The sequence below is a fragment of the Mesoplodon densirostris genome, chromosome 15 (assembly GCF_025265405.1).
Source record: "Mesoplodon densirostris isolate mMesDen1 chromosome 15, mMesDen1 primary haplotype, whole genome shotgun sequence".
Classification (NCBI taxonomy): Eukaryota; Metazoa; Chordata; class Mammalia; order Artiodactyla; family Ziphiidae; genus Mesoplodon; species Mesoplodon densirostris.
This window is the reverse complement of record NC_082675.1, coordinates 2,158,162-2,301,341: the sequence shown is the minus strand read 5'-3', so window position 1 is coordinate 2,301,341 and position 143,180 is coordinate 2,158,162. Positions and strand designations below refer to the sequence as shown.

Here is a 143,180-nt window from a genome sequence, read left to right as displayed (position 1 = left end):
GTAGCTTTAACTGTGTTGATTTTTGCCCAGTGAGGAAATGAACTCCTGTTAAGGGCATCTAGCTAGCTCAGTGCCTCTGCTATTAGTGCAGACGCTGGACCACCTGCATCAGCATCTTCTGCAGTTTGTCAGACATGCAAATTAGTGGGTCCCACCTACGGAACCTGCTGACTCAAGAGTCTCTAGCGGAGGCAGCGGCGCGATCTGTGGTTTAACCAGCCCTCCAGGTGACCCTGATGCAGGGCTAGTTTGAGAACCACTGTCATCCACAGGAACACGCATGCACTCAGCACCCAATTTGTTGATGTGGAAAGTTAAATGTGTAGGTACACACCCGCTGGCATTCTGGCTCTAGAATGCAGTTTTACTTCTTTGGGGGCAAAATTCAAATCTCATTTTCTTATTTGATAAATGAAATACCTTATCATTTCAAGGGGTCAGCCCAAAATTGAGTCACTTTCTTTTTCTTTTTTTTTTTTTTTAACAGCACTCTTCAAAACACACACTTGGTCACAATTTCACGGTTTACCGAGGGCGTGCTGAGTGCACAGACCTGCTCCACGAGCAGGAACGAACCCAGCAAACTGCAATCCTCGTCCACAGCTAGTCACAGATGCTCCAAGTACAAAGGGAGGCTCGTGCAAGGCGTGGGCGGGGCCTGGCGGGGCAGGGGCGGAGCCTGGGCGGGGCTCATCTGGCCTTGCCTCTGCCTGTGCCCCACTAAAACCTCCATCCGCGCAGCAGCCAATCAGCGCGCAGCGCGGGCCGCCGCCCGCCTCGCCATTAGCTGGGTGTCACGTGCAGGGCAGTTTACCCCTTGAAGTCAGTGTCCATCCGCCCAGAAAAAGAGGACCCCGCCCACTTCCGCCGGCTCCCGCGCTCCGCAATCGCCCACAGCGGACAGCGAGGTGAGAGCGGGCGGCGCGGCTCCGTGGTGCCGAGAGGCGCCGGGGTCCGTTTGGTCCCGCGTCGGCGCGCCAAGTCTCAAGTCCCGGCGCGGAGGGATCCGGCGTGAGATAACCGTTGGCAGCGCGGAGACAACTGTGAGTGCGGCGGCCGTCGGTGAGGCGTCGGTGAGGCGTGGGATCCGTGAGGCGTGGGGTCTTCGGTGAGGCGCGGGGTCCTCGGTGAGGCGCGGGGTCCTGTGAGGGCGTCGCTGCGGACCGGCACCGGCACGGCGGTTCCTCTCCCGCTCCAGCCTGCGGGCCTGGTGAGGCCGCGGCCCTGCGGAGGGGCGTCCTCCACCGTGCAGTCGCTCAGCCCATCGGCGGCCCGGACTGCGGTGGCCTCTGCCCTCCTTGGGCGTGGGTTGGGGCGGGGTGGCCGGGCGGGCTGGGGGGCAGCGGCGAGCGGCTGCGCTTTTGGGGTGGACGCTAGTGTCCTTGCCCTCGGGGTGGACGTCCACTTGACCCGGACGTCCTTTGTAGCTGGTGCGGTACCTTTGAGCACCAGCTGGGTTTCTCACTTCCGGGTGGTGGGGTAGCTTGTGGTCCAGCCTTGGGGATGCTGAAGTGGGGAGGACGCAGCTGAGCCCCTCACCTGTGCAGCGGGCGGCATGGGGTGGTCCTGCCCGTCCCGGCTTTGATGCCGTGGGTAGCGTCCTCCGGCGTCCTCCGGCTCAGCTATCATCAGAAACCCCTGCAGCCTGCTGAGCACGAGCTTCTGGCTCAGGGCGGGGCGTGGGACACCCGTCCCGTTCGCGTTTGCATCACGTTCCAGGTGTTGCCCATCAGGGATCACGCTTTGAGAACTGCTGCACTGGTTAAAAAAGACTCGCTCTTGGGGCAGCAGTTGAGCTCATTACTCGGTTTTTCACGCACACCCACAGTCACTGCTGGGTTGCCAGCTCTGGGCTTAGGTGCGAGGGACTGCACTGATGAGCCGCCAGGTGTGGAGGAGCTCTTGAAGTGTGTGTGTGAGAGAGGGAGGGAGGGGGACACTGATCACCCGTGCCGTGCGGTTGGTGTAACCCGCGTGCACACAGCTTGGCAGAAGAGGGTGCAAGAGCTGGTCCTTAAAGGATACGCTGGATTCTTCCATTTTAGAGAAGAGGGTAAGGCGCTTCAGCAAAGGATGTGCCGGGGGACAAAGTGAACCATGGAATTTATCATGGCTGCTGAGTGGAGGAAAGCCACGTTTGCTAGAGTCTAAGGCAGAGGCCTCCGACTTTGATTCTGTCCCCCAGTAAGAGGCCGGCATGTATGCCAGTGTGCTCGGCGTGTAAGTTATATGTATAGACGTGGTCCTGGTCTACATAGTACAGGTACAGAATACTTTATAATGGTGTGAAAAATTGGTTCGAATACGCTGGCGCCTCCTCAGGCCATATCGTGGAAGCTTCTTGGGGAGTTGCTTGACTTGGGTTGCTTTTTAACAGTGCGGTGAGCTAATGTATTTTTAGTCCTTTAGAACGTACTAGGAAGTGAAAGAGGTCTTTGAAGGGACAAAGTGGAGAGTGTCGTTAGATTTGTCTTTCTAGGAAGCTTGCCATGGAACAAAAACTTTTAGAAGCCGAGAAAACTGAGACAAAAAAGATATTCTGACTTAAAGCAGAGTGATCTCAACTGTAAATAATGTCATAATCTGCCCCTCTTTGGAACCTGCAGTAGTCGAACCTTGAATTGAGCATCAAATCCAAGCTCATGACACTTCAGTCACACTAGGCATCTTTCCTTTCTGCAGACAAACCGAGCTCTCAGCACTGAGTCACGGGTTGTTCCCTCTTGTCCGAAGAGTGGAACCACCTACCTCCCAGTTCCTAGCCCTCCTACACCTCAGTTTAAATGTTAGCTTCATCGCAGACAGACCTCTTCAGTGTGTAAATTAGCTTCTGTTTTCCTCTTTGTAAGAACATGCTTCTTAGTTCCTTTGTTAGACTTAAGAATTTGTAGTTTATCTGCCTTTTCCACCAGGGCTCACATGGGTTGAATTCTCATGGTGTGCCAGGTATTTTGTAAGCCTTTATGTGTGTTTGCATTGAGCCGCACCATTGACCTGGGTGGTATAGGTTATTACAACTGTTTTACAAATAAAGACATGAGTCTTGGGTTATGTGATTTGCTCAGGGTCACTTACACGAAGGAGTGGAGTTTAGACAGTCTAGCTCTGAGGTCTCTCCCGGTGATAACCTGACGACACTGCTTTCTGCCCTGTGGCTGGGGGTGACTGGGCGGGGAACCTTTATACATAGTACTAACGACATATTTGACGCCTGACACAGATCCTGGCTCACATTAGGTCCTCACTCAGTACACATGGTGGTGTTGAAGACATGGAGAGAACTGTTGATCAGAGGTGGTAGGCGTGGTAAAGGAGTAGTCTAGAGACGAGTGACTCAGTGGATTTTGTTTAGAGACGAAGTGGATGCCCCTCACCAAGAATGAAATGATGGGACGTAAATGATGTGGTAGAAAAGATTAAGCTACACATGGAATTGTGGGAAGATCCTGGAAGATACAGTGACATGTATAAGAATTATGTAAAGAGCCTCGCATAAAACTTGCCATTGGTGCTCTCTTTCCTAGTAGGTTACACATCCAGATGTGAAAAAGAACTAGTCACCAGCACCTTCAGTCTCTTAACAGTTTTATCCTCCTAAATCTCTTTATAATAAATAATCCAATTGAAAAATGAAATAGTGTAGTAGGTCCTCCACTTCAGTGCCACCACCTAGCACAGGAGCACTTAAGTTTATCGAAGGTGGGGATATTGCCTTCGACTGTATGTTAAGAGGTTAGAAAAGTGTGGGATTACCCAGGAGCTTATTTTAGAATCTCAACCAAATCTGTTTAAAGGTAACGTTGTAGAAACACTCAAATATAACTGAACATTGAGTATTGTCTTCATGATTATTTCCTCTCAAGAAAAAGAAGAATGACTGGGAGAGCCAGAGCGCGAGCAAGAGGAAGGGCTCCTGGTCAGGAGGTGGTGCAGCGCGTGGGCGCCGCTGCCGTGAGTGCTTTCCCCTGTCCCAACTGCGGAGGGCGTCTTAGAACACAGTGCTGTTAAGCCTTGGTCAGCTTGCACTGTCAAAACGAAGTTTAAGAACCGTGTACCAAACGTAAGGTAGATAGCTAGTGGGAAGCAGCCGCATAGCACAGGGAGAGAGGGTGGGAGGGAGGGAGACGCAAGAGGGAAGAGATATGGGAACATATATATATGCATAGCTGATTCACTTTGTTATAAAGCAGAAACTAACACACCGTTGTAAAGCAGTTATACTCCAATAAAGATGTAAAAAACAAACAAACAAAAAGAACCGTGTCCTGTGAAGGGATAGGGGCTGAACCAGGACGCTGACGTTCTGTGTCCTGTGGATATTGGAAGCTGGTGCTTGCCTTCAGTTGGCGACCCTTGAAGAAATTTCTTTCTGAGGATAAAATATTTGATTGCTAATTTAGATCGGTTTCGGTTAAATGCCCTGGACTTGTTTGAGTAGTTATTGCCTCTGATATCTGTGACCTTTTGACATGAAAAGAATGCTGTTCTTCATTTGCATATAACTGCAGAGTCAGCAGCCTGGTTATATTCAGCCTAGACCACAGCAGCCACCAGCCGAGGGGGAGTTAGTTGGCCTCGGACGACAGAGAGGAACAGTAGAGGCGACCGCCAAGCCACAAGGTGAAGAGAGAGTGAAGAGGCTTCGTGCGTGCGGGGGTGTGTGTGTGTGTGCGCGCGCGCACTTGCAGCGTTAGATGTGCATGGCGACCAAAGCTCTGTATAAGGAGAAAGGACCCCCAGCAGTCCTTGAAAGTGTAGCCGCATCTCCCGCAAACCGTGCAGCCTGCCACTGAGTGCAGGGCCACAGGATTGCTTTCTTCCTTGGAAATGAACTCCAGCCTACCAGAGCCCTACACTTGCTGTTCCAAAGCAAATTCTAAACTGATTATAAATTTGCTTATTAGGCATGAATCATTTTAGAACATTCTCTTGGCATCTTTAGTGACTTCATCAAAGCTGTACCAACTTTTACATTTGTAACTTTGACTTAGAAAACATTTTCACATGTGTTGTTTCGGTTCATCCTGTTTCTCAGTTGCAAAAACTGAGGTCAAAGTTGTGACAGCCAGGAGAGTCAGAACACCAGTTCTGATTCCAGAACTTGTGCTTTTTCACTGCATTGTTGCGAAAACTAATTAATTGGATGCTTGGTGTAAGACTCTTCTACAGTTATTAAGTTTGGTTTTGGTATAGGAAAAGCAGACCCATGTATACATAGGGAGAATTAATATAGTCACATTGGCTTTTAAACCCTGGGATGGGCATGCGAAATGGGCAATAAAATAGTGTGGACGCAAAGGGAAAACTAGAAAACAAACCTGATTCCTTGCTTTATGCGTTGCACTACATTTCCATGTACTCTGAATATTTAGTCGTAACCAATGAAATCTATAAAATTAGAAGAAAACATGAATGAATCTAAAATGAACTTGAAGTGGTGTGAATCCAGCTATGACAAATAATGTCAGTGTCAGAAGACAACCTAGGAGCTTAACTGAAGTGATGGAAGAGCTCATTTCTCTGATACACAGAGCAGTCTTATGAATCTGTGATATTAACAAGCTGCTGGCAAAGTGGACAAAGGAAAGGGCAAAGCATTGAAAGATACAAAGGCCAGTAAAATGTTAAGCCTTATCATTAAGTTTAAATGAAACTGAAACATTTTTTTAAACAATAAACATCTGTTTATTCTCCATTTTACTTTTTGCCAACGTTGGCAATTGTAAAACTGGAATTTGTGCTCCCCGTGGGATTGTACTAACTTTTAGATGGCATTTTGTAATGTGTAGCAGCAGTACACTTTTATTAGCAGTTACATTCATGGTAGTGTACCCAGACACTGGAAACCCCTACCCAGAAAGAGGTAAAACCCACTGTGCTTTAACAATAGAGTACCATTTAGCCATTTTCAAGAATGTAAAAACTTGACTGAAAGCAGCTTGTAAAACAGCTTTGTATTTTTAGTAAATACGTGTTATGTGTATGTATATATTTTCTGTATAGAAAATTTTGGGGAAAAATACATCAGTGGTTAATAGTGCTTCATTTGAAGAATCTATTAGAAGACAAGGGGCCTTTTATTTGTTGCTTTATGTATCTAATTACGTCTGTTGCTTTTGTGGTACTACCAGATGTTTCAAGCTTCAAAGTGCCTGATGACAATTCTTTTATGGGAATTAATCTCCTTAAATTTATAGGATTTTATCCAGTCACTTTGTCTAGATGCCTCAGTTCTTTCTTTTTTAAATTACCCATTGAATCCAAAAAGTGAACAGGGGGGTACAATCTGTTCTATTAGAATAAATATATCACAGTAAATTACAAATGTTTCTAATAATAGAAACTTGCATGAGTTTTAAATATACAAGCCAAGTGAGAATTCTGTATCCAGCATTATAGCAGGCTAGATATTCTCCAACTAAATACTTTTAATGTGCTAAATTTTAAAATATCTTTTTAAAATTCATCTGATCTGGCTAGAGAGTTGGAAAATCTTCAGAGGCCAGAAATGACAAGAATAAATCCAGAGTGGGAGTCAAGTGCTGAAACCAGTGACTCCAAAAATCACCTCTAGGTCACTTGCTTTTATTATTTTTCCCCAGTTTTACTGAGGAAATAATTGACATATATCACTAAGTTTAAGGCATACAGCATGATGGTTTGATTTACATGTATTGTGAAATGATTACCGCATGAGGTTCACCTAACACCCATCTTCTGATAAAGATATCATCAAAAGAAAAAAGGAAAAACATTTTCTCCTTGTATGAGAACTCTTTGGATTCACTCCCATAGTAAGTTTCCTGTATATCATTACAGCAGTGTTAGCTATAGTCATCGTGTTGTGTATTATATCTCTAGTACTTATGTATCTTATGACTGCAAGTTTGTACTTTCAGACACTTTCCTCCAATTCTCCCTTCCCTGCCCTCTGCCTCTGGTAACAAGTCTGATCTCTGTTTCTATGAGTTTGGTTTTGGGGTTGGTTTTTGTTTGTTTGTTTTTAGATTCCACATGTAAGTGAGATCATACAGTAATTTGTCTTTCTCTGTCTGACTGATTTCACTTAGGATAATGCCCTCAGGGCCCATCCATGTTGTCACAAGTGGTCGGGTTTCCTGTTTTTTTTATTTCCTGAATAATAAGCCATTATATATATACACCACAAACTCTTTTATCCATTCATCCATCACTGGACAACTGAAGTTGTTTCCATGTCCTGGCTATTGTCAGTAATGCTGCTACCAACGTGGGGGTGCAGATATCTTTTTGAGTGAGTATTTTCATTTCCTTTGGATATATTTCCAGAAGTAGGATTGCTGGATCATATGGTGGTCCTATTTTTAATTTTTTTAGGAGCCTCCATACTGTTTTCCATAGTGGCTATACCAATTTAAGATTCCATCAGCAATGCACAGGGATTCTCTTTTCTCCTCATCCATGCCATCATTTGTTATCGTTGTCCTTTTGATGATGGCCATTCTAACAGGTGCGAGGTGATAGCTCATTGTGGATTTAATTTGTATTTCCCTAATGACTAGTGATGCTGAGCATCTTTTCATGTACCTATTAGCCTTTCATATATCTTCTTTGGAGAAATGTCTGTTCAGGTCTTTCGCCTGTTTTTTAAATTGGCTTATTTGGTTTTTTGCTATTGAGTTGTATGAGTTCTTCATATATTTTGGATATTAACCCCTTATCATATGTAAAGTTTGCAAATATTTTTCCCATTCTGTAGGTTGTATTTTCACCTTGTTGATGGTTTCTTTTGCTGTCCAGAAGTTTTTTATAGTCCCACCTGTTTATCTACTGTTTTGTTGCTTGTGCTTTAGGTGTCATATCTTAAAAAAAAAAAAAATCATTACCAAGATCCCGTGTCAAGGAGCTTTTCATTTTGTTTGTTTTGTTCTAGGAGTTTAATGGTTTCAGGTCTTACATTTAAGTCTTTAATGTATTTCAAGTTAAGTTTTGTAAGTGGTGTAAGATAGGGGTCCAGTTTCATTCTTTTACATGTGAATATCCAATTATCCCAGCATCGTTTATTGAAGAGACTGTCTTTTTTTTTTTTAACATCTTTGTTGGAGTATAATTGCTTTACAGTGTTGTGTTAGTTTCTGCTCTGCAACAAAGTGAATCAGCTATACATATACATATATCCCCATATCCCCTCCCTCTTGCGTCTCCCTCCCTCACACCAGTCAGAATGGTCATCATCAAAAAATCTACAAACAGTAAATGCTGGAGAGGGTGTGGAGAAGAGGGAACCCTCTTGCACTGTTGATGGGAATGTGAATTGATACAGCCACTATGGAGAACAGTATGGAGGTTCCTTAAAAAAACTAAAAATAGGGCCTCCCTGGTGGCGCAAGTGGTTGAGAGTCCGCCTGCCGATGCAGGGGATACGGGTTCGTGCCCCGGTCTGGGAGGATCCCATATGCCGCGGAGCGGCTGGGCCCGTGAGCCATGGCCGCTGAGCCTGCGCGTCCGGAGCCTGCGCGTCCGGAGCCTGTGCTCCGCAACGGGGGAGGCCACAACAGTGAGAGGCCCGCATACCGCAAAAAAAAAAAAAAAAAAAAAAAAAAAACTAAAAATAGAACTACCATATAACCCAGCAATCCCACTACTGGGCATATACCCTGAGAAAACCGTAATTCAAAGAGACTGTCTTTTTTTCCATTGAATATTATTGGTTCCTTTGTCAGATATGAGTTGACCATGTATTCCTGGGTTTATTTCTGGGCTCTTGATTCTGTTCCATTGGTCTATGTGTCTGTTTTTGTGCTGGTATCATACTGTTTTGATTACTGCACCTTTATAATATAGCTTGAAATCAGGAAGTGTGATGCCTCTTGCTTTGTTCTTCACAGTTCTTTTGAAACTTAGAATATTTGACATGTTCAGCTGTGTACAACAGAGCAAAATTTCATTGAATTAAAACTCTGGGCAAAAAAGATGCACTGAAGCTGTTTTTTAAAAAGCATATCCTTATTATTGCAGCATTAAAATGCAAATAAAATTTCTGGAAATACTTATATCTAAACATTCTTTGTATTGATCTTCACTAATACTTTTTTTTTTTTTTTTTTTTTTTTTTTTTTTTTTTTGCGGTACGCGGGCCTCTCACTGTTGTGGCCTCTCCTGTTGTGGAGCACAGGCTCCGGACGCACAGGCTCAGCGGCCATGGCTCACGGGCCCAGCCGCTCCGCGGCATGTGGGATCTTCCCGGACCGGGGCACGAACCCGTGTCCCCTGCATCAGCAGGCGGACTCTCAACCACTGCACCACCAGGGAAGCCCCCACTAATACTTTTTTAACAGTTCTTATGAATTTAAATTTAATTCTGTGAAACTTATTTCCCTACCTATGACAAGGTATATATTGCACCTTTATAGATGAGGGCCACTGTGAAGATCAAGTGATAGTCAGGGTCACTTTACTGCCTTTCACTGGTCTTGTAAGTATCATATCTGAGAAGTGCTTCTCACAGTAAATGTTCAAGTATCTACTATGTTTTAGAAATTAAAATGACGACCTTAACATTTAGCGTTAATGAGCCCTTGTTTAAGACCTCAAGTTTTCACTCTGTGAAGGGGGTTAGGGTTCCATTGCAGGACTCCTAAATGGAACAGCAGCGTGATCGATCGGATTCGTGTTTTCAGTAAAGCACTCTGGCAGCCACGCGGAAGGGGAATCAGCAAGGTTTCCAGCTGTATCCATTTTGAAACGTGTCATCTTTCTAGATTGACAGTTAATCAAGTTTTGGCTAAAATATTAATAATAGCGGTGCTATATGTAGAGAGGGGAGCAAACTTCATCACTGTTTATATTTAGAAACTTGCAATCAGGTTTTCACATCCAGAACTGATATTTTTTTAAGAGAAACTCAAATTTTTCAGGGAAAAATTCTGATCAAACCTTTATGACCTGTTGTTGCTATCAGGTTAGATTCAGTATACCTGACCTTTGTTAATGTAATTAATCCATGGATACCTTAAGCTGAAAGACTTTGGGATAAAAAGTTCACCAAGGGAGACAAATATAAACAGTTACATGTTAAAAGACTTTTAAAATAGAGCCCCTGAAAATCATGAGGCACAAGAACCAACATATGTAGCAGTACCTTTAAAGCGCCTTATTAACGAAGTTCTCATTTAAAACTTACTACATCCTGTAAAATTTATTATAATCAATTTTTCAGGTGAAGAAATTGAAGCTCACATTAAAATAACATATGTTTTGTTTAAGCTGTGTTACTTCTCCTCCAGAAGCTGGCAGTTCTGGGCTAGTTCTGGCATTTGTGGTCAGATAGCCCAGAAGAGAACTGGGCTCTCATCTTTTTGTACTGTCCTCCCAAGTCCACGACCTCCATCATTCAGACGTACGTTTTGTTCAGAATGTCTGCTTGAGCTCCCTCCTGCCATCACATCCAGATTCCGGGCAAGATGGGCAGCTAGGGGCATGGACAACAGAAAAGCCAGCTATTGACTCCCCTGTGGTGCTTTCCCAGACATTTCATCCAGCAATTTCTGCATAAGTCTCTCAGGCCCTCCTTACCTGCAAAGAAGGTGGAAATTCTAGTCTTTTAGCTGTATTACTCCCAAAATAAACTTTTAAAATAAGAATGAAAGGTTGGTTCTTGGGTAGTCAGTAGTTTCTGCTACACAAGGTAACATGCCTATTAACTGAAAGCTAGATCTTAACACTTGACTACAAAGCCCATGTTCATTCTTCGGCCCACATCATACTATTGATATGAGATACTTCATAATAAATTTCATGCAAATTAAAGGACTTAATAATTTAGGATATTTTAGCCCCAGCTTTTACAAGTAAGCATGAACTGATGGTTAACCTATCCCAGTAGATGTGTATCATGGCCACGGGATATACACAGGCCCATCCCATCTGTTCTGCTGGTCCGTAAGGGAAATGAGTGAGGAAATTACATTTTAGACTTAACGTTTTCTAATTCAGGTTGCACATTTAAATCATATGAACTACCAATTCCTACAGCTGTAATTACATCATAAGAATTGTGAAAAATACTGATATTAAGGCCCACAGGTGGTTATGAGACCTAGAGACAGAAAAATAATTACCCAGTCAATAAACATGGGCTCCTAAGTTCTCCTAAGTTCACTCCAGTCATCTTGATCTTGTAAAGGTATATATGTCTTGTGAAGGAGCGGAGTTTGCCTAGGGCAGTGACAAGAAGGGCTTCACAGAAGAGGTTATGGCTGAGAAGTCGTTCTCTCCTTTGGCTGGCAGTTACCTGAAACGTTCTGATGGGATTGTTACACACTGTCTTTAGCACCTCAGGAGCCTTTGGGTCTCATGTAGTAGAGTACTTTGGGAATCGTCATTCTTTATTTCATGCTGCATATTACTTAGGTGTATATATTTTTTCTTTTTTTCCTTTTTTTTTTTTTTTTTTTAAGAAACCCAGATATCTGCTGGATTTCAGGAGTTATCATTAGCAGACAGAGGAGGTCATCGTAGAGACTTTCATGATCTTGGTGTGAATACAAGACAGAACCTAGATCATGTTAAAGAATCAAAAACAGGTAGGTTAATTATTAAGAGTACAGTTTTCAAGTACACAGGACAGTGAATTGAAGCACTTTAATTTCGGTATTTATTTGTACGATACATTACTAGGGTGGAGGAGCACATTTGGTCAAGGATTTTGCATGGATGGCTTTTCCATTTTCCTGTCTCCCTTTTGGTTTTGAAATAGGTTCTAGATGTCGTTAGCTGCACTGAACTGTTGTTTGATTACATAGATCACTTTTTTCTTTTAAAGCTTTTTGCTGTAAAGAGATTTCATTGGTTCAGTTGTAAATTCCTCAGTCTAGGGAGGATTTATTTCTAAATGGAGGGTTTTAGTAATTTACCTACGTGGAATAGTCTCCAGAGTCAGATGTCTGAGAACTTTTGTGTGGTCTGCTGCTTTTAACCCCTTGTTTACAGAACTGTGTCTGCCTTGTCATGGCAGTGAAGATTTCAAGGAAGAATAAACTTGATATTTCATTAATTGAATGTGACTCACTTTTACAGGCTCTTCAGGTACTATAGTCAGTCTAAGCACTAACCACTTTCGATTGACATCCCGTCCCCAATGGGCCTTATATCAGTACCACATTGACTATAACCCATGGATGGAAGCCAGAAGACTCCGCTCAGCTCTTCTTTTTCTACATGAAGATTTAATTGGAAGGTGTCATGCTTTTGATGGGACAGTATTATTTTTACCTAAAAGACTACAGCACAAGGTTATTTCAGTTGTCGGGTTGGGGAGAGGGAGATGGGGAGTTCTACCTCAAAGCTAAACTGCCACAGTCTGGGGTAGCTTTAGAGAAACCCCAGTGGTCTCCTGTCTGTCAGGACTTGTAATACACCCATGGGTGTATTTGGCATTATTATGCCATTCTCACATCCACCTGAGTGACGTAATGATTACAATCAAATAATAATAAGGCACTTAATCACTCTTTTCTCTTACCCATCCTGTTACTCTTTTCTCATAGTCATTCTTTTTTTTTTTTAATTTAAAACTTTTCCATACTTTTCATTGTTGCCTTATTCAACAGGCTTATGTGATTGGCCCTATTTTAACAAAATTAAAACTTTGGTTTTCCACCACTCTGGCTTCAGGTTACTGAAGTTTTTAGTCAGACCCGAAATGGAGAGCATGTGAGGATAACAATCACCTTGACAAATGAACTCTCACCTACATCACCAACTTGTTTGCAGTTCTATAATATTGTTTTCAGGAGGTATGTTGGTATTCTTTAACATTTTATTAAGAAATTTTAAACATAATCAGAAGTTGAAAGACATGTACAATAAGTACCTGTATACTTAGTACCTAGATTTTACAATGGTTGGTTAGGATCATTGGGTTACCCTGAGTTTTAATCGTTTTTAGGTGTGGTGTACTGGTATAAATCTCATTTATTTGCTTTAAGCACGCGTCATGTCTTTCACTTCCCTATTTGTGTTGAGATTAGATCGTTCAAATCCCATTGGCGCTTATGTTAAGAGCACACATTCTCTCAGCACTTTAACTTTATATTCCTTCTGTCCCACAGGGGGCGCCAATTCAGAAAGCAGGACAGGGTTTAGGTCTGCTCTGATTTCCTTCTTCCATAGTAGGACACGTATAGTGCGTGCTCCGTGATTGGCTTTCAGTGTGGGTGCTGTGTTTTCCAAACCCAAAGTTGTTGGACACAAGTTCTGTGAAGGTCCCCCGCCCCTGCCATCCCCCTGCTGAGTGGGAAGCAATCTGGGTGAGCCTGAGCTTGGCATGAGCATAGTGAGACATAATTCTTGGATTTGTAATTTACCTAAGTTGGTCATGAGATAACCTGTCACTGACTCATTTTGGTGGATACTTGTTTGAATTAATGTAATGGAAGATTTATTTTTCTGTAAGTGATGGGTTGGCAAACTTTTTTTGCAAAGGACCAGATAGCAAACATGTTAGGTTTTGCAGGCCATGTGGTCTGTGTCTCAACAATTCAACTCTGCTGTTGAAGCACAGAAACAGTCATAGGACATACATGATCATGGCTGTGTTCCAATAAAGCTTTACTGATGGACAGTGAAATTTGAATTTCACATAATTCATGCATCATTAATCTTTTGATTTTTTTTCCAGACCTTTAAAAAATGTAAAAAAAAAAAAAAAAGTTCCTAGGCCATACAGCAGGTAGGCTGGATGTGGCCCCCCTATGAGCCATAGTTTGCCAACTCCTGCTCCAAACAATGTGCCATTGTGATTGTAGTATTAGAGATACTTATCAATATTCATTTCTCTGTTCTGACCTTTCAAATTATAGGCTTTTAAAGATCATGAATTTGCAGCAGATTGGACGGAATTTTTATAACCCAAGTAACCCAATTGATGTTCCAAATCATAGGTTTGTATGAAGTGGAAAGTTTCTGTTCCTTAGGTTTAATCACAAACTTTGATAGTGATGCTCTGTTTTGAAATGATCAGATTTACTGTGGCTGCTAGTGGTACCCATCACATTAAGTGAACATTTAACCTGGCTTAAATAATAAAGGAGACATCCCAGAATATTTGGATTTTAAAAAATCATGTGATATTTATTTGTCATGGGGGAAAAGCATAAAGAGTTAATCAACACAAAGGTTGTATTTGCTCTTAGGTAGCAAAACTCATCAGCTAGTGACGATCGCTTCAGAAGTTACTGCAGTGTATCAGGATTGCAGCTCAAGTGGTTTAGGGTTATTATAATAAATGTAGATGCTTTCAATTAGATTTTTCAAGTCTTAGATCAATAAAAGTAATAAAATTTAATAAAGTTAGTATATTAAATTTAAAATGGAACTTATAAAGTTATTATATTATTATAAACATTCATTGTTGAAGATCTTAAAAAGATCAGACTTTATCTGGAACCCTGTAAAACCTGAAGCTAAGTAAATGTACTCAAAGACTTGTACTATTGACCCAGTTAATAAATGTGAAAACCATAACTTGTTACATACAAAACATGTTTGGATATTCATAGAGGTTACTTCATGGCATTCATTGTCTTTGACAGGTTGGTGATTTGGCCTGGCTTCACTACTTCTATTCTTCAGTATGAAAATAACATCATGCTTTGCACTGATGTCAGTCATAAAGTCCTTCGAAGTGAAACTGTTTTAGATTTCATGTTCAACTTGTTTCATCAAACTGAAGAACATAACTTTCAAGAACAAGTTTGTAAAGAGCTGATAGGTTTAATTGTTCTCACCAAGTAAGGCTTTTAATAATGCAAAATAATTTTACAAGTCTGAAGATATTGAGGCTTTCTAGTCCTATAATGTTAGATGGAGAGAAAGTAGGGTTTAAAGTTGAGAGGTGGGAATAGCACAAAAACGGGAGAGGGATATTTATAACCTTTCTTAAGAACAAAAGTTTTGGGGGAATATACACATCTTAAAAGGAGAAATAGCCAATGATTTCTATTCTTTTTAGTTTTAATTTTATTTTCTAATAGTTGAGTTAACTTCCCCATCCATCTAGTGTATAGCATAGTCTTTAAGAAATTGTTTTCCCTTTATCTTTCCATAATATTGTATATTACCAACTGATTTGAAATTTTATTTTTTACAGAGTACATAGTGTCTAGCCCCTCTTTTTAATAACATTTCTACAGATTTTCATCAAATACCAATAAAATCTCAACTCCGTAGGTATAACAATAAAACATACAGAGTAGATGATATTGACTGGGACCAGACTCCAAAGAGTACCTTTAAGAAAGCCGACGGCTCTGAAGTCAGTTTCTTAGAGTACTACAGGAAGGTAAGGTGTTCACGTGGACTTTTACCTTTGTACCGTGAAGGACTTAGACCTTAGGAGAAATCTGAAATCTCTTCAGTAGAATTTTCTAACGGGGGTACATATGGAACAAGTTGCTTTTGAAGCTGTCTATAAATGTGTTTATTAAGGCGGTCACAGCATATTTAGCTCATTCGCCAATGAGCTGTGCCCTGTCCTGGTTCCTTTTCTGCAGTAGCATACAAGGTTCCATTTGAACTTCAGCATGCGGAGGACAAGTAGGAAAACAGTGCAGGTTAATATTTCAGCATATACTGTCTCTTACTCTGTAGCCAGCACTTTTTTTAAACTTCAGCTGGCAGCGTGGGCTAGAGATCTTTGAACCCTTAGCATCCGTTGTGATAAATCTGCAGATGGGTTAACTCTTACTTTTGTTTTACATGCTGACAGAGTGAGACAGACTTGTCTCGTGTGGGCTAGGTCAGGTTATTGGGTGGCCCCCAGCCCCAGTTTTATAAAGGTGATTCTAGCCATCAGCACAGTGGTCACTAAATGGACAAAGACACGAGAGACAAATAGCAAGAAAGAGCAACCACTGACTAGAAGAGAATAAAATGTGTTTCCAGGAAGGCATCAGAACACTGCTGTAGTGTTCAGAGATAAGCAGATCTGCCCCTATATCCTTAGAAGGTCACATTCCATTTGATGTGCTCTGTTAAAAGTGCAGGAAAAGTATTTAAAGAAAACACATTAATTAAAATCTTAAAACCTGTCTTTGAAGTGCTAAAATTTATTTCATTTTTTCCTACTTTCTCTAGATTATTTCCTTTTTCTAAAAAATGGAGTAAATGAACTATTATGTGTTTATATTTTGTGTCAAAAGTATACATCCGACTAGTGACCTTTGAAATGTCTTTTTCCTGAATATCTACTGTTGCCTGATCTTCAGCTGCTCTCCTGTGACTGAGCAGATCAGATACCACTCTGGAGGGAAACGATTCTCTGAGAAGTCCCATTAAGAACTGGTCTTATTCTGGGCAAAATGAAAACAGGCCAAGGGTCATTTCAGCTTGATTTCCCTACTGCTGTTTTCAGCCTCTGAAAACTCCTTGAGGACTCCAACCATGTTTAACCTAGATTCTGGGTGTCAGAGGTTACTGTGAGAAATGAGTTTTGGCATTTTTCTGTAGTTCCTTTTAATAATCATGATCAGAGATGGGAATAATTGGTATATACCAACAGCAGATATAAAGAGGACACAGTTGAAAGTTTGATTTAAACCTGAAGCGAAGTCAGGGAAGATTCTCCCCTCCTCTGACCAGTATTGAATCTTACATGCCTGCTTATTCTCCCTTAAGGGACCTTCTAAATGCTGGCATACTTAAAGGTTCTGCCTCAGGTCCCTAGTTACTGTATATTTATACTCTCCAGGTGATCTCCAGTCTATGTGAAGACTTCACATATGATGTGTTAACAATTCAGGTTTCTAGCTCTAGCCCTAGGCATGTCTAAACCTACTTGTTCTGAATGTTTGGATGTCTCAGAGATGCCTTACCTGTGACCAACATTGAACATGTGATATCCCCCTAGCCTGGCCCTGTGCAGTGCTCTTCATCAGAGCAGGGAACACCACTTCGACCAAGTCAGGGATTTTATAGTTTATGTATGCCCCAGTGCCTAAGTAGGCACTCAGGTATTCGCGTGAACAGGTGAATGATGGATAATTCAAACCTCAGATCACCATGCTTTGTATAGCTTACCTTGTATAACTAATTGTCAAATCCTGTCACCCTACCTAGCTTATCTGAAATACCTTCGCTTTTCTCCTTTTCTAAGTGGCTGCCACCTCCTGTCGAGGCCCCAGTTCTCTCTCTCACTCAACTGGTCTCTTAGTTTTCATTTCTTATGCTTCTGATCCATGTCAAAACTCATACAAATCTGATGTTGCTAAGTGGCTTCCCGTTGCTCCTGTGTCTTGTTAATAAGCACATTTTTCCTTATCCGGTGAAACCCTGAATGATGTAGCCGCTGTGTGTCCTCATCGTGTCACTTGCCCAGCCGCCTTATCCAACCACGGGGCTCCCTCTGCCTGCCAGCGCTCGCTCTGCATGCTTGACGCTTGCTCTTAGGCTGACATGTCAGCTTAGGTTACTTCCTCAGGGAAGATTTCTGTCACGACCAGGGATAAAGGTGTCTAGTAGATCTAATTAATCAAAAGGGGTGGGCTTGAAATATTTGAAAGAATCAAGGTATTCTTAGAACTTCCTAGCAGAAATGGAGTTTTAGTAATAAGTGATGGCTTAGTTCTTGTATATTGAAGATAATATCTAGGAAACACTCAGTGGGAGAGAGGGGCCTTTGGAAGGGAAGATCATGGTCAATCACTTTTAAAAAGAAAAGGTTTAACAGTAGCATTGGACAAATGAAAGTGCTAGTTTTTCATATGTAGGGGAAAATGTTAAAAGAACTGGCGGGAAATCCCACAGCTCTGTAATTAAGAACTGCATTGAAAGCCCTTTGGTGAAACAGAGAATAGGAACACTTCTGAAGTTACTACCACGTTTCTACCTGTGTGTGTACCCAAGTGAATGACGTGTAAGCAGGGTGACTGTCAATAGACCCGTAATAAAGTAGTGTGATAAATAAGTAGTATAGGTAAATGGAGCAGAGGTCAGATAGGCATGTTCTACTTGGAAGTTTCTTGTCTGCGATGAAGGCTTTTCTGTGGGTGGTTGGTAAAGAGTTGAATGTAGGACAAAGTCAGTGACAAGCTAGAATTCATGGTCTCTTAATTCATGATGGTAGGTGGCCAAGACCTTAACTGTACGATAGGAAGAAAGAACGGGCAGGTACCGTAGTCTCTTGAGAGACCAGGACTCTTGAAATGGCCATGATGGTATCACCTCCCTGTATGCTTAGTGGAGATGCGATTGTTTTAAAGATAAAAAGTTAGATCTAAATTAACCAGGTTAGTAAAAGATGGCAGGAGAGGATACAAGAGATGATGGAAACAGGGTCTTTAAGACACAGGGCCAGGAGCTCTAGGGAAGATAACTTGAGAGAAGTCTGCGTGGTCTTGAATTGCAGAGCTGAACTGGAGGCTGGAGAGCCGTCTCGCACGTTCTTTAGATACTAAGCATCAACATTTTTGGTCTCTTTACGGGTTGTAAAAACTTACCCTAGATAGTGATTACATGTGGGGAATCTTAATACCACTAAATGGAAGTTCAGCTTCAAAGGAGAAACTCTCCCTAATTAAAAATGTCCCGTAGTGTGCAAACCCCCTCCTTCCACCATTTATTCTTACAGTGAGGCGACTTTCACAAGCTAGTCCTCACTATAATAAGAGTAGTTTTAGAGGAATTACACTGTGGTGAAGACTTGGAGTTACACAGACTACTGTTTCTAAACCAAGAAGTCAGAAAATGAAGTAAACAGAACTGTGACTGAAAGTCAAAACTTAGAGCCTTACTGTCCTTGACCATCTAAGTTTTTAGGAGAAAAGATGAGGTACTCAGCAGAGCATATAAGTCACAACCTGGTCTAGTAGGATTAAAAAGACAATTTTTATACTTGGAAACTGATACTAGCGTTGCTGTTGGCATCAATTCTTAATTTAAAAAAAACTTTCATTGTCCATTACAAAATGACATGTGACTAAAGGCATTTACTGTGAACAGTGATACTTTCTTCCCTTGAATAGCAATATAACCAAGAAATCACCGACTTGAAACAGCCAGTTTTGGTCAGTCAGCCGAAGAGAACAAGAGGCCCCAGAGGCGCAGTACCCAGCCCGACGCTGCTCATCCCTGAGCTCTGCTACCTCACAGGTACCGCTGACTCTTCTCTACAGCTTCCGTTCCCCGTCTGTTCTAGAAGTCACTACACATGCCTCCACACCCTCTGTCCCCCAAAAGCCCTTAAAGCTGCTTTGTCTCCTCAGAATTCTTTCACTCACCACCACCCGACACTCCAGACACTTAGACACGATTCCTGTTTCTTTAACCGTGTATCCCTTTAAACATTCTGTTTAAAGGTCTAACTGATAAAATGCGTAATGATTTTCATGTGATGAAAGACTTGGCTCTTCATACAAGACTAACTCCAGAACAAAGGCTGCGTGAAGTAGGAAGACTGATTGATTACATTCATAAGTAAGTCATCTCTGCTGCGCTGGGGTATGGCTTCAGTTCTTTATTTTCGTGGGTTTGGAGGAGTGACAGAAGGTAATTGTGTTTCGCTTTGTATTTGCCGTATTCAGGGTGGGTTCTTCATGTTTCTAAGTGAGGCTACTGTTTGTCAGGGAATAATTAAACCTTGTAGCCTGTGGTATTTCTAATTCTTCTGTTAGAAAAAGAATAGAATAGAAAGCAAAATGGTTTGGGACAAGTCTATGTTTTTCTCTTTGTTATACCATTTTGTTTACTTTGAGGAGGAGATAGTTTGGGCATCAGGAATTTTAAATGAAAGGATATCATGAAGGGAAACAGAGCTGTGATGAGAGAAAAATAGATTGTACGTCTGGCTTTCCTAGCACTCTCGGTAGGGTTTTAGTCCTGAGAGAAATGTGTTGCAGGCCGCAGTGGGTCTCTGTTTGCACGTGTGCACTAGTTTTTGTTCTGTTTTTTTACATTTAGCGGCATTATGTCAATATGTTACATTCACAGAGACGAAAACGTGCAGAGGGAGCTTCGAGACTGGGGTTTGGGCTTCGACTCCAAGTCCTTGTCCTTCTCGGGAAGAATCCTGCAAGCAGAGAAGGTTTATCAGGGTGGAAGAACGGTAAGGCCGTTCTTCAAGTTGTCCGTCCACTCAGATTTGGGTTAGACTCCCAGTAGAGCGAGCAGGGATAAATACCCTACTTCCACGCCAGGGCAGCCCTCTCCCCACCGAGCACCTCCACTGTCGACTGATGTGAGCACAGAGGGGGCGAAGCCTGCAGCTTGCTCCTCAGGCCGTCCGTGAGACGTAGCTAAAAGGTGGCTTAATTTTTTAAAATAAGCTAAGTTACTTAAATTAAGGTATAGTAGAAGTCTAAGTATCTGAATGGGTTGATATTTCATCTGCCACTGAAGTGATCTTTTACAGGGAAAGCTCCCAATTTATTTGGCTTCATTTTTGTGTGGACCACTTGTTTGTTAGGGATCTATATTAAATATTGTGATGTCTTTTATATTTTCAGAAAAGGAAAGCAGGTATTCAAAAAATATGTTGTTGTGTAACTGAAGCACTACAAGTGCCAAAATTTTAAAAATCCTTTTGTAAAAAGCTGTGCTCTTCTGTCTTCTAAATGTTCTATGAATAACAGCCTAATCATGTAGCTTAATACTTTAATTGCAGTTGTTTTTATTACCCTTTGTAGTTAATATATATTCCTGTATAAGCGTTGTTGCGGAGGTGAGTAGGACATGTAGAAAGCACTGGGTTTTTCCCTCTGTGGTAAATGTTTCCAGGGTCGCTGTGCTTGGAGTCTGTTAGCTTTCTGCCTTGCCGTCAGATGTTTTCACAGCTTGCTTTCAGTATCTGACACCTCAGTCATAAAGGTGCTTAACTTATAAGGCCTTATTTTTTTTATATCTTTATCATGAGGGAAATAACACTTATCCTTGTAAGAGTTTAGAAAGATTAAGAAGACCGCAACTTGAGATACTTAGAGTAGTTGGTGCAGACAGGTAGGCACTTGAGTGGCAGCCGTTAATATGAATGTATTTTAAATAAAATTGACATAACCCTTTGGATACATTTTTGTATCTTTTTTCCCCTCACTAAGGGCATTTCGTCCGTCACCGCAGTTCAAATTTAAGAGTAGTACTCTGAGGTTTAGAATATGCCATGGTAGAATTACTGAAGACTTTCTGGCTTTATCACCGAGAACTTACAATGGAATTTACAGTGTCTCTGAACTTCCTTCCAGTTCGATTACAGGCCACAGTTTGCAGATTGGTCAAAGGAAACAAGAGGGGCACCGTTAATTAGTGTTAAGCCACTAGATAACTGGCTACTGATCTACAGTCGGAGAGATTATGAAGCAGCCAATGTGCTGATACAAAATCTATTTAAAGTTACACCAGCCATGGGCATACAGATGAAAAAAGCAGTAATGTAAGTTCATCAGGTCAGTTCTACTCTGAAAATTGATTAGCAGTCATTTGGAGGGTGTGGGAACTCAAACTGTTAATAAAACTATCAAAAACATGAGATGACTTTAAAGGTCTGATACAGTTCCCTGTAAGGTGGACGCAGAAATGTATCTGAGTCACTAAGGTTGGAGGGAGGACGGGCAGGACTGTCGCTCAGACTTGTGCTGCTGTGAATCAGAAGCAGCCTTTCGACTGCATGGCTGCGCCTGGTGTTTTATTTCACGTTTTGTACAGAAGTGTTTTGTGTGTTGTAATCTGTAGGAGCCTTTTACCGCACAGTACAGTTGTTGTTCCGTTTTCTGAATGTTGGATTACGTATTTCTGTTCCAGGATTGAAGTGGACGACAGGACTGAAGCCTATTTAAGAGTCTTACAGCAGAAGGTCACAGCAGACACCCAGATAGTAAGGAGCTGCTTGACGTGGAGGCAGTTGGCCTGGAATCCGTTGCTGTAAATCTTAGAACTTGAGTCCGTTGTTGTAAATGTGATAATTAGGTTCCCAAACCGGTCACGAAATACATACTTGACCTACCTAAGATAGCTGAGTTCATGCGGCTTTACTCGTGCGCCTAGGAGCTTGTTGTACACTGTGAACAGTGAGCAAGGGGTGGAGAACAACAAAGCCATCTTAAATTTACCCGGACTCACACGCTTTAATTACTCTAGAAAATCTGGGGGGAGAAAAGGCACAAGAGTAAAAAAACAGTACCTAGATGTTCAGCACACACAGTGTAGTTAGGGTATCTGTAGTTACACTTAAGTATAATGAATAAGGCGGCAAAGACAAATTTAATGATAAACAGCCTATCTGTGTTGCTCTAAACCCAAGAAATGAATTGGCTTCTAATGGATTCCTTTTAGTCCTTTATCTCATACTTAAATGCCACAGGCAAATTACTATCAGGTTGTCTGGAACAATAGAGACACCTGGGGTAGGAAAACGATTTTATTGGGGGCCATGGAAAGAAAGATAAGAATCTGAGAATATAAACTGGAGAATGCAGCAGTGAGTTAAAGAGCTGGATTCAGCTCCCAAACTTAAACTTGAATCCTCAAAATTTGGGCAGGTGTAGGTGGCTTGGTTGGTTGGTTGATTTTCCAGCTGTTTTGCGATGTACTTGACATGTAACGTTGTGTGAGTTTTAAGTGTACAGTGTGATGACTTGATACATGTATGCATTGTGAAATGATGACCACATAGGGTTAGTTAACACCTCCATCACCTCACATACTTACAATTCTTTTTGTGTATGTGGTGATAACGGTCAAGATCCACTTTCTTAGCAACTTTCAAGTATATAATACAGTACTGCTAACTGTGATCACCATGCTGTACAGTAGATCCTCAGAACTTAGCTTTTAGCTGGAAGTTTGTGCCCTTTGACTAACATCTTCCCATTTGGGGCAGGGGTCTGCTTAGATCAGGTACTTCAGCTTCCCCAGCAGTGCCCATGGACTTCCTAGGAAATTTCATAGTTTGATCATATTCTCAAGCCAGAGCTTTAAAAGTTTAAAAGCCATGATTCTAGGTGGGTCATGAGTAAGAAAATTGTGAGCATTTTAGAAAATCTTTTATTTGTCCACCTATAGGTTATCACTAACTTGTTTTGCCCTATTCCCTACCTCTCAAGTATTCCAAGCTGGCAAAAGAGCATTTTTAACTATGTTCTCAAGTTTTGAATTATTTGCTTAACATGCTTTCTTTATTAGTATCTGTTACCTATAGTCGAATGTAGTGAGCATGAGCTAGAAGTTAATGTCATACTTACTAGCTACATGGCAGAGATGAATAGTAAAGTAAATGATTTTGTGGGTTTGGTTTCCTGTCTTCTTCCTTGAACTTAATTATCAGTTTCCTAATTCTTTGTAATGAGGGCATTTTGTTCGTTTTTAGGTTGTTTGTCTGTTGTCATGCAGTCGGAAGGACAAATATGATGCTATTAAAAAATACTTATGTACAGATTGCCCTACTCCAAGTCAGTGTGTGTTGGCCCGAACCTTAGGCAGACAACAGACTGTCATGGCCATTGCTACAAAGATCGCCCTGCAGATGAACTGCAAGATGGGAGGAGAGCTTTGGAGGGTTGGTATGCCTGTAAGTTTGATTTAATTGGTGGATAAAAGTTTTCATTGTTATTTAAGAAAAATGGATTTTTTAAATACTGCTGATATTCTGTTGTATCTAACATTACGATGTTTTTGTTGAAGCTAAAGCTAGCCATGATAGTTGGCATTGATTGTTACCATGACACCACAGCTGGACGGAGGTCAATTGCAGGCTTTGTAGCAAGCATCAATGAAGGGATGACCCGGTGAGTGGGCTTTGGTAGCCGCAGATTAACTGCTAGACATAGGCAACACAGGCCACGAGTCCAGGGGCCAGTGTCTGGGGAGGACAGGGGTCGTGTTAATTCTTTACCTTGATTTCTCTTACGTTAGGTCCAGTAAAAGAGAAAAGTTAGAAAAGGAAACCAGCTATTAGCTACCCTACCATTTTTAATGTCCTTCACTGGCCCTTAACCTGATGTAGTGGTCAGATTGTGTTTCAGGTTATTTTATTATTTGTATTTGTGGGGAGGATGCATCTCTTTAAATGTGACTGTGTCTCTGAAAACTTCTGTAATAACTTTATTGAGCACTGAATGTAATTTCAAGTTGTCATGTTAACTTTATTTTGGAAAACCCACTTGAGTTTACCCAGTCACTTGTATTTCGACATAGTGAAATTATTTTTCAGTGCTTTTCTCAGAACTAATAGAATTGCCAAGAATAGAAAGAATGAAAATTGAAGCATTGATGTGTTAGCGTTACTAATGGGCACATTTCAAGGTGTTTTATCTTTTAGAAAAGTATCTTTTATCAAGAGTATAGTAGTAAGAGTGTGCTTCTGTGTGTTTTTTTATAATATTCTTTTTTTTTAAAACCCCACATTTGTTTATTTATTTATTTTTGGCTGTGTTGGGTCTTCGTTTCTGCGTGAGGGCTTTCTCTAGTTGCGGCGAGCGGGGGCCACTCTTCATCGCGGTGTGCGGGCCTCTCACTGTCACGGCCTCTCTTGTTGCGGAGCACAGGCTCCAGGCGTGCAGGCTCAGTAGCTGTGGCTCACGGGCCTAGTTGCTCCGCAGCATGTGGGATCTTCCCAGACCAGGGCTCGAACCCGTGTCCCCTGCATTAGCAGGCAGCTTCTCAACCACTGCACCACCAGGGAAGCCCGTTCTGTGTGTTTTGAGGTGTAAACCTAGGAGGCATCTCTGGCTTAAATTTTATTTTCTTCTCAGTGATGGAATTATGGGACCGATTTATAATGAAAGAAAACTTTATGAAGATTTCCTGTATCTTGTCCCTTCTGCTTAAGATTTCAAAAAGGAAGTTAAAGAACATGAATGGCTAAGGGTAACATAGATATAGAATGATTCAAAAGTGAAAAACTTCTAGACAGTTGCATTCTCACCGCTGCCATGTTTTTTTCTCTGAATAGCTGGTTCTCTCGCTGTGTATTTCAAGATAGAGGGCAAGAGCTAGTAGATGGGCTCAAAGTCTGCTTGCAAGGTGAGTCTCCTGTTGTGGTTTCCGTCTGGCCTCTGAACTAGAGTCTTCAAGAAATTGTCTTAAAGCTATGTTTCTGGGCCTCCCTGGTGGCGCAAGTGGTTGAGAGTCCGCCTGCCGATGCAGGGGATACGGGTTCGTGCCCCGGTCTGGGAGGATCCCATATGCCGCAGAGCGGCTGGGCCCGTGAGCCATGGCCGCTGAGCCTGCGCGTCCGGAGCCTGCGCGTCCGGAGCCTGTGCTCCGCAACGGGGGAGGCCACAACAGTGAGAGGCCCGCATACCGCAAAAAAAAAAAAAAAAAAAAAAAAAAAGCTATGTTTCTGAAAAAAACCTGTGCCCAGAATTTGGTAGAAGCACATTTTTGTTCTGTGTTAATGTAGTTAACACTTGTCTGGCTTTCTTTCAGCTGCTCTGAGGGCTTGGAGTAGCTGCAACGAATACTTGCCTAGTCGAATTATCGTGTATCGGGATGGCGTAGGAGACGGTCAGCTTAACACATTGGTGAACTATGAAGTACCACAGTTTCTGGATTGCCTAAAATCTGTTGGTAGAGGTTACAAGTAAGCATGCGAAATGTAATCATTTTCTCTTTATAAAATTACACTTTTGTATTTTTGAAAATAATGTCACAGGGTGAACCGGTGAGAATCTAACCTTACAGGTGCAGTCAGGCTTGAGGTAATGGAAGAGGTTTGGGTTGGGGGGCTGTCTTGTGGAGAATTTTTTGTGGAGGAGGGGCAGGCTGGAAATGTAGAGCGGGAGCTCCTTCAAGGAATGACGCATGGAGATGCCTTTACCGATCGTCTGCTGCCGCCTTTCTCTCCTTAGAGCCTTGAAGTACGAGGGTCTGATTATCCCAGTACGTCCGTAGGCATCCACAGAATTGGTTATTGGAATACGTATTCCAGATAGTCTTAACTTTTTTTTTCTACCTCTTTGTACTGTAAATACTTGTTTGATTTCTGTGTGAACTGAGCTGGACTGGCGCTTGGTGGGTAAGATGCTTGGCCTGTGTTTGGTGTCATAGGGGAGATGGCTCTACTTCACCCTTTTAGGCGGTCTGCACAACCCAGGGGAGTTAGTGCTCCTCATAACTGAACGCTGCCCGCGGTCTCCTTTGAAAGCTGTACTGGGTTTCGCCTTCCTCTGCTCTCCTGCAGAGGTCATTGCTCGTGCTATTTGGCAGTACATTGCATACCATCTCAAGATGGCTGTTTTAATAAGTTACGTTGTTTAACTTTTGCTATTTTCTTTATCAGATTGTAAGGAAGTCCAGATCAGGGACTGTTTAGTAAGAGCTTAGCGCATAATGTATTAAAGATTTGTGGATTTGATTTTTAAGGGTACTTAGAAAATCCAGGAGACCTGTTTATATGTGCTTGCACGTGCATGTTTAAACACTGATTATTTTTGCCAGACTTTTTCAGCCGGTATTTGTTATCATTATAAAAATTGAGGGATTTTGAAAGTCATTTGACTGTACCTGGGCTCGCTGTGATTTATAGGCCCATGGGATGAGCATTAAGAGCTTATTTCTAGCTAAATTGGAGGATGCTTCCAAGTCTTCTTTGGCCAGATTCTGAAAGACCCCTTCTAAGTGTTGATTCTACACATTTCTTACAATGAGATCATTATGCTAGTAAGTTCTCAGAGCGTGTCGGGGGTGTTTTTTATCTCTTTTGAAGTAATTGCGTTTCAGATTAAAATGCTAACAGGCATTTTTTTAATATTTTGTAACTGACGGTTAATGTTCTTTCCTGTCCTCTTAAAATTCCCAGTGCTTGTGTTTTCTCATTAAACTAATGGTATTTATTTTAGTTTGGCTTCTGAAGTTTTGTAAGCCTTAACTTGTGTTTTATCCCTTGGATTTTCGGTCCTTATGGAGAGGGGTGATGTGGTGGAAGGGAGTAGGGGAAGGGCTCAGATGGACCGCTGCTTTCTTAGGTATTGTTTTAGTTGTTTACTACTTCAGCACTCAGAATTTTCTAGTCTGAGCTGCTTTCTTTCTCATATCTAGAGAAAAAGAAAATTTCAAGAGGTGAAGCATAGAGGTAATAGTGCAAGTTCATCTTGTTTCCTTAGGCTGAATGTTTGGGATGCTGGGAACATAACACTGTTGTCCCTGCTGGGGCCTGCATCTCTGGTTCTTTGAGTCTTTGGAGCCCTTTGGGTTGGCTCCCAGAAGGACTGGCAGAAATAGTTCTCAAAGAGGAGACTCGAGCCCTGTAAGTGAGTATCTGTGAACAGGGTCCTCCTCTACAAGGGGGTGGAGCTGGGCCTGAGGAGGCTGGTGGGATTTCCTGCTCAGCTTCCCGTTGGCGAATAGGAACACATGTTTCAGGGAAGGAGGGTTTAAATTGATTGCTTGGACTAGTGTATAACAGACCATTGCATGAAGGAGATTTCACGTCGTGAATCGTGCTGTTGTTTGGCGGCTGCAAAGATTAGTGATCAGGAGGCACGTATCTTAAAATCAGAGTCGGGTTAATCCCAGCTTTGCCTTCCTCTGTGAAACAGGGGAGGCAACTTAACCAAGGCTGATGAAAGGAATAAGTCAGAGTGTTTAATGTATTTCACACAGTACCCAGTAAGCACTCAATAAATAGTAGGTAATTCATCTAGAAACAAGTTTGGAGTTGTATATACAGTAAAATAATATCCAAGAATTATTCCTCACTTTGAAGAAATGCAGAGTTTGGACTGTAATGTTTGTAGTTATCCTTTTTGTTTTTTATCCTTTTTCTTTTATCCTATTTGTTTTTTAATTGAAATGTTGATGTGAACTTTTTATAAAGATGCGTCATGGATTAGTTAATTTAGAATGTTTGGTATAAGAACAAATCAAAAAGTCACTTTAGCATACTTGTGACTTGTCTTTTTTTTTGACATTAAAACTTTAATGTCAGTTTATTGCTGCATTCAGATATAGCTAATTATTTTTTCAAAGTACTTCAAACATCTCATAACTACTAATTATTTTATTTTATTTTATTTTGGCTTGAACAGAAATCCTTTATTTCTTTTTTTTTCTTTTTTTTTACATCTTTATTGGAGTATAATTGCTTAACAGTGGTGTGTTAGTTTCTGCTTTATAACAAAATGAATCAGTTATACATATACATATGTTCCCATATCCCCTCCCTCTTGTGTCTCCCTCCCACCCTCCCTATCCCACCCCTCCAGGCGGTCACAAAGCACCGAGCTGATCTCCCTGTGCTATGCAGCTGCTTCCCACTAGCTATCTACCTTACGTTTGGTAGTGTATATATTTCCATGCCTCTCTTTTGCTTTGTCACAGCTTACCCTTCCCCCTCCCCATATCCTCAAGTCTGTTCTCTAGTAGGTCTGTGTCTTTATTCCTGTCTTACCCCTAGGTTCTTCATGACATTTTTTTTTCTTCTTAAATTCCATATATATGTGTTAGCATACGGTATTCGTCTTTCTCTTTCTGACTTACTTCACTCTGTATGACAGACTCTAGGTCTACCCACCTCATTACAAATAGCTCAATTTCGTTTCTTTTTGTGGCTGAGTAATATTCCATTGTATATATGTGCCACGTCTTCTTTATCCATTCATCTGATGATGGACACTTAGGTTGTTTCCATCTCCTGGCTATTGTAAATAGAGCTGCAGTGAACATTTTGGTACATGACTCTTTTTGAATTATGGTTTTCTCAGGGTATATGCCCAGTAGTTGGATTGCTGGGTCACATGGTAGTTCTATTTGTAGTTTTTTAAGGAACCTCCATACTGTTCTCCATAGTGGCTGTACCAATTCACATTCCCACCAGCAGTGCAAGAGTGTTCACTTTTCTCCACATCCTCTCCAGCATTTATAGTTTTTAGATTTTTTGATGATGGCCATTCTGACTAGTGTGAGATGATATCTCATTGTAGTTTTGATTTGCATTTCTCTAATCATTAATGATGTTGAGCATTGTTTCATCTGTTTGTTGGCAGTCTGTATATCTTCTTTGGAGAAATGTCCATTTAGGTCTTCTGCCCATTTTTGAATTGGGTTGTTTGTTTTTCTGTTATTGAGCTGCATGAGCTGCTTATAAATTTTGGAGATTAATCCTTTGTCAGTTGCTTCATTTGCAAATATTTTCTCCCATTCTGAGGGTTGTCTTTTGGTCTTGTTTATGGTTTCCTTTGCTGTGCAAAACCTTTTAAGTTTCATTAGGTCCCATTTGTTTGTTTTTGTTTTTATTTCCATTTCTCTAGGAGGTGGGTCCAAAAGGATCTTGCCGTGATTTATGTCATAGAGTGTTCTGCCTATATTTTCCTCTAAGAGTTTGATAGTGTCTGGCCTTACATTTAGGTCTTTAATCCATTTTGAGCTTATTTTTGTGTATGGTGTTAGGGAGTGATCTAAGCTCATACTTTTACATGTCCCTGTCCAGTTTTCCCAGCACCACTTATTGAAGAGGCTGTCCTTTCTCCACTGTACATTCCTGCCTCCTTTATCAAAGATAAGGTGACCATATGTGTGTGGGTTTATCTCTGGGCTTTCTATCCTGTTCCATTGACCTATCTTTCTGTTTTTGTGCCAGTACCATACTGTCTTGATTACTGTAGCTTTGTAGTATAGTCTGAAGTCCAGGAGCCTGATTCCTCCAGCTCCATTTTTCGTTCTCAAGATTGCTTTGGGTATTCGGGTCTTTTGTGTTTCCATACAAATTGTGAAATTTTTTGTTCTAGTTCTGTGAAAAATGCCAGTGGTAGTTTGATAGGGATTGCATTGAATCTGTAGATTGCTTTGGGTAGTAGAGTCATTTTCACAATGTTGATTCTTCCAATCCAAGAACATGGTATATCTCTCCATCTATTTGTATCATCTTTAATTTCTTTCATCAGTGTCTTATAATTTTCTGCATACAGGTCTTTTGTCTCCTTAGGTAGGTTTATTCCTAGATATTTTATTCTTTTTGTTGCAGTGGTAAATGGGAGTATTTTCTTGATTTCACTTTCAGATTTTTTATCATTAGTATATAGGAATGCCAGAGATTTCTGTGCATTAATTTTGTATCCTGCTACTTTACCAAATTCATTGATTAGCTCTAGTAGTTTTCTGGTAGCATCTTTAGGATTCTCTATGTATAGTATCATGTCATCTGCAAACAGTGACAGCTTTACTTATTCTTTTCCGATTTGGATTCTTTTATTTCCTTTTCTTCTCTGATTGCTGTGGCTAAAACTTCCAAAACTATGTTGAATAAGAGTGGTGAGAGTGGGCAGCCTTGTCTTGTTCCTGATCTTAGAGGAAAGGGTTTCAGTTTTTCACCATTGAGGACGATGTTGGCTGTGGGTTTGTCATATATGGCTTTTATTATGTTGAGGAAAGTTCCCTCTATGCCTACTTTCTGCAGGGTTTTTATCATAAATGGGTGTTGAATTTTGTCGAAAGCTTTCTCTGCATCTATTGAGATGATCATGTGGTTTTTCTCCTTCAATTTGTTAATATGGTGTATCACGTTGATTGATTTGCGTATATTGAAGAATCCTTGCATTCCTGGAATAAACCCCACTTGATCATGGTGTATGATCCTTTTTTTTTTTTTTTTTTTTTTTTGCGGTACGCGGGCCTCTCACTGCTGTGGCCTCTCCTGTTGCAGAGCACAGGCTCCGGACGCGCAGGCTCAGCGGCCATGGCTCACGGGCCCAGCCGCTCGGCAGCATGTGGGATCTTCCCGGACCGGGGCACGAACCCGTGTCCCCTGCATTGGCAGGCGGACTCTCAACCAATGGGCCACCAGGGAAGCCCCTGTATGATCCTTTTAATGTGCTGTTGGATTCTGTTTGCTAGTATTTTGTTGAGGATTTTTGCATCTATGTTTATCAGTGATATTGGCCTGTAGTTTTCTTTCTTTGTGACATCCTTGTCTGGTTTTGGTATCAAGGTGATGGTGGCCTCGTAGAATGAGTTTGGGAGTGTTCCTTCCTCTGATATTGTTTGGAAGATTTTGAGAAGGACAGGTGTTAGCTCTTCTCTAAATGTTTGATAGAATTCGCCTGTGAAGCCATCTGGTCCTGGGCTTTTGTTTGTTGGAAGATTTTTAATCACAGTTTCAATTTCAGTGCTTGTGATTGGTCTGTTCCTATTTTCTGTTTCTTCCTGATTCAGTCTTGGCAGATTGTGCATTTCGAAGAATTTGTCCATTTCTTCCAGGTTGTCCATTTTATTGGCATAGAGTTGCTTGTAGTAATCTCTCATGATCCTTTGTATTTCTGCAGTGTCAGTTGTTACTTCTCCTTTTTCATTTCTAGTTCTATTGATTTGAGTCTTCTCCCTTTTTTTCTTGATGAGTCTGGCTAATGGTTTATCAATTTTGTTTATCTTCTCAAATAACCAGCTTTTAGTTTTATTGTTCTTTGCTATCGTTTCCTTCATTTCTTTTTCATTTATTTCTGATCTGATCTTTATGATTTCTTTCTTTCTGCTAACTTTGGGATGTTTTTGTTCTTCTTTCTCTAATTGCTTTAGGTGCAAGGTTAGGTTGTTTATTTGAGATGTTTCCTGTTTCTTAAGGTGGGATTGTATTGTTATAAACTTCCCCCTTAGAACTGCTTTTGCTGCATCCCATAGGTTTTGGGTCATCATGTCTCCATTGTCATTTGTTTCTAGGTATTTTTTTATTTCCTCTTTGATTTCTACAGTGATCACTTCGTTATTAAGTAGTGTATTGTTTAGCCTCCATGTGTTTGTATTTTTTACAGCTCTTTTCCTGTAATTGATATCTAGTCTCATAGCATTGTGGTCGGAAAAGATACTTGATACAATTTCAATTTTCTTAAATTTACCAAGGCTTGATTTGTGACCCAAGATATGATCTATCCTGGAGAATGTTCCATGAGCACTTGAGAAAAATGTGTATTCTGTTGTTTTTGGATGGAATGTCCTATAAATATCAATTAAGTCCTTCTTGTTTAATGTATCATTTAAAGCTTGTGTTTCCTTATGTATTTTCATTTTGGATGATCTGTCCATTGGTGAATGTGGGGTGTGAAAGTCCCCTACTATGAATGTGTTACTGTCAATTTCCCCTTTTATGGCTGTTAGTATTTGCCTTATGTATTGAGGTGCTCCTATGTTGGGTGCATAAATATTTACAATTGTTATATCTTCTTCTTGGATCGATCCCTTGATCATTATGTAGTGTCCTTCTTTGTCTCTTCTAGTAGTCTTTATTTTAAAGTCTATTTTGTCTGATATGAGAATTGCTGCTCCAGCTTTCTTTTGGTTTCCATTTGCATGGAATATCTTTTTCCATGCCCTTACTTTCAGTCTGTATGTGTCTCTAGGTTTGAAGTGGGTCTCTTGTAGACAGCATATATATGGGTCTTGTTTTTGTATCCATTCAGCCAATCTGTGTCTTTTGGTGGGAGCATTTAGTCCATTTACATTTAAGGTAATTATCGATATGGATGTTCTTATTCCCATTTTCTTAATTGTTTTGGGTTCGTTATTGTAGGTCTTTTCCTTCTGTTGTGTTTCTTGCCTAGAGAAGTTCCTTTAGCATTTGTTGTAAAGCTGGTTTGGTGGTGCTGAACTCTCTCAGCTTTTGCTTGTCTGTATACGTTTTAATTTCTCCATCAAATCTGAATGAGATCCTTGCTGGGTAGAGTAATCTTGGTTGCAGGTTTTTCTCCTTCATCACTTTAAATATGTCCTGCCAGTCCCTTCTGGCTTGCAGAGTTTCTGCTGAAAGATCAGCTGTTAACCTTATGGGGATTCCCTTGTGTGTTATTTGTTGTTTTTCCCTTGCTGCTTTTAATATGTTTTCTTTGTATTTAATTTTTGACAATTTGATTAATATGTGTCTTGGCGTATTTTTCCTTGGATTTATCCTGTATGGGACTCTCTGTGCCTCCTGGACTTGATTAACTATTTCCTTTCCCATATTAGGGACGTTTTCAACTGTAATCTCTTCAAATATTTTCTCAGTCCCTTTCTTTTTCTCTTCTTCTTCTAGAACCCCTATAATTCGAATGTTGGTGCGTTTAATGTTGTCCCAGAGGTCTCTGAGACTGTCCTCAGTTCTTTTCATTCTTTTTTCTTTCTTCTGCTCTGCAGTTGTTATTTCCACTATTTTATCTTCCACGTCACTTATCCGTTCTTCTGCCTCAGTTATTCTGCTATTGATCCCATCTAGAGTATTTTTAATTTCATTTATTGTGTTTCTAATCGTTGCTTGATTCATCTTTCATTCTTCTAGGTCCTTGTTAACTGTTTCTTGCATTTTGTCTATTCTATTTCCAAGATTTTGGATCATCTTTACTATCATTATTCTGAATTATTTTTCAGGTAGACTGCCTATTTCCTCTTCATTTGTTAGGTCTGTTGGGTTTTTATCTTGCTCCTTCTCCTGCTGTGTTTTTCTGTCTTCTCATTTTGCTTATCTTACTGTGTTTGGGGTCTCCTTTTTACAGGCTGCAGGTTTGTAGTTCCCGTTGTTTTTGGTGTCTGTCCCCAGTGGCTAAGGTTGGTTCAGTGGGTTGTGTAGGCTTCCTGGTGGAGGGGACTAGTGCCTGTGTTCTGGTGGGTGAGGCTGGATCTTGTCTTTCTGGTGGGCAGGTCCACATCTGGTGGTGTGTTTTGGGGTGTCTGTGGACTTTTTATGATTTTAGGCCACCTCTCTGCTAATGGGTGGCGTTGTGTTCCTGTCTTGCTAGTTGTTTGGCATAGGGTGTCCAGCACTGTAGCTTGCTGGTCGTTGAGTGAAGCTGGGTGCTGGTGTTGAGATGGAGATCTCTGGAAGATTTTCCCCGTTTGATATTATGTGGAGCTGGGAGGTCTCTTGTGGACCAGTGTCCTGAAGTTGGCTCTCCCACCTCAGAGGCACAGCAGTGACTCCTGGCTGCAGCACCAAGAACCTTTCATCCACACGGCTCCTCAATTTGGGATGATTCATTGTCTATTCATGTATTCCACAGATGCAGGGTACATCAAGTTGATTGTGGAGCTTTAATCCGCTGCTTCTCCTTCCAGTTCCCGTTAGGGAAACGGGGTGGTCAATCAGATATTTGAACTTATTTCTTCGAATAGGGTTATGCCAGATGTGGTCAACAGGGCGTGGAAGAGTACCCTTTGGGGTTTTAATTTTCTTAGGAGGCAGTAAGTTTTCAGGACAAGGACCAGCACTGGCTGTATAGGTCAGAGAAAGTAGAACTTCCTGAGGGATGAACTCATTCTGAAGGGAAGTAGGAAGGGGTTTTGACGGCTCCACCAGACTTTTATTCTCCCTTAGTTTAGGAAGTCCGTTTCTGCGTCAGAAGTGATGGGAAACCAACACTTGCAGCCCGGTACCGGTAAACTGTGCTTCCCGCCAGACGTTTTGTAGCCGCACCTTTTTTCGTTACTTGTCTTTATGTCACCACATTTGCTAAATCATTTCTTGTGATGTCAGAGGACTAAAATCCACTGTCTTTTTTTTTTTTTTTTTTTTGGCTGTGTTGGGTCTTCTTTGCTGTGCGCGGGCTTTCTTTAGTTGCGGCGAGCGGGGGCTACTCTTTGCTGCGGTGCGCGGGCTTCTCATTGAGGTGGCTTCTCTTGTTGCGGAGCATGGGCTCCAGGCATGCGGGCTTCAGTAGTTGTGGCTTGCATGCTCTAGAGCGGAGGCTCAGTAGTTGTGGCGCACGGGCTTAGTTGCTCTGCGGTATGTGGGATCTTCCCGGACCAGGGCTCGAACCCGTGTCCCCTGCATTAGCAGGCGGATTCTCAACCACTGCGCCACCAGGGAAGCCCCACTTTGTCTTTTGATTCCTGAGACTGTGGCTCTGTTATATCCAGATCTGCTGTAGCTGGGCAGTGAGAGGTCTATTGTACATGGGTAGATAGTGATATTCTTAAAATGTTCCTCCATTTACTTAAGTAGAATCACCTTCCTGCCCCTTGTATATTTGGTTACTTCTACCATAAAGGAGCACACTAAGTTTATGATTGAACAGAAGTTCCCATGTGGGGATCTCTCCGACCATCAGTCTCGACAGTATGTTGTGAACTGCCTACCCAAGTCAAACACTACCAGCCAGGTCCACACTGCATGTGAAGCCCTCTGCTTCCCGGTGTGTAGAATAAAGTATATTTATGCTCTTAAGGAACTAATGTTCTAGCTGGAAAAAGAGCACAGGAAACTTGAGGAATTGAAAATCCTAATATTTATCGGGGGTTATTACATGCCAGCACCGGTCTAAGTGCTTAGCGTGTTCTCGTTCATTTATTCCCAAACGGATGTGTGTACACAGTGTGACTGTGTCAGACAGGGAAAGTGAAATGAACCTTTAAGAGATGGATAGAAAGGGTATTCAGGCTGAGTGCATACTGGCAGTTACAGGGCTGCCCTCAGGAGAGCCAAAAGGCACGTAGAGGCAGTGGCTGTAACGCGACACAGAGCTGAAAGCTCCCTAGGCCAGAGGAGTTCAGTCTTGACATGGGAAACCACCTGCAGAAGGGGCTGGGCAGGGAGAGGGGAAACGGCAGTGTGCCGGCGGGCTGCGGAGTGGCTGAGCCGGGAGAGACAGAGACCCGGTGTGTTGTCAGCCAGTCACGTGGAGAGGCAGGAAGTTAGACTTTCGAGACTGCTCAAGTTAGCTTACCTGTCCAAGATTTGAGAGTTAATATCTTACTTTCCACATAGAAGAAAATGCCCACTGAAAAGGCTTTCAAACTGTGAACTTTAAAAACCTGCTGGGTTTAACATTTTCGTGAGACAGGTATGTCGTTTGCTTGGTTTAATGATTAAACATCTACATGACCTTGAGTCACAGGGCCCAAATATGCCATTTTATTTTCTACTCGCAGTAGTTTCCTGGCCCTAACTCCTCGCCCTTACAAGCTGTGGAATCCTCCTTCACAACTGGGATAGCTAGTATGCCCCAAGAGGGATGTGCGTTTCCTTTTAAGTGGAGTGTATGAATGTATGAATGCTTCAGTGCCCTGAAAATATGACTGACTAAATACAGTTACATTCATCACCATCTTAAGCCCAAGACTAACGGTCATTGTGGTGAAGAAACGAGTGAACGCCAGATTTTTTGCTCAGTCTGGAGGAAGACTTCAAAATCCACTTCCTGGAACCGTTATTGATGTAGAGGTTACCAGACCAGAATGGTAAGTTCTGTATTAGATGAAGATAGGTTTCTGTTTTGTTTTTTAGCATAGCCTCTGTACTTTATCACCTTTAACACATTTACTTGATAGTTCTTATACTTTATTTCTTATAAATACTAAAGTCTTTCATTAGTTTGATCTAATAATGCCCATGATTTATTAACTTAGTCTCTGAAATGGCAAACAGAGGCTTCTGTGCCATTTCTCTCTGGGGGAAGCGGGTTATTGTTTGTGGTATTAGTTATACATACTGAGTTTAAGAACAGCTGCTCTAGATTGCTTTTGCATTTTTTTTTACATATGTAACCTCATCCATAGATTGTTATTTTCCAATCAAAATTTTTAGATCTGTAATGCACTTAGTTACCCACAGGTCAGAAAGTGTCATCTGAAACACAGTTTCAGGTAGAAAAGTGGCTTCTGAGCAAACACTTTTTATGTAACCGGGAGCTGCACTCTGCCATAAGAAAGCCACCTAGAACATTCGGGGGCACACGGTAATGATCTTATTAGCACACGAGGGTTCGACTGTAAAGTCATGAAATTTGGTTCCTCGTAAACCCCTTTGTGGGGAATGGAGTACAAGGCAGCAGGTCATGTTCACGCTGGCACGTCATCAGTCAGTCCACATTAATGCCCGCTTCATGGGAGTGAACAGCTGTGATGATTCTGTCTTCACATATAAATTTTTGGAGCCCTTTTTAAAAAGGGCAACTTTAATCAGGGTAAAGTGTCAGCCTAGGTGCAAACTTTGAATGTGGAACGCTTCTGTATGAACCTTAGGTAAATGAGGCATTACTGTACTAAATTTATGTAGACAAATGATAATACAGATTTTAGTTCTGTTTAGTCCTGTTATCTGACAATGTATAGAAACTTTCTTTCAAGGTGCATTTCCTTGGATTGTGTCTTTCTCTCAGGCAGATGTTAGTTATCAGAAGGCTTCTAACCTGTTGGGGAAAATCATTGAAGGAGGAAGACAGAATGGCTAAGATAGTAACTAAGATACTACAATTTCATTTCCTGCAGGATTCTCTTTAATGATTCAGAGTGACCTCATGATACCTCTAAGAGTACTACTACTCTGATAACCAAAGCTCAGGTGTAACATTGACCTAAAGTCATAATTTTTTTTAACAATTTGGGGTAAAATCCAAGTTGAACTATAAAGTATGAAAACAATTTGATTACTTTTTACCAGATGTTCTTTAATACTGAACAGCTGCTGTTGCTACTCAGATACTTGGAGAAGTCCACTTTGAACCATAGTAACGTGCTTAAACTGGGAACAGAGGGTTTGATTCTAGCTCTTTTGTGATTTCTCTGTTCTTTTGGGCAAGTCATTTAACATTTCTGAAACCCTCATTTTGCTAAATAACAGTAATCTGTTGTAGATCAATTCTGATTTTAAAATTTGTCTAGTTTCAATGGACATAATAAATTAGAGTTAATTTCTTGATATGTGTATCAGGTCAGATTACAATATCTCTGGATTGATGTTTAATTGGTACCAAAAAAATGAACAAACAAACAAAAAACCTGATATTCCTTTACGTTTGCACTACTTGGTTCTTGATTCTAGAGCCTGTTGCTGCTCAGTCATCTCCCTCAGATGTGGAGTGGAAACAGTGACCCGGTACGGTGGCACCGTCATAATTAGCAGCCGTGTCAAATGTTTGTTAATGCCCCGAGGCATCAATGATAGATATTTAAAAATATAAATAATAGTAGTATCTTAAACCTCTTTCACACACAAGCATTCCAAAATGGTTCATGAATAACACGTTCTGAATTCAAGGAAGCACACTACGTTTTGAGAAGATGAGGTCACATTTTAGTGTACTGGATCTTTTCACTGTAAGAAACTTGAATCATCTTAATTTTAGCTTTCAAAAAGGTGAGCCTTACACCCATGTGTTTCTTTCTTTTGTAATTCCAGGTACGATTTTTTTATCGTGAGCCAGGCAGTGAGAAGTGGTAGTGTTTCTCCCACGCATTATAACGTCATCTATGACAGCAGTGGCCTGAAGCCAGACCACATACAGAGGTTAACTTACAAGCTATGTCATGTCTATTATAACTGGCCAGTAAGTATTTTTTCAATGGATGTTTATTCACATCAATGAGATTCACTTTTCAAAATGGAATTGCTACGTTGTCTAAGGCTTTTACAGTTAATACCGAGATTTCAATCTAGAGAGTTAGAGTCCGAGTAACAGAACCTTTTCTCTTCCCGCTGAAGGGTGTCATCCGTGTCCCTGCCCCTTGCCAGTACGCCCACAAACTGGCTTTCCTCGTTGGCCAGAGCATTCACAGAGAGCCCAGCCTGTCGCTGTCAAACCGCCTTTACTACCTCTGACCTGCAGGACAAGAAGACAGGATGCAGCGGTTTGTCTTCTTTGTGAAATTACAACTTGGCGATTTTTGAAGCTTTTAGTTTTTAACTGTTATCTTTCCAGGTGAAACTTGGGAAGGAATTTAGGAGATCTAGAGTCTTATTTCTAACAGTGCTACTAACTGACTTATTTTATAGGTAAAAATTAGGATTTTATATTTTATCTTGTTTGATTCTCATAAATAGGTTGTGAGGATTTTTTGTTTTGAAAAAAAACATGGATAAGGTGCTTTGTATTATAAACAGACTCTTAAAGTATTGGAAAAGTTGGGATTTACTTGAAAGTGCTTTCAGGAGTGAGCAAGTCCTACTTGTAAGTCTATATTAACCTTATTTTTTTTTTTTTTTTTGCGGTACGCGGGCCTCTCACTGCTGTGGCCTCTCCCGTTGCGGAGCACAGGCTCCGGACGCGCAGGCTCAGCGGCCATGGCTCACGGGCCCAGCCGCTCCACGGCACGTGGGCTCTTCCCGGACCGGGGCACAAACCCGCGTCCCCTGCATCGGCAGGCGGACTCTCAACTGCATCGCCAGGGAAGCCCTATATTAACCTTATTTTTGAAATATTTATTTTGAATTTAAAGGAGAGAAAAGGCATAAAGTGGAGGCTCAGTACAGTCGTAAGATAGTATTTTATTTGAGCGTCTGATGATCTCATTTTAAAGAAGAAGCTGCCATTAAATAACCTATACAAGGTATAGGAAAGGTGTGAGACTGTGGAGAAATAGGCTTATTTTTATTTCATTTTGGGGGCTAGGTGTTATGGGGGTTAAAAAAGAAGATAGTTGAAAGTTTTAAAAGTTTCTGTCCAAAGATACATTTTAAGACTCCTTAATAAAAGAGGCCAGTAGTCTATATAAACAGTACTTTTTTTTTTTGCAACTGGGACACCATTCCATTTGGTATAAAATAAAATTGCAGTGATTGTCATCTTATTTGAATATAACAGTGTAGTTTTTGTTTTTACTGAAAGCATATGCATTTTCTTTCCATTTATTATATTTTTTAAAACTGCTGGAGAGTACACTCAAAGGACACAACTCCATCTTTAAAAGCTAAATTTGTGTTACGTACGAACTTCAGAGCAACACTGTCGGGCAATGCTGCACCCTCACAATGAGCGGTGTACGACTGGAAATCCTGAACCTGTAAGAAAACGCAGACTAAGAAGTCTGTGTCTTTGTGAAGTTGATAATTGTAATAATTCACATCTACACACTTGTAGGACGTTTCAGGGAATTTTGCAAAGAGCAGGCTCGAAGTTAATGAGTGATTGTATGCCATGAGAACACCTTCAAGCATTGCTTGCAAGTGTAATGAGTGTAAACCTTAATGATCGTACACAAGCTACAGGAACTATCATTTCAACTAATGCCATTCAGTAAAGTTACTTGTCTTACCATTATTGTGCTTGTTCTTATCAAATAACTGCCTTTTGGATTTAGCCTTATTAACATATTATGAATGAAAGCCATTTATTTTCCCTTTAGTTCTTTGAGCTAATAACTGTTGCTAACATTGTTTTTGGCTGTTAGCCCCAGTTCCTTAACCTGTTTGATTTCTAGACGTTAGCAGGAGTGAAACACAGGAGATTGTGACGTTTCAGAAGAATGCCAGATAAAGACAATAAAATCGATGAAAGTTGCTAAATGTTGTCACAGTATTAAGGAACATAAGGAAGTCTAATTATACAACTGTAAAAGATGGATTTGGGGCATCTTTTATTTATGGGTTTTTAGGGCTAGTCAGTAACTTAGGCTATTAAAGTCTCATACTTGGCAGGTTTTAAACTATCCTTTAAAGTTGAAAGGCTTTCATATCTTTAAAACTATGAAAAATTGATAAATGTGGTAATTCCGGGAAAGTTGCAGTATTCAAAAGACCCTCACTATATCATAAAGACTTTGTTTTGCAAGGGACCAAAAAAGCCTCAAATTAATTTAAGCCAAAAAGGGTTATTGACTGGCTTTCTCAAGTCATCCTAGGCAGTGGTTCCCAAATGGAATGTTAAACGTGACCTTCTTTGCTTTGAAATAACATAGACTACTGGGCTCCAGACCAGATAGATCCAGGAATCAGAACTTGTGGGGGAGAGGCCAGGTGAACTATTAAACATATCCCAGGTGGTTTGTCCGGGAATGTGGGCAAACGCCGGTTGAGCAGGTGTGTAGAACCTATAGCTGGTGGGATGCTGTCGGGGACCTGTGTCTTGCCCTGCTTCCTTCTGGGTTGGTTCTAACCAGATAGGATTACAAAGATGGTCACAAAGCCTAGGTTCATGTCTCAGTCTCACTGCAATGAAAGGAACACCTCGTCCACAGTGGTTGCAGCAGAACTCAGGCTGTCTACACATCCTTGAACCTGAGGGACACACTGCCCTGAGAGGGACTTAATAGCTGTTGGGTCAGATGAGGCCCATCTAGAAGTGGGTAGAGGAATGGTTCCCCAAAGAAAACTTCGGTGGTAAAACCAGAAGATGGAACAGACGAGTGAACCCAGTGGACGCCGACTGGGTGTCTTCTCTGCTTGTTTAACAGTAAGTCAGCTTGTGATGGAAGTAGGAGTTGCCCTGGTCCCTAGAGGGACAAGTACAACCGAGCACCTGTAAGGGAATTGATTGCAGTGCTTCCAAAGAACAAAGCCAAAACTCTGAAATCCAGGTTTCTTCCTTAAAAGAGAAATAAGCACACCCGAGCTCTACCTCTGAAGGCCTGAGCATTAAGGACACTTCAGGCTCTCCCTTCTCAGGGCCTGGTCTGACCCATCAAACCCGGCAGTTCCTCCGGGGATGAAGCAGTTTGTTGGGGTGGCTCCTTGAGGGCATTACAGCGGGTGATCTGCCTGGTTTTCTCTGGGTACACGGGTTTTGTTTCCCCTCAAAACTCCAAAAAGGTGCCCCTCATTGAAGCTTTCTGTTAGTTTTACACGCTGTTCCTTAGAGCTCATAGAAGTCTTGCTTGAGGATTCTGGAATTTCTGTCGGGAAATAGTGTCTTTGTTCTCTCTGGGTTGAATAGAAAGTCTGTTTCAACATCAGTTTCAGCCTGATGCTATGATATGAATCTTCAGAGGTTTGTGGATTTTTAAGGTTTAATTCTTTTATGTAGCCATAATATTGTCTTTCAGATACAGTATTCCCAGGGCTGGGTTTCGGTCTGTTTGCATTCATCATTCCAACCCAGTTAAATCGTTTAAAAATCCAGGGTGAAAAAGAGAGAAATGTTACAATTCTGGAGTGATGACGTCAGTGGAGAGTCCACGTGCTGCTGCCTTGTAGCAAGGTGGTAGCTCTCTGCTCCAGGTCACGCTGCCCCTCCCAGCACCCTGTGCTGCCTGCGGCCGAAGTCCCGTGGGAGCTCCAGACCGCAGCGTCTGTCTGAGACCCCCCTCCTGCCTCCCGGGGTTCTCAATCTCTTGCCGGTTCTTCCTGGTCTCCCTAACTTGAGAAGGTTGGAGTGCCTCCAGGCTCAGAAGCAGGGTCTCTGAGAATCAGTAAGAAAAGGGTTTCTTTCTACTCTTCCTCCCTCGGTAATTCCATTCAGTCTCATAACTCATTTCTGTGAAAATGCTGCCCGTTTACATCTCCAGCCCTGGCCTCCTACAGTCAGATGTGTCTGAGTGTCTGATACAGTTGTTCTCAAACTCTTTGGTCTAGGAACTTCCTTACCCTCTTAAATTGCTGAGGACTCAGATTTTGTTTATGTGGGTTATATTTATTAATTGTATATTAGAAATTATATTTTAAAAACGATAGGGAAACCCACATTCCATTAACTGTTAGACTGATGCTGTCGTCATGTCATGAAGCCTCTAGAAAATACTGTATACTCGTGAGAGAATAAGAACGAAAAAGGCAGATGACCTCAGTGTTAACAAATTAGGTCCTATGGCCCCCTACTCTGGTCCTAGCCCAGCCAAGACCCTCTGCCTTGGCAGGGAAGGTTCTTTTCCGTTAGGGTTCACACAGCCAAAAACAAAACTGAAGCTGAGATCAGTGCAATGCAACCTTTATTCAATGGCCAAAGAATGGAGAAGTGGGAATTCAGTTCACAGGTCAACCTCTCACTCACGCTCGTGTGGCGAGAGGGATTTGATTTTAAAGAACAAGGACGGTGCGGGGAGGAGCGAGGCTGATGCTGGGGAGGCATCTGCACTGTTCTTCTGGGGGAAGGGGCGGGGTTTCCCTGGGATGGGATGCCACCCTCTTTCTGTCCTTTTTTGGTCAGCAACTTCCGGTCACGGCCGCTGTTAGGTATGTCACCTAGTAGCTGATGTAGTAAAAACAGCGTAGATGAGACTCCGGGTCTGTTGAGGGTCAGATTCGTTGCCATCTTGGTTCTAGCTGGTTCTAGCCGGTTTTTGTCTGTTTCTTCGTTCCTTTGTCTTGGGACCCTGTGACTTAGAGAGATATGTTAGTTCCTGCTCAAGGGAGGAGTTGGCAGGTTTTGAGCAAGAATCTGGTGTCACCTCTGGCAACAGTAGGAAAATAGTTTTGACCATAGAACCCTGGAAGAGTCTCAGGGTACCCCAGGGGTCCCCAGGCCACACTATGAGAACCTCTGGTTGAATAATTTAACATGCCTGGAACTGAACTGTGATTTCTCGCAGACCTGCTCCAGTTCAGTTAATTGGAACTCCATTTTTCCAGATGTTCAGACCAAAACCCTTGGCACCTTTCCTTGAGTCCTGTCTTCCTCGTGTCACGCTTTGGGTTCCTCAGTAAATGTTATAAGCTCTGCCTTCAAGATGTCGTGAATCTCCAGCCACTGTTCCTGTCCCCTCTTTGAAGCCACCACTGTCTCTGCGTTACTAGCACAGCCTCCTAAAGTGGTCTTTTTGCAACAAAGTGATCAAGTCACGCACCTGCTCGTCTTGCAGTGGGTTCCCATCTCAGGAAGACAGTCGTTGCGAGGGTGTGGCATTGTGCCGTCCTGCTCTTCACAGACCACCCAGGTGCCCTCATCCAGCCCAGGGACCTTTGCTGGTGCTCCAGGCCCAGATTTCCACATGCTCCTTCAGGTCAGCTAAGATGTCACCAGCAGAGGGACCAGTTTCTAAATTTTTAGCATCCCACAGGCATAGAGACGTAGCCTTCCTGCTCTCTCCAGCTTTGCTGGTATCAACAGTATGTTACTTGTTGTGCTTTTTATATTCTCCTCCCCCACTAGAATGCAAATGATTCCAGGAATCCAGGAGGGCAGTAATCTTTGTGTCTTGTTCACTGTTGTCTCCGAGTGTCTTGATCAATGTCTGGCACGTAACAGGTTCTCAAATATTTATTGAAAGGACAAATAGCTAACGTAACCCTTAACTCAGTCAACCAGCCCCTGTATTTCTTATGCATGTTAATGTCAAGGGACCCCTGTATACTCCGCAGTGGTTCTCATCCTGGGCTGTATGTTCTGGTCACCGGAGGGCTTTAAAAACTCCTAATGGCAAGCCCCCACCCAGTTCTCATAAGTGAGACTCCTGGCTTGGGACTTGGACATAGGAACACTCAGAAGTCTTAGCAACAGCTGGAATAACATTATACAAGGCAAAGAAGTGAAATCATCCATGTGGGTAACAACCAGTCAGGCTTCCGAGAAACCTGGATCCTAAGTCCCAGCTTCTGGCCACACCTCAGCACCAGATGTTCTGCCATTGGATTCTTTTCTTCGTGCGTACCTGGAAAAGGAGGTCCTGCCCAGTCCATCTTGGCCCATACTCCCCACCCACCTGACCTAAGTCCAGTGCAAGGGTTGATCAGGTGGGGCAGGAAGGAGCCCTGTGGAGGGGGTATGGCCTCAGCTGTGGTGTGGCAGGGCTGCCCTAGCACAGGCAAGCACTTGGCTCCTGGCCCTGCAGTGAGCAGAGGTTGCACCTGCCCAGGAAGCAGCCAGCCCATAGAGGATCGTTCCTGGGCTACGAGGCACCTGATTTAGGAGTTTGCATGCTTTCACCCTTTCTGTTAGGGGTCAACCTCTTCCCATCTGGCCTCAGGGGCCTGTGAGGTTGGGGGATAGGAGGAGTATCTTTCTGGACAACACAAGAATCTTTGAGCACTCTAATCCTGTTTCCTCCTATCCAACTTATATGCCATTGTTCTAAATCAACTTTATTGTAATTTACATGTAAGTGAATGCAACTTGATGAGCTTTTGACAAATTTATATACTACAGTATCTCTGCCACCATCAAGATTTAGAAAAATGTCTGTTCCCTTCCACAGAAGGTTCCTTCTTGCTTCTTTGCAAACAGTCCTTCCCACCTTGACCCCAAGCAACAACGATCTGCCTTTGACCTGCTCTCGTTTCATGTAAACGGAATCATATGGTATGTACTCCTTTGCCTCTGGCTGCTTTTGCTCAGAGTGCTTCAAAACTTAATCTGTTTTATTGTCTCATTGGTTTGTTTGCTTGAGCAGTATTCCATTGTAAGGTATTTTACATTGTTTATTCACCATGGACAGATGGATATTTTGGATGTTTCCTATTTGGGGCTATTATAAACTCTAGAAAAATTCTTTTCAAGCCTTTGTATGGATATAGTTTTTATTTCTTTCGGGTAAATACACAGAAGTAGAATTGCTGGATCTATATGCTAAGTGTCTCTGATTTTACAATAAGCTGACAAGCGATTGGACCCTTTTCTATTCTCCCCTCCAGTGCACCAGAGTTCCAGTTGCTCCACATCCTCACCAATCTTTGATGATGTCAGTCTTCTCATTTTAGTGGGTGTGTAATGTTATCTCATTTGGATTATTAATTACATTTCCCTGCTGACTAATGATACTGAGCATTTTTTGTGTGCATATTAGCCATTCTTATAGCTTCCATGAAGTAGCTGCTCAGATCTTTTGCATATTATCTTTTAAATTGGTTGGTCTTATTGAATTGTAAAATTTCTTTGTGTATTCTGGGTAAAAGTCTTTTGTCAGATATATGCACTATGAATGTTTCCTCTCTGTTTCTGGCTTCCTGTTTTGCTTTCTTAAGTATCAAAGAGAAGATATTTTTAAACTTGATGGAGTCCAGTTATCAGGGGTTTTTTCTCTTATAATTTGTGCTTTTTGTGTCCTGTATAAGACATCTTTCTAGCCAAACTTCTCCTGTGTTTTCTTCTAGAAGTTTTATAGTTTTAACATTTTCATTTAGGACTGTGTTCTGAGTTAAATTTTGTGGATCATATGAGGTAAGAGTCAGTTTTCCCTCCTATGAATCCCCCTTCTTTCTGCAGAATTTCTGGAAAATACCATATTTCCCCTATTGAATTGCTTTGGTACCTTGGTTGAAAATGAACTTACTATATATGTAAGCATCTATTTGTTCCATTGATTTATATATATCTTTATTTATATATAGCTATATTTTACATACAAACAACACTGCCTTGATTACTGTAGCTTTATAATAAGTCTCAAAATTAGGCAACGTTAGTCTTTCCACCTTGTTCATCTCTTTCAAAATGGGTTTGACTATTCTAGATCGTTTGCATTTCTGTATAATTTTTTAATCAGTTTATCAATTTCTGGAATAAGCCTGCTGGAATCTTGACTGGCATTTCTCTGAATCATTAGATTTACCTGGAGGGAAATTGGCATTTAACAACACTGAATCTTCCAAGCCATTAACATCTTTTGTATCTCTTATTTAGGAGCTTTTTCATAGTCTTTAGGCAATGTTTTACATTTTTCAGTATATAAGTCTTGTATGTATTTTGTTAAATTTGTCCCTAAGAATTTCATGTTTTTGATGCTACTATAACTGATTACGTTTATTTCTTTCTTTATTTTATATCAGTTATATCTATATTTTAATTTCTGTCTAATTGTTCCCTGCTGGGGAGATGGATACAAAATATGCAATTTATACAAAAATACAATTGACTTTTGTATGTTGAATTTGTACCCTGTCACCTTGCCAAATTCACTTATTAGTACTAACCGCGTTTTGTAGATATCCCTTAACATTTTCTGCATAAACAGTCATGTCATCTGCAAATAAAGACTGTTTTACTTCTTCCTTTCAAAAGTGTATGACTTTTCTTTCCTTATTGCAAGGCTAGAAACTCCAGTATAGTGTTGAATACAAGTAGTCAAATGGACATCCTTGTGTTGTTTTTGACAGAAAGGGCAAGTGGTCAGTCTTTCATCATTATGTATGTTGACTGTTAACTTTACCAAGTTGAAGTAAATTCCTTTCTTTTCCTGGTTTCCTGAAAAGCTGTTGATTGCGTCCAGTGCTTTCCTTGCATTTATTGAAATGACTGGGTAGCTTTTCTCTTTTGTCCTGTTAATACAGTAAAACACCTTGATTTTTCTTCAGCGTGTTCAACCAACCTTCATTCCTGGGTTGAACCACAGTTAAATATAGTGTATCATCCTTATATATTGTTGGATTCAATCTGCTAATGTTTGGTTAAGGATTTTTTTTTAATCTACATTCATGATGCTATTGGTCTGTAGTTTTCTTACAATGTCTTTGCCTAGTTTTGGTATCAGGATAATGCTGGCCTCATGAGTTTGGGCATTTTTCTTTCTTCTCTCTTCTCTGGAAGAATTTGTGTACAGTGGGCCGTATGTATTCCTTAAATGTTTCGCAGTATTCACCAAAGCTAAGTCCAGCTCATTATCACTTTGGGCTTGCCTACATTTTCATACTTTAGGAAATTTGTAAATGTGTTCAAAAGATTTAATCCTGGCTACTTTTACTGATTTTATTTTATTTTATTTTATTTTTGGAGAAATTGTCATTAATTTCTTTTTACTGTGGTAAAGTATACGTAACATAAAGCTTACCATTTCAACCACTTTTAAGTGTGTAGTTGCATTAATCACATTCACACTGTTGTGTAGACTTTAATTTCTTATACTGGTATTTCTTAAACTGGAATATTTTTAAATTAAAGACATTCCACTTAATCTAGCATTTCAGCTTTTTTTTTTTTTTTTAACTTAAGATCTCCAGAATTGATTCATCTTGTGTAACTGAAACTTTGTGCCCTTTGACCCAGATCTCCCCATTTCCCCCACCCTCAGCCCCTGGCAACCACCATCCTACCCTCTGCTTCTAAGTGTTTTTGACTGTTTTAGGTTCCACATATGAGTGAGATCATGCAGTATTTCTCTGTCATCAATTATTCAAACATAACCTTTTTCGTAAATGCGTTAGGTGAAAACATAGTTCGACGTGAATGACATTATGATAGCAGTTATTTTATATACTTGTATATAGTTTCATAAAGTTATGCATTTGAATTATATTTTCACCTTGCACGTTGGTTTTACCTCTTAAAGATAATCAACCCTATTATTGGGAGAATTTTAAAATAATTAAGGATTTCAGGAAAATGCTTTGTATTTGAAAAATTAAGTTGTGTTTTATTATATTTAGCTGGTGTAGCTCTTTATTCAGATCATTTGAATTCTGGAGTTGCCAAAGGGAGGGAGATGTTATGAATATGGCTTGAACTCACTCTCAACGTCTTTGTTGCATGTGAGTATTTCACAAGAACTACTCGGTGCGAATTACCTTTCTTTTGCCACTGAGTGGATTGTCACCAACAATGCGAGGGTGACAGCACTTTGTAAATGACTCCCAAAACACAGGTCAGAATTATTTTAGAAAAAAAGTAGTGCCAGAAAAGGTAACGTTATAGAACTTTTCTTGTACGTATAGGAGAAAGGAATTCAGTTATGCTGCTATGACTTTTTTAAAAAAGTGTTCAAAACAAACATACAGAATAAATGGCATTGTATAAAATAACAAATTTTATTTCTATAAAATATTTTACACTAGCTGTACACATGCACACACCCACACAGAAATTAACCACACATTGAGTAATTTCCTTTTAATAAATCTACCACATACTATTATATTACAATTTACAATATAGTTTTTGAAGACACAATGGGGAAAGCTTCATCATTCATTTATAAACCTTCCATAAATTACAAAAGAAAGGCAGTCTGAAAAGTATGTATAAAGAGTAAAAACAATTTACAAGTGGACAAGAATTACAAAATAGTAACCATCAAATACATCTGCCAGCAACTTTGTAAATCTTTTTTGTTGTTGTTCAGGTGCCAATGGTGAAGTCTGGTATGGAATCATTTTGAACAGACTTAACTTTAGTATGTTTTTGGTGTGGTGTATGCATTATGTGGATTGCTTTACATGTATGCTGTTCATTGTTGATTATGTGTGTATGGCATTTTGACAAATAATGAAAGTAACGTAGATCCATATGCCACAAAATGTAACACTGAAAGCAATGAATATTACCAGCTTTTTGGCAGGTTGGAGTAGTGGTACTTTACCAAAGTTACTTCCTCTCCTCTTTTTTAAATGATTTGAATTAAGTAAACATTTCCTGTGTGTTGCCTGGCTTGCTCCGAAAGACAAAAAACCAGGATCTTATCATTGCACAGCCTGTGCAACTTGGTTTCAAACCACTGTGTCTGTGAGGGTGAAGGGCACTGAATGCACAACACATACAAAGTGTACACTGTAGTTTTTATTGGACAGTACAAATCATTGTGCATTTATAAGGCAGAACATCAAGGCGATTAAACTAGGAATTTCAAGACCAGAGTTAAAGTGAGAGTTATGCATCATGAGCAAGCATTTTTGAAAAGGGAGAGAGGTTGAAATCATTCCTTTAAGGGCAGATGACAGATGCACAAAGACTGGGACCCCAGGTAGGGAGTGAGCTACAAAGAGCTACTGGCCGCCCTGCGTGCTCACGAGACAGCCCAGCTCCCGCCAGGGCCGGGGCAATAACAAGTGCGATGGGCACGGAGGCCGGGCGGGAGCACCAGCAGCTCTTTGTCCTGGCGCTGGGTTTAAAGTGGACGGTAGTGCAAAGAGCATTTCTCTACTGGTGTCAGGGGAGAAGATTGGTTTTTTAGGAAGTACTTGAGTCATGAAAGCCCTAGTTTGGAATTAAAGAAAATTACATAGATTTGGAAGTTGTCCGGAAGCACGTGAATCATTTCACTGCACCCAGCTTTTTCAGCAGTTTCTTGCCTTTGGAAAGCAGCCCCTTTTTCTTTCTCGAGGACATTTCCCTGCCTCTCCCAGGACTACCAGTACCCACAGATGACGTAGGTGACCCAGAATGGAGATGGGCTGTGGGAGATGGCACTCTCCTTGCTGTACCTGAACCCTCAGGAGGAACCTAGTAGGCACATTGGTACAGGTCATTGAGTGCGTGAGCGCCGGCAACACCCTCCGCTTGCTGCGCGGCATCAGTGACGCCACGCTGCCCCACTTCCCACCAGGCAAGGTGAGGGCGGGTCGTTTCTTCTCTGAAGGGTTGAAGTATCCCGTGAGAGGCACACGGCCCCCCCACGGCATAGCTCAGAGAGGGGGTCTGAGGGCCCTCAGAGAGAGGGGGCCAGCAGTGTGGGGTTTTCGGTTTCTTTGTCTTCGGGGGAGGGGGTGGCCATTGCTTGGGCAAAACAAAGCTGGGTAATCATTTACTTTGTAACTTAAGACCAGAAGCAGGAAGAAGGAGTCATTTTGAATTAGGTTGAGAGTAAGACTGGCCGAGTACCCATCAGTAATCTTAAAAGCAAAAGTTCTTAAAGGGAATTTCGTATTTGAAAACTACTTGGGTATATGAAATCCTGACATTGTTGAGTACATTCCTGGGTTAGTATACTATAGAAATACTGGAGATGGCACACCGGTTGAAAGAAAAAAAAAAAACTAAAATGAACCTTAATTTCAATCAAAGAAAGCTTAAAGGCCCTTATTGTATGCTTTCATTATTTCCAAGGTATTAAAGATGCGTTTTTGTCGAAACAGAGCACATGGTAGGGTTTCCGTCCACTTGAGTGCTCCCTGGTGCTTCACAGGAGCAGAACTGTATTCTAACGCGGGCAAGACGACGTGGGCTCACCCACGTTTACGGTCGCATGCGTGCCTGCGTTTATATAATATCACCTTTCCTCTCGCTCCCTTACCTCCCTGGAGCAAACCTCTTTCTAATAGGAGTATTCATTATTCATCAGGCAAATAGGAGCCCAGGGGCTTCAAGCTTCCTTGGATTTAAAATCAGGGTCTAATTCTAATGGAGAACACCTACTAAATCATCCCAAAGTACACCTGAAGATACCATCTATTCCATCTAATGCAATCATTTGAGCTGCATGTTTCATTAAACTTGGTATTGCATTGGTATACCAACAAAGCAGTCTTCCAACCAAACGCCTGTGTGTTCAGGACACTTGCTTGTGCTTTGAGGAGAAGCACCAGCTCTCCCGTAAGGTAGAGGGATGGTCACTTAAGAAAAAGCTGTCTGCCATTCCAGGCAGCATGGGGAGTGTTCAGAGCCAACTCTAGATCACCTCGTGTTCACTACTTATCCGCTCGATCTTGAGTTGTGTTTTTTTTAGGTAAAATTTCCAGAGTAAACATTTATTAGGTTGTGCTTTTTCCAAGAGTGGCTAACAATGCAATATGCAGCTTTAATTATGAATAGACATTGGAACACTCTGTGTAAACAAACAATTAGCCTGTTAAGAAATATGTTCCCAATGTTGGCCTTCCAAATATTCTTAATGTAAATCATAGGAAATGATTATCAAAGATGATTTATTTCACTACAAATTCAGTTGCTTTACAACTGAGACCAATAACACTTTAGGTCCAGTGAGTTTTTGAGACATATTTCTTCTTTTTTTTTAGCCCCCCAGTGAAGCCTTAAGTCTACCGCATTGGTCCATTGCAGGTAGCTTAGGTTGCTATGTTTACAGGTATCTTCAGTTGCTCACTTACGTGAAGGCTACATTGCCTGATTAAGGGGTGAAATGCACACTCTTCTTCTGTTTCCAAGCAGATGAGCAAAGAAATAAAATATATATAAAAATATAATATATAAAAACTCGCAGTGATGAAATAAAATAAAAATGAGACACCAAACAAATGTAATCTGATAGTTATATATGGCTGAGAAGTTCTTTGACCTTTGTTCAGAAGATCTGTTAAAACCCTGACAGGGCAAATAACCATCATTGCCCACCGACTCTAAGGACCAGCCATCCCCTTTTCACTCTTAAACTGCACTGTGCGTCTGTGATGTAGGATGGGAAGTTCCTTTGTGAGCAAAGCAGATTGAATAGGTTGAAAGGGGCATTTTGGTGAAACAAGTAAACTTGATTTAGAATTAGGAATTTTTAGGCACAACCCCCATGGAAGGGCAGAGAAAAAATTCAGGGTGTATGCTTTTCGGCCTAAGACATAAAAAGAGCAATGCAAAGACTGCAGTAGACCATCATCTGTGGCAGAGTGGGACGGGGTTAAAAATGCTGAACACACGTGCTTACCCTTTTCGTCTTCGAGCGTGTCGGCGTGTCCTGCGGGTAGTGGGACGGTGCGTCAGAAAGATAGACTTCTACATCATCAGGCACTTCTTCTAGGAAGTTGGAGGGTACGAGGCCTTTCTGCCCATTAAGCTCCCCCTAAAAACACAGGGATGAGAAGAACAATCGACTCTGTTTTTCCAGAAACCCGCTTCTTGCTTGAGGTAAAGGAATACAGCTCAGAGTAGCGAGTTTATTCTGGCTCAAAAGTGGCAGACAGAACCGGGACTCCAGTGTTTCCAGATTCCCCTGATCACAAGAGCGGGCTCGGCCACGTGCTCGAAGTGCAGGGTCCCGGCGCCCACCCTGAGGTCTCGACCTGGCCTGTCTGGAGTGGAGCCAAGGACCTGTTTCGGCCAAGGGGCCTAGGTGGTTCTCAGGGTCGGGCACACTTAGCAACAGTCCCGGGGAGCACCTCACTTAGAGGTTCTCAGCCCTGACCGGTCGACCTCTGAGTCCCCCGGGAACTTGTACAAATACCACTGCTTGGGTGCCCTGAGAGAGGGGAGGAGGGGCGGGTGTCCCATGCGGGGGCAGGGTTGAGGGGGGCCGGCCGGTTCCCCCTGGTATCTTTCATTCTGTGCGTCGCTACAGCCTCGTTGTAAGAATTCACCCAACAGCAGAAGGTGAAAGTGTTGGCACCTCCTCGAGGTGACTGCTTCAGGTTGGTGTATATCCTTCCGGACCTTTCTACGCAGTCACATGTCCATGCATGGAACACAGTTCCAACTGCCCACTGAACGTCAGTCCCGAGCAGTTCACAGCCCACCACATCAACCCCCCCGCCCCCAGTGCCAACTTGCCCCACAGAACCCAAAACCGAGCTCAGAACTGGCCCCAGACAACCTGGGAGTGTGTTTCTCTGCCCAGTAGGTGTAGGAGACGACAACTTGAAAGAGACAGCCCAGGGGCCTTCCTGGTGGCGCAAGTGGTTGAGAGTCCGCCTGCCGATGCAGGGGATACGGGTTCGTGCCCCGGTCTGGGAGGATCCCATATGCCGCGGAGCGGCTGGGCCCGTGAGCCACGGCCGCTGAGCCTGCGCGTCCGGAGCCTGTGCTCCGCAATGGGGGAGGCCACAACAGTGAGAGGCCCGCATACCGCAAAAAAAAAAAAAAAAAAAAAGAAAGAGACAGCCTACAACATCAAAATTAAAAACTGTGCATCCAGGAACACGATCAACAGAGTGAAAGAGAAACCTACACAATGGGAGAAGATACTTGCAAGTCATATATCTAGTAAGGGGTTATAAAGGATATATAAAGAACGTCTACAACTTAACAAAATAAACAACCCAATTAAAAAGTGGGCAAAGGACTTGAATAGATAATTTCTCAAAAAAAAAAAGACAGATGGCTAACGTAGCACATACAAGATGCTCAGCTTCACTACTTATTAGGGAAATGTAAATCAAACCCTCAAGATACCACCTCACACCCACTAGGATGGCTACTATACAAACATTTTAATGTTGGTGTAGATAGGGAGAAATTGGAACCCTTGTGCACGGTGGGTGGGACTGTAAAACGGTACAGCCACGATGGAGGAAACAGTATGGTGGTTCCTCAAAAAATTAAAAATAGAATTACCATATGATATGATCCAACAATTCCACTTCTAGGTATTTACCCAGAAGAACGGAAAGCATTTTGAAGAGAGAATTCTGTACCTATATTCATAGCAGCATTCTTCACAATAGCCAAAGGATGGAAGCAACCTAGCTGTGCATCAGCAGGTAAATGGATAAACAAAATGTGGTGCAGTGGAGTGTCGTTCAGCCTTAAGAAAGGAAGGATATTCTGGCCTATGCTACAACAGACACGAACCTTGAGGAGGTCATGCTAAGTGAAGGGGCGTGAGCAGACACGTACACTGCGTGATTCCACTGACATAGGTCCAGAGAGTAGCCAGGGGCTAGAGACAGAAAGAAGGGTGGGCGCCAGGGGCAGGGGACAGTGGGGACTTGGTGTTCGATGGGGACAGAGTGAAGTTTGCAAGACAGAAAGAGTTCTGGAGGTGGACGGTGGTGATGGTTGCACGGCAGTGAGTGTACTTGACGCTGTTGAACTTGCACTTATAAGGGATTAAGATGGTAAATTATGTGTATTTTCTCACAATTAAAAATTAAAATTAATTTTTTTAAAAGAGGCAGGTCCAGGTAACCCCCCATGTCTTCCTGTGTGGTAATCCCTCCTGAGCCGACAGCCACGTGCCCAGTCGGCCACCGGCTCCTTCTGCCTTGACCTTGAAGATCCCACCCTCCTGTTACCTGTGGCCGCTTCAACCCTTCTTCCTCAGGCTCCACTGTTAGCTTGTCTTTCTCCGTTGGTGTTACTTAGGCACTCTTTCTAGGACATCTTTGCTTTTTGCTGTACATGTCTCCCTGGTGATTTCTTCCACTCCAGCGCTTGCAGACAACATGTATACGCAAAGGCGCTGGAACTTCAGTCCAGACCTCTCAGGAGGTCCAACAGCCAGATTTTCCCTCCAGCACCAGAGGTAAGCACCAGACGCAGTAGTTGGCTCGTGTTGGGGGCTACATTCTATGAAAAGGCACAGCTTTACACACACGTCCCCGTCAGCACCGTGTTCACATCTCAAGAAGCACCTGTGTGAACCAAGACCGACAGAGGCCTGCGTGTTCAGGCTCCCGGGCTGAGCCCTGCCCTGGGCTCCCTGATACAGCGGTGGAGGGAACTGCCTGCGCTCTTCATTGTTTTCTCTCTTCTCTTGAGCCTCCCAGCACGGTTCTGCTAAATCACACATCAAAAGTGCACACGACACGACTTCACTGTTGGCGTCCACCGCCACATACCCCTGCACAAGACATGGTCGCTAGAATCATGCGCCTGCGTGAGTCCCCCTCCACCATGGAGAGGCTCTGTAGCCTCAAGCTCAATAGTTCCTAAGCCGTGTTTTCCTCGCTACCGTGTCCTTGTTTCTGTGTTCCCAAGGGCACCCATCGGCCGAGGCAGAATCTGCAGATCCTCCTGGAAGATGTCACAGCTACAGATCGGAGCCCTGCGTGGCCTCGAGCCTATCTTTGTCAGACTCCCCTGTCACTGTCGCAGTGCAGGCCCTTGCCCCTCACCTGGGCCGTTCCATCGCTCGCCGCCTGGCCTCTTAGGACTCCCACCTCCCTTAAACGGTCCACTTGCGAAGCCCTTGACCATAACTTTCTCTAAGAGAAAACTGGACATCTCCCCCACTTGCAGACCCTTCACAGTCTGATCTCTGCTCCTCTTCGAGCCTCATTTCTACCGCTTTTGTGTTTGAGGCCAGATATGAACCGTGTGAAGACCTTACATTCAAACAGAATTGGAGTCCGCTGGGCTGAGCGGCAGAAAACGTTACAGTCTATCCCAGCCTCTTTTTCTCCATGCCCAGTCAGCACAAGGCCCCATCACACTTGTGTAGTTCTCCTCCTTTGCTTCCTTTAATACTTTAGAATGCTACCGTATGGCCTATTTCCTTCTGACCTATCAAAGTATATGATTTGAGAGTTTGGGTGTAGAAACACGGAGCAGTGCAAGCATCTGGCTAACACAGCGTAAGGGTTAAAGTATCGTGGGGGTACTGGGAGTCTCAGATGAGTGGAGACAAAGCAGGGACTTCACTGGGGATGCTGTGAACTGTGGAGGGGAAGGCCCGGGTAGACAGCAGAGGCCCCTCTGTCTACACTCTGTTCATTATGGGATGTGGTGGGACGGAGGAGAGACTAGGAAGACATCACAGGACTAGGTCCCATAAAATAGCTGCAAGTGAGCTCTCCTGAGAGCTTTTAAGATTGCACATGATGTCAGACAATGCAAGTGTGGTGAAATTTAAGATTTTTGGTATTAAGTTAGGTATCTGCGGTTTTCATTTATCAAATAAGAAATAATAACTGCACTGGGCAGTCTACTCAGCAAATCTGACCAACAAAATAATACTAAAGCCATTTGGTGGAGAGAGAACTAAAACATGTACATATCAATTTAGATCTGATTCCTACTGTCATATAAAATGTAGGTAGGCTATTCAAGAAAATAAAGTAGATAAAACAATGTAGGAATGGGAACATGCAGATCATATTAGAAAAATATGTTTAAATTACCAGAAAATACTATGCCCAGTTTTGTCTATATGTTTGAAAATCTAAATGAAAGGCATGGCTTTCTAAATATATATAAAGTATTAAAAATTGACTCAATAAGAAGATAATTATTTAAGCAAGTGAAAACTTTTGTACAACTGCATCCTAAAAAGACACTGAACCTAAAAGATTTTTAGGCAGGTTGTAATAACATTCATGTAATTGTAGGACCTAACTATGTCATTTAATCTGTTCGGAGCATGAAAAATATTGGAAGCTTACCAGTTCATTCATAATTCTAGCATAATCCTGATACCAAAAGCCACAAAAAAGATACTCCAATAAATATAAATCCAAATAATTTCTGGAATATAAACATAACTTCTGAATAAAATGTTAGCAAATCAAATCCAGTGCTTTAAAAATAATTGTAAAAAAAAATAGTTGTACACCATGGTCAATAATTTACTGACAAAAAAAATAAGTTCAGCAAATGAAAAACAGGATGCTTAACATAAAGACCATCTATCCTTATTGATAATCTAGCCTAACACATAACAGTGTAAAGATTAGTGATATTCCTACTATAATACAGACTGTCAGGGATCCCCGGTCCCTGTCATTCAGAATTGTTTTCAATGATGCAATAAGACAATAAAAAGAGATGACTGATAAATATTGAAGAAAAGACAAAATGTCATGATTTGGGGAACCCGAGAGAACCAACTGATGACAATGGATATAAATACATTCAGAAAAAAGGTTTGTAGGGGAACACACACGCACATAAATAGGCACACAGTGCATACATATGCATGCACATAAACATGCACACGCGCACACATGCATACGCACACGTGCACATAAATAGGCACATGATATATACACATACATGCACATGCACATAAATAGGCACACCGTACACACATACATGCACACATGCATACTCGTGCACATAAACACACATGCACATAAATGGGCACACAGTACATACACATGCATACAAATACATGCGTGCACATGCAATATACACGTGCGCATACAATTCATGTACACATACGTGTACGCGTATATGCACATGGGTACGTTGCATGCATACACATACACAAACACGGTCATACATACACACTTACACATATACACACTCACATTTCCAACATATTTTCTAAATAACCAGTAAAATATATACCAGAAAAAAATCATAATAGCAAGAACATAAGAATGAACTTTAAAAGATATATAAAAGGATGTGTAAGAAGAAATTCATGAACCTTCTGACAGATGAAAGCGAAAACTTAAAAAATGTCAGACACACCATGTGTCCAAATCAGAAGACAATATTATGTCAAGTTCACCCCAGCTTAACCTAAAAACTAAACACACCCCTAAACAAAATACTATGGGTTTGTTGTAGGGCAGGCTCTTTACAAAAACGGTTCCTCCCAAATATGAAAATGAATTATAAAAATACAATAATTGAGATAGTGTCAAGTAGCATTGAAGTCCAGAAACACTCTAGGTAGGAATGCAGTTCACAGGAGAAAGACGGGAGCTTTAACCAGTGGAGAAAGGACGGATTATTTAATAAGTGGTGTGGGGACATTAGTTTCTCTAATTAGAAATCAAAAATAAAGTTAAACACGAGATTTAGATGTGAAAATGAAGCTATAAAAGTGAAGAACCAAAATAAGATAATTTCTATCAATCACCTTAAAGGACTTTTTAAGCATGACTCCCAAGGGCAGAAAAAATTGACTACAGACAAATTTAAAACTTCTGCTTCATAAAAGAAAAACAAAGCAACAAAACCACACACACAAAAAAGGAAAAGTTAAAAAGCAGATAATGACCTAGAAAAAGAACTATTTGCAACATACGGGACAAAGTATTGAGACAGGCTGGGACCTGGGACCCTTTGCTGCAGTGCTTGAACCTGGACAGATGTCATCTCCTCAAGCAACAACATACAAAGAAACTATAAGGGACTAAAAATAACCGCGTGCACGCACAGTTGGGGCAAATTATGGACAGCAAGGTACAAAAAGACCAAAAACCCAACTGCCACTTCTGAAGAGCTGGGAGCAAAAACAGGGTGTCAGGAGCAAAAGCGGGGCACCGCGCATGCCCCCTGCAATCAACACCACCAAAGGGGTGGGAAGACCACCTAAGCCACGCCTCCAGCCCGACCCCCAGCACACCCCTACCCTCACCCCATATAAGGAACCAGCTGGCACCCTCTCAGAGAGCAGGCAAGCAAGGGAACCTGATGCTTGTTTTTGCTCCCCCTGCAGCAGCAGGGGCCCCAGTAAAGCCTTGCCTGAATTTCTTGTCTGGCCTCTGATCAATATCTATTGATTAAGGAGGCCAAGAACCCTGGTTGGTAACAGTATGAATAGTCTCACTAAAAACTATACTCTTAAAACTCAGAAACTGTGCAGAAGAGAGAGCTTTGAAAGGCCACGTGTGCCTGAGTTTGTAAAATCCCTTTGACCCCAAGAGAAACCTGCCATATCAGTACTTGAGAGTTTCTCAGCTACTTGGATTATTTAGAAAAAGAAAAGAAAAAGGAGGAAGGTTGGACTCTGATGCAAGATGGTGACCCCACTCCCAAGGCAGGGGACAGCGGTGGGTGTCTGGTCGGGCAGGAGCCGCTAAGATGACCACCTTCTCTTCCTCGGGGATTATCGGGAGCACGGCTCCTCCACGGGAAGGGGAATGAGAAGGAAGGAGGCTGGCACCGGGGTAGAGCCGAGACTGCCCCCCCGAGGCGGGGTCCACAGGGCTGCAAGAAGGAGGTCAGGGAGGAGGGTTTTAGGTAATTAATTATGCTTCCTTGTATTTCTTCCTTTTCCTATTTGAAAATGTATTTGTTACCTACGCAGTAAGTAATCCATAACATTAAACTGTCTGGCAAAGGTCTGGGTGGAGGAAATTTTAAGTGTAAACATGTGAATACCCTTCCTTTGCTGACAGCTTGTATACATCGAAAATACCCCTATTAGAAAAGAAGGAACAGTGAAGATCACACGACTGCCATCCTATAGTATATGCCCTCAGGGAGGAAGACAAGCAAATTAGCCAACCTGTCAGCAAGCCATACAAAGATCATACATAATTTCAGGGGAAAGAACAGACAAGCAAAATTATATATATATATATATATATATATGATGCTTCAAAACTTACATAATAAAATCCATCTTCATCAATTTCACCAAAAACAGTAATAATATCTCCAGTGCAAAATGTAAGTTCAGCCTGTAGAGATAGAACATAAAGTTAATAGTGTTCTTCTGGAGAGAGAAGTTGCTTTTTTAAAAAAAAAAAAAAGGTTCTTCATGATTTCTGGTATGATTTCTCTTTTATTCTTATCATTTTGGTATGAACCTATTCTTTCAGTCATATAAGGAGGAAAGGTATAAATCTGATGAATGCCTCTGTCCCTAGCCTCTTAGAAAGTAAGGACATGTCATGATGACTCCAGCCTGTAAGAAAAGGGCTGCCGGGCTCTGATTCTCGGCCAGAATTCAAGGTCGTCCCCACGTTCTGCTGGTGGCACGTCTTTAGAACCAGTCAAATAGTCAACTTAAAAACCCTGTAGCCTCAAGGTGTTCTCTGCAGTGTAGGGACCATTGCACAAACAGCCTTTCACTGTGTAAAAAAAAAATCTGTAATTAAATGTCTATTTATTAAGTGTCTACTCTATGCCAGGCTCCAGGCTAGAGGTGGGTGCACAGAATCCAGTAGAGGATACCAGAAAAAATTGCATTTTTATCTCTAGACGTGAAAAGAGGGACTAAAGTTCATACCTAAGAGCCATCAGGCATCATACACACATCAAGCCTGTACAGAAATCTGAATATACCTGAGCTCTGAATCTGAGCCACGAGCTGCTCGCCCGTCAGGTGTAACAAATACCGAGGACCAGGGATTGGTACACATCTTGTCATCTAAGAAAGCAGCCCCACAGAGTGGAAACCTAATCTTTCATTTCTGAAGGCAAATCCTTTTCAGTTTTCACAAGGTTCCTAGGACCCCAGACCTATATGCACAGAGAACATCAATCCTTTCGTCTCCATTTTCCTTGAATGTGTGTGTGGTGGTCGTGAGGGTCAGTGACCACCTGCAGGGGCTTTGCTTTCTCTCTCCAGGACGACCAGCACCACCAGGTGTGGGTCACAGGGCTTGCCTGGCGCTGGTCCAGGGAAACCCTATGTCACTGGCTGCCATGTCCTGAGCGTGTCACCAGGCTCACGACCGCTCTCCTGCCTGCCTGGGTCCCTATTTACTGGCCGGGTAGCCCTGCCCTCGGACGGTTCCAGAGAAGGGAGGGAGGGGCGGTGCTGTCGGCAGAGGTGCGGGCGCTGGGCCGGTACCTCGACATCGATGTTGGGCGAGCTCTCCCGCGGGTCGTAGTCGTACAGGGCCACCATCCTCCGCGTCGCCACCGAGGGCTGCCGGACGGTCCTTCTGTTTCTCTCTGTCCACATCACAGGGGAAGAAGAAAGCCACCATGAAGTGATTTCAGAGCCGGGTCACAGACGGCCAGTGTGGCCGAGACGACCAATGGGCACTAGTGCCAGCGAAGTCAGGGCAGCTCCCACCCCTTCCTCCAGCACATCCGTGAACAAGGGAGACTTAGACTGATTCTCTGCAACAGTCGATCTAAACCGTTTGGGGCGGCACCGGGTGGGTGTGGTATGGGCAGGACCACTGGGCCAGCTGGAGGTTGGCACCTAGCTCGAAGGAAGACCCGCAAACACTGGGTCAAAACTGCTGCCCGGGTAGCTGCCGTGAAGCCACAGAATCAAGTCATTCTCGCTCAGACCAGAGGCACAGCCACCGGCCTGGCATCAAGAGAAGCAAGAGTCCATAGAAAGCGGCGCCCTCTCTACGCATCTCAAGGGTGCCTCCCGCCGCTTTCTCCTCTAGCGCCCTGCCACTGTGCTTTTAACAGCTGTCCCTGAAACGATGCCACCTGCGGAGAAGGCTCTGGGGAGGTCCCCTCCCCTTGCCTGGCTGTGATCTGCCATAGACGGAGCCCCAGGGCACTATCCCAGCACACACGGCAGCACAAAGCCGGGAGGGAAGAGGAAGCCCCATGCAGAGCAGAGGCGAAACTCTGAAAACAGCCGTTTATAAGAAGGGTCAGTGGAGAACTGTGGGATCTGGCCCAGATTGTCGAACTCCCTGGCAAACTGCTGTTGTTTGGATTTCCAAATGATATTTCTCCTGGAGGAAGCCGGCATTGCAGCATTTCTTCTAAACACAGCTGCTTTTCACCTACAATTAATTTTGGGAGTTCAAAACATAATGAAAACTCTCAAAGGCAGGTGTTTTGAAAGCAACTAACGTTAGTTACGTGGCTTTGCAGTGTTTTGGGGCAGGTATAGGGCTTGCAGTGGATGTGCAAAATTCAACCCTCAGCTCCTGCTGAGAATCACTGCTTTTGGGGCTTCCCTGGTGGTGCAGTGGTTGAGAATCTGCCTGCCAATGCAGGGGACACGGGTTTGCGCCCTGGTCTGGGAAGGTCCCACATGCCGCCGAGCAACTAGGCCCGTGAGCCACAACTACTGAGCCTGCGCGTCTGGAGCCTGTGCTCCACAACAAGAGAGGTTGCGAGAGTGAGAGGCCCGCGCACCGCGATGAAGAGTGGCCCCCGCTCGCCACAACTAGAGAAAGCCCTTGCACAGAAACGAAGACCCAACACAACCCAAAATAAATAAATAAATTAAAAAAAAAACACAGAAGAATCACTGCTTTCATTTAAAATAAGCAAGCACACCTTTGCAGGACCTGCAGGACGTATATTTCCTTGAAGCAAAGTATAGTGGTAACCAGAGGTCAAGTACAGTGCTGCTAAATATTGCTAATTTCACAGGAGATGTTTTCTGCAGGGATGAATTTCTGAAGGGGGCAATAACCATACACATGTTCTGTACTGAGGTGTAGTTTACATACAGTACGATTCACTCTTTCTAGTGCTCACTTCAGCAAGGTTTGATCAGCTCATGCAGTCTTATAACCACCACAGCCGTCAAGATATTGAAGCTCCATCACCCCCCAAAATTCCTTTATGTCCCCTGTTGTCACCTCCAGCCTGGGTAACCACTGGCCTGTTTTCTGTCCCAATAGTTTTGCCTTTTTCAGAATATGGTTTAAATGGCATCACACAGATGTAGCTTTGGGGGACTGGCTTCTTTCCTTTGGACAATGCATCTGAGATCCATTTATGTTACTGCACGGATCAATAGTTTGTTCTACTTTTATCGGTGAGTAGTATCCTGTTGTATGGATGCACCATAGTTATTTTATCCCTTTACCAGCTGGAAGACATTTGAGTTGTTTCCCCGTATCAGTGATTATTAGTCAAACCACCATAAATACTCATGTACAGCCTTTTGTGTGAACATGTTTTCATGCCTCTTGGGTAAGTATACAGGAGTGGGTAGGATTGGATTGTAAGTGTAGGTTTAACTTTAGAGGAACCCATACCTGTTCTGCAAAGTGGTTGTACCATCTCACACTCCAGTGAAACCGAGCAGAACCCTACAGTGCCTTCCTGGGGACAGACCCCACCCCCTGCCACACAGTGTCCCCTGCCTCTTGTTTGTAGAAAAGCTTTAGCCTCCTAGGCCTTCCCCAAGTTCCAAAGAGCAAATTTAATCAGAAATGTGAGAAAATGTGGAAACAAGGGAAAAAGGTCAAGCAACACAAAATAACAATAGTTTAGCCAGAAAACAATGTCAAGGATCCTCAGTTCCTCCTCAAGGGCTATAGGTACTATTCTGAGCCGTGTCCTTGAGCTGTTTTACAGATACTACAACCTCCACCAGGTGGAAGTAGTTAACTGCCGACCACCAGCACACAGACCCCAGACCGGTTGGAACCAGAAGACTGATGATGTTGATTCCCAGTTACCTCACAACCAACCAATCAGAAGAAGGTCCACAAGCTGACCAGGCACCCTGCAGCCCCCTCCCTCACCTTGCTTTAGAGACCCTTCCCTGAAAGCCACTGGGAGTTTGGCTCCTTTGAGCATGAGCTGCCTGTTCCCCTCACTTGGCACCTGCAATAAGTGCTGTACTTTCCTTCACCACAACCTGATGTCAATAAATTGTCTTTGCTGCACATCAGGTGAGTGGACCCAAGTCTGGTTCAGTAACACCGCAAGCAAACGAGAGTTCCAGTTGCTCCATACTGGCCCACACTTGGTATGAGCAGTCTTTTTCATTTTAGCCATTCTAGTGGGTGTGTGTTCATTTCTCATCATGGCTTTATTCACTAATGATGTTAAGCATTTTTCCATATGTTTATTTACCATCCAAATAACTTCTTTGGTAAGGGATCTCTTCAAATCTTTTGTCAACATTTTTACTGGGCTATTTTTTTATTTGTTAATTGATGGTTTTATTTATTTATTTATTTATTTATTTTATTTTTTTTTTTTTCTTTTTGCGGTATGCGGGCCTCTCACTGTCGTGGCCTCTCCCGTTGCGGAGCACAGGCTCCGGATGCGCAGGCCCAGCGGCCATGGCTCACGGGCCCAGCCGCTCCGCGGCATATGGGATCCTCCCAGATCGGGGCACGAACCCGTATCCCCTGCATCGGCAGGCGGACTCTCAACCACTGCGCCACCAGGGAGGCCCTTATTTATTTTTTATGATAAAATTTTTTTTTTAATTTTTATTGGAGTATAGTTGATTTACAATGTTGCATTATTTTCATGTGTACAGCAAAGTGAATCAGATAGACATATACATATATCCAGTCTTTTTTTTTTATATATTCTTTTCCCATATAGGCCATTACAGAGTATTGAGTAGAGTTCCCTGTGCTATACAGCAGGTTCTTATTAGTTATCTATTTTATATATAGTAGTGTGTATATGTCAATCCCAATCTCACAATTTATCCCTCTCTCCCCATCCCCTGGTGACCATAAGTTTGTTTTCTACATCCGTGACTCAACTTCTGTTTACTGGGGTTTTTTTTATTGTCAAGTTTTGAAAGTTTTTTCTGTATTCTAAATATAATCCCTTTCTGCCGAGTTACTCGCAAATATTTTCTGCCAGCTTGTGGCTTCTCTGTTCATCCTCTTAATGGTGTCTTTCTAAGCTGAGAAGTATTTGATTTTGATGACGTCTAACACAATTTTTAAAATATATCATAACAAAGAAATTGTTGCCCTATCATCACAGTTTTTCTCCTATGTTGTCTTCTAGAAGTTTTATAGTCTTTGTTTTTATATTTAAGACAGTGTTCCATCTTGAGTTAAGTTTTTTAATATGGTGAGACTATGGCTTGAGATTGGTTTTTGGCCTGTGGATGTCCAATAATTCCAGCACCTATTATTGAATAGACTATCATTTCTCCACTGAACTGCATTTTTACCTTTGTTGAAAATCAACTGACCGTGTATGTGTTGATCTGTTTCTGGGCTCCATTCTGTTCTGTTGATCTGTGTGTCTGCCTTTCTCCAATCCCACATGGTCTTGATCAGTTTGCCTTTATAGTGAGTCTTAAAATCAAGTTTCGTTGAGTCTTCCACTTCTGTTCTTCTAAAAAATTGTTCTAGCGATTTTAGTTCCTTTGACTTTTCATATGCATGAAAAATTTACCTTATGGATTCTACATAAACCTTTGCGCAGACCTTCATTGCAGTTGCGATGAAATCTATAGGTCAGTTTGGGGATATTTGACATCTTAATATCTTAGAGTATTAAGTCTATGAGCATTCTATCTCTATTTACTCAGGGATTCTTTGATTTCTTTCATCAGTGTTTTATAGTTTTCAGCATACAGATCCTGCACATATTTTGTTAGATTTAACCGTAAGTATTTCACACATGCATTGTGTTATTGTTAAGCGGTATTACTTTTTAAATTTAAATCTCAAATTTTTCATTGCTAACCTATGGAAATACCATTGCTTTTGTATCCATTGGCCTTGCTAATCTCACTTGGGAGTTCTAGGAGCTTTATTTATAGATACGTGAAGTAAATTTTCATGTCACCTTTTCATTCTGTGTACTGCTGCTTCCTGGCTCTCCCCATACCGCACGCTCTGCATGATGCTGGAAGGAAGAGGTGAGGGCAGACATTGCAGCCTTACTCCCAGTCTTGGGAGGAAAGCATTCGGTCTTTCACCATGAAGAAGGCTATTTCCTAATAATAGAAGGGCAAGCAGATATCTCAGCTTGGTTCCCTCAACTAGTCACATTCAGAAAACTAGAATGGAATAAAAAGACATTTAATCTAACTGATCACGTAAGTCAAGTTTCTGTTTTTTAGCAGATCACTCCTAGGCTCCCTGGGTTTGTGGTGCACAGAGCCCGTTCCCTCTATGAACACTCACTGTCTACTTCAGGAAAGAAGACAGCAATGCAAGGGAGTGGATGGTGTGAGGGGCTCAGAGAGCTGCACCTCGTGGATTTAATCTGGGCAATTTAATCATATGAAACCTCGACTATTCGACATGGATCATAACCTGAGACCATGAGCTCATTCATACCAAAAAGTCTGAGGCATTTTATTTGATTTTGTGTTTATCCTTAAAACCATGCATATTTTTTAACCACTGAATTGTGTCTTCGGAGTGTCATTTAGAAGTGAATCTAATGTTTTGAAGTATTAAAACTGTAAATATGAATGACATAAAACAGGTATTTCTGTCTACAGCTATTTAGAAAAAGTAGAGGCCTTTTGAATGAGTAGATTTTCCTTGAACATGGGAAAAATTAAAGATCGTAAGTATAATGTTGCTGAAAACAGTTTTGCTGTTGGTTGGCTCACTGGTGCTGCAGGGTGGTTCAAGATAAACGAAGGCATTTAGTATCCAAATTAAAGGGTAAAAATCTTTTATGCCTTTTGGATAAGCAAAATTCACCTGAAGAATGGAAGGCATAACACTACCCCAACATCCTTTGAAATTTATCAAAGATAGGCAATGTTCAAAGTACACTACCAGTGTCTTAGTGCATTCAGGCTGATATAACAAAGTGCCACAGACTGGGTGGCTTAGACAACAAATATCTATTTCTCACAGTCCTGGAGGCTGGGGGTCCAAGACCAAGGTGCTGGCTGACTTGGTGTCTGGTGAGGACCTTCTTCCCTCCTTCCTGGCATACAGACAGCTTACTTCTCAGTGTCCTCACGTGATGGAAGGGGTGAGGGGCCTCTCTGCAGTCTCTTCTATAAGGGCATTAATCCCATCCATGAGGGCTCCACCCTCATGACCTCCTCACCTCCCAAAGGCCTCACCTCCTAATACCATCACATTGGGGATCAGGAGTTCAATGAATGAATTTTGGGGGGACACAAACATTCAGTCCAGAACAACCCAAAGAACGGCTTTTGTTTATTTTCTAGATGTGATAGACCTTTAGTAAGCAAGGCTGTGCTTCATATTCCCTGAGAAGATCATCTGTGGTTTCATAAATATTTAGATGCCTATACGTCCATAACACAGCAAGACTATTACAAGCCTGGTTTACCGAGTGGGTTTGGCCCAAGAAAAGCCGATGGTTAACACTCAGATTTCCTTTGACACATTCAGATGGTGCAGGTGGGATCCTGCTCAGCACTCTCTCCCACTCTGAGCTGGTGTTTTTGCTATGAAACCCTCAGGAGGGCAGGAGCCTCACAGCCTACAGGTTCATGGGTGAGCAAGGGGTTGCCTCTTACCTATTTTCTCCACAGGTGTGTTCAGGGGGAGGAAGCCTTGTCTGAGAAGCTGGTCCATCACCTCCTCATCGTCTGCCTGGATTTCAGAGACCATGTTACAAGGAATAAGGCCAAGCCGAGCGCAGGTTTCCCCACGGTAGAATCCATCAGCATCTTTATCACCGTAAACCTGGAGCCGTGGGAAGAAGTTAAGGCATTGGGATGGGCTGGTTCAGAAATACACCAGCTCTTCTCACGGTACAGTCATACCTAGTCAGAAACAGACTTGAAGAACATCAAAACGACCGGCACGTGGGTGTAAATGTGTACACGTAGCCCTCGCCCTATACATCTCTACCTCTAAGAACCTGTTTCTCCTCCAGGGTTTGGACAGCCCCTGGGCCTCCCATCAAGGGGGGGGGGCTGCTAGCTGAGGCCAGGTGATGAGACCCCACCCCACTTAGAAGTGCAAATGGTTCTTCCATAAGAAGACAGTGCCACTGTCGGATATTCTAGAAGTGAAAAAATCTCAACTAACAAAGAGATTCTGCGGGTACCATTCTGTGGGGTGAGCGTTACCATCCTTTAAAGGCCCCGTTTTATCAAACATTAGGACCACTTTCAAAGGCGAGTTGTCAGTGCCCTTTGGGAAATTTGCCAACTTAGGACTCAAGGCTCTTTCCCCTCTCCTAGGGAGCATCCTGCTTCTTCGTTCCGACTCCAGACTCAGGCCCCCCTCCTCTGCTGAGACGAAGGCTGAATGTCAAATGCAAAAGAAAGCAGCTTGTCGTTGTGATGTGTTAAGGAACTTGGGTCTGGCGAGTGCCCCCTCCCTATCCTCCCCCCTTACTCTCCCCCACCGTGCCCTCCCCATCACCCCCAGCCATGCCCCCACCTTGATGATCTGCCCTTCTTTAAAGGGAAGCTCCTCTTCTGCAGCATCTGGGTTCGGGGACATGGTGAGGGGGTCGTAGTCAAAAAGAGCCACAAAGATCCGGGGCGGGAGCTCTTCCGCCCCAGGGTCCGTCTCTGACTCTTCGTAGAAGTCTGGAGAAAGCCGGTTCCGCCCACCGTACTCATCTGGGAGCATGTGGGATAAAGGACAGGGTGCTAAGTCATTCCCGCAGCCATCCCCCAGCTTTACCCAGAAACATGAGCTGTTATAGGAAGTGGGGTTTCAGAAACTCCCCCACTTTGGGAGGCTGTAGCACTTTAACGTTTGTCTTTAAACAACACGGGCAGCTTAACGTGCAGGCAGAGATGGATCATGTCGACAGAGATGGGTTTGACAAGCAAATAACCAGTATACAACACAGGCACCAGCATGGCCCTAGGTGTGCTGCGTGTGAAGACACTGAGAGATAAAGGACTTCGTATCAAAGACCTCCCTGCAGGGCAGGCCTGAGCACCAGGGGCAGCAGGTGGGCGAGTCCTTGGGATTAGGACGCGGCCGCACAGGCCTGTTCAGGGGCCAGAGACCCGGAGACCCTCTGTGTGTTTCCATAACAGCTGAGCCAGAGTACATGGACGTTGAAATGCATCTGTATATTAGTCAAAGTTTGATATCGGTGACCAAGCTGCTCACTTAGCCCCCAATAGGTAAGTGGCAACAAATGCATTACAGCAAATTAATGACTTCCTAGCGGGATTGAGTTTCAAGTCTACCTACCATCGAGCTTCTAAAGAGAGTTCTGTTTGAAATCCTAATATATATGCATGTGTATTATTAGATATCATCATAATATGCATATATCTCACTATATATGTATACATTTAAATATATATAGAGAGAATGAACATCTGCTAGTAAATTATACTGTTCTGACCACACAGTAAGGGCTCAGAACATCAGTGGGAAAGCAAATGAGAAAAACTGCAATCATTAGAAGAGAGGGTAGGGGTGGGACAAGCAGCCAGTCAAAACTTGTGTCACCAGCACAAGTAGCACAGGAAGTGGGACAAGAAGACGTCACAGGTGTGTGGAAAACACAGGAGAGGTGGGGTGGGGGGGGAGGCGGGAGAGTCAAGAGCCTCAGCTGCTTTCACCAGCAGAAACATGTAGTTGAAAAATAAAAAAGGCACTTTAGCTGCAGGAAAGTTTGGTTTTTAAAATGCACTGAACTGTTTACATTATTTGAATTCGGGATCTTTTTAGGCTGCCGATAACCTAAACATTCAGTAACTTCGCTTCTGCTAGGGAACAAAACTTCTGAGCAGCAGGACCTTACTGATTTCTTCACACTGGTTTTGCTTTTATTTATAGTCAGTGAGAAGATCTCATACTTTCCCCCCTAGTTTTCAGTGTTATCTAAATTGAATAGTGTGAAGCTAATGGTACACCATCCTGTGAACTATGAACATCTCAGTGTAGGCAGTGATGCAGTGGTTTCTCGTGCTCATGGCTGATTTGCAGAAGGAACTTAACACAATGGTGATGTGATGCTAGTGGATGCCATTTCAGCTGAGGGAAATGTCAGTGAAGGAGCATTGTGGCTACAGCTTTGGCTGCACCCAGAGGGTTCCCAGGGCTTCTCCAGCTGAGTTGACGTAGTGACGGGGAGTCAAAGCATACAGGCAAGTTCACAGGGGCCAGTTCATAGGGGAGGGTTGGGTAGGTGAGCGTCACCCTGGAAGACTTTTGAGTCACACCTATAATCCACATCGAGTGCATGCTCTCAGGAGTTGGCTCGAGTTCAGGCACCATGCTATGTGGAAAACCGTGCCTTTACATCTTTAAGTCCCAAATCACACCGAGCACAAGTGGGAGGCATTAGGCATTGGAGACCAGAGGGGGATCTGAGGCTAGTGCCGACGCTCAGTGAAAACAGCGGGCAGGGTCACCCTCACCATTACAGGATCTCTCTCTAGTTTGGGGGCAGGAGTGGGGATGGAGTGGAGGTGGTTGGAGCACTTGGAGTTGGTGTGTATGAGTGGAAGTGTGGGTGTGCTGTCACTGCACTGTTTCCTCCAGAGAAGGTGCATTAGAGGCTGTACAAGAATCAGACCTCATGGGGAGAGAACAGTGGCCTCCATGGAATGTGTCCATGGAAATCTGGCTTCGCAGGGACCAAAGTGGGCAACCGAGAGGTTCTTCTCTTTCTTGGTGGCAGGCTAGACTCAAGGAAGAACTTATCTCCAGCTGCTGGTCTGACCTGGGAGTGGGCGCTCCTCCCTCTGCCCTGATGTGGAATGTCCTGGCCTGGGGTGGGAGGGGGTCTTTGTCAGGAAGGAGGAAGGGTCTGCACACCACGTGCAAAGTCGGGGCTCATGACCGGCCCGTCGGCTTCCGAGGCCACCTGTGCTGCCAGAATAAGCATCGTCCTTTACAGGTGAACTACTTCCCTCACTACCTGACCAAGGGCACCGCTTCCACTGTTCCTGTCCAATGTAATTTCCACGGAGGAAAAGGGGGTCACCTGTGAAACACACTTTACAGCTCCTCATCTCCTCCTTGCAGGGAAACCCAGGGAGAAGAGACTCCTTTCTAGAGGGCGAAGCTTTGTTTCTTTAGTTATTCATTTTTCTCATCTGGACACAGAGAAAATGTGCTCCATTTCCTTTTGCTCTACAAGGTCAGTAGCCAAAATAACTGGGGAAAATGCGGTGGGGGGGAGACCTGCACAGTCGGTTAGTAAGAACAGAATGCTTCTGAATGTGGCACTTCATGTTAGAATGGTAATACCCTCAGGCCTTTTCATCTGACAGGTAAATAACTAGATAAAGGCAAAGACCAAACATTATAGAGGAAGAAAGCAAACCCAGTGAAATCCTCCTTTGGGGTCATTGATCAATGTTATGAGGCCTTCCTTATGCTAATTATATGACTTAGAATTTATTAGATGTGGAGCTACATAATTTTTATCTTTTTAAATCAGAAGGGGCATTGTTTTCTTAATTTAGGAAACCCAGGGTATATTAAAAGTATAGTATATTTTAACTGTGAATGCATTGCTTATTAAAAATATATTTAGGAAGCATATGGTCTATAGACTTAAGTTCCTCTGAAAAAGAAAATGGATGCTTTTGGAGTATGGCAGACTTCTAAAGTATTAATTGCTGATATTTGCACAAGAAAAATATAACTGAACAGGTGAAACAGAGCAGGGCCCTGTGGTCCTTGCCCACCCCGCCATGTCCTCCACCTGCCTTCTGTCTGCGGAAAACCTTTAGCCAAAGAATAAGTTTAATCAGAGAAGTGAGAAAATGCAGAAGCAAAGGAAAATAAAGGAGACCAAATAATAATAGCTTAGTCATTAAGCAGAATAAGGGACCTTGAGTTCCTCCTCAAGGGCTAGAGATACTATCCTGAGCCGTGTCCTGGGAGCTGACTTGTAGACACTGAAACCCACATCAGGTGGAGAAGTTAACTACATGACGACCAGGCTGTAGCCATGACATAAGCTGCCACAATTCCGAGAACTGGCCTCAAGGAAATGGGAACAAACCGACCCTGGAACTGAGGACTCACTGTACTGAAAGCCATCAAGAGGACGCTGGTCAGACGACCGAGGACCAGTTTCAAGATGCCTGTCAGAGCTGCCTGTGCTGGTTCTGCACGTAGTCCCCTCCGTCTATAAAAGTACTTGCCCCCGACTGTCAGGGGAGGGGGGAGTCGGCCTTTGGACAGGTGTCCCCCGCCACCACCTGGTTACCAGCATCCAAAATAAAGCAAACTTTCCACCAACCTGGCCTCTTTGTTAGCTTTTGAGCAGCGAGCGGCCGGACCCCACTTCTGGTTACACAGGGACTAGATCTAGGAAAACAGTCTGTTCACACGTCACTGACAATTCACTTCCTAGGGTTTGCGGCATCATTCTCTTCTTTTTTGGTAGCTGCTGAACATGATTCACTTTTTAAAAAAAATAAATTATTTTTGGCTGTGTTGGGTCTTCATTGCTGCACGTGGGCTTTCTCTAGTTGCAGTGAGCGGGGCCTACTCTTCGTTTCAGTGCGCGGGCTTCTCATTGCGGTGGCTTCCCTTGTTGTGGAACACGGGATCTAGGCATGCGGGCTTCAGTAGCTGTGGCTCGCGAGCTCAGTAGTTGTGGCGCACGGGCTTAGTTGCTCCGCGGCATGTGGGATCTTCCCGGACCAGGGCTCAAACCCATGTCCCCTGCATTGGCAGGCGGATTCCTAACCACTGCGCCACCAGGGAAGTCCCACGATTCACTTTTGTCTTCTGAAATTATAATAGGTTCTTCAGTCTGTTTATGTGTATACGTGTATGAATATATAAAGTTTTTGATATTAATTATGCCTTTTACATGATTTCTTGCATTTCTCCATGATGAAAAATCAGGTACAATGAAAGCAACTGTATCACAGATTTAACATGTTTTGAATTCTATTATTAACAGAGTTTTTGGTTAAGCTGTTACCACAGCACTACTCTGTTTTTACCAACTTAGTGTCTTACCGAAATTAAGACACGTGTGCAGCCTTCTGCATTCTTTACCTTAAGACAAAACTGACTGAATATTGTCAGAGACTCTGATGGGGAGACTGTGGGTCCACTGAGGTTTTCCTTTACTCCCTTGCCCGGCTGGCAATTTGTAGCACCGTTATTTTCAGTCCTGTAGACATTCCTTCTCCATCCTAGGAGACTGGACTAGGAGACCCACGAGACATCCTGCAGAGCACAGCCCTGCTTGGTGCCGCGGCATTAATCTGCAGTCACGGGAAGGGTGGCAGTTCACGTGATGCGCATTCGCTCGTTAAAGTCGCAGGTGAACGAGGACTCGGGAACCAAGCTCAAGAGGAAGAAGAGTCTTGAACTGGTCCCCACCTCGTTCCTCAAGACAGTCAGTCTCGACAAGTCGTTTACTTTACAAGCCAGGAGCACCTACTTGACCTCCATTAATTGCTACAGGGGGAATTATACACAAATGAAATGAAGCTCTGAGAGATGTGGCCGCAGTTTACGACACTCAAAAACAGAGCGAGCTTAGTACCTACAGAACCCTGCTAGTGCATCTGTAGTAAGTGAAACCGGTGTTTTCCAGCTGATTTTGTTTATATTTCAGCTTATTTTGTTATTTTTCAGCTAAATGAATACGCTCTGTGTTTTCAAAGGTCAGTTAACAGTCTGAAATTTTTTACTGATAAAAATAAAAACATTCTAAAAACTGTCAAGATGGAAAAGGAAACTTTTGTTTCCCTATTGTTTGGGCTCTATGAGGAAGAAATGCCTGAAAGAAGGCCGAAACTTCAGGGGATCTGTATCGCTGTATAAAGTCTTTATTTTTGGCTGATGTGAACGAAGCCCGATTGCCTTTTAAACCTTAGCTATTTAAATGTGATTGGGGCTGTGTTTTCAGGTGTCTGGACCTCCATGGGTTGTCTTCCTTGAGCCCTGTCTCGCCAGATCAAGATGTTTTGCTCTCATCTACTTCTGTTCCGTGAGTGGGTCTCTTGCTTTGTTTCGTGTGTGTGTATGTGCGTGTGTGTGTTTTCACACAAAGCTAGTTTATTTGTGCTGATCACCAGATTCCATTATCTTGTGCATAATGCTTTTTGGAACTGTTTTGCAGGGGTTCATTACAGTAGTAGAAAGATTCCCATCTGACCTTCAGCCACGTTCCCCTCTTGGCGGATTGATTAGAATGGTTACAATGACAGCTTTCAGCATGGCTGGCTGAATTCCAAAAAGTCATTAAGAGAATGGAATTGGGTGCCAGAGGGTGACTCATGCACAAGGAGGTGGCCAGATGGACGGGGTCAACACGCAGTTCAGGGCACTCCTTCAGGCCTCCTGGTGTTTTTCATAACTTTCAACCCCAGTTGTCCAAGGGTTTCACACATACAGATAACTCTCCATTGACTCGAGGCTTGTTTAGATATCTGGAGTTCGGCCACCATCCCCGCCTCTGCTGCTCTGACCATGAGCATCTCACGAGAGCATGACCTAGGAGGCGGGGAGATGGCCCGTCACCATCTCTTCAGTGCCTATCATGGCAGCCTCTGCAGCGAAACAAGAAAAACTGGTAGGGAGAAGATTGCTGTCAAAAGTCGATATATTTTGAGAATACTTAAATTTCGGTTTTATTTATCTTGTGCTGTTACTCTGCCTTCTTCTGCCATAAATAATCGAGGGTGTTCTGTACTTAGTTGAAAATGCTATTCCTAATGACTTTTTAAAAATATTTAGATGGAGGACAAAGCAGCCACGTGCTCTGTGGTTAAAAGAAAGAGGGAGGCCTCCATCAGGCCCACTAACCGGCAGACGGGACCATCATCGGCCGGGACCTGTGGCGGCCGGCACTGCCATGGGGAAACCTCCGGCCCACGTGATCCACCCGATCAGCCCGTCCAGCAGTCACCGGGTTTCCTAAAATCTAAAGACAAAACAACAACACGGTCATAAGGCTTGCCAGCCGTGGGAAGGAAAGAATTGTCAGCCAAATCAATTCAACTTAGAAGCAGAAGCTCTAAAGGCAACTAAACTTAGCTTTTAACTGAAAGGTTAGCTGAATAACCTGGAAGAGGAAAAAGGGCTCACCCCAGGCACGCCGTCTTCTACAGCACAGGTGCTTTGCCGCACACGGGTAGGGGCGAGAGAGCATCCCTCGGGAGGCACCTTTCTGTTGCTGCTACCGCCGCCGGAGCCAAATGTTTTGAACCACAGTGAGAGTGGCTTAAAGACGACTCGTCACACCTTCGGCCCCTCTCCTAGTCTCAGCACAGCCCCTCCAGAGACCACAAAAGCGGGGGAAACACTGCATTTCCAAATGTCCCGCTTGGGCAAAGGTGCACGTGAGGTTACCGAAAACTCAAAGACAGAAGTTTCTGTGTGTTATCAGCTTGGGAGCTCATGGCAACGTCTTGGCCCTAATCCAAAGACACCCATCACATTTCAGGGCTAACCTGAACCGTCTCCTTTACGGATGTCTGCCTCTGATTCACACTACAGGTTTGCATCGCACCATATATGAGAATCAAAGCAAAACCTCCAGCTCACTGGTAATTTGAGTCAGGAAGTTTTCAGGGACACAGGGAAGGAACCGGGGCTGGGAGTAATGGAAATTAGTCTGTTACAGGCGGGGAACAGGGAGTGAGCAGCAGTTTGCGGGTGTCAGTGGGCTGTGGATCGGCGCCCTCTAGTGGACATATCACAAACTGCACCGGCTCAGACCCAGGGCCTGGAGCCCTGGGATGTCTCACCTGTGTTTTCATGGAAAAGTTCAGCATGACAGGAGCAAATGTTCTGAAAAGAGGACACAATATAGAGATGAATGAAGCCTTGAAGGAATCCCTACTCTTGAAAAGCACTCACAAGCCTGGAAGACAAGGCAGGGGGATGGGTCTAGAGCTGATGATGGAAAAGTCATTCTGAAAACTGGTCTCAGGAAAGAAACAGGGAAAAAAAAAAGAAAAAGAAAACCTTTGGAAACAGATGCAAAAATGGATCTCTTCAATCATTGTTCCCTATTTTTTTCAGTTACAGATGAAGGCCAACACCAACCACAACCAAAAACCAAAACCACGAGAGAAAAACCTTCAGTAACACCGGTAAGTCCTAAGTAAGTCCCCACGGTTCATTTTGCAAAGTATGTGTTGCCACACTTTTGGAGAATCATAGTTCAGCTAACCCTTAATTAAAATTTAGATTCAGTTGTCCTTTAATTAAAGCAGCCACACTCATCACTGATTTGGGGGTAGGCGGTCATCATTCTAAAGCAAAGTAAAGAAATCATCAGCATGGTCCAAAGACTAGGAAGCTGCATAGATCAAAGATGCATGGAAAATGAAAGAGAGCCAGCAGAGAGAGTGCCCGGGATGGACACCAAAATAAAAGAAGGTGAAGAAATGAAAACAGATTGGTTTGGCAAGCGGATGTGAGCGGGAGGTTTACTTCACACACCAAAGGACCGTCTGCAACCCGGGGAGGAGGCTGGGCGTGTCGGGCACTGGCCCTACTGTCGGACATTTTTATGCTTTTCTTCCACACATCCCGGAAATCCTCCTGGCCCGCGGGCTCGCCCCAGCTGTACTTGCTGGGGGTGGACCTCTCCGGGCTCGGGCGGGCTTCATTGCTCCTGATGGCGTGGCCAGGCTCCACTGGCTCCCCGAAATCTTCTTCGATGCTGCTCTGCCGGGTCAGCGTCCGGCGCCGGGCCAGCAGGGGCCTCAGGCTCCTCCTACAGGGACAGTGCCCGGGGCCGGGGCTGCACTGGGCAGCGGGGCTTCTGAAACTAAACCGCCTCTCTTCCTCTTCGCTCCCACAGTCCAGGCCGCTGTCCGGGCTCCTGGTGGCCGAGCGGCTGAACCAACAGCCTCTGTCTTCGAATACGAAGTCCTCGGCCTGGGGGCCCCTGGGTTTTGCAGGGACCCGGGAGCCAAGCGGGGCCTCGTGCCCCCTGCAGGGCCGGGCGGGCCTGGGCTCTCTGGCCAGCCGGGTCCGGGCCCTGGAGGAGGCGCCGAAGCCCTGCTTGTGCAAGAACTCACAGGGCTCTCCATCCTCCTCGGCTACTTCGGGGATACTGAAAAGCTTCTTACTGTGGTGAGTCTGTTGGGGATACGCGGGCAGCTCCAAGAAAGCACGTTCAGTGGTCCTATGCTTAGAGCACTCCTTAAGGGGGTGGTGTGTTAGAACAGGTGCCGGGAGTCAGTGTGTGATCAGATATGAAGTGGGGCAAAGGGAAGGAAAGAAAATATAGACAGAATTAGTCTCTGAGGCCACGAGGGGCAGAAAGCATGCTTGTGCTCGTGGTGGGAGGGGAGCGGGGGGAGGGGCAGATGGCATGCTCTGGCCGGGGCTCTGGAATGAGAACAGAATGGGTTAGACGGATGGGGCCGGAGCAGGGGGGCCGGGCAGAGCGCACGCAGAGCGGCCTGACGCCCTCAGGACCAGCCATGCAGCCCCAACAAGGAAAGAGTGGCAGCTGGGCCGCGGGTGCTGGGAGGACGGTGGCAGGAGGCCTCGCGCTGACCGAGGCGCTAGGATCTGTGACGCGGCTACACCCAGAGGCAGGGACGTCTGAGCCCGCTGCCCTCTGGCTGCACCTTCAGAAACTCAGAAGGCAGCTGCCGTGGGCCGCCGGCAACTGGAGATGACTCACAAAACGGGGACCCCAACCCGGCCACGCCACTGGACTCTGCACGTCCACCTAGGCTCTCGGCACCCTCTGAAATCCGTCCTCGTGCGCAGTAACCTACGGCCTCTCTCCCTGGCTCAGATCTCAGGCTGTGAACGCGGGGACCTCGGCACCGGGCGCCCCGAAGTCACGGCTCAGTCCGTGTCTGCAAAGGCTGCCTGTCTCTCCGCCAGACCCTGGACCTCGAGGCCCCCAGCGGGGAGCTGCGTCCCCGCCAGTATGGTGGCTGGCCCACCCACAGGGGCCTAATGGACATCGAGGGGGGGACACCCCATGGCCCCCGTCCCGGATGTGGTTCTCTCTCCGGATTTGCCCTCAGCCCCCTCCTCTGGTCCCGCTGAACCGGCTCGCTGGGCGCCCCTCCCGGGACACTCCAGCGACTCCACGACGCCGTAAGCCCACCGTCTGCCCCGCCACGGGCCTCCGGGGGGGCGCGTTAGAGACGCCTCCGCGGGGAAGCATTGGATTTGCTTCCCTGCCCCGTAGCCCACCGTCCTGTGCGCCCCTCGAGCACAGGGACCTGGCGTGTCGACCCAGGGCCGCGTCTGCCACGGGTCCGGAGCCCACGAGGGCCAGGCGAGGAGGGCGTGGCACACGCTTCGCTCATTTGCTCACGAGCGCCCCACGGAGGGCGTCTACTCCGGGGAACACGGAGGTGGAGAGGGAGAGGAAGAGGGAGGAAGCAGCGACCCAGCCCCGGGCGCTAGGCGGGGCGCACGTGAGCCAACGGGGCTGCCACGTGGGAAGGTGAGCCCGAGGGCCGTATCCCCAAGCTAAGTCTTGGAATTTCTGAAAAGACACCAGAAGTCCAGATCGCTGAACTTGCCCTGTGGGCCTTCTCCCCGGGAGACACGGTGACCTTTGGTTTCTCTGCTAACGCGGTGCAGGAAATACCATCCCAGAAGCGTCATGGGGGGGGGGGGGAGGGGAGGGGAGGGGAGGCAGACGCGCTTCGCCGGCCCAGCTCACGGGGAAGCATGGGAAGCGGGTCAGGCTGGACCGCGGGCAGCTTGGGACCTTCCTCCGCCAGGAAAGGTCACCGTGAATCCTGCTGGACGGCGGCCCGGGGGCGGGGGAGGAGGGGGGCCGGTGGGGGTAGCAGGAGCGGCAGCCGTGCGGGGTTTGCACAGGGATCTGGCAGGTTCTCTAGCGACAGCGTCTCCAGAGCCCTGCGGGGGACCTCTGCTGGGAGCACGGCAGGCAGCCCGGTCTACGCGAGCGGGCACTGAGCCGGCAGTCGGATTTGGATGTTGCCTTCTGTCCACCATTCAAAATGCGTGGCTCTGTGTTCCCAGAGAAAGGCCGGGGTCGGGCGGGGTTTTCCTCTCCAGAGCGAGGCCTTTTTCGTGTGAAAACCCCACAGCGGCCCGACCAGCTCTCCGGCCCTTTGTGTGTCTCCCCCGCTGGGCTGGGAGCAGCTGGAGGTCGGAGGTCACGTCCATCCTCATACCCCAGCCTGGCGGAGGGCCTGGCGCACAGGGGCGACCAGTTCGTGCCGAGTGAACAGATGCTCGGCTGGAACGGGCAGCAGCAGCAGCAGGACGGCTCCTGGTGCGTCCGGGGGCCTGGAGCGCGATGTCAGTCAAGGTGACCCCCCGTCAAACCCTTGGCCGACGGCTACGCCACAGGCGGAAGCAGAGGATGCCGGGGCCCCTGCTGGGAGGTGTCTGCGAAGGGGCTCGTGTGTGGACCCCGCTGTCCTCCAGGAGGGAGGACCCTCCTCTGACAGCCCCTCTCCCTGGCCCTCCCGCAGTCCAGCAGCGTCCACCTCGGTTGAGAATCTCTGCACGACTTGCTCCCAGTCTCCAGTCTGACTCAGAGGCGGACTCCTGCCCTCCCAGCCCCTGCTCCTCTGCGGATGGCCACGAAAGCCAGGGCTTTGGCAGGGGGGGAATCTTCTTTCTTCTATTCTTTCCGATTCAGTTCTTGGTACACAGCTGGGTGCCCCTGGGGGTGCCCAGTGGGTTCTCCCAGACTCCTTCACCCAGAACTTTGGGAAAGAGGAGGGACAGGAGACCCCAAGCGCAGACTCAATAGTGAGCGAAGCCCATGCGGATCTGTGGATTCTGCTTGCAGGGCCAGGTGCCTCTGGAGCCGGCCTCATGGACCGGCAAAGGGACAGGGATGGGGGGACTGTGGGGATGGCGGGGAGGGGCCCGGCGCCCCTGGGCACTGACCTTGAGGGCACTGTGGGACGTGCCGCCGGGCCGCCTCCGGCCCCCGTCCTCCAGCTGCATCTCCGAGTAGAGTTCTTCCTCGTCCTCCTCCATGATGTCCGAGAGGTCGGACCCCCGGCTGCTCTCCGTGTGGTACTCGTCTCCATGGCAACAGTGCGGCTGGGCAGAAGGGGATGGAGATGGAGGCGCAGCTCCAGCATGCGGGGGTACCCGGGGCCCCTCCTGGCTGGCCCTGCCCAGCTTTGCCCACTTCTGAGCTCAGAGTCGTGTCTGGGTGAGAGCCGCTCACCTCAGAGGTGAGGGAACCATAGTCCCCAAGCCCGCGGCGAGCTGGGATGGCAGACAGAGGACCAGACCAGGCCTCCCAACTCTAAATCTGGACGGGGGCAGGCAGAGACCCCTTGGGCTCTTGGCAGAACAGAATGCCAGGGGGCTCACAAGACACACAGGAAAACATCGCTTTTCTGGGTACCGTCAGCCTCTCCAACTTAGTGGCTGGACAAAGGCTCAAGCGACAGGTTGTAAACTCAGGTGGCAGCAGGACTCGAGGCCCCGTGAGCGTGTCCGTGGCATCTAGGGTCAGGGAGCAGGGAGTGCGGGGTGGCAGGCAAGTGGGTGCAAACGCACCATTAAGGGCGCCTAAGAGTTGTAAGAAAACCGTGCAGTCTGGAATTCACACACGTGCACACACTGGGCTGTCAAAGAACAGCCCGGTCTGGGTGGGGTGGGACCCCCCCTGTGTGGTGTGCCCACTCTGTGCCCAGTCTGGTCACTGACACCGGGGAAGGCCCGCTGCTGGGGGTGCTCGGGGAGGAGTCTGGGGACGGCGGGAAAGGGTCAACAGAAAAGCAAGGAACAGTAGCTTGCTAATGTGTAAACTGAAGCACGAGCAGCCCTGATGGGGGCTGGTCCAGTTCAGCGGTCCCGTTCCCACCCTCAAAGCAAGCGCCCGGTACTCAGCATCTTGAGTATTGGCAGCAACTCAAACTGCACACCCTGCAAGCTCAGACTGATGAGCCCCAAACATGCATAAAGCTGTTTTGTTTCTGCTGGATGGCGTCGATTCAGAGCAATTTCTTTATCCTCCTGGTGGGCGACCGGACAAGTGTATTTAATAGCATCTCGAGACATGTCTATTAACAATACCCCCGTTTCAATCGCTCCTCTAGATAAAGACGTGTCAGCACCTGAGTGGCGCTAAGTTCCCGGCCCGCTGATGGGAAGGCAGCGTGAGTGCCCAGGCTGGGGGTCCCGACCCAGCCGAGCCCTCAGAGAAGTGGCCCAGATGCTCTCAGCCTGAGACGTCTGTGTGTCAGCGTTTGAGCTGCTCCAGCCCTAATTCTTTCAGTCAGGCACTGCAGAGAAGTGAATTGATTTTAAATGAATAAACAAAGATCAGGCTGGTTTGAAAGAGGTCTTCCCAAGGCAAATGGGAAGGAACTCTCCTCGAAAACACAATCTCACTGGATTCAAACCCAATGATGACTTAGTAATAAACCCATGGGATGGAAGGAGGTGTCTGCTGTTTGCCAAATACATCATGGCTAAGCCATTCATAGGACTCCTATTCCTCTCTTCTGCCCAGTGAGATGTCATGGGAAGTCTTGATGGAGCTTCTGGAGAAGATTTTTCTACCAGTGAAAAGAGATGTGCCTGAGAAGAAAGCCCCCCTCCTTTTTCCCTTCCCTCCCTCCCTCCCTCCCTCCCTTCCTTCCTTCTTGGGGTGCTGTCATATGAAAGCGTGACGATTGGAGCAATGGCAGCCACTTTGTAACCATGAGAGAAAGGCCAAAAGAATGGAAGATTCAGAACCTAGAGCCAGGACACAACGGAGCAGCTGAATCAACCTTGCAACCTCCCACCTGAGACTTCCTGCAATGTGGGAGGATGAAATGTCTTTGTTATCTGAGTCATTATTAGTTGGGCATTCCACTTCTTGTGTTTAAATGAATGCAAACAGAATTATTTTAATCTTTTAGATAAAGAACCTGATGGTTGGAGAAGTTGAGGAACTTGCCTACTACTAGCAGTGGCAGAGCCAGGACATGAGTCCAAGTCTGTGAGATTCCAAGGCCCTCTTCTTGGCGAGGTTGTGACGCTCCCTTGCCGCAGAGCTGTGTGTTGAGGGGGCTGGAGGATCTGACATCTGAGGGGTCTTCAAGCTCTGACATCTCAAGATCTCAGGAATCTCCAGGCCCCACTCTTCCTGTTGCCCAGCGTTAGGTCTTGACACCATGAAAGGAGGTTCCCATTAGAATATGCATAATCAGAAACTGGAGACCAAACCCACATTGGATGGATTTGTCACTTGTTGAGCCCGGTCTGGGACAAGAAGCCCTGACATTTCTGTCCCTCCAAGGATGGGATGCTGACCGTTTAATTTCTGAATCTCCCATGATGCTTAGCACTTAGCAGATGCTCAGCACTCATCTGCCTGATGAACGAAAGTAAAGAAACAAATGGTAGGTTTTGCCTAAACTGAGACCCGGCGGTTACCTGGAGACTCACCTGAAGCACAGAATCAGCCCATGAACGGATACTCACACAGGGCGGTCAGGGAGGACAAAAACCTCACATTCCGACTTTTGAACTCGTCCCCCAGTGAGGTCACAAATGCGCAGGCACTGTGCAATCTAAACCTTCCAAATGGACTGTGACTGCAGTCACCCGGGAACCTGGGGCCGTGCACCCAGGAGCTGCACTCACCGGCTTGCCTAGCTCCGAGCCTTTCAGAAACTCGTCCACCGACGCGCCCCTCCTCTTGACGTCGGGGGACTCGTAGCTGTCTTCCTCGTCCGAGTTTGCGTACTGCCCACTGCCCCTCTCCAGGAAGATGCTCCTTTTCTCTAGCTTGGAAGAGAAGAGGGGAGGTGTCAGGGGAGAGGCCGCCTGACCCTGGGGGTGGGTGCAGGGCAGGCGGCTTCCAGGCCCCATGTCTTCTGGGCTCCATCATTTCCTCTGCCTCCTCGGAGCCACTGTGTGAAGGGACTTGGGGTGAGTGACCCGCACAGGCTGGCGGGCGTTTTCTGATGCTGCCCTGGATGCCCGCCGCCCCTCCCATGCCCACCAGAACTAGCTCCTGCCTTTGCAGGAGGTAACGCGTGGGTGCTGAAGAAAGGCTCCTCTCCCTCTGTTTGCCACCTTGGCCCGGCTGTTAATGTGATCAATTAACCTTTTCTTGAATATGGGAGCTCAGAGGTTTGCTTTCTCTCCACACCTTCTGAAAGGGGAAGGCAGGCCGGGGGGAGGTGGGGAGGTGGCGGCTGTCTCAGGTGTTCCTGGGCCCAGCCTCTGGCTCCAGCCCGCTCTCGGGAGTCCTGTCTGGGAGCTCAGGGTGGTGGGATGCATGGCTGCTACCCAAGAGGGCGGGCGGGGGGCAGAGCTCCCTTGCCAGCCCCTTCCTACACCAAAGCACCTGGGCTTCTGCTTTGCAGGAAATCAGGGCGGAGCGCCAGGGTGCCCGTACTAAATGTGCACATTCTGAGGCACTTCCTTTAGTCAAGGGTACAAACTGCTGTGAACTATTAACAAGTCGGGAGATTCCACAAAAAGCCTGGATTTCCAGTTTTTCAACAGGCACTGAAGTGCTGTCACAGTACCTCTTCCCCCTGCTGGTTGCCTGGCCGTGGCCCGCCTACCTCAGCTCTGACCTCTAGGGGTCTGGCCTCTCCTCAAGTTCCTGACCCAGCCTCCAGCCCCGAGGGGGCCTGGCCCGGGCCCTGGGATGCCCAGGAAGTGAGGGTCTCCTGGCACCAGCATGGATGTCTCCACCTGCATCTCAGAGAAGGCACTGCCAGGGGTTGCCGTCCTGGAGAGACCCCCGTGGGCTGGCTGGGCAGAGCTGAGAAGACCACCGACCACCACTGTCCCCTCTGCCAGGGCCCTAACCTCGGGCTTGCAGCAGACAAGCTGGGCGCCCTGGTAGACAAATGCGCTCAAGGGAGAGAGACAGGGGTTTGGCCCAGGCAGGGAGGGGCACGTGGCCTAGCTCAGGTCCACGTCCTGCTCTCCAGCATCACTTCACGGGTGCTTCTTACAATTTCTCGCCTCACTGCACATTTCCTCTGGGACGTGGCCACACTGTCATCCGAGTACTCCTCCCCACGGTCCAGGCGATTTCCAGTGATAGACATGCAAGTATATTTATGTGCATGCATTTCTATATGTAGGTATCTATGTATACATACGTGTATATAAATGTGTGTGCATGTATGTACACACACGTACGTACATATGTCTATCCGTGTGTATACACACACACAGGCACATACCCACATGCGCAAACACACACACACAGCTAGAAGTCTGAAGTGAGCTAGCCAGGAGGTGACCCTCGTTTAGGAAGATGTGCCCCCAAGCCCACTCCCAGGAGGCACCTCTCAGATGCCTGCACACAGACCAGTGCCTGGTTAGCGGGTTGTTAGCTCGTTTGCTAAGCCAGGCTGGTGGATAACCGTTTCCTCTGGTTATCTGGGTCCATATCTACGCAATGGAAACACACGTTGATTCCGACAGGCTCAGGCCTGGAATGCCCTGGAATGCAGCCCTAGGGGAAAACTGGAGGATGAACACGGCACCCTTCTCCCCAAGTAAAGGCCGCCACTCTGGGTGCTGAGTGTTCGGGGCGCGCCTCCCTGCAGACTCGGGGTGCCCATGGAAGGTCCCATCCCCGCTGGACTGCAGGGACGGACTGCACGGCACGGGCAGCGGTACCGGCGAGGAAACGCCCAGCCTTACCCTGCTGCTCTCGGCCACCCTCTGCGCGGCTTCCCGGGCCATGGCCTTGGCGACGGAGGTGGAGACCGGGGCGCCCTGCGGCTGCGGAAGGATGCGGCTGGGCGAGGGCGACCGCCGCCCCGGGCCCGAGCCCTGCAGGCCGGGCGGCTCCAGCAGGCGCCCGTGGGCCGGAGCAGGCGCCCGGCCGAGCTCCCAGGCCTCATCCGCCGCGGCGTGCGGACCCAGGTGTTCATCTTTGGTATCGGGGGCTCCGGCACTTGCTAATGGCTTCGGTGTGGGAGCAGTTCTCAGGTGGGGGGCAGGAGGCAACAGGAGGTCGGGGGGGATGGCAGCGACGGCAGAGTCTACGGACTCGCCCTGGGCGGAGAGGGTCCGCACGGTCACGCCCTTGGCTTCGAGGCTCCGCAGCCGCACCAGCTCCACGGCCGTGCCGTCCGCCGTGGGAGAGATGATCTCAGCTACCTGCGCGCAGACAGAGCGGGGTCAGGGGCCGCCCGGGCGCCTCTCCAGCAGCCAGGGCTCTGGGCCCCGCCTACATCCAGCTCAAACCGCACCGCCCGGCCCGGAAACCACACCAGCCCCGCCTCCCGCCCGCCGGTGGACGCCTGGGGGCACCTCTGAGCACGCCCTCTTCTTCCGCGTCCAGAGCCAATCCAGGAGCAGACGCGGGGGCCGCAGAGGAATCAGAACGCCGGGCGTGTTACTGCCAAAGCGTGGCCCCAGGGAAGTGCCAGTCAGAGGCCAAAACGGGCTTCCGGCCGTGGTGGGCACGTGACTGCGGCCCCTCCGGGCCCTGCCTGCTGGGCTTCTGCGGGGAGCTGGGAGGAGAGAGGGCCCTGCAGCGGCCGCTCTCCCGGGGCGAGCTGGGACACCGCCCTGCGTCTGATGCAGCAGCCCTGGGCCTGGGGCCGCGGGGGACAGGGTGGGGAGTGGAGAGCAGACAGAAGCGTGCTCCAGCCCCGCCCCCCAAGGGCAGCCGTGTCCGTTTCCTGTGCCGGGACCGGCTGGGGCTTGAGATTACGGGCTCCCCTACAGCGGGCATTAACACTTCCCTGCAGCGTTTCCGGGGCATTTGGACTACCGTCTCGCCAATAATCGGTTTGGTGGAATCTACTGAGTGGGCTCTGATATCCTGGGGCTCGAAAGATGTGAATTTTTGGTACCCAGGGGAGAACAAGAAAGGTCCCGAGCAGGACAGGTAGTCACTGCGGGAGAAGGGCAGACAGCACTCTGCGAAGGAGGACAAGGATGGAATTCTCCGTGTCCTGCAGCCGAGCCCGGGATGGCGGCGCAGGGGGTGCTTAAGTAGCTGCTGGGGGGTCTTGGGGGCTGAGGAGAGAGGGAGAGTCGCCCGTCACTGAGCGGAGAGGGCTGGGGCCTCTGGGGCGAGCGCTGCCCCCGCAAGGACTCACCCTCTGCCCTTTGGCATACACGCCGTAGCCGGTGACGTTGGCTCCATTGGACAGCCCCGTGGCCGTCAGGGCGGGCGGCTTCCAGGAGACGTGGACAGTGGCTGGGGTGGCCGCGGCCTGGACGGCAATGTCCTGGGGCGGGGCGGGAGGACCTGGGGGACAGAGCAGAGCTGTCAGGACACGGCCCTCTGGCAGAAGAGCTGCCACCACGCCCGGCTGGGGGCGCCCGGAAACGAGATCTTCTGTTCAAGCCTCCAGGGGTCGCGGGCAGAATATGAAGCGTGAAAGCAGGGCACGAGGGTGAGGAAGTGGCGGCTCCCGGACACACACGGTGCCCTCCTGGAACCCCGCTCACGGTGCTCCGTCCCCAGGGGAGCCCGTGACCCGGGCCAGGCCAGCCGGCCACGAGGACCCAGCGTCTGGCAGAGGAAAGAAATCCCTGCCGCCTCTCCATACTCTTCTGCGCCCCTCCTCCCTCCGCCTTCCCTGTGTCCCTCCGTCTCTCTCTTCATCAGACTTGGGGGCAGTGAGCTGGACCGCACATCCCCCATCTCACCACCTTGTGGGACAGGACAGAGCCGGAAGCTGGAGAGAGACGGTTCTGATGAAGCCACCCGGCCCTGGACACCGGCTCTGCACACACACTGCACGGCTGACCAGCTGGGCCGCTTCCTTTGCCCCCGAACCCATTTGAATCGCGCTCACCATGGAAGTCTTGAGCAGCTACTTCAACCAACAAGGAGGCCAGGGTCATGTCACTGGTCCTTCCAGGTGGCTCTTGGGGACAGCAGGACCACCTGTCTGCCCTGTAACCCACAGGCAGCTCCTTTTCCCCCGGGGTCTGTCTGGTGCAAATCCCCCATAACTAGCATTCTATTCGGAAAGGAACGTGTAACTTTCAGGAAGAAGGTATGAGCTTCATCCTCCAAGACGCTGCTCCGCCCCGTGGATTTCTGTTGGGGGGGGCAATGGCTGTTTGCTGAGGATTCTCTATGTGCTTCTCATTCTGCTACTCTCTTTGGACTCTTTACATCACGTGATCTGCACAACAGTCCTGTGAATTCAGCGCATCCTTGTTTTGCAAATGAGGACGTTAAGGTTCCAGGGAAGCTGCTCGGCTATTGTGTGTTGGAAACGCCAGCCTGCAGCTCAGTGCAGCTCATGAGTAAGGCTGATGCAACCCACCGTCAACACACTGCAATATGGGGCTTCTGAACTTCCCTACAACCAGCTTCAGAAGTTAAATTGTACCTGGACGGTCCATTCAAACATGACACATGGGTCATTATTCTTAAGGGCGAAGGTCAAGAACTGAAACTGGCTGGGGAGTTTGCTGAGTGCCCACTTCTACCACAAGAGCAATGACAGCGGAGGGCCAGGGTTTTGAGGGTGGGGAAGACTTGTGTAGCTGTGATCTGCCAGCTCCAGCCCATCCCTCCAGTGACCCAGAGGTGAGGGGATCTCACGGACGTCCATCACGTGGGGACACCTGGTCCAGCCACATGCCCGTCGTCGAGCTCATGCTGAACGAGGTTCAGGGGCTGCCCTCCCCATGCCTCTCACTCGTGACATTTCCACAAAGTCCTCCTCCGCCTGGACAGGCAAAGGCACTAGTCTGCCGTGGACTGCATGTTTGCATCCCCCCCAAATTCGTATCTTGCAATCCTAACCCCCAAGGTGACGGCACTTGGAGGAGGGGCCTGTGGGACGTGATCAGGTCATGAGGGGGGAGCCCCCATGAGTGGGATTCGTGCCCTTATCAACAAGGCCCCAGAGGGCTCCCTCGCCCCATCCTCCAGGTGAGGACACAGTGTCTTCACCCCAAGGTGACGGCACTTGGAGGAGGGGCCTGTGAGAGGTGATCAGGTCATGAGGGGGGAGCCCCCATGAGTGGGATTCGTGCCCTTATCAACAAGGCCCCAGAGGGCTCCCTCGCCCCATCCTCCAGGTGAGGACACAGTGTCTTCACCGTCTAGGAGCCAGGAAGTGGGCCTCACCAGACACTGAGTCTGCCCACGCCTTATCTCGGACTTCCAGCCTCCAGGACTGTGAGAAATAAATGCCTGTTGTTCTTAAGCCACTTAGTTTATGGCATTATGTTACATCAGCCCGAGCTGACTAAGACAGCCAGGAACTGGGTGTGAACCTACGGGAACAGGCCCTGGGCTCAGCATCTTCTCCTGGTCCCTCTCCATCTCAACGTGAGCTTCTCCACGAAGACTCTCCCGGCTGCCCCAACATATGTGCTCTTGCCTCTCCTCGGAGGCCCTGGGGTCTCTGGGTTTGGTGCCTCTGGCTTCTTCACCCCCCAGCACTGACCACAAGACTTCACGCAGGAACCAATGAAAAGCTCAAGTCGTCACTCTCCCAGTATCCACGACTGACATCCCGATAGGCAGGCAGGAAATCCAGCATCACCTTACAAGATGAATGAACTGACCCTTCATAAATTAGTTCCTAGTCAGACCTGCTCCCTCCTCGAAGTAATGTCTGTCCCGCCTGCCCCTGACCTTGCTGCTTTGTAGGTCAGACTCTAGTTGATGATGGATTTCAAAAAGACTGGAGAGCACCATGCAATAAAAAGCAAATCCATCATAAATTGGAGAGCCAATCTCAGGTTAGATGGAAGGCTTTCTGCAGTTAGTAGAAATGATCCTGGAGAACCACTGAATTGTTTGTCAACCTGCTGACAAATGAGGTTGGGCAGAGCTGGGTTAATTAATCACAGAAGACAAATCGAGGAGGTTGTCGAGACAGGCATTTTGAGGGAATTCTGTGAACATCAGAGGACTAAAACAAGCCCTCGAGGTATCAAAATATGCCCTCACGTATCTTTGCAGACACAACCTTCTTTGCTCCAAGAAGGCTGCTCTTCCCCAGGTGTTCGGGCTCCCATCCTGCGCACGGCTGCCTTGCTCGGAAGGGCTGCCTTGTACGTGAGCCCCAGCCAAGATCAGCATGACGGAACCTCATGGAGACGGCAGTGGCAGCTGCCCCTGAGATCAACTGGAGGATGAGCCGACCCGGGAGGATGTCCATCTCAGCCCATCTCTTTACAGTTTCCTGGGAGAGAGTGTGGGGGGACGGGAGAGGGGTGCATTCCTCCTCCTGTTACAGCTGGGAGTGCGGGGAAGGAGGCAGACGGGTGCCCGGAACCCAAGATAGCATCCACAATGGAACTTCATGTCTTCGCAGATTCACCCGTATGTGTGAGATACATATACGTAAATGTATATATATCAAAAGGAGACATGAGAAGAGAGAACAATTTTGAGAGCGCTGTGGGCACCCCCTCCATGGCTCCTCTCTGTGAGCGCACGTCCAGGAGTGGGTGACACCAGGAAGACGGAACCCTCCAATTGCCCAGGGTGCTCTTGTTTCCTCCTGTCTTCTGTAGGACGAGCCTCTTACAGATGCAAGCGTTAAATATTTCCAACAACACGGCCCCTGAACAGAATCCTCTCACACACACACAGGCATGCGTGGGTGTATTCCGTGGTTCCCGGCTGATCGAAGGATGCTCCAGGACGGCGCTGGCTGTCGGCAGCGGCTCCCCTGCTGCTCCCCCCGCCCCTCCCCTTGCACAGGGTGACATCCCGGTGTCCCCTCCCTTGGGGACTACCTCCCCCCCGACCCCCCAGCCCAGGAGGACAGCTCACCTGCCGGCAGTGTGGAGAACTCCACGAAGGCTTCCTTCCTCTCCCTCTGCTCCAGGGGCAGTTGCCAGGGCATCTGGTGGGGCTTGGCCAGGACCTTCACCTTGTAAGCCACATTGGGCCTGAGGTTGCAGAACTGGTACTTGTAGCTGGTGGCCCGGACGACGTCCAGCTCCTGCTCGTTGAGGAAGATGACATGGCTGTAATTGCTGTTGGTGGGCACCCAGGAGAGCTGGGCGGAGACCTGCGTGATGTTGTCCACACGCAGGTGGGACGGGGCCACCACCACGTCCTTGCCCACCAGCAGCGTGCAGCGCAGCTCGTCCGAGCTGCCGCGGCTGGTGACACACTGCACGGAGATGCGGTAGGTGCAGGCTGCCATGTTCAGCTTCTCCACCAGGGCCTTGGTCCTGCCACCCAGCGCCAGGCTCAGGCGCGTCTCTGCGTCCACCAGCACGTTGTAGGTGCCCACAGTCCCCCAGCCCGGGGGCACCGCTGGGGGCTCCCAGCCCACAATGACACTTTTGGCAAGTTGCTTGATGAGGGTGATTTTCCGAGGGTAAGGCACGATGTCTTCTCCGATGTCATCGATGTTCGTGTCCAGCGTCCCCGCCCCGTGGTTAGAGGGGCCGGAGTCCGTGTGCGTCGGGGAGTGGAGGTCCAGGACGTGCTCCGCCTCCAAGCCGGCGCCAGCGTGGTTGATGAAGTTCTGATCCTGGTCTTTCCCCAGAGTGCCTGCCAGTCGAGACTCGTCCTGGACAAAATCCACGAAGTTGGAGGGCACCAGGCCCCTCTGCCCGTCCAGCAGCTCGCCTGTGGGGTACGAGGACAGGGTTACCACCCAGCTGTCCCGTGGGGTCCTGAGGGCCTGCAGTGGAGTCTGCGCCTTCCCGCAAGGGGGCTGCTCTACGGAAAGCAGCAGGGTCACAGTGGATTCCTCAGCCCTTTACAGGAATCACTCCAGCATCACCTCTTTGGGACCCCCGCCCCTGTGTCGGGACAGCACCCCGCAACCTGCCACCTGCCACCCCACCAGTGAGGCTGGCTTCCCCCATAGCACCCAGCACACCGCGGCCAGCCACACACATGTGTGTGTCAACGCCCCCCTTCCAACAGGGACGAAGTTCTGGGAGGACAGGGAACTTTGTTCCCTGCTAGACCTACAGGGACACCTGGCACAGAGTAGGTGCTCAGTAAGAGTTTGTCAGAAGGACAAACAGCATGCAAACTGCGTGGGTTTGGAGGCTAAAAAAATTACACACCTTACTCTGATTTTTGATTAGGTGATCACACAAACAGGAATTAAAAGGTGAATTTCCCCCCCTTGCAGAGCAATGTGTCTGTCTTGGCGAAATTCCTGACATGTGTCCGTTTGGTGAGAGACGATCAATTTGGTCCCAGAACCACCTGGAGGCTGAGTGGCCCAAAAAATACCACCAAACTAGCTCTCATGGCCATGGGCAGTCACAGCAGGGACCATCTTTTATTTCATGAAATGGTCTCATTTTTTTGCGTTCTCTTTATTCATGGGGCTCGGAAGCCTGCCGAGAGCAGAGCCGTGGAAAACTGAGAAGCGTTCGGAGGAGCTTCAGAGATGACACAGTTTGGGTGATCTCGCGACACCAGCAGGAAAGGGCTGTTTCCCCTGGCGTGTCGCAGAAAGGGCTTGACTGGGGGTCCAGGGACCCGGGAGGCTGGGAAGCGTGGAACGAAGGGTGGGGTCTGCTCCCAGTAGGCACACGCACGCCTCACGGGACGTGCGACGGGCCTGGGCGAGAGGGATGCTGACCGCTGAGTCTGAGGATCTCTGATTCTGCTCCCGTCCCCAGCTGGGGGGCGGGTCTCAAGATGTCAAGGAGGAGGAGGATGGGAGTGGCAGCAGGTCCTGTGTGCCCGGCCCCGCCCTCAGACCCCACGTCTGCGTCCTCATTTATTGCCACAGCCACCCGTTAAGGTGGCAACCGTGACCACCTGCGTAGTGAGGGGGCGAGCTTGCCACTGTCATGTGGACGACGCAACGCTGAGCTCGGCCGCCTGCCTTTCATCCGGCCTCTGGAAAGTCTGTGTGGGCACAGTGCCTGGCGCAAATACTCTAGAGAATTCCAACGAGGGTTACCTGGCAGCCGCCTCGGGCACATAGTTCTCCCCTGGTGCACACATCGGTGACGGCAATGTGAATTTGTGTTAAGAGTTCAAGCAGTTTTGCCACCAGTTGGTGAAATTTCTCAGGAGGACTACCCATGGCTGTGCCACTGTTTTTCCAGTAACTAATGGAAACCAAGAATTTCAATGACCCCAGGTTCTGGCACCTTCAGAAAAACAGCCCAGTCTGGGCTGCTGCTCGCCGACCTCAGCAGAGGCCACCTGATCTCAGGGCCCATCAACCCCAAGACAAGAGCCAGGAGTGTGGCCATCAGCTCCAAGGAAACTCCAGGAGGTCATGCAAGAGAAACCTGCTAGTTTAGCAAGAAACAATTTTTTCTGCTCAGAGGGACAGGAGGAAACCGAGACGCTTCTGTTAGGGCAATGGGAGAGTTTAGGGAACTGAGGAATCTGGATTTATGAAGCTCCTGTGGATGTCCCATGTTCATCCTCTAGCTACAAAAGTGACCAAGGTTATGAGTTTTGGGCAGAGGAATTCCCATTTCCTGGTCTCACACTGCACAAGGTGCAGGAAGTGGTCAGGCAGGACACGGGGCTGGACCACCCTAGGTTAACAACAGAGGCTGAAGGTCAGTGGGATCGCTATGAACCAGATGAGGTCCCCTGAAAGGGTCCCTGGCCCTGCCTCGGAGAAGGTGCTGGGCTGTAAGAGAGCCGGGGAGGAGAAACCCTCACCTGTCAGCCCCACGTGTCTGTGGGAGCTCCTGGGAAGCTCTGTGGACGTGAACATTAGAAGGTATCCACCCCGTGTCAGAGGGCTGCTTGGGGTTAAAAATAGGAAACCCCACTCAATCAGACAAAAGGGGAACAAATACCTTGTAACTCTGGAGGGCAGGAGGGTCAGAGCAGAGGCTGGGACGGCCTGGAGTGATGGGTGGCCCGGCCCTGGCCTGGCCTGTGTGTGCCACCTGCCCACCACGCTCTCACTGACCTTCATAGAAGCCGTCCTCGTCCATGTCTCCATAGACGTAGAGGTACTTCCCCGCCGTAAGGGGCAGCTCAGCCTCTGGGTTCTCATTTGGCCCATCGAAGGGGTTGTAACTAGAGAGAGAAACAAAACCCATTCAGTAATGCTCTGGGGGCTTCCCTGGTGGCGCAGTGGTTGAGAGTCCACCTGCCGATGCAGGGGACGCTGGTTTGTGCCCCAGTCCGGGAGGATCCCACATGCCGCGGAGCGGCTGGGCCCATGAGCCATGGCCGCTGAGCCTGCGCGTCCGGAGCCTGTGCTCTGTAATGGGAGAGGCCACAACTGTGAGAGGCCCACGTACCACAAAAAAAAAAAAAAAAAAAAAAAAAAAGCTCTGGATGGAGACTGACCCCAGCCCGTCCCTTGCAGAGCTTGGGGCCTCCTCCCTGCTGTCGCCAGGACATTTTAGACCCATGCGATGGGCTCGTGGATTGTCCATGCACTGAAAACTCAGGCCATCAGTAGCTCAACTCACACAGGTTTCATGCTAAATGGTAGTTCTGGAAGCAAGCTGTACACTGAGTCCTTTGTATCAGATGACATTTAAATGACTCCAAATTATATTTTTAAATAAATTTCCAAATCAGCAAGCAAATAAAAAAGTAATTAATCCTATAATCATTCAATATATATTATTGATCACAGGTAGAATCATATGACATATATTCTTTAGTCACCTGCTTACTTTTTACACTTTGCAATATGACATGATTATCTTTCCCCTCATGAAATATTCTATCATATCCTTTTTAATGGCTGTATAATACGCCACTGAAGAGATTAACATACTTTATTTAACCAATTTTCTATGTTGGGCATTGATATTTCTTCAAACTTTTGGCTGATATAATCAGTGCTGCATCCAATATCCTTACTAACATATGTTGCACACCTGCCCACTCTCTTCCTAAAGATAAGTCCCAAGGTAGTATATTTGTTTGGTCAAAGTCCTGCACATTTTAGAGGTCTTGGGTAGGTACAGCCAAAATATTCTCCAAATGGATGCACATTTTATCTTCCCCTCCCCACTAGGACTGTAAAATGCCCACTTCTCAAATCCTCAAAATATTGGAATTAACATTTTTTAAAGTCATGTCCAACTTGCAGATAAAACATGTGAGATGAATTTTTGATTTTCTAATTAAAGGGTCAATTAATTTAAAATAACAGGAAAGGACTCAACAAGAAAATAAAAGTGACATCAGTGATCGTGGGAGATGATCACGTAAACAAAAAGAACAAAGGGTGTCACTCAGCGTCCTGTCACACAAAGGGTGAAGCCACAGCAGCCCCCGTGGGGGCCAGCAGCCCCATGGGGTACCAGCACTCTCCTCTGTGTGTTTTCTTTGATCCCCACTGACGCCCAGTGAGGAGAGCAGAGAAGACAGTATTCTCATTCCCAATTCTCGTGGCCAACTGAAGTGCAAGGACTTGTCCAAGGCCACACGCTCACTAGGAGGTGTGGGTGGGAGCAGAACGAAGGCCTCCTGACCCTCACCCTGTGTGGGTCTAACCACACCACGTCGCCCTGTCCCTCAGAGTCCAGAGGTCCAGGGACATTGTCCAACGCCCTGAGGGTTTTGCTGAGTCAGTGACTGTCGGGGCATCTGCATCAGGATGGAAAGCAAAGCAGACGGATGTATGATGTGAAAGCCCAGCGGGTGGAGTGAAGCCAAACGTGGTTTCTGGCAGAGGGAATGGCACGTGCAAAGGCCAGGAGGAAGGGAGCGGGGTCCCCTCAGCTTCTGGAGAAGGACGGGTGAGGGTAGGAGCACTGGGGGCCGTGGGTCGCAGGGGCCAGATCACTGTGGATTTAACCTCCAGAGCTAATAGCTGTCGGGAAGGAGCCGTCACCTACGGAGTGATGTGACCGCATTTGCGATTTACAGAAGGGTCCCTCTGATGCTGTGTGGATGGGGTCTAGCTGGGCAGGGGGTGCCCTTAGAGGAGATGGAAGGGGGGCTGCCTGGGCATGAGGGCAGGGGAGCAGGGTCCCGGAGGACTCAAAGCTTTCTGGCCTCAGGAGGTGCAGATGTGGGTGCAATTACTGGGCAGGGGCTGGCGGGAGTGGGGCTGGATGCGGTGGGACGGGAGGCCCAGGGCCCAGTTCCAGGCGCCTTACGCTGCCTAGGCTCAGAGAGGCTGTGGCTGCAGGTGGAGCCTGGAGTGGTCCACGTGCAGAAGAGGCCGCCCAAGGGGGGAGGATGGAGCTGGAAGACAGGGGACAGGGGCCCAGCCTTCAGGAGGCCCACGCTTCACTCTCAGGAAGAGAAGTCTCAGCTGGTGAGAAAGAGGGTGGAAGAGGCCAGCGTGGGGAGGGAACCGTGGGCACCGAGGGGAACTGTGCACCGACGACGGAGTCCACATCCATCGGGGGTGGACGGATAAAATGCGGTCTCCCTGAAGTCCGCTGTGACCCGGGGATAGAAGGGGACGGAGCTGCAGTGGGTGAGCCTTGATGACACAATGCTAAGACGGGAAGGAAATGTCCAGAACGGGGAACCCACAGCGACTGAAAGGTTAGTGGTTATTTGGGGGGGGGATGGAGGGGATGGGCTGACACCTGAAAGGGACGGGGGTCTTGGTGAGCGGACAGGAATGTTCTCAACTTGACAGTGGCGAGGATGGCACGTACTGTGCGTTGCATCTAGAGACTGTCATACAGAGTGAAGTCAGCCAGGAAGAGGAAAACAAATACGGTGTAATATCGCTTATATGCGGAATCTAGAAAAACGGTCCAGATGAACTTACTGGCAAAGCAGAAAGAGAGTCACAGACGTAGAGAACAAACGGATGTTGACCAAGGGGGGTCGGGGGGGTGGGATGAACTGGGAGATTGGGATGGACACAGACACACTATATAAAATAGAGAACTAACAAGGAGCTACCGCAGAGCACAGGGAACTCTGCTCAGTACTCTGTAATGGTCTACATGGGAAAAGATTCTAAAAAAGAGTGGGTACATGTATATGTACAACAGGTGCACTTTGCTGGGCAGCAGAAACTAACACAGCATTGCAAATCAACTGCACTCCAATTTAAAAAAATGGGGGGACTGTAAGCTATGTGACTGACCCCTCAGTAAAGCTGTTTAAAAGGAAGGGTGCGGGAGGCCTGTGTCGGGTGCCTGCCGGACTTCTGGAAAGGGGCCCCCTGGAGCCTCAGCGAGGCTCGTCCTGCTGTTGGGGGAGGGGACACCGGGCTGAAGAGGGGGCAAGAGATGGGGAAGCGAAGGCCGCTCCACAGGCCCCTCCTAGAGCAGAGGTGGGAGGAGGGCACGGGGCCATGGGGAGCAGGGCTTCTCCTGTTTCGAGTTTGGGGAAACTTCAAAGCAGGGTGCTGAGTAAGGACAGTGTTTAGCTCCGGGGGGGGAAACACCCCCAAACTCCCCTTACCTTCGAGCCACTCCTCCAGGGATGCGCAGGGTGTTTGGGGAACTGAGATCCGCGCGATCCTGTCTGGGACTATTCTCATGTGGTTTGATTTGGCTGGGTGTGAGGTGGAAAACACCCAGAGCGCCCACAGAGGATGGGGACGGAGCTCACCGAGCGCCCTGGCCGCGGCTGGGGACCGCGGTGTTGGCTATACACCGGTTGACCACTCAGGCTTTCTCTCTGCCTGCTTTCACGCTGGCTGTGGATCCAGCCTCTGGATGCCCCAGCTCTTGGGCACCTTCCCCAGAATAAGGTCTCATCTCCCCAGGAGAGCGGAGGGAGGGCGTGCCCAGGGAGCAGGTGGCCACCGCAGCCTCGAGGGGCCAGGCTCATCGCTGGGAAGGGCCCAGCTGGCGAGGGAGACAAACCTGGAAGCCAGATCAGCATCCCGGCCGCGGCCCCAACCTGCCAGCCCAGAGGGCTCTGCCTGAACAGCTGTGCCAGCCAAGCTCCACACACACAAAGGAAGAACCGTCCTCCCACCAGACATGGGGCGGGGCTGAGCCCTCCTTCTTGGGCCCCAGGACTGGCATCCTCAAAGCTCTCTCCAGTGATATGGTGATGTCCCCATGGACCCTATGAAGGATGCAGGCGGGGGCAGCCAGCATTCAGATCGGGGGGGGGGGGGGGGGCGGGGCCTCCTCAGGGGCTGGCTGGCATCCTCATCCAGGACGCCCCAGCCCAGGGCGGCTACTCCACGGGCTTCCAGTATCTGGACGTCAGAAGTGGGTTTGCACTGGTGAAATTAGTGGATCAGCGAAAAAATAATCCACTGACAGGTAGAGTAGTTATTAGAAATGGTTCTCACTGGAGAAGGTGGAAGGCACTGAAGGTACGCAGACATGCTAAAAGGAAGCTCACCCCGCCTCCTCCACGTGGAGAGATTTTAAGGATCTAGTGAGGGAGGCATCCACCCTTGGTGACGGCTCCTGAGGTTTGATTCCTCAACAGCTCCGTGCACCGTTCAGTCCCCTTATGGGGGACTCTGGTTGCCTGTCGCCCACTAAGAGGGCAGTGGCGTCTGACCCCAGAACACTGCCCTTTCTGCCCGGCCAACCCAGGAGGCAAAGGGTCACTGGAGCATCTGGAAACACAAGAGCCCAGGTCCTCACTGAGCATAAAGTACAGGAGGTCTGACTGTTCTATGTCTGCTTTTGGTGACTATGTGATTCATCCGTGTCTGCACACCTGGCAAACTCGGGGCATTATAATGCCTGTCGCATTATAACCAGGCAGGGAAGTTGCAGGGAGGCGGCTAACCCTCATCCATCTCAAAGTTTTCAGTGGTAACCACAAAGAATCTGAGGGCCGTGCATGACCAACCTGGCTGACGTCGGTGGACACAGACACCCAGGTCCTCCAACAAGAGCTCAGCTCTGCAGCTGTAACAGCTAGGTGATGTGGCCCAGGCACTGGGCGGACAGGGAAGATGCCGGACAGGCACCAAGCAGGGGGCTCTGGGCAAGGGGGCCCCTCTTTGAGTTTCAGCTTGCTGCCTGTCATGGAGTGAACTGTGTCCCCCAAAAGAGACGTTCAGATCCTGGCCCCTGTGGAGGTGACCTTATTTGGAAATAGGGTCTTTGCAGGTGGGATCAAGTTAAGATGAGGTCATCCTGGAGTAGGGTGGGCCCTAATCCAAGACAGGGGTCCTTATAAAAAGAAGAGGGAACACACAGAGACCCACAGGGAAGAAGAGCACGTGAAGATGGAAGCAGAGATTGGAGCGGGGGGTCTACAGCTGAGGGACGTCAGGGATGCTGACAGCCAGCAAAAGCTGGTCCTCCCCATGCCTTGATTTCCCACTTCTGCCTTCCAGAACTGGGAGAGCACGGATTTTTGCTGTTTTTAAGCCACCCAGTTGGTGACGGTTTTGAATGGCAGCCCTGGGAAACTAACACACTATCCAAACTCTTTCTAGCAGAGCAGACACACCCTTGCCATCCTCCAAAGCCTGGCTGAACTGGCCGCTTCCTCTCGGCACCTGGGAAGGGTCCCCTCAGCTCATGGAGTGCTCCCACCCCCATCACTCCATCTGCCCAGAGGCTGCCCGTGCTTACGGATGCTCAGAGGATGTGGAGAGGACCACCGCTCTTACCTATAGCGGGCGACACACAAGTGGACCTTCCCCGAGTATCTCTGCTTGGTGGTATTGGAATTCCGTTCATTATCCATCTATTAAAGACACAATGGATGTGCAGGTCATTGAAGCTGTAGGCTTCACGTCTCATGCCGGAAACATGCAGGAGATCCCTTCCACGGTCCCCCTGGGCTTTTCAGCCTCAGATGGTGGGACCCCCATGAGTTGCTGCCACACCCGGGTTCTTGGTCCTGGGTGTGACCCAGAGATGGGGGCGGGATCCCTCCCTTCAGGCTTCTTGGTCACACAGAGGACAGTTATAAAGAACTTGTCTCCCCCAATACTGTATGATATCACTTCTATGTGGAGTCTAAAAAACAACACAAATGAAGGTATGTGCACTACAGAAATAGACTCACAGACATAGACAACAATTTTGTGGTTACCAAAATGGGGGAAGAGTTAGGAGTATGGGATTAGCAGATACAAACTACTATATATAAAATAGATAAGTAACAGGATTTACTGTATAGCACAGGGAACTACAGCCATTGCCTTGTAATAACTTATAATGGAGTATAATCTGCAAAAATACTGAATCACTATGTTGTACGCCTGACACTAACACAGTATTGTAAATCAACTATACTTCAATAAAAATTGATTAATTAATTAAAAGCTACTTTTAAAAAGTCCTCCTCTTCCCACACCCAGATTGGACTCAAGGTAAGGACCATCTCCCGACATAATTTAAGGCCTGAGATGTCACTGCCCCAGACCCTGCCAGGCTCCTCGGAGGACACATTTAGGTAATGCTTTGTGCCCTCAGCCCTCAAGGGCTCAGTGCAGGGAAGGGAGCGCTCACACGTGGATGGTGCCCAGTGCCCCCGGGAATCCTGATCAGAAAAAGGGACACAAGAGCTGCTTCCTCCCGATACCGCCCCCCCACCCGCCCCTCCTCTCCGCTGCCCGAGTCTGCCGGGCACCAGGACGCTGCCTATAGGGGTTTCCTTACACCAGCTACAACTGTCTTGGGGTCGGGGGAGGGAGGAAAGGGCACCAGGGGAAGGTGGGAGTGACCATGAACCCCGCCCACCCCGGGACTCCTGTCGGGTCCCTCCTGACACTCCCGCACCCGGGGAGAGGGCTCTCCTGGGGGTCACAGCATGGCACTCCCCGTCTCAGGGCCTTCAGTGGTTTCCCCCTGGACTTGGACCAAAAGTCGAGAGCTTCCCTGAGGCCTCAACCCCCCTCCCCAGCTCCCGGCTCCTCTCCAGCCCCAGCGGGCTTCCCCTGGGCCCCTTCTCACGGACAAACAGACCACGAGTGGCCAAGGAGGGCCGCCCTGTCCTCCACCTCATCCTTCCGGGTCACCGGCTTGTTGGGTTCACGACACTTGCTGTTACCCGACTTTCAGGTGTTGACTTATGGTCATTCAGCCCATGAGAGCAGGGACCCCCCCACCGTCTGTAAACTGGGGCCTCACGTCCTGGCACATAGTAGGTGCTCAATGAACGGGGGTGAAGGCAAGAGAAAGGCGGGCTGGGGAGAGAGGGGGAGGGCTGCCAACACCCACAGCCCGTATCACGGCGCAGTGGGGCAGCTGCCTCGGCCAGGACAGGACTCACGTCGGATTCAAATCTGCATCTTGGGCCACCAGATCTTGACAGAAAGGGGGGCTTGACGGACAGAGGTTCTGGCTTGTCACCCGGGAGCGGGAGGGGCCGGATATATTCACCGATCAGAGTGCGGCTTCCAACGGAGCTTTCCTGACCTGGACAGCAACATCAGAGCAATTTGAAAGAAGACAGCAAGGAAATAATCAAAGTGCACTGGTCATCTGCCTTCCCTGTGGGTCTTTCCCTGTCTTTGGCATCAGTCTTGGACCTTTATTTTGGGACCCACCCATCTCCCACTCTTAATCTAAACCCCCGGCTCTGGGCTGTCCATCTGGCAGAGTCCACGCCTGGCTACACCAACTGTTTGGTGGAGATGGTGGGGTTGCACATGAGATGGAAGTAGGAAGGTCCAAGAGAACTTCGTGGGAGTCATGGGCAAAGAGGCTCTCCTTTTCTCTGGCTTAAAATGGAGAGGAGATGAGACTGAGTGATACTGCAGCCACACTGCCACCAGGAGGAGGAAAGTCCATCTGAGAATGGAGACTGCTTGTAGAAGGAGGAGCTGGAAGATGGAGAGGGAGGAACTGGATCCGGGTGGCATGGCTGGAGCCTCCGAATCCAGATGTACCTGAGGCTAAACCTAGGATCTTCACCTACTCTATGGGATAAATAAATTCCTTTTTGCTCACAGCAGTTTAGGCCGGCTTTGCTGTCACTTATGACTGAAAGAGACCTGACTTATACACCAAGTGGCCAGATGGTCAGGTTTACGGCTAAAAAGTATTCTTGAGACTCACTAGGACCAAAGCAGATCTGCCCATCCTGTCCTCATGGGGCTGCTGAGCCCCAGCCCAGTGACACGTGGCAGGGCAGGGAGAACTGAGCACCTTGACCAGTGCTGGCCCGGACTGTCGGATTAAGTCAGGCGTGTTTCTTTAGGATCAGATGTGAATTACAGAAGCAACACATTTCCCTTCCCCACGTTCTCACTGCCTGGTGGCCTGCGGATGTTCCTTTCTGGCTTTGTCTCAGCCAGTCTCTGGCTGGCTGTGGCTCTCCCATCACAGGGACTGCTCCACTGAGGAAGATGACTCGCTGAGCCCAAATCAGGAAAAACATATAGGGTGAGAAGTGCTCCCACAAAGGCTGTGTACAAGTCACCCCCAGAGAAGCCCCACTCCCCTAGCTGATTAAGAGAACTGAGAACCTCGGGGGAGCATCACTGCAACAAAGAATTGATGCTGAAGTGGACCCGCGGTCCCTGCTAGGAGGCCATATCCCAGAGCGCAGCGGCCTGGCTCTGGTCACTGCCCAGGACCCCTAATGACCACAGCAGCCAGTGCTTGGCATACAGCAGGTGCAAAGTCAATATTTACTGAATTAATTGACTCCCTCAGAAAGCCGGCAGAGGGTGTGGCCTGGCTGCAGGGTGCTTCAGTGCTGCAGGGGAGGTGTTTCATCCCAACACAGGACTCGCCCAGGCCAACAAACTGTGTGTGGAAGAAACGTGTCCTGCTTTGGGGCAGAAGCCTTTTTGAGCCAGTGTCTAATTTGTTATGCTTCCCTTCCCTTGCAATGGAACATTCCAGATGGGAGAGGCTCAGCATTCCCAAGTGAAGACAGTGTGGAACCCATTCCCCGAGCCAACCTGAGATGGATGTGCAGTGCGATCGAGAACGAGACTTGTGCTGTTTCAAGCCCCTGAGATTTGGGGATGTTTGTTACTGCAGCTGAACCTAGCCCATCCTGACTGATACACTGCTGCTGGGAAGAGCAGGGCGTGACGCCACCAGCAAAGGTGAAATGAGTATCGTAGAGTCACCTCATAGTCACATTTTACTTAAACAAATCCAGTTGTCTAGAGAAAAATATTTTGTTGCATGTGGCATTTTACCTGCCTTTCTGCTGAGTGAATGTGAGATTAGAGACAAAACCACGTAGTGCCCTCAGCTGCACACCCCTTCATGTTCTGCATGTTTCAAGATATGCATTTCCTGGAAAATATGGCCACTAAGGTCAAATCAATGACTTTATCCAGTGTTTCACCAAAGCCCAGCTCCAATACTGGAAGGAAACTGGCTGTGTAGGGGCAGCCCTGGGAGATGACATGCCCCCTTCCTAGGAGATTTCTAGGGATGATTCTGTCCCTGTGAGGTTTCTGCCTTGCTGGCTGCAGATGTGACTCCACTGCACAGAAGGCGAGTCCCTTAGGGGCTCACGGTCAAGCGGCCCTTGTCTTCCTCAACCTTGGGTGGACCCAGCCTCAGGCAGGAGGCCCCCAGGGGATGCACAGCACACCTGCCGGGTCGTGCTCTGATCTGCACTGGCCCGGGCTGCTCCCCTGCCCCCCCCACCCTCCCCTCCTGTGTAAGGAGGAAAGGCCAGCCCAGCAGCGAGTTCCCTGTCACTCTCACCCTTAAAGGGACCCCTGCCATCTGCCGTCAAAGAGTGACTTTGAGGGGGACTTCAGGGTTGCACAAGGAAGCCCCCTAGCAGGCATTCCTCCCACGACCAAGTGACGCTGGCACACCAAGGATGCGGCAAGGATGATGCCAAGCGTGTCTGGCTTTGCCAGCAGGGGGCCCTCGTGGGCGACGTAGCAGATTATGAAATGAGCTGGTCTGTTATCACCACGGCTCTTCCCAATGGCTGCACAGAAGCCTTGGTGCAAACCTGTTCTTCTACCGGGATCTGAGTCAGAGTCCTGTTGTGGTTTTGTTGGTTTTGTTCTTAGTCAGCATCCATTTTCCTCCGTCGTGAATTAGATCCTTTTTTCTGGATAATCTCAACACCGACTGAATCAGGTCAATCACTGTTCCCCTCCCCACCCCCACTGACCCACGAGCCTGCCCTGGACTAACACATTCTCACGCTGTGCTGCAAGGAATACACGTAGGGGGCCCCGGGCTGCTACTTTTGGAAGGGCCTGCTTGCAAGTTGGGCTTGGCTGTATCCGGGAACACAGCTTCTACACTGTTCCTGCACCAACAGGAAAGGCTCCCTAAGTGACAGGCGTGTTTCCCTGTAACCAGACTGTATGCACGGCCTGGCTTGTGCCGAGTGCCTGCCTTGCTCTGGGGGGTCTGGGGTTCTGGTGTGTGCCAGGCAGAGGTGCCCACGTGACCAGCCCCCAGTAGACCCTGCATCTCTACTGGGCGTCCCTGGGCCTCACCACCGCACGCGGGTGGCTGCTCGTTTGGCTGCATGGTGGGAGCTCTGGGTGGTCCTTCCAGAGGAAAAAGGCACTGTCTGTCTGCACGTGGATCCCTCCGGACCCCCACCGTGTGTCTGTCCTGTGTCGCCGGAACAGCTCTGAGCCAGGAGGGCTGAGTCCTGGGACTTATCGACTGTGCTCGGGACCTGGGGACCCTGAAAAACGTGCACGGCTGAGATCACGTGAACCTCCAGCCCCAAACCTTCTCACTCAGTGGGAGCTGGAGAAACGGTCTTCATTTCTGGGAGGGAACCTTCTGTGACCACCCCGTCTAAGTGGCCCTGGGTCACTTGCTCTCTTGTCACCTGACCTTCCGCATCTGTCTGAGTGGGAAGCTACCTAGTCACCATCCGTCCCCTTGTTTCTTGTCTGTGTTCTCCCCGCCCAGAGGGGCTCCACCCAGGGCCTGGCCATCTGCTCAGCATCGCAGCCTGGGGGCGTACCTTGTGCTCAGAACTTGTCTGTTGTGGGGGGGTGTCCAGACCCCCCTCTCCCTCTGTCTTGTGTTTCACGGCCACTTAGCATTCTCCTAACGCATGAGCAGGGCGGGAAGGGAGCAGGAAGGTGGAATAAGCCAGGAATCATGATTTATCAAGATACAGGCAGCATCACCTTGTTTTCAAAATGAAAAGCATCCCAAGAACTTAGCCTATGTTCTGACAAGACCTAGGAGAAATGTGGAAATTCTCTATCTTTTATGGAATTCCAAAGTGAATAGCTGACACTCATCTCCAGTAAACTTTAAAACATCGACTGTCTTACAGGAGGATAAAACTGGGCCTGCGGCCCGTTTAACCTTCAGTAGAGAGAACGTTCCCTGACGGAGCAGGGTATGTTGTTGCCTACACTGGGAACCTTCCATGACGTTAATTAAATGCCTGTGGGATCCAGACAAAACTCCCCTCAACCAGGCACATTCAAACCTCCCTGCTCCCCACCTCTGCCTCCTAAACACAAACGTGGTGGGAAGGCACTGAAATTCACCACTGTGAGTACCGCTGCCTTTGTCAGAAGAGAAGTTCCAAGTACATCACAATGTCAACAAGAGGTCACTGGATGAAAAGAGGGGAAACACGGGAAGCTGAGAAGCCCACCTGGCAGATTCCAGCATAGACCCCAGAGCCAGACCTCTGGGGCCGAGTCCCGGCTCACCGCCCGGCTGGGTGACCCACTAAGCCCCTCCACCCATGTTGTCTGTAGAACGGGGCTCAGAACGTGTGCGAAGCCACGCTGGTCGGCACCCATCAAGGGCTTAGGACGAGGTCTGGCGTGTGGGGTGGACGTGGGAGACGCCGGCTGGCCTGCACCGCCCCAAGGCCTGCTAGGCTGGTCACTGCGCCGGGTGTGGTGAGATGCTTTGTCACACACCTCCACCCCCAGCCCTTGCCAGCGCCCCTTCTCCATCCCGGCTGCCGTGCGAGGGAGGGAGGGAGGGAGGGAGGTCCAGGTGCTTACCTTTGCCAATGGATGGAGCCAGTCCGTTCATGAAGCTCCGGAAGGGCTTGCCGGGGGACGAGGGGACGTCCAGGGAGCTGCCTCCCGGCAGGTCGATCTCACCCGCGTGCTGCCGGAGCCGACTCAGGTCCCGGGACAGCAGGTTGAACTGCTCACTCTGCGCGCGGCATTTCTCCTCTAGCTCCCGTGCCCTGCGCTGCGCGCGGAGACCCAGACCCACGCAGTCAGCAGGCGGCCTGGGCTGCTGGGGCCCCGCGTGTCTGCACACGAGTGTGCATCTGTGCGTGTGTGCACGCGTGTGCACAAGACTGCATGCCACGTGTGCATGGGTGGATGACAGTGCATGTGCGTGTGTATTGTGTGCATGTGTGTTGCATGGGTGTGCGCAGGACTGGGTGCCGTGTGTGCATGTGTGAATGACTGTGTGTGTGTGTGTGTGTGTGTGTGTGTGTGTAGCGGGAGGGCTGCCTCTTTCGTCCACGCGAGAACGGTGTGTGAACAAACTAAGCTTCCTGTGCACGCTGGCCGTCGGCCAGGTTTCCTCTTAGGGCGAACGTGGGAAAGCACAGGAGCCAAGAAACCTTGCACACACTCAGATCCCAGCCAACTGTGGATTGTTCTGGGCTCTGTGTACAGCCCGGGCACTTGGCGGTTGGCACGCCTCACTGTAGCTGCTTGAAATTTGGAGCGTAAGGCGGTGACACAGCCCAGCTTTGCGGACAGCTCAGTTGCTAACCCCTGGATGCAGTTTTCTTGTAAGCTGCAGAACCCCAAAGCACCCTGCTTTGGCATTAAAGGGAATTGCTGTTTGCTGGATTGGCTTAGCAACATCGCTGCCATTTGCAGACATCAGAGACATCTCGGGAGCACCAGGGAGCTGGGAGTGTCCCCTGGGCACACACGGCAGGGAAGGGCACCACGGGCAGCTCCCCCCATTAACCCCATCTTTGCTCTTGGTTCTCAGCTGGGCGGGCGTGATCCAGCCACTCTCCTCTCCCGGGGGAACTGTGGTGCACACTCCCTACACCCCCTCCCCTGGCGCCCTTTCTCCTGCTGTCAGAACTCCCTGCCCTGGGCCACCGGCGGAGGGGCAAAGGGAGGGTCCGCTCTGCACGCTCCCTTCCTGGCACATTCTAGTACCTCCCTGATTATTTCTCGTCTGCCTCCGTGACTAGATCATTTATGCGCCAAGCTTGTGCTTTCTGGTTCCGAGACACCCGTAACGTGTTGCATAGCACTGGCACATCGCAGGTGCTCAGTAAATGTTTGCTGAAGCAGAGGAGAGGGGACCCCCCGATCTGCAGGCATCACGTTCCTAGAGGCAGCAGCTTGTTTCGTCTGCATGGAGGTCCTGCCTTGTCTCCCTTCCTCAGTCTGTGATAAGCGGAAAATCCCATCTGCTGTATTATTAACCGTGGGCACCGTCTGGCTTCCTCCACTAAAATGTCAACTCCACGAGGGCAGGAGTTTTTGTCTGCTTCTTTACCGCTGTGTCTCCAGCACTCGGACTAGAGCTCGGTACCAAGTCGGGGCTTGAGAGATGTTTGGTTTCATGGAGGTGTGCACGCAGGGATGCAGGACAGTGGTAGAGACTGATACTCTCTTCCTCTTCCCGTCCCCCACCCCGTCCCTCCTCCACTGGTGTTAAGCTTTTCAGCTCCTTAGGCCAGAATGAAGTGCTGTTTATGTCTGAGATCATGGAATTCTAAAAATAGACCTAACAAATCCCAAACCAATAATTAATTTCTTTGATGCATTGAACAAAATCAGCAGGATTCTTCTCTTAAAAGGCTGAATGAGCTTGGCTACGATTGCTGTCACCACCGAGGAAGGCACAGAAGTGACGCCGGGCTCCCCTGGGCACAGGTGGGGACGTGGAGAGATCCGCCTCCCGCCCTGGCACCCCCCATCGGGGAGACGCAGCACCCGCCCAGGAGCAGCGGTGACCCCAGGATGGCGACGTCAGATGCCTCAAGGCCAAGGGTTCTGGCTCTCCCTGCTCAGCCCTGAAGATGAAATGTTTGCTCCAGGGCTGAGCGACAGGTCCCCAGGCAGGGAACAGTCGCCAACAACCCAGCCTCAGGCAAGAAAGGGCATTAGAAGAGCCCTGAGCTCACCTGTTCATCCAGGTGTGCCACCAGGTGCCGTGGTGGTGCGTGTGGGAGGGTGTCAGGTGAATGTGGAAGAACACAAATGCCATTTAGATGGCCACGTCCTCATTGTAATGTGCACAAGAAAAATACTACTGGTAATCAGGTCTTTCATGTCGCGTGTGTGTGAAAAGTGAACTAACCCAAAAAGCAGATAAGATTTTTCATTGATATAACATTCGTGAAATGACAAGACTAAAGCAATGGAGAGATGATCAATGGCTGTCAGGGTCTAGGGTTGGGGGGAAGGTCTGAGTACTAAGAATTAAGATGAGGGTGTGTCTTTGGGGGGTGGAGCCATCCGTATTCCCGGTTGCGGTTCATGAATCTATATGTACCATCAAACTCCATAGAATTAAACACCAAAGGAAGGGCAAAGAGAGACTCTCTGTAGTTTGGTTACTGATAACTGTGCCTGCATCAGCTTCCTGGTTTCAACAATGTACCCTGGTCACCTACGACGCTGTCCTTGGGGAGCTGAGTGAAGGTACACAGCGACCATCTGTGCTATTTTTGTAACTTCTCGGGAATCTCAAAATTATTTCAAAATACAGAGTTTTAGAAAGTGAACGGATTTAAAGAGAATACGAAATAATCATGGAGAAAATCTCAAAGGCGGTACATGAAAAGCTGGTGTTGTGGGAACATCAGATCAGGAGCCTTGAGCGTTAGAGCAGCCGCGGTCTCAGGAGCCCACATGGAGATTGAGCATCCGAGTCACCTGGAAACAGAGGCCCCCCGGCAGGAGCTCTTGATTTGCTGGGGCCAGGGGCGGGCGGCACAGAAAGGAAGGAGGGCAGGCTGTGTACCCCCAGCAGGCCCTGTGGGACTCAGACCAAACCAGAGAGAAAGGTCGGGGCTCACGCAGGGGTGCTGAGCTGCTGCACGTTTTAGGTGCCACAGTGAACTCCATCTCCTGGGCACCACTGCCGGCCGGCCAGGACCCCAGCTCTTGGAGAGCCTCCTTCCAGGGAGCGTTTCTTTGTTCAGGGTCCCCTTCACTGATGGGGACTGTGGCAGGCGGCTTTCCCTGGCAGCTGGCACAGGACGTGCCTGTAGAAAGGGGGCTGGCTCTGCTGTGAGTGATGAGGGGAGGGTCCTGGAAGCAGGTGGATTGGAGCTGATGTCAAACCATCTTTGTAAATTGAACATCCCCGGAGGTGGTGGGAGATGCCCATGAGAGGAGGAGCAAGGCAAACCCCCAGGATCTGGGGGACCACAGTGAAGCAGGGTGTGTACATTCTGTCCAGAGGGGCGCCTACTTCTCAGCATCGGTCCAGACCCACCCTGGGCAAAACTTCCGGTGTTCAGGGAATCTTTGTTTTGATGTAAAAGCTCTCAATCGTTAAAACGTTGGAGGGTATTTCAAAGGCTTACAGTCTGTCCTGACAAGGTTCATGTAGAGGTGGACGTGGCCTGGGGGCAGCCACTTTGTGATTTCCACTTTACATGACAACGTGGATGGCAATCCCAGCATCTGGTCAGGTTGGGTTGGATGGCCCTGGTGGCCCTGTGCATGGGCTGCAGCTGCACCCACCTAAGTCCCAGACACACAGGATGATCCCCACAGGGTCTGGAGCCAGGGGGCTCTGGGATCTGTAGTTTATTAATACAATCCTTCTGGATGGAGAGAATATGTCCCAGGGACTTGAACTTCATTCTGGGGCAACCAGTGTCGTAACTGAGAATCCCACCCCAGGGGAGGTCAATGTAGGTGCTGGGAAGGCTACACTCCAGAGGCCGCTGCCCCGAAGCCATCCGCCACCTGCATCTCCATCCATGCCCAGGCACGGCCACCTAGTATGGTCGATATCAGAAAAAAATTGGTAACCCTAACCCTAACCCTAGCCCTAGACATGATGAATGGGAGACATGGGCATTTGTTGGTGACATTAAAGGTATTCAAAATATGGGATATCTTAGCGCTACCCCACCCTTGAACGAACAGTGCGTAAGACTAGTGTGTTTTGGGGGATGGCGCCCAAGGCTGGGTCTCACAGTGGTCTTGTGTCCAGATCCTGATTCGGAGGATTTCTGCTTTTGCCCAAGGCCACCAGAACCAGGGCTGGGGCCTCGGCTTCCACGGGGGCTGGTGGAGGAAGCTCCTAAGAGGGCAGGGAAGAGGGATGGGCCACTTTGTGCCTTCTCGTCAACAAGCGTTTTGTAATACACGTCTGCACACGTGCGACAATTTGGTTTGAGACTTGCTTCCATTGTGACCTGGGAGTGAAGTTGTAGGGCTAAGCCTCTCCCACCTCGCAATTCTACCCCAAAGATTCTAAGAGTCCTGCGTGACCACACCTAATACTTTGCCCCTCTCTTATCAATTCCTTGTTGTGTTTCTCCCCTGGGTATCCGAGGACACGGCTTCAAGACAGCAGGATGACGATTCCCAAAAGTCAGGCAGCTTCCAGATGCCTTTTCTCACTAATTTCAGGGGGGAAACGGTTTGAACAACTAGAAGATGAGGCATACGGACCCATTAAGCCGGAAGAACATCCCACAGGTGAGTGCTCCCTCTGGAAAGTTCACTGAGCTTCCCTGCTGTTTCCCTCTTCCAGGAAGGAAGCACGTTTCCCTTCCAGAGCCTCCACGAACACCCTCTCCGGGCCTGGCTGCAGCTGGCGGCAGCTGGGTCTCTGATGCTGAGCCTGGCAGCTGGGGCTAAGTGCCTCTGATGGTCCCCAAGCTGCTACCAGAAGGAACTGCTTCCAAGTGATGCAGAAAGCAAACAGCAAGCCCACTGTTGGGTCCGGCTGGCTTATTGAGATGTCAAGATTGATTTCAGGATTCAGAGCATCATCAGCTCCTGGCTGGGTGGCGATACCGGTGGGGCGGAACCACGCCCGCTTGAATTAACCAGGCTGCTTGAGTGTGCCCATCCCGTTTTGTCCCGGCCCCGCTTCTCCTCACCCTAACCCGCCACCTGAGCATCAAGAGCGGAGGGCGGTTGCATTCTGACCACAGCGGGGACAGACGGCACCGTCATCAGGCAAGTAAACTCGAACTGGAGTGAACAGCAGAGACTTGCAGATTTGGCTGTGGGTATTTATAAAGACGAAGGAAAACACATTCAAAGATGCACCTGCCAGCATTCCCAAGGTCCTCCACTCTGTGTATTTTTCATCTGACTTCCAGGCTTCATAAAGGGGAGCGGAGGGGTAGGGCACTATGCCCTGTAATTAGTGTCCAAACCAGGACCATTCTGAGGGTCCAGGGATGCTGTGAACACTCACGCTAGCACAGCCAAGCCAGGGGCGTCGCAGGCAGTGCAGGAGTGATTTGGGAGTAAGTTGTTCTGTGCGGTGTCTTTAGGGGTAAACAAGATTTGTGGTGCTATTTATTGCTTAGTGAGTACCTACTGTGTGCCAGGGCCCGCTGGGGGCTCTCTATGCATGAGTGCTGATGGCCAGAGAGACTCCCTGGGGTAAGTTGGTGTGAGCCCGTTGCATGGGTGAGAAAGACAAGGCCAGATGGACTAAAGACCAAGGTCACACACCCAGTAAGTGGCAGACACACCCAATCCTCTCTGACTCCAGGCTCTGGGCTGTGTCTAGACCCCAGACCCTCCCACTCCCTCATTCACTCAGAGGGTGTGGAGGAAAGTCACATAAGCTCACTGGGCCTCAGTTTCTTCATCTATAAAATGGGAGAGAAGCTTGCCTTCCAGAACTACGGCAAATTGTTAAGTCCAGACTCTGGCAGGCATGGTAGGGGCCCCATAAGCAGAAACTAAGATCTTTTGTCCTCTGTGGGCAAAGGACAGCGCCAGAGGGACGGCTAACTAGTGACTCAATCACCATTGCCTCTCAGACGGCCGAACTTCTGCTTTCAGCAAAGGTGATGGTGCATTTCAGCCCATGCAAGTATATTAGAATTTCCCCACTTTTTATCATCAGTGGGAGACATTGAGGGTCTCTCCATACTCTTTCACGGTGATTCCCAGTTAATAGCCTCCACTGCCAGGTTAATACCCACACCCGCACCCAGCTCTTGCCTGCAACTATAATATACACAAAAAAACCCCATCAATTCATCTGAACCAGCTCTGAATTCCAGGATCTTGGCAAGTACTTGCTCTGAATTCTAGAATCTTTACAGGACAATGCCATCTTGATAGTAAAATGTAACAGAGTAATAACCAAGGGGAGACTTGGGTGAAGGTGACTTTTTAATTAACGTTTCGCATCCTTTAATGTGTATGGAGTCAGCACTATTAAAACACAAGTGTCTTAAACGTTTGCTTTGGTTCACACTAGATTAATGCCTTTATCAAATGGTCCAACTAAAGCACAGTGAATTCTGCCGCTGGTGGGTCCGGATCATTTGAGTCTTTTGCTTCTGTCTAGACAAGCATTAGTCACAGAGGCACCCTGTGCGCAGATAAACACCTTTCACTGATGAGACTTCAAAACCTGGGGCTTCCCGTTGACGGTAGCTTTTGTCCTCCCAACTGCAGTTGGGAAGGGGTGCATTAGGGAGATAAAGCTGGAGCCAGAGGTAGTCCTGCTGGGTGGCTGAACCCCCAAATACCTGAGCATCCCCAGTTTCTTTGTCCCTAACAGCCTCGTCCTCCAGCTAAGACTCATGGGCACAGGGTAGCCAAGTCTACCCTACGGATGCAGAGACGCCATCCCCACAGTTCCTGGGGGACAGAGAATTCCTAAGAGATTTAAAGGCAAAGCGTTAAGTATAAACTTCTTTATCTGTGCTCTTCTCAGATTCTCAACTTAGCTAATATTCTGTCTGTCCACTTTAGTATCAAACCTGCATTGCCCTGTAAAGATTCCAGAATTCAGCTGTGGCAGAACCATGCCACCAGGCCCCCACCCAGGGAGACTGCACTTCCCAGCCTCCCCTGCAGTGAAGCGGGGCTGGGTCACTAGCTCTGGCCAGTGGCCTGTAAGCAGAGGTGACACCTGTACCTTCTGTAGCTGAGACACAGAAGAGGTGTCCCTGCCATGGCGACCAGGAAGCCGTACGCTCTGGATGGCACAGCCGCAATATGCAGGGAGCCTGGATCCCTGAGTCACCACGTGGAGTGGAGCTTCGTGGAGTGTTCCCGCATCTGCAGTGGCAAGAAATGAACCTTTGTGCGTTGAGTGTGAGACTTTGGTGTTTGTTACTGCAGCACAGCCCAGCCTAACCTAACACACACACCAGAGACCAAGTTCATCTGTTTGATGGGACCAAACATATTCATTTACTCACAAGCACGCTCCCTTGCCAGATGGTCACTGAGCATCTTAACACAAGCCAGGCAGCAGCAGGGTACCTGGGGCCTTGTTTAGGGACCCACAGAAATGGTTTCATTTTCATTTCCTTTAAAATCAGAGGAAAACTGAATAGAATAATAATGAATCCAACCTGGATTATATTCGTCTTTGTTCCTAAGCAGATGTAAAATATAATTTTAATGTTTTTATGAAAGAAGGGACCCATGAAAGCAAAAGGAGCCCAGGGACGAGGAGAGTCATTGTGCAACTCAGATGCTGGACCCTTGCCTCCAGATGAGCCCTGTCTCCTTTCGAATGAGACTCAGGGATGAATGGAGCCTGTTCAGGCTCGTCCTGGCATCGCCCGCAGGTGGATGCCTTGGTCCAGGAGGAGGGCAACAAGTGCTGGGAGTGAGGCCATAAATACCTAGGAAGGAGCCCTGGAGAATTAGCCACAAAGCATGTGAGACGCACATGCGAAGCACTCAGCACTGACACACTGGCAGGAAGCAGCTCATCATGGACGAAAGTCCCCTGGCAACGGACGCCAGAACTCGCTGCCTCCTAACCCAACAGGATTTAGGGTTTATGGGCCCCAGAGTCATGGGCCATCTCTTCTCTGCACACTCTTTTCTCAGTGACTTGAGATGGTGTTACCCGTAGACCCTCAGGGCCTAGGCTCTGCTCTTAGAAGCTGTGTGTCCTTGGCAGGTGGCTCAGCGTCTCTGTGCCTTGGTTTTTGATCAGCGAAATGAGGAGGTTGATATCACCCTCCCTGGGTGGTATTAAAAGGATTAAATTCCATCACTCTTGTCACTTGTGACCGCGTGGTGTGCGTTCCTGTCTCTGCTGCTGCTGGGGAAGGGCAGGTGGGCTGCTCGGCCAGCGTTTCCAAGTCTGGCTGCTGCGGGAGCTGATCCACCTTTTGGTACAGCTTTGCTGGCAGGAGACCTGACCCCACCTTGCAGGGAGGTCAGGATTCCGAGGTCAGAAGATGCTGCCGTGCAGTGGTGGAGGGTTTGGATTCTGACGCCAAACTCCTGGGGCTTGCATCCAGATTCTGCTCCTGACTAGCTCCGAGGCTTTGGGGAAGTCATTTCTCCTGACCGTGCCTCGGTTCCCCTGGTTGTCATGGAGACTGAGATAACCCGCAGATGCACCCTTAGAACAGTGCCCGGCTCCGAGAAGGGTTCAATAAACATTGCTGTTGGCACCATTGCTGTTGTTATAACTATTTTCTTTTGCTTCTTTATCTTCAACTCACTCCCTCATAAAGTGCCAAGGAAGCTGCGTAGCTAGTACCAGCTCTTAGGCTGTTACGTGTGCAAACAGCAAATCTGGATTCTGATTCTGGATTCTGAAAAGCTCTGTTCTATTTTCAGTTGACTCCTGACCCCTGTCTTTGTTCAGCCCCCAAGCCAGCCCGGATTGGTCCTTGGGTGTCCTGACCAGGAATAAAGACATCCCCACCCCCCATCTCCAAACATCCTGGCCAATCATTCATCAGCAAACAGCACTGAGAAACGTCCACAGAACCGGATGTGTGCGTGTAGGTGTTTTGAGGGGTTCACCTAGCACGTCTTCCAGAGCAGCCCTCCTCCGTCACTGCGTTCTCTCTGGCTGCGCCAGGAGGTGGGTTGTTCTGCTCGGTAGAATATCTGACTAAAGGAAGTCACCAGCCTGCCAAGTAGGAGGCACAGAGAACGTGAACTTCCAAACGAAGACTACGCTGCCCGCTAGGGATGCTCGGGGGATCGGTGGGCGGGGTCTCACTCGGGTTATTCTTGGTCAACAATTCTGGTTACTAAGGTGCTGAACCAGGATTGGCCAAGATTCCCAGGGGGCTTACACTCCTTCAGATATAGTTCTCCTTCCTGTAACCAGCCTGGCACTCTCCAAACAACGCTTCTCGAAGTACCCGGAGGGCTGGTTAAAACTCATATTTCAGTCCCCAACCCCGGGTTTCTGAGTCAGTGGGTCTGACAAGCTCCCCAGTGATGCCAATACTGTGGGTCCCAGAAGCCCGCTTTGAGAACCACCCAAGAGTGAGAAAAGTCGTTGGTTCTACAAATTCACGGCCAAACTCAGAGTTTTGGGAAAGGCTCAAAACCCTGTTTGGAGGGGCAGCTCATCTCTCTTCTTCCCCAGGCGGATGCCTGTGAGAAGAACGAGCAAAAGGGCTCCCAGCTGCTGGGAGGGCCGCTGCCCGCACTCGACACAGAAGGGGAATGGGACCGCTCAGGTGCAAGGTCTGAATTCCGATGACGGACCCACCAAATTCTGGGCTCCTGGCCGGGCTCGAAAGCACGTGGTTGACCCAAGGGTAGAATCACCCCAACAGTTCTCCTCCCCGAGGTCATCTGAATTCACAGAACGTTCTTCCAGCCTGAGAATGGAAGCCGGCTTTGCTGGCCCCGCTCATCACTTCAGAGGACAGAGCCCTGGGCCTCAATGCCCAGAATAAAGCATCTCCCTGGGGTGGAGCCCCCAAGGGCAGCTCCTCGGCTGCCCTGGCCCCAGGGAGCCCCAGGCACCCACGACTGCATCAGAAAGCTGCCCATTTTCGGAAGAGGAGGCGGATAGAGCGGGCCCAGGGGTGCGCGGCTGGTCCACGAATGGGGAAAGCATCACCAAGCACACGGGGAGGGGCAAACATCATTCCCTAAAATACCTGCATGCTGTCCAGCGTGTTCTGGGTGAAAAGCAAAGCAAGACACAATGACAGGAAGATGTTGTGAATAAAAGAAGACACAGATTCTCAGTGCATCTGCATTGCCTTTTCTGTTTTTCCAACCGAAGCACGTCATGCCCATCCCCACGTGCCGGGGCACACACGGCCACCAGCACCGGGTGACATGACCTCGGCGGGGCTGTCACAGAGCGGCAGCTCAGAAGGCGGGTAAAAACAACACAGACGATCAGATCGATGGGCTTGGGGTGATGGGAAAAAAGAAACTGTACTTCCAGCCAGGAGACTATGTAAATCAAAGTGCGGTGAGTGATTCCGGCGGGGGGGAATGAAATGATTTTTCAGGGAGATGTATGGCCGTTTGGAGGTCTGTTTCCAGTCTCCTGGGTTATATATTTTCCCGCTTGCTATTTATTACTCTCAGCCCTCCAGATATTCGTTAGCTAATGGACGCTTTCAAAAAATCAATTTTAATATATATGACCATAATGATGAAACCTTTTCCTGGGGGAGGCATAGATTTTAAAAGGCAATGTAAGAGATGAATATATTCAGTTTTAAGTGGCCGCTGGTCCCCTGGGGACAAGAGACAAGGTCATCTTAAAGAGGACAGGTGCTTCCCATGTGCGGAGATGGCAGGCCCAGCGGAAAGGCCCTCTTGGCCTTTCCTGATGGAACGGAACTAGGGGAGGAGGCCTCGGGGGGCCCCACAAGCTGCGCAGCCACACCCCGCTGCTGTGTCTGCAGTGAGGGGTAACGGGGCGACCTCTGTCTTCGGCAGAGAGACTCCTTACGTCCATGTATCATATGCACGAGGAGCGCAGACGGCAAAGGCCCCCGGGGGATGCAGGCGCTCCCCCTGCTCCCGAGGATGCTGGCAGCACGCCATCGGCCCCGGACAGAAGAGTGGTCCAGACCTGCCACCCACTTCCTGCCAAGCCCCCACCATCAGGGCCAGTGAGAAAGGCCTCTGGGCAGCTGGGGACATGGGGACGGCGCCCGTGGCAGCACCTTGATCACGTTCGCCGCTGTGATGCCTGCCAACGCCCCCCTCAGACGCCAAGAGCTTCCTTGGGCTTAGGGCTGTCACTTAACTCCCCCATTCATCTGTCACCCATAGGCATGGCCCATCCCCCGACCTTTCTCCTCTAGGAAATCATGCCCCCGCAACTGAACCGGCTCACCCTCCTTGCTTTCCATCCAGGAGGAGCCAGCAGAGGACAGCACACCACCTCTGAGACCCACAGTTCTGATGCTGGCTGTGTGGCCACAGGAAAATTGCTTCACTTCTCTGTGCCTCACTTCCTCACGTGTAAAATGGGGACCGTAATGGTGCCTATCGTATGCGCTGCTTGAGCTGACAACACGGGAGGGTGTGTGAACAGCACTAGTCACCGGTACCCAGTGGGCACTCAGTAAAGGTTAGCTATCGCTTCTACGAGGCATGAACGCAATATCCCCTGACCTCACCCACCCCCAGGAAGAAAGCCATCATGGCTGGTTCGCTTACCTCTAGCAGCTGCACTGCGCCTTCATGTTCTTTCTTAGCTTCAACCTGAGCCTTTTTTGATGATTAAAAAAAAACAAACAAACAGAAGAGTGAACGTTTAAAGGGAGAAAAAGAGAATTAAAGATTAAGGTCTAAAGTATCAGGGAGTGTGGGTCATTGATTTTTATTCCTCTAATAAACCCCTACATTCTAAGGGTCTAAATCAGTTTTCATTTTTCTCTCCCTTTAGGCAAGATGGAATGGATTCGGGTTTGATGCTCTTTGTAAAAACTGGAAAGTGCCCCCTGATCTGGCAGAGAACAGGGAGGTTGGTGGGGTTTAGCTGGTGCATGAGGGTAGGAGCTGGATTCTATTCTTGAGGCGGAACCCAGACAGCAGGATAATTCTTCCCAAAGCCTCAGGGAGCACCATCATTTTCTCAAATGTCCTTAACTGCTTGAGAAATAAAACACAATCATGCGAACTTGACCCCTAGATAACTGAAGGTCTGCTGAAATCCCACCAGGTCCTGAGGAGGAGCTGCCCGGGTGGTCCGGAGAGCCCAGGCTCTCAGTTGTAGCAGGGGGGCTGCCTTCTTCAAATTATCTGACACAAAGCCAGCCGCTCCACAGAATAAGAAATTGTACAAGTTTCACCAAAGAAATTTCTCAGGATGGCTGCTGCCCAGGCCACATGGTAAGTTCACACAAAACTGAGATGCAACATTATTATTTCCTGTCCTCATGGACCCTGAAGTTCTAATATTGTGATGACACTAAATATCTGTTGTGTTTGCTTGCCTGGAACTATGTCCTGGGAAGAGGTCCTGACTTTGCTGGGGATCCACTGAATACGTGAGAAAGGTTCTAGACTCACAGTGATTGGTTAGTGGGTGAGTGCATGATCCAGTTAGAACAAAGAGACTTTGCCTGGGGATGCTGGGAGGAAGGGAGGCCCCTTGGCTTTGGAACTTGAGGCTGAGTGGAGGAGAGTTTGGAGCAGCTGCAGCCACCTTGCCACCATGAGGGGCAAACTTGGAGCAGCCAGGGGCCTTGATGTGGAAACCAGAAATGAAGGCAAGGCAAGGGAGAGCAGAGGCAGGAGAGCCATGGAGGTCTGATGGGACTTGGGAGGTGCTGGGTTCAACCACGCCTGAAGCCAGCTGATCTGGGCCCTAGATCCAGCCACATCTGAAGCTAGATTTTCAGTTGTGCGTACAACTGAAATTCTCTTTTTGTGTTTTTTGTCACTTGAAACCAAGAGTCCTAATGAGCACAACTGTCGATTGTTGAAGGCATGACACCTCCCACTTTAAAGCTGGAGACACCAAAATTTAGTGAGAGGGTGCGGGTGTCATAAGACAGAGGAGGAAGGCCTGTCCCCACATCACCACCTTGATGCCTCCCATCAAACTGGTCTCCCAGGTCTCACAAACATTTAGAGAAGATGTTCTCCTGATGCTATAGGGTAGCTGCCTCTGAAAATTGAGCACTAAGGAAGAATCCATGTATTAAATTGAGATTTACACTTAGAATTCTCATTTCTGGAGGAATATTTTCTCCAGGTGCCTGGAGAATAAGGAGGAGAAGAGTTAACCTCATAAATAAGCCAGTGAGAGCCAGTGAGAGCCATCTCAACAGCTTCTTGAAAACTTCCGTGAGTCGGAAAGAGGGAAGGGCTTGGCTTCCCCAGCACAGACTAAAAGTGAAAAGTAGCCTGAGATTTCCATAGAGTTCATTCATATGCATTTCATTCTCACATATTTCCAATGAGGCTTTTAAGAGCTGGGGAAGTGAATAGAACCCAGCAAATTAACTAGACCATTCTTGAATTCAGCTCCATCTTCAAAGGCTCAAAATTATTCCTTTCAAAGCAAGAACAACAAGAGGGACAATAAATCACGAAATAGAAAAAAAAGACAAAGAACCAGAGAACATACAGGGATTATATAAATAACACCATCATTGAGCCACTTGAGTCAAAGATAGTTTTCAAATGGCAGAATGAAAAACAACTAAAAACCCCATCGCAGGCTGTTACAACACAGCCAAGCTGGCAGTAACAACTTCATTTCTGGTTTCAAGTGGAAATCAGGAGTTCGTTTTTGTAGGCTACTTGCAAGCTGGGCCATTTGGGCAATCAGAATAGATGGTTAAAATTAACAGTTAAAATTGGCAGCACTGAATTCTTGCAGAATCTAAGCAACAGCTTAAGTAAGACTCATTTCGGGGGCCACTGCCAGCGTATGGGGGAAGCTGAGATCTTCACGCAGACACGACTTCCTACAGAACACAGTGAATTTGAGAGGGACCATGACTCCTAGGGAGGCCCACAGTCCTGCTGTCAGAAGAAGGGGCCTGTCATCTAGGGGATCAAATGTCCAGGGGGTGGGTTGACACCGCAGCAAACACATTTGTTTCAGGGGAGGCAGAGCTGTGTAGAGGGGATGTAGCTTTCCCGCTGCCAAAGCTCTGGACATTTGGCTCAGACAGACTGGACACGTAATACTCAGAATTATAAGTACCCAAGCACCTTGGTGATGGGGTTGGGAGTACGGATGCTGGTTGGTATGAGCAGGGGGACAGTCATTTGTGGGTGCTCTTAATCTCAGCTCCACAGAAAAGAGAACAAGATTCATGGACTCAAGAGTGAGGGCTATACAGATCCTCAAGTCAGGTCCCTGAGCTCCACAGAGCTGAGGAAGCCATGAACCAATATTCCAGGCACGTGTCATAGGAGAAAACAAGAACTGAATGAACTCGGAGGGTCAGCCTGCGAACCCCGCCTCCCACCATCCACGTACAACAACTAAATCCAAAACATCCAAGGGAAGTACTTGACATGGAGGCAAAGCACTCTTTTGAGATGTGGGGTGAGCTTGGCTTCTTTTAGCAACGCACGTGTCAGTAATGGCCTTAAACCTGGAACCTTCATTTCCCACACGGGAGGAATTTGAAAGGACAGTCACATTGATCAGATCTGCAGACGAATTTTAAATGTGGAAAAACTCTCTTGCTCATACATCTGGATTCTTATAGCTGCTAACTCTAATAAGACAAAGAGGTAACCCGCACGAGAAACTGGAAATCTGAAGCAGCTAAAGCAGCTGGACTTCAGTCGCTGTTTCCCTAGAGACATCGGCATCGGAGTCGGGCCTCCAGGTCCTGCATGTAAGGGGACCCGCATCCCGCAGGTTCCGGGTGACGGCTGACAGCTGCCACCACTCATGCATTCAACAGACATTTATAAAGGATTGCCTAGAACTTACCATCAGTTATCCTGGTAATTTCATATGACCATGAACTACGTCAATGGATGGAATCTTACTACATCTCCCATTCGTTCATCCATTCACTCATTCAAAGGTCCCAAGCATCTCCATTCATTCATTCATTCACTCCTCCACTAATTCATCCATTCATTCATTCATTCATCCAAAGTTGCCAAGCATCACTTGTTGAGTACCTGCTCTGTGGCAGGCAATGTTCTGGGAGTGCAGATGATAGGCAAAGAGGTACATCAAAGAGCAAGTGGCATCCCTAAATGGGGTGAAGTGGCAGAGAGCACCAGGGCTCGCGGGTTGAGGCCATTCAGGCAGGGAGGCCAGGTGGAGACTTCAGTGACAGCAATAAGCCAGCTCTGCCGTTACCTGGGGACCAGGCATTCTGGGTGGAGAGTGACACAGGACAGGAGGAGACAGAGGCAGGCGGGGACTTCAAGAAGGTGACACATGCGTCCCAGGTACTGGGCCCAGAACGTGCTGCACTTAGAGGAAATGTTCACCGTGTGGCTTTTATTATTATTGTCATTGTCCACAGCCTACGTGCACAGCCTCGCTCACGCGCACTGCTGTGCCGTTAGCCCCTACACATGGCTGACACGTGGCTGACACATGGTGCCCAAGAGCTGCTTTTTGAATGAATGGAAGTGAGGATTCTTGGCTCGGCCACTGGCACCCCAATCTCCACAAGCAGGTGTCCTGTGGAAAAGTCCTCGTGGATGGGACTCGCTCTGTTTGGACTTTTATTTTTTTAAGCTATGCCTCCACCAGCTGCCAGAGATAAGGGTTGGCTGATGGTCCTACCTTACCTTGATTCCCATCAGAATAGCCTTGGGCAGTTTGATCATTTGTTCATTCTTTAATTCAACAAGTGTTTTCACTTGCACATTATTTCACCTGCTTCTCCCAACCACCGTTTTGAGCAGAGGGATGAGCTGAGCCTCCAGGGAGGGAGAGCTCCCTGGAGAAGGTTCCGGGCTCCTGACCTTCGAGCTGGCTGAATGCCCAGACCTGCCTTAGGGTGGCCAGGTCCAGAGGTGAGGCTGAAACCACAAAGGGATCTCCAAGAAGTGTTAATGTCAAAAAATCCACCTACATTTCGTGGGAAAATATACCCCTAGCTTCCTTAGACACATCCTGTACATCAAGAAAAAAATATATTATGGGATCCAGGAAGCAGCGGATCCAACAAAGTACAGAAAGGTGTAAAGGGAATTCCCAAGATGATGGTGAAAGGCATTTCCAGGCCCAGCTCTGATTTGGCCTCCGGAGCAACCAGCCTGGACTGGAAGAAGAGGCCGGGCTCCAGGCAGGACGTCTCAGGGGAAAATGGAATTAAAACATCCCCTGAGGAGCAGGACCATCTCGAGAGGAATTCTCAGCTCTGGCAGAAAGTCTGGGAATAGGGGAGTGATGGGTACACAGAGGACTGAGCAAACACACAGAAGGAGGCAATTCACTCCAGGGAAAAGGAAACGCTGTGCAAAAAAGGAAATGCTGCCCTTTGAAGAGCCTGGCAGGTCGTGTGCAGAGCACGCGTTGCGGAGGATGGAACAGGATTCAACTGGGGACATGACGTCTGAGATCGTCCAAGCTGGATGTCTAGTTGGACAAAAGAAGTGGGGTTCAGAGGCAGAATGTGACTTGGAGAACCAAATCTGGCAGTTGGCACACAGGTGGCATTCAAACCCACGGGGGCCTAGCGAGTGTAGGTCAAGAAGAGACGTGGCTTGCGGACTGATTCTGGGGGATGTTTAGAGGGAGTCTGTGAGGAAGGAGGAAAACTGGAAGAGGGTGGGGTCCTGGAAGCCTGGGGGTGGGGAAATGGACCCCCTCAAACTGTGCCTCTGGGTCAAAGAGGATGAGGGCAGGGCACTAACCACTGAGCAGGACATCCCGGGTGACTTAACAAGAGCCACGGCACTGGGGAGACGAAGGTGGGTCCCATGGGAGTGGGTTCAAGAAATATTGGGATTTGCAGCAGCATGGATGCAACTAGAGATGCTCATACTAAGTGAAGCAAGTCAGACAGAGAAAGACAAATACCATAGGATATCACTTACACGTGGAATCTAAAATACGACACAAATGAATATATCTGCAAAACAGAAACAGACTCACAGGCCTATAGAACAGACTGGTGGTTGCCAAGGGGGAGGGTGCTGGGGGAGGGATGGAGTGGGAGGCTGGGATTAGCAGAGGCAGGCTCATATACGGCGTGGGTAAACAACAAGGTCCTACTGTAGAGCCCAGAGAGCTATAGCCAGTATCCTATGATAAACCGTAATGAAAAAGAATATTAAAAAAAAGAATGTGTATATATGTATAACTGAATCACTTTGCTGTGCAACAGAAATTAACACAACACTGTATATCAACTATACTTCAATTTAAAAAAAAAAGAAAGAATGGGAGTTGTAGTCAGAGGGAATAGGCGACCCCTTGGAGATATCTCACACTGTGGTCTCATGAGAATCCAATTGGAACTCAGAGAGCTCTGGTGACTTTTATTGAGGTAGGGGGACAAGGGCTAGACTTTGTCCTTCCACAGGACATGAGCCCTTGCATAATGGGTGTCTGCCACTCATTTCAACTTCACCCCACCTGAAGCCGTTGCCCTCATCAATCTCTCACTTCACGCTGTGTGTTTTCCTCCATGGCCTTTTCTTGATCTGAACTGACTGAATTCTTCATGTACTTGTTCACTTACTCTGACTCTGTAAGGCAGAGGTCTTGACCTACGCTGCACTGCATTCCCAGTTTTCAGAACAATGGCTGAGCAGCCAACGCATAGGTGGCAGCCGGCAAACATTTGCAGAAGGAAGGAAGGAGTGATCAGGGTGTAGCACGAGGGCCATCCGTGCTGGAAGTCACATGGACACGCCAACTCTGGAAAGAACGCGTCCGTCTTGTTCCATTCAAGTCTCAACCTTTCTCTTCTAACCCTTTTTTAAAAAAGAAATCAGAGCTCTAAGAAATTACGAAGTGGACACATTCATCTTTCATTAGTTTTTCGTCCTGTGCTCCCCCACTGAGGAAGCATCAGTGGGTCCAAAATAGAGACAAGGATGAATACAGGGGAAGAAAGAAGCAAAAGAAGTTGGATGGTGCCCAGCAGAGACTCTGGGAGCTGAATGACGGGCTTGGCTCTAGTGCACTTTCCCTGGCATCAAGTGCTTCGTAAATAAAACTCCAGGCTCACGGAAAATGATGCTCTGCTGAGAAAATCCGACCTGTCGCCCTTGCTGGACAATACTTGTATTTCTGTCGGCCTATTATCTGTCCTGGAAATTCCCAGCCTGGGGACACGGCTTCTGGGGAGGCAGTGAAGGAGCGTGCATACCAGGCAGGTATCTCCAGGCACCGAAAGGTCCCTCACACACGGCAGGAGAAGATAAGAGCAATATCACTGTCTGTATCCCAGCAATATCCTTTCTGGATAGCATCTAATGAAACAGCGCTGCTCAGCGGGCCAGCCAACTTACTATGACAGGTGACAAGGACTGCGGCTGTGTCCATCGCACCGGCCTGATGAAATCTATCCTTAGCACGAGGTCTCCATAAATAAGAGAAACAGCATCAGAAGTTATCTGCCCCATGCTACACGCTCCGCTAATAAACGCGGGAGGAGAAAAACCACTCTGACAGATAGGGGTCACCACCCAGGCAGGGTAAGCCATTGTGTCCTTTATTATTTGAGATCAAAGACCCGGAGGGACCGTCGGGGGATGGAAGGACCCACCGACTGGAGGAAGAGGCGTCTGCTGCCCATCCCAGCTGGCACCGGGTGGCGTCTGGGACCAGCACCTGTGCCAACGGTCACACTGTGCCCTGGCTGGAAAGGCTGGCTGCCCTCCCATGGGTGGGGGGCACCGGGCTTTGGGAAAGAAATGCAATGAGCGATAGACACAGGGACCCAAGACCCATGGCTCTGAAAGAGGAAGCCTCAGACGCATTTGGAGAGAGCCAAGAGGACCGAGGCCTGAGACTAAGGATGGGGCGGGAATTAACTTTCTTGGTCCCCAAACCATCACAGGTGACGTGGGGATACACATTCTGAACGGCTCAGTGCCCCACTCCCCGCCCCGCCTCCCTCCCTCTGGTGTCTGGTCTTTCGTCTTCCTCCCCTCTTTTCTCTCCTTATTTCTCTCCCTTTCTTTCTTCTTTCTGTGTCCCCTGTCCCTCTCTTTCTCTCTCTCTCTTGTCCTTCGTCCATGAGATCATGCTGCACATATTGCTCTGAAACTTGATTTGCTCACTTAGAAAACCGTCATGTAACCCTCCCCAAGAGCAGCTGTAAACCAGAATGATTCCCCCCAAGGCTGTCACGCTGCTTTGTGGTACGGATGCCCCGCGAGTCACACAACCACACCCTGGCATGAGCATTCGATTTAACCCCGTTACCTGTGCCCACACTACAGGACTGCAAACGAAACTAAACCATCATTTTGAACGGGTTCCTGTGTTTCGTACAGGGCATATTCGGCATATTCCCAGAATGGAAGGTCGCAGGGTCAAAATAGACCCGTGCTTTTAGCTTTCATGGATGCTGTCAGGTTGCCTGCCCCCAGAGCTGAAGCAATTCATACCCTTTTCCATACTCCACAGGCGTGTCATTTTCCCTACAATCTCTCCAGCAACGACTGTTAGAGCTTTTCCTTTGATTTTTTTGCAGTTTAGAACATAATCACAAGTCAACTTAGGAGAAACTAGAGAGCACAGGGACTCCTTCCGCCCCAGGAAGGAGAGGCAGGCGCTCCCTAGCCTGTGAGGAAGGGCTCAGGAGAACAGCCAGCCAACCGCACCCAGGTCCCCCGTCCACCGCCCACGTCCCCCCAGCCCCCAGCCTCAGCCCGCTCACCTTCTGCAGGAGGTCGATTTCCTGCTGCTTGGCGCTGAGGACGGCCAGGGCTTGTTCATGCTCCAACTGCAGCTGCTGCCGCCGTTCCGCGGCCTCTCGCATGTGCTGTGTTGGGGGGAGGGCAGGTCAGCCCAGCGCCCGGCAGGGAGCTGCGTCCTGGGTCCCCACGGCCGGCTCCCCGCTCTGACTCACCGCCTGCATCCCCGGCTTCTCCCGAGGGCAGCAGGACCAGCCGGGGAAACCCTCACCCCCACAAGCCTTCCTCCCCCGTTTTCACATTTTCTAGTTTACGTGCCAGGAGCACGTGAGCAGAGCTGCAGGTTCCCGTGCTGTGGAGGTGAAGCCCTCTTCTTCCTGTTTGGAAAAAATCCTCCCTTCTCTCCGTGTTTTTCCCCCAGGTCTTCTGCAAATACCAGCCAAGACCTATGGACCTTTCCCTACATAGGGGTACTGTTCCAAGCTGTTTACTACAACTTAACTCATGTCATCCACGATAATCGTAGGAGGCAGGTACTGTAACTAGCCCCATTCTACAGATGGGAAAACTGACACACCAAGTTCTCCTTGTTTGTCACACATGGCGAGTGGCCGTCTGGGATTCAAATCGGATGCCTCCGTGGAGCCTCTGAATCTCAGGGTTTGGTCCTGTCCGCTCGCCCTGGTGAAGCGGGGTGCCCAGCCCCAACAAGTCCAAATGCCCCCTCGTTTGTCCCTCTGCAAAGGTCCCACCGAGGCAGGGAGTCCCAGGGCTGGACCCTTCCTCTGACTGGAGCATCTTCTCCCCACCTCTGATGATTTCTCGTAACCCAAAGTCATCCCCCAGGAGAACCCACCAGCAAGCATCCCCGGACACCGGGACCTCCCCGGCCCTAACAGTGACCACCTGTGAACCGTGGTGGGGAGGAAACATGAGAAATGACACCATGTAGAAAAAAGGCGTGGGTGGGATAGACTTTCACACAGGCAGAATCACAGGGAATGTTTCATGGCAAACCAGATGCACAACATTGAATTCAGCTTCCTCCCCTCCCCTCCTTCCCTCCCTCCCTCCCTCCCTCCTTCCTTCCCTCTTCTTTCTTTCCTATCTCTTTTTTATAACGAGATCTATGCCAAAGGTGGCTTAGCAATCAACATTTAAAAAATCTGGATCTTTTCACAAAAGTTTTAGCTATGTGTCCCACCTGGAGGGGCTGGCAGAGGCTGAGTCGGAGCTGTTCCCTTCCCGAGCACACGCCTCCTTTTTGCCGCTGTCCCTGCAGACCCACTCTCACCCTCCTGTGACCTGACATCCGAGGGCATGACCCATGTAATACAGACAGGAGACACCTTGATATAATGGGGAAGGGACCCTAACATACCTTCCTCCTTAGCTTGAATTTGTTGATGACTTCTTATTATTACTTTTAAATTTTGTTTTAATTCTTTTACTTATTTTTATCCCCCAGGCTGGGGAAGGGGTCTCAGAGAGATAAGGGCAGAGAAGCAAATTTATTCTCTTCACCATTTTCCCCAAGTCCATCCTACCCACTGCCACCAAAAGCTCCTTCCTTCTGGGAAAGGCCTTGGCACTCAACAATTTTAACTGCGGATGGGGAAGCTTTGCGGGTTCACATCCCAAAGTTCTATGTTGGTTTTTTTTTTTTTTTTGCATTAAAAAGTGCAGTCTTCCTGCCACCCGTGTTGCACGTGTTACATGCGTGGCGACATCACGCTCTGGCTTTGTCTCCAGTTTGGGGCTAAACGGCCTTGCAGCCCCTCCGCTGTCACACTTCCCTGGGAAGTTGCACTTTCTTGGCCCCTCGGTGGATGAGCGCTGGTTTCACTGTTGCTATGGAAACTCTCACCAGAACCCAGGATCCTGGGAAGTTAGAACCCCTCAAGCATGAACCAAACCCCCTGAAAAGGTGGAAATGGGTGTGTTTGTCGATGACTATAACCTGCCCCGAGTTGGGACTGGAATGGGTCGTTTGTGTCTACATGTGGGCGGGAGGAGAAACAGCACACACGCGTCTCCCTGCATCTGCTCCAGCCTCCAGCCTTCCTGGTCTGACTGCGCCTCGCCTTCCTGGACGGGAGAGGGGTTATTGCCACGTAGCTTCCCAAGAGCCAGTCTTGAACACGGCTCTCCTGGCCCTGTGGAGCTCTGATTACCAACGTGGGCCTAGCAATTTCTAATGATCTCTTGTGACAGGTTCGACTCCCCCCTGCCCACCACCAACCCACCCTGATTCCCCGATCGGTGGCCCAAGGCACCAGGCATTTTCAGGAACACGAAGACGAACCCCCAGAGCCTCTAAAGATGTCAGGAATTCTCTGAGCTTCCAAGAAGCTTTGGAAATTCTTCCACAAACACTTCTCACTGACTCAGAGGGATATTACTTTTGTCTGGTATTGGGTTTCTTCTTAAGGGCACTAGAGTTCACTAAGACTTATCTTCCACCAACTTTCATGGGGTTGTCAGAGGGTCCATGGGATCGTGTGTGTGAGGCTTTTCGTTCTAGAGAGGAGTATTTCTGTTCCATTCCTTCACTCATTTACTTCTGTATATTTATTCATTCAACCAACATTTACTGGGTACCTGTCATGTGCCATGACACTGGGCATCCAGAACAACAGGGTCCTGCCTCCACGGATGGACATTCTAATTGGGCGAGCGGGTAAGAAAGGACATGGGCCAGCAAATACACAAGGAAATGTCAACTGCAGCAAGACGCGTCAGGTTGAACCACTAAAATGGATATTCAATCATTTTGCCTTATAAGACTGGCTGTTTCACATAGCCTAATCCTGGGATGAAATGTCAACCCAATACTGTAATGAAGACTCACTCATTCACTAGCTCACTCATTCATTCATTCAACAAACAATTACCAAGTACCTGTCAGGTGCCCGTCACCACCCTGGGTTCTGAAGGTGATAGCAGCGAAAACAAACACACATAAGACCAAGTCTCTTGGAGTTTACACTCAAGAGGGAGAGACAGACCCTACCCACGTATATTAAACAATATGGAGTGTGTCAGGTGGTCCTAAGTGTTAAGGAGAAAAATACGGCGTGGGATGGGGGACTATGGAGCTGCAGGTGTAGCCGAGGCTGGCGGTATTCACTGAAGTGGCTGGAGCCCCCCCAAGAAGAAGCGGAGACCAGAGGCTGGTGATGGAGCTCCCCCCGAGGAAGGGCTGTGGGTGGAGTCCAGGCGTGGGAGCAGCATGGCGCCTGGATGCCGCCCATTCCCACTGAGCCGAGGCACAGAGCCAAGCTGCTAACAGGACTGGGGGCATGGGGGCTGCACTGAGCTCCTAGGAAGCTTCCAGAAGGTTCCCTGCTCCAGACACCGCTCGCTGGTGTGGACAATGTCCCACAGGAAGGAAAGGGAGCCTTTATCCTCCACCACTTCAAGGAGGAACGTCTTTCCAGAGTGTGCCTGACGATTTCCCCTTTGGTCTTGTTGGCCCGAACTGGCCAGATGCCCACCCTGAGGCCAACCCCTGGCCGCCCGCAGGCTGAGGGGTCTTTGCACCCAGAAGGTGGGTCGTGCCCCTCCTCTGCTCGGAGCCCCTCAGTGGTCATCGTCACCCAGAGTAAAACCACGGTGCTGTCGTGGCGGTGAGGCTGCACTCTGGCCGCCTCTCCCGCTCTGCTACACACACCCGGGCTTTCTTACTCTTTCCAAAGACCAGGCAAACTTCCACCTCAGGGCCTTTGCACATGCTGTTCCCTCTGCCAGTCACACTCTTCCCCCATCCCCAATACTGGAAGAGCTTGTTCTCTCAAAGTCCAGGCTTTGCCCAAATACCACTTTCTCAGTGAAGCCATATTTAAAACTATAACCAACCCCCCTGCAGCATCCTTTTCTCCACCCTGCTTTATTTCACTCCAGAGCACTTACCACCATCTAATATAGTTCACACTTTACTAGCCCACTGTCTGCTTCCCCTCCCCAGGATGTAAACAGGCTCCTTGCCTCAGGCTGTGGTCCCCGCCCCTGGACAGGTCACTCAGGAAACAAGCCACCCTCTGTGATCTTCCCTCATGACTCCTTGGACTCAGCTCGGACCACCCAGTCTGTTCCAGCCACACTGGCCTCGGCCCAGCTCCGGGAATTTTCTGAACATTCCCCAGCAGGTGCTTGCAGGGACAGTGATGGTGGAGGTGTGTTTCCGGTGTTTCAGGTCAATAAAAGAGCAGGGTGAGGTGATCAAGAACCAGACTGCCTGGGTTCAAATCCCAGCTCTGCTGCCTCTAGCTAGTGACTTAACCTCTCTGGACTTCATTTCCGTCTTCGGGATTAACTGTTTATTAGCATATGGATCCACTTTTCGATGGGTAATTCATTAACAATGTTGCCTAGTTAATTATGAATGAACACCTGCTTCAAAAAGGGGTTTTGAATACTACATGAGTTAGGGTAGTACCTGGCATCTATGAAGCCTATTACCTTTTACTCTGAATATAAGAAAACCCCTTCCCATGGACCTTGTGCAGTATATGTAAGGCAGGACCCTGTAATGCAGCTTCATGTAATAAAGTGTCACGTGATACAGTATCATGTGGCAGAGCATCACGTAACTTGGCATCGTGTGATGGAGCATCGTGTTATGAAGGATCACGCAAGTCAATATCACGTAATGCAGCATCATGTAATACAGCATCATGTTATGAAGTATCCCGTGATGGCACTTTAGTATAAAACTCAAGGAGCACGGGGCAGGGGGGTCGGGGTAGAAGGTATTCAGTGAGCAGGGACTCTACGAGCAAGGCAGTGAGTGGCTAGGAGGACGGCACTGGTAAGATGGTGGAGTTAAACAAAATGCGCCACCGTTTAGTAAAAGCACTTACTAAGTACCAGGCTGTGTCTCACCCAGTGCTGAGCACTGTGTGCTGTGCTCACTTTTACAACAGGCCACAGACTCAGGGAAGCTGAGTGCCTTGCTTAAGGCCACACAGGGTGCCGCAGCAGAGCCTGGAAGCCATCCCAAGAATGGCAAACCACAGAGCCAGGGTCCGCCTGACCACTGACCCTTTGCTGGCCTGAGGCCACTTCTCCTCCATGGCCATCTTCCCCGTGAAGCTCCACCAGGGGCAGATCCACATTATCAGGCTCCCAAGAGCCAACCTGGTTGGGATGAAGAATTACGCAGCTGTTTAGTGACACTGTTGTTCCAGCTAATCTTTGTGCTTCTGTTTAGTTTGGAAGTGGTCACTGCCAAGTGCAGCCTGTGTAATCTTTATTTAGCTTTGTGAGGGAAGCTATTAGTGGAAGAAGGAAACCATCTTCCTTACAAGGATCCATTAGAAAGACTAACTGGATACAAAAGTGCTCCAGCTGTGCTGTCGCAGGCAGCGGGGTCACTGAAGGACAGAGGCCACAGACACTTAGTGGGCTCCTCGCTTAGAGGCAAAAGGGGGACGGGGGTGTGTAGATCAGATGTATGGGAACAGCTGGGGTGGAAATAGCTGTCCTCAGGCTGAGGGACCAAGTCCATATAAAGGAGTTTTCAGGAAAGGAAAATGTGTAAAAATATATGCCCCTCGGTGGTGTTACTGATCAGGGTTCTCGGCCCTCCTTAATCAACAGAAATTGATAGAAGGCCAGACAAGAAATTCCGGCAAGGCTCTAGTGGGGTCTGCTGCTGCAGCAGTGGGGAGAGAAAAACAAACAACAGGCTCCCTTGCTGGCTCCTTATCTGGGGTGAGGGTAGGCGTGGGTCCAGGTGGCTGGGCAGAGGAGTAGCTTAGGCGGTTTGTGCACTGCTTAGGTGGTGTCGCGTGCAGGGGGCATGCGCAGTGCCCTGCCTTTGCTACTGACACCCTGTTTTTCCTCCAGGCTCTGCAGAAGTAGCAGTTGGATTTTTTTTTTTTGGTCTTTTTGTATCTTTTTATCCATAATTTGCCCCAACTGCAGATGCACACAGTTATTTTTAGTCCCTTATAGCTTCTTCGTCTTTTATTGCTTGAGGAGACATCTGTCCAGGTGGAAGCACTGCAGCAAAGGGTCCAGGTCTCAGCCTGTCTCGGAGGGACGTGGTGTTTGAGGTTCATTTTGATGAGCGTCGCAGCTTGGGGGACAAGATTACCTGGGACGTTTTTAGCTTCTTTTGCATCTTCCCACATCCTACCTGTCCCTTCAGAGCCATGTTCCCCTCCAGCAGCTGCCCATGTATCTGCTTCTTTTCTCAACACACAGCTTACGGGGTGTCTCTACTCACTGTCTCCACGACCTCACACCCCACTCACCCTTCAAAGCTTCTTCACCTTGGTTCCCCTCCTACCACTCAGCCGGCAGCCTCCTGCCAAGATGACCAAGGGGCTCCCTGCCGTCCAAGCCAGCGGTCACTTCTCTGCCCAGGGACCCCATGTCTCAGCAGCATGTAACATGGTGGAGGGTCATGAAACACCCTCTGCTCCTGGCCCAAGGATCTCCACACTGGCCCGGCGTCCCCTCTCCCTCTCCACTCCTGTCTGATCTCTGAACACTGGAGTGGCCGCCGCTCTGTTGACATTCCTTCTTTACGGGATCTTATCCCACATCACAGTTTAACTGCCATTTACAAACTCACGCGGCCAAATGAAATGTTTATCTCTACACTCATATCCAACTGCCTACCCCTCACCTCCATGTGGACGTACAGGAGGAAGCTCAGACTCAGCCTGTCCAAAATAGACTTTGACTTTCTTTCTCCAACCACTGCTGTCCCCAGGCTGCCCCAGTCCAGCAAGGACCCCCCCAGCGACTCAGTTCCTACAGCCCAAAAGCCAGGAGTCATTCTTGCTCCCTTTCCCTCCTTGCTCAGCATCCAAGGCTTTAGAAAATCTTGCATTTGCACCAAAACCTTTCCTGGATTGGCTCCTTTCTCCGTGTCCACTGCCGTCACTGCCCGACCAGCCGCCATCACCACTCGGCCGGACCATAACCAGACTTGGAGTTGGTCTTCCTGCCACCGGTCCTGCTACCCGACGGGTCCCCAAGAGAGGCGAGGGTGCTCTCTCCCAAACACGGCCATCCATGATGGCTAATTTTGTGTCAACTCACCTGGGCTAAGGGATGCCCGGAGAGCTGGGAATGCGTGACTTTTGGGTGTGTCTGGGAGGGTGTTTCTCGAAGAGATTAGCATTTGAATTGGGGAACTGAGTAAAGCAGATGGTCCTCCCCAGTGTGAGAGGACACCACCCCATCTGCCTAGGACCCGAACGGAATGAGAGGCAGAGAAAGGGGGGATTCACGCTCTCTGCTTGGGCTAGGACATCTATTTTTCCTGCCCTAGGACATCAGCCTCCTGAATCTCATGCTTTGGGGGTCAGATTGGGACTTACACCATCAGCCCCTGAAGTCTCAGGCCTTTGAACTTGGACCGAATTATACCACCAGCTATCCCGGTTCTCCAGCTTGCAGATGGCAGGCAGATCGTGGGATTTCTCGGTCTCCATAATTGCATGAGCTGATTCCTAGAATAAACCTCCTCTTGTATCTGCATGTCTCTCTCTGTATATCCAATGGGTTCTGTTTCTCAGGAGAACCCTGACTAATACACTGTCTTCTGCTTACAGCACTCAATGGCTGCCACTGCACTTAGAACAAAATTCAAAATCTCTGCTGCAGCTGATGGGTTCCTCCGTGATGGGGCCCGCTTCTCCGCCTAATCTCTTCCGTCCCCGCTTCACTACGCCTTAGCCATGCTGGCCTCTGATCAGCTCCACTGTTACGTCAAGATCATCCCCACCCCCGTGTCTTAGCATTTGCCATTCCACTGCCTAAAATGCTGGTCCCTGCATCTTCACATGGCTGGCCCTTCACAGCGTTTATCCTCTCCAGAGATTATTTTGTTTATTTATATGTTTATTTATTCTATGTCTTCCCTCCCCCTGCTAATCTGTGAGATCCACGAGATTAGAGAACTCATCTCCATCTGCTAATACACCCCAGGGTCTAACACAGCCTCTGGCACACAGTGGGATGTGGCATAAATGAGAGAACAATGAGGCCCTTACGCAGAACATCTTCCCCATGGCTCCAGCCCACCCTCACCTCTAGTCTCTCCATCACTGATGGTATCTATCATTATTCTGCATATAACAGATGTATTGTCATCATTATTATATGCATTATTATTATTCTGCATATAATATATGCATTATTATATATGCATTATTGTTATTATTCTGCATATAGACTATAATAGGCTTTGTACTGTTCTGATGTATTCTGTGTAACTCTCCCTTTCTCAATTGGACTCTAAATGTCTCCTCCATGCCCATACTCCACAGGCAGTAGAAGCCTGATTCACATTTGCCAAGTGGAATTCAACCAATGCTTATGGATGGAAGATCCACCCTGTGGCTGTCAGGAAACTAGATTTCTGCCTTTGGAGAGACTAGAGGAGATACAATTCTCACCACATTTTAACCAAACTGTGAACCAGACACATCAACTAACTCTCCCGGAGGGAAACCATGCTGGTAGGGTGAGTGTCATCCGTTTGTCCAATGTCCTCTAGGAGATGGGCTTTGAAGAGTGAGGAAGAGTAGAGTTAAATGGAGGGTGAGGAAAAGTGTAAACTAAAAATAAGAGAGAGATTGGATTTTAAGGCTGAAATCTGTGGAGTTAGGTGGATGGTGGGGAGAAAAAATTAACTCAGGCGACGGATGGGGCTGGACCTGCGAGTTGAACATTTGTGAGATCTGTGAACCAGCCAAAGCAGAGAAACAGACGAGACTCAAAAACACAATGCACGTACTCCACGTACTCATGTCCTGGCATAAGGATATGCTATTGATTCGTCCAGTACAGCACTGATTTTCCAAATAGAGCCAGCAGATATGTCTATGTTGAAACACACATAGAAACCCACAGTGTTACAAGGTTAATACTTTTGAGGTATTCATCAATACTTCTTTCTGTCTCCCCTTCTATTTCTCCTCCACTCCTCCCCCACGTCCCATCCAGATGGCAGGTCCATTCTGCACTCATTGCCTCAGGGGGGGTGCACAGGGTGATGGGCAGAAAAAAGGACTCTCCCGGGCTTTGGTGCACAAACCCTACACCGATGCACTACTTGTGAGAACTACCTGAGACTAGAACCTCCCTCCTCATCTGCAGAAAAATATTGCTTCATCAGAGGTTGACAGATAGGCTCACACGTGCATAGACACTGGTGAATTCTGGAGAGAAGGGCTTTGGCTCTGCTTTCTGGAAAGTTCCAGAGAGGTGAGACCCTAGAGAACTTATGGCTAACAGGTGAGTCCAGAAAACAAAGCTTTGAACCACCCGGCAGAGGTTTCTGCACTACCCTGGCCTAACCAAGAGTCAATAGGAACTCGTACAACTGAACAATTAATCTTTAGTCCTTTTGTTAATTATACTTTGTAAGTTGCTAAGAGAGTAGATCTTAAAAGTTCTCATCACAAGAAAAAAATTCTGTAACCAGGTACAGTGATGGATGTTAACTAGAGTTATGGTGGTGATCGGTTTGCAACGCAGACAAATATCAAATCATAATGTTACACCTGAAACTGATATAATCCTTTGGTCTTGATTTTACAACGATGTCATGTAACTTTAAGCCTTGTCTCCAAAATGATGGGAAAAAACTGTTAGACTGTGGCTTGTGGATTTTTAAAGCCTACATGTAAATAATAAGAATTGGACAGAATGGTGGAAATCTCAGCCTGTGCACGCGTGGGTGGGTGCGAGATGAAATCCTCCACCTTTTGGTATCATGTGGCCCCAAGCCCAGCTTAGGTATAACCCTGGTGTGTGCCGGAAAACTGTCCGAATGCTCTCAGATCCATTGCTCCCCCTTCCCTGCTTTGCTCACAGAGAACTACATTTCCCAGACGGCCCTGCCCCTGCTCCTTGGGGACTGGCCAATTGGAGGCACCAGAAGGTGGGAGGAAGCCAGGTATTTCTCCCTCTCTCTGCTTCCTGTGCTGTCTTCCTCCCCTGGGGCTCTAGCTCCTGCTGGGCAGCCCTCCCCATGGCTTCAGCCTCTGGCCCTCGGAAAGACCATCACCCCGCCCCCATCTCTGCAGCCTTAGAGGTGATATCTCCAAGTGCATATTTGACTTCTCACCTCTTCTACCGCCTGTGTAACTAATCCCCTGCGTTAAAGTCCCTCCACCTGAAGACACCTCGATTGCTGTCTGCCTTTCAACTGAAATCTGGCTGACAGACTGAAGGAAAAGGATGAAGCCAACTCCAAATTGACATTACATTTCTAGCAGTCTTTCAAAATGAGCGTCTTAAGGGAATTAAGTAACCTTGGGGGAAAACATTATATTTCTTTCACTCGACTTTTTACAATTAGATTCAAATCTGCTTTATAGATTTACTGTGACAACTGGAAGAAAAAATGAAAACCCATTGAAATCTGAACTCTGCTGACACCCTGCAAAGTAAAGATTAATCAGTCCAGGACCATTTACAGCCTGAGAATGGCTTCATTTACCTTACCCACAGTTTCACTGGTTTGTTTTAATATCCCTTCGTTACTTTGCTTGAAACTTTTTCTACCAAAAAAAAAAAAAAAAAAAAAAGATGGTTTTGATGCTTCTTCCCAACTAGGAAAAGTTGTCCCTTTCATCCTCAGTGTAGTTGATCTTGGACTGAGAGCTGCTTTAATGAGTCTGTATTATCTCCTCCCCTGGAAGGTAGGGCACAGACATGCAATCTCAGTGAGCCCTGAAGCCTGTGGCTTATGCACAGTGGTGGAAAAAGTTCAAGGATGACACTCCCTGGGTCCAGGCCCCAGCCTTCTGTCTAGGAAGTCTTCTTGCCAAAACACCAAAGGCTGAAAGTCCAGCGGGCTGAGAACTTACTAGAAATGGGACAAGACACAAACACCTTTCCATCTTATTTCTGACATACACCCATCAGCTGAATACTGGAAACTTTAGAAATGATGAAAAATGGAAACAAACACATCCTTCTATCTCATTTTTCACCTTCCCTTCACAGTTACTGTGAAGATGTCCAGTGGATGGATGGATGGATGGATGGATGGAAGGACGGATGGTTGGCTAGATGACTCTGACGGCTGTAGCTGTCCCCATTTCCCTCACTGTCCAGGCTTGCCAATCAGCCCCTCGGCAGGCCACCAAGTACCCCAGTGTTGGGCTAGCTTTCATGTCCCAGTAACGTTTCAAGGTCATTTCTGCCTCCCTGACTTCAGTTAGGAGGTTCCCTCTTTCCTTAATGGTCTGATTTTCTCCTAAATATTCACAAATCCCCCTGTGCCCCAAACCTAACTCAAACTTCACTTTCTCTAATTTGTCCCAATTACTCTCATCCTATTGACTTCCTGTTCTGCAATGGACGGTTGCTAATCTTCTCTGCCCAGCATGTATTTCCTGTTCAAATGATAGCAGTGTCCTGAATTATCCCAAGGACATCAGCCTTTCCCTACCCTCAGCCTCATGTTTTGCAGGGAGTAACCCCAACCCTTGGCTCCAGGGTTTGCACGTGATCTACACTCTTCTAGGTACACGAGCTCAAAGCTAGACCAAAGGGACAAATTTTGGTATCATGAGACATTTACTGGAAATATTAGGAAAGAAAGAGACATTCTCTTCTGTGCCGACTGAATTGGTAGGATGCAAGCCAGGAGATGCTGGGTACCATCTTTGATGTGACTTGGTGAGAGCCTGACTGTGAACTGGACTGAGAAAAGCAGAGAGAAAAGAGGAAGAGAGGCTATTCTTGGTGACATCACCTGAGCACCTTGATTCAACCTTGCCTGAAGCCTAACCTCGCTCATATTTCCCACTTTATAAACCAATTATTTCTGTCTCTGAAAACCATTTGACATAGGTTTGCATGAACTTTATCCCAAATGGTCCTCACTAAAATATTTTTCAACAGCATTTATGACTGCCACAAAACTTACTAAACTAACTTCTATAACGTCTCATATTATGCACTGAACCTTCATAACTTTTTAGTCTTGTTTCTCAAAATAAAGAGACAGCTGGTAGATCATGACAGTTTTGGAGTCCTTTCAATTCCCTGTTTTGGGGAAGAAACAGCCAGAGAACCAAAGGAGCTTTCCAGAAGTAAAATGACAACTTCTCAGCAGCAGAAAGAGGATAAACTGGGGTGCAAGGGCATGGGGGTGGAGTGGGGTGCCATGCGGTGGGGCAGGGGCAGGTGCTTGGTGCCATCTCTCTCCTGGGGCCAGGAAACAAAGTCCTAAGATGAAAGTCACTGGCAGCAAGTTTCGTTATTCAAGGAAATTACTCTTATCCACAGGGTACCTGTGGTGTGTATAGGTTGAAACCCATGAGTCCAGCATCAGAACCAACCAAGGGGGTTTCAGTGAAACTCTGGGCTGGATGGCCAGTCCAGAGGATTGAAACAGAGACCACATTTAAACCCACACCAGAGCTTTGCCACCCTGGGAAAGGGTTCGGGTGGAAGGAGGGAGAGAAGTGGGCAGCCGTGAGCCTCCACGGGAGCTCCTGATCCCGTGTGTGGCCCCCGCAGTTAAACCCTCCTTGGTGTTTATTGCAGATGGTACAACTGGTGGACATCGACGTCCTTCTTGTTTCTATAAGCAGATTGCTGGCATGGTTTTCCCAGAGTGTCCTGCCCGAGGTACCCAGCCCCAGGCATCACCATCCTCCTCCTCATCTAAGCGTATAACCTTTACCAAGTTCTCGAGTATTGTTGTGCTAAGTATTTAACACGTATAACACATTGCATCTTCACAACAACACTTGAAGCAGGAAATATTTTATTCCCATTTACAGCGAAGGAAACCGAGGCCCAGAGAGGTTAAGTAACTTGCCCTAGGTTGCCCAGCTAGTAAATGATGAGGCCATATTTGAACACAGATCTGTGCTCACATTCTCTCCACTCATCTGTCTGCTCTACAGGAGATTTCCTGCAGGACCCCACCCTTACTTGTGGGATGTGCTGACATCCAGCAGACTCTGCAAGAAAGTCAATGCAAGAACATTTCCTGCAGGGCCCTGGAGTTACTCCAGGTCCCTCTGGGGTTCTCAGGCCACTGAAGACACGCTGCCCTTGGCCACGTGACCAGTGCACAGAGCGCTGCGCATTTCTCCAGGGAGGACATTTACACCATCATCACTGGTATAAACTCCACAAGTCGCCACGATCCAGGCTGTCCCTGGGAGCACAAGGGGCCCGTGGGTCCTTGCAGAGAGTCTGGAAATCCCCGGCTTTCATTCCAAGACGAACTTCCACCAAATTCCTAAGGTTTGGCTTCTGCTTCCTTTTACAAATCTCTTCCCAATTCCAAGGGCACAGGCCACGTTCCATGGGAACACTTCACATCTGAAAAGTCCTGAAGGTCGTGCGTCCCAGCGAGAAGTGCCTGTTTGATACGCTTTGCCTGTGGCAGGATGTATTTTTAAAGCGGTGATATTTATAGCCGGATGTCGGCATTAACACAAGTGCTTAAGTAGCCTACAAATGTCGAGATGCTGCTTCCCCGGGAAAGCTCAGATGTGACATGGTGGGAACGCGTGTGGAGCAAATGGAGTCATCTCATCCACGTTAGAGCAAAGGGGGATTTGTCTTCTGCTTTGGCTCCTGCCCTGCCTGGGCAACGAAATTCAGGAAAAAGTCATTTCCCTTAACAGGAGTTAACAGCAATGCTCTTAATGTCACATTCATGGGATCTGGTACTCCTGGTGAAAATAATGAAGCATTTCTGTGCCCACAGTTTCCTCTTATGAGACACCCGGTGAAAAGAACACAGCACTTACTGAGTTCATGTCTTCAAAAACAAGAAAGAAGGCATTTAAAGCTGTTTGTTTTCTATGCCTTATGACTTCCTGTCCCATCTGTGGAAGTCAGATTCATTCATAATGAGGGTCAGCAAGAAAAAGAGCCATGGAAGCCGAAATATATTTTAGCCAAAGTATCTTAGTTTCTCAAACTGGAAAAAATTAGGAAGTCAGGAGCCCCCTTATAAAACATTGGAGCTCTCCTGATTCCTGGTTTGTCCTTAAGCCTCCAGACAAGCCTCTCTCTTGCTCATCTGACCCTGATGGATTCTGAAAACACAGGGACAGTGGCACTCAGAGTTATTAGATCATCTTCCCAAAGCACAGTTTTCGTCATGTCCCAGTGGTCCCTGCCTGCCAGGCCTGGGGATTAAGGCCAGCCAGGTGCAGGGCATATGGTGAGCCAGACCTGCATTCAAATGTCATTTCTACCACGTATAAGCTGTGTGCTCTGAGGTGAGGTGTGTACCTCTTTGAGCCTCAGTTTCTTCACTTATCGAGTGAAGGAGAAGAATCCAACCTTCCCAAGGTCATTGCAAGGACCAGATGAAATAGGAGCTTCAAAGTGACCTGCACAGTAATTACCTTTAATGCAATTATGGGTAAGTGTTGATTTTGTTTTTGCCATTTTATTTGTTTTCTGTTTGTTCCCTCTCCTCTCATCGTTCTGTTTCACCTTTCCTGCCTTCTTTGCAATGATTTGAATGTTTTTTAGTATCCCATTCCATGTGTTTATTGGGTGTTTGACTATATATTTTTATATACCTTTTAGTGGTTGCTGCAGGAGTCTCAATATACGTGTTTAAATTAAAATAATCTGTTCAGAATTAAATCTTGCCACTCCAAGTGGAATGCAGAAACACTACCACTGTCGCAGCATCTTTACTTTCTCTCTATGTCACGGTCTTCCCATGGATTATTACATCCACATACACTGAAAACCGTCAGTGTTATAATTTTTCTTTGAACTGTCATACATATTTTAAAGGACCTAAGAGGAGAAAAATAGCCTATTATATCTCCCCAGCTACCTACCATTTCTGTTTCTCTCATCCACCCAGGACTTATTGAGCGCCAAGTATGTGACAAGTGCTAGCAACACCATAAAGACAAAAACGGAAGTGGTCCTGGCTTGTGTGGAATTCACCTTCTAGTGGTAAGGATAAGTGTTAATCAAATAAGGATATAAAAATGCAAACTGGTGACAAGCGTCATGAAAGAGAAGTGCTGAATGCTGAGAGTCTTCCATCACTAAAAGATGAGCCCTGGGGACGTCAGCTTCCCTGGGGAGGTGACAGATGAGTGGATTTTTGAGGATGCACAGGAGTTGGTTAGAAAAGGGAAGAGCAAAGCGTTCTATGCAAAGGGAGCAGTATGTGCAAAGGCCCTGTGGCAGAAGGGATCAAAAGAAGGAAGCCTGGTGTGACTGGCACGGGGGGAGAGATGCAGAATGTTGGAGGGGAAGCCAAGGGGGCCAACAGGGACCAGACCATCAGGGCCTTGAAGGAATGTCATCCTCATTCTCAGAGCGACGGGTAGCCAGGCAAGGATGCAAGGATGTGGATCAGGGTATAACATGAGGGGATTTGTGTTTGCAAAGACTGTGGTATGGAGAAAAGATCAGAGGGGAGCCAGAGCAGAGGAAAGAAAGAGGCAGGAAGTTAGGAAACTTCTAATATAACCTGAGCAAGAGAGGAGCTGTGTGGTCTCAACCAGCAGGAGTAGAAATTGAGGACAGCTAGGTTGGCTCAGGAGGTTTTTGGATGGCTTGCGTTAAATCTATAGGACTTTTCATGAATTGCACGGCCAGGACGAGGGACAGGGAATTGCACACCTCCGGATGGAGCAGCTGGGTAGATGGTGAAACAGGGAAACAGAATCCGATTGGGCTCCTTATTTCAGGGCCTGTGGGTTTGTGCTGAAATGGAGTTTACCTCCTGGACACGTGCTTTCATTTATGCAAAAATAATTAATAATTATTAAATTCTTAATTATTTAATAATTGTGAAAGTATTCTTTTAATAATTATTACATCAGTAAAAATAACAATCTAACTCTAACCCTAACTGAACACTTACTCTGTGCCAGATGCTTGATGTTCGGAATAGAGTAACGAGCAAGTCAAAGGTCATCTCTGTTCATATGAAGTTCACATTGTGCTGGGGAAGGGTATGCAGAAAACAAACGAGGAATCTGGCAAATAATAAGAATTTCAGAGACTGATAGAGGCGGAGGAGAAAGCGAGGTGACGTGCAGGGGCGGGAGGCAGCCGTACTGATTCTACTCAAGCTGGTCAGGGAGGTGACATTTCAGCCGAGACCTACATGATGACAAGCAATGTTCTGAGGAAAGCTCTGGAGGCAAGAGCCAGCTTGGTGTGTGTCCACTGGCTGCAGGGTTGCGAGGGGCTGGGGGTGGTGAGAGGTGAGGGAGAGAGGCAGATCTGGGAACAAATGAGGTGATCGCCCTGCTGTGGGTTCAGTTCTAGACAGTTCTGGACAGCAGGGGCCCAACTGCTGTGGGTCCAAATGGACGTGTTGAAGCCCTCACTTGACTACGTGTCTTGGTCACTAGATACGGACGTGATTCACTTTTAAATTATCGCATGAACGATCCGCTTCTGGTGAGCATCACGGTTGTACGGCTAATGCTACAATAAAGATCTGGGGCACATAGTGGGAGCTTTATGTCTTCTGTACACTCCCAGAAGGGAGACTGTGGGAGAAGAGTATGCAGAAGCTAAATATGGACAGTTCCAGAACCCAGACAGACTGTAGCAATTCACCTTCGGCCAGCATCGTGTAAGCATGCCTGCTCCCCACTCCTCGCCGGCCCTGGGCACTGTCACTCCTGAGTTTCTTCATCTGATGAAGAGATCAGCATCTCGCTGTCGTTTTAATTTGCATTTTCCTGATGATCAGTGAAGTTGAACACTTTATATGCTTAGTAGCTCAGAATTTTGAAGGGCTGGGTGGGGATCCCAGCAGAGGACAAAGAACTGGGCTGCCTGCTGCACGGAGAAAAGCGTCAACTCCATGGTGGGGTCCGAGGGGGGGTCCGAGCCTCAGAATGAGATCTGGTCCCATCCTTTTGCTGGATGCAAAGAAGGCACGTGTGTGTCCCATAGCACCAGCCGATGAACGGGCAGTGCCTCTTACCTAAATCTCTCCCCATGGAGACAGGAGCGGAGAATGAAGATCCAAAAGCAATACATTTCCTGTTTCCTCCCAGTCTCTGAACATCTAGATAAAGCTATCATCTATTCGGATCAAGGGTTTTGCTGGAGATGGAGCCCTAAACATTATTCTCATGTTCAGAGAACCCTGGAGGGTTTTATTGGCATTGGAGTATCAGCACATAGAAAATGAACTCCAAAACCTTAATTAAACCTGACAATGACTGCAGGCAGGTCTGTATTCGCAGGTATAAGGATGAATCTCCGTGCACAGGTGCAAAGTAATGGGAGGGGAAGAGGGAAGGAGCTGGAGATAAGGGAAGACTGTCACCTCGAGAGTTACTTATGCATCCCAGATAATCAGTTGTTCATTAACACAAAATTAGCGTCAGATTATCTTCACTAAACTTGACTAATCTGTTGATTCTGAGAACAAAATATGGTCCAGAATACTTGTTCCCTTGTCTTTGAATCATAAATTATAATGGGTTAAGTTTAATTAATCAAAAATATTTTTATAGACCTGGGTCAGATTTCTAGAATTTGCACTGCGTGCTGGTCAGATAACCGGAAAGGGGGCTGCAAATGTTCCCTTGTAAACCTGCTGCCAGCACGGCCAGTCGACAAAGTGCTCAGGGATCCCTGAAGTCAAGGAAAAGGAATGGTCCTGATTAACTCATGTTTTTTTTTAAATTAAGTGGAAGTCAGTGTTGAAATACCTCGCTCCACCGTCTTACTGGAGATGTACAAGTACTTACATGATTTGGGGCTTCCCAGTGGATCAGTAGGGATGGGAGGGAATAACACTCTCTCTCTCTCTCCAGGAAGTTTTTTCCAAAAAAGGTGACACTCACAGCTTCTGGGTGGATGTGAATTTGGGGGACGCTCTTCATCCCCACACAGAGCTGTCCAGTAGCTTCTCCATGACTGCGGTTCCCACTGAGCTCCAGGGACTGCCCTCAGACCCAGGGAAGGGGGGGACAGCTGCCTGCTCTGCTGGTCTCTCTCTGCCTTCCCGCCCCTGTCGGTTCCCCCGGCCCACGCCTCTCGAAATGGTCTCTGTGTTGAGCTCCCTTAAGTTGAACGCTTGGCGTGTGGCATCATTCCCTGCCGGGATGCTAATGCTGTCCTAAAATAGAGACACACGTCTCTGTTGCATCTGACAAATACAGCCATCTTTCGGGTCCTGAGCAAGAAGACACAGGGAAGAGAGGCAGGATGTGCTCCGATCATACACAAAAACCGGAGCTTCACAAGTTCTTTTTCCATTTCAGTGGAGCTGGTAAGATGCTAAGGATCTAGAATATCCTAAATATCTGGCAACAGGAAATTTACATGAAAAACACTAGGCTTTTTTTTTTTTTTTTTTTTTTTTTTTTGCAGAATCCTTGAGTCTGAGAAGCTGGAGGGAAAAATCGCCTGGTTTACTACGTTTATCACAAGGTTAGACACTTGTGCCAAGACCTAACCCAGGGGTTGCTGGGCTTGAAGATGGGGCGCTCCGTCGGGGGGACACCCTTGCCAGACAGTCACCCAGCCTGGGCCGAGCAGAGGCTGGAAATCACCAGCTCTCCTGTGGATTGTCCTCTTGGAGAATCTCAGTCTGTGCCAGAAAGAGGCTGCACTTGATTTGTGGCTGCATTTTTACAGAAGCACTTGTAAGCCCCAAAGAAGTGACCCTTCTAGACAAGCTTCCTCGACCACAAGCCTTCACCTGCTCCATTATTCTCCACGATGGCAGAAGGTGTCTGCAGTAACAGGCCATGTCAGTATCATGCGGTCTCTCGCTCACATGTTCACTCATTCATTCATTTACTAATTTAATCAATCTATCAATATTTACCGAGTGCCTTCTAGATGTCAGATTTTGTCCTGCGCACTGAAACAAAGTCTCTCTCAAAGAGGCTACATTTTGGTAGGAGAAATATAAAATATAAAAATATAAAATATAAATATAAAATATAAAACAATATAAAAATAATTAAAACAAGCAAGTAAGTTTTCTTGGAAGAAAATGAAGTGGAGGATGTGATAGCAACTTCCTATCACAGATAAGGTGGCCAAGAAAGTCACTGCCAAGTAAGTGACATGAAATCAAGACCTAATTAATTGACCCAGAGTCAGAAACACAAAGTGCTGAGGGAAACAACCTTCCAGGTGGAAGAAGCAGTAAGTGCAGAGGCCCTGGGGTGGACATGAGTGCAGTAAGTTCCAGAAAGACAGGGATGGCCACTGTAGCCGGCTCCAGGCTGTAAGGGGTCATGGTAGGATGAGGGTTGAAGGATTACGTGGGGGCCAGAGAGCACAGGGTCCCGCGGGAAAGAGTCTAGATGTTCATATCTGTGCAGTAAGAAGCAACTGGTGGGGCGGTAAGCAGCGGGGACATGACGCAATTTCTGTTTTATCAAGGTGGCTGTGGCTCGACACCAGGGGACAGTCCATCTTAGGAAGGGCATATATGCCTGAAGGCTTTGCAAAGCTATTGTAAGCAAGGCAGACTTGAGACTCTCCTACCTCCCTCTCTCATTCGTTCAGCCCACAAACATTTATTGTACGGTTTCTCTACGCCAGGCTGGGCACTGAGGATACGATGATACGCAAAAAAGATATGGAACTTATTGCCCGTATTGTGCTTCTCCTGGAGGGTAACCAGGACAAAAGCCACCCGGACAGCAGACACAGCAAGTGCAAAGGCCCTGCGGTGGCTGGAGCATCCCAGGAAAAGACCGGAAAGGAGGTCGTGTGACTGAGAGTGAGGAGGAGGCTTGGCCTTCCACACCTTAAGTTATTTGTCTCCCTGGCCTCCTCTTTTAAATTTCTATCCCCCTTTTCATTCTATTTCTGCAACTCTGGCCCCAGCTCTGTTCCTCAGACACGGCAGGCACCAGCCCTCTGTCTCAACCCTTTGTATCTGCTGTTCCCTCTGCAGGAACATTCTTTCCCTGGACTTCTCACAACTGTCGTCTTCCCTTCACCCAGGTCTCCGTCCA

At 47.7% G+C, this 143,180-nt stretch overlaps 2 protein-coding genes across 8 annotated transcripts; one reads left to right on the top strand and one right to left on the bottom strand.

Moving 5' to 3' along the window:
- Positions 1–3,873: 3,873 nt before the first annotated feature.
- On the top strand, positions 3,874–38,458 carry PIWIL1 (piwi like RNA-mediated gene silencing 1). The gene is made up of 20 exons (XM_060118832.1): positions 3,874–3,951; positions 4,509–4,620; positions 11,439–11,564; positions 12,058–12,272; positions 12,655–12,776; positions 13,842–13,922; positions 14,574–14,771; positions 15,211–15,322; positions 19,002–19,128; positions 19,335–19,452; positions 19,966–20,080; positions 21,213–21,400; positions 21,769–21,841; positions 23,333–23,533; positions 23,647–23,750; positions 24,917–24,987; positions 25,393–25,546; positions 35,974–36,099; positions 38,039–38,186; positions 38,342–38,458. Exons 1-20 carry the CDS (start codon positions 3,874–3,876, stop codon positions 38,456–38,458), a joined length of 2,586 nt encoding a protein of 861 aa, XP_059974815.1.
- A 10,921-nt stretch (positions 38,459–49,379) lies between these two features.
- Positions 49,380–123,368, bottom strand: RIMBP2 (RIMS binding protein 2). 7 transcript variants are annotated; one of them, XM_060118949.1, is made up of 19 exons: positions 123,267–123,368; positions 115,147–115,197; positions 103,582–103,777; positions 98,922–99,067; positions 97,312–97,388; positions 91,747–91,856; positions 88,656–89,465; positions 84,997–85,148; positions 83,585–84,046; positions 81,554–81,697; positions 78,848–79,006; positions 75,437–76,144; positions 73,793–73,910; positions 67,472–67,656; positions 66,598–66,766; positions 60,289–60,392; positions 59,099–59,170; positions 51,805–51,939; positions 49,464–49,652 (listed from the first exon to the last, which is right to left on the bottom strand). In XM_060118949.1, the coding sequence occupies exons 1-19, from the start codon at positions 123,366–123,368 to the stop codon at positions 49,464–49,466; spliced, it is 4,089 nt and encodes a 1,362-aa protein (XP_059974932.1). The 7 variants fall into 7 exon arrangements, with proteins under 7 accessions (XP_059974937.1, XP_059974932.1, XP_059974935.1 ...); XM_060118950.1 differs by lacking the exon at positions 49,464–49,652 and adding an exon at positions 51,277–51,303; XM_060118954.1 differs by lacking the exons at positions 49,464–49,652; positions 75,437–76,144 and adding an exon at positions 49,380–49,406.
- Positions 123,369–143,180: the final 19,812 nt, after the last annotated feature.

Coding starts and splice junctions, on each gene's coding strand:
- RIMBP2 (XM_060118949.1), bottom strand. CDS start 123,368: ATGCGAGAGGCCGCGGAACGGCGGCAGCAGCTGCAGTTGGAGCATGAA. Junction 99,068..103,581: donor GGCTCCATCCATTGGCAAAG/GTAAGCACCTGG, acceptor GTTGCTGTCCAG/GTCAGGAAAGCTCCGTTGGA. Junction 51,940..59,098: donor ATGAAGATGGATTTTATTAT/GTAAGTTTTGAA, acceptor CTGTGTTTTTAG/GGGGAGCTTAATGGGCAGAA.
- PIWIL1 (XM_060118832.1), top strand. CDS start 3,874: ATGACTGGGAGAGCCAGAGCGCGAGCAAGAGGAAGGGCTCCTGGTCAG. Junction 14,772..15,210: donor GGTTTAATTGTTCTCACCAA/GTAAGGCTTTTA, acceptor TCAACTCCGTAG/GTATAACAATAAAACATACA. Junction 38,187..38,341: donor ATGTCTATTATAACTGGCCA/GTAAGTATTTTT, acceptor TTCCCGCTGAAG/GGTGTCATCCGTGTCCCTGC.